General features: G+C 40.6%; 1 protein-coding gene across 1 annotated transcript; it reads left to right on the forward strand.

The window, feature by feature from the left end:
• The first annotated feature begins 435 nt into the window (after positions 1 to 435).
• Positions 436 to 94004, forward strand: pls3 (plastin 3 (T isoform)). The gene is made up of 16 exons (XM_052020764.1): positions 436 to 570; positions 45468 to 45578; positions 48191 to 48354; positions 58309 to 58438; positions 61101 to 61233; positions 65675 to 65756; positions 67307 to 67472; positions 72359 to 72501; positions 75693 to 75788; positions 78184 to 78379; positions 81020 to 81098; positions 81799 to 81913; positions 82006 to 82139; positions 82521 to 82644; positions 91912 to 92036; positions 92806 to 94004. Exons 2-16 carry the CDS (start codon positions 45512 to 45514, stop codon positions 92936 to 92938), a joined length of 1887 nt encoding a protein of 628 aa, XP_051876724.1. The 5' UTR covers positions 436 to 570; positions 45468 to 45511; the 3' UTR covers positions 92939 to 94004.
• Positions 94005 to 114003: the final 19999 nt, after the last annotated feature.

The following is a 114003-nucleotide window of genomic DNA, read 5'->3' on the forward strand; positions in this document are numbered from 1 at the left end:
TATTTAACGCTCACATCCCACCCCACCAAAAGATGCCTTTTCAAACCGCTAGAGTGTTTGAGGTGAAAGTTCTTCCACAAAGCTTTTAGATGAGCTATCAGCAGTGAAATACTGGTTATGCTTTTGTCCAAATGAGTTCAAATTCCACCGTGGCAGCTGGGGAAATTAAATTTGATTAACTAAATAAACCCTGGAATATAATACTAGTAATGTGACCTCACACTGTTGTTTAAAAACTCACCTGGCTCAGCAACGTGTCTTGCAAAGCAAATCTTTTCCAACCTGACCTGGTCCAAACAATTCCCTGCAGGTAACTGCACTGCGGGCGAGAGCGCCGCCTTCTGATGGACAGCCGGACTGGCCAGTCACTCAACGGCGCCCTGAGAATTCTGCGAGTCGATTGGTGCAGCCGGAGAGAGGGTGTCGAATGAGCGCGGCCGGGAGGCGGGAGGCTGAGGCTAGTGCGCGGTGCAGGAGAAGCTGGGCAGGTCGTGCGTTGTTCTCGCCCGGCAGAGTGGCAGCGCGATCCGCAGGCGGAGGAGGAGCTGGGAGGAAAAGTTCCGCCAAGTTGTGAGTACCCGGGCTCTTGCTCCCGATCCCAGCGTGGGGATGCAGCCCTCGGGGGGTGCCGCCACCTGTGGCCGGGGGCGCTCACTGGTCTGGGCTGGGGCTGGGGCTGGGGCGGGCTCCCGAGGAGGGCGAGCGCGGCAGGCAGTCGAGGACCAGCGCTGAGTTGATGTAATGCTCGCTCCTTCCCTCCATCCATCCCTCCACTCACTGCCTCAGACTGGTGGGAAAAGGGCCAAAACCCCCTCTTTAAAGTGCAGTGGAGCTGCTCTGAGTTTGGTTACTCCCATAAGTCGAGGCATTTTCACTTCCAGACAGTTGAGTGCGAGTTGGAGCATGCACGGCGCCTGTGAGCAGTAATTTTTCCCGTCTCGTCCAACTGGCCAATGTTTTTATTCAGTAAACAGAAGAAAATCCGAGTTTAAACTTTTATACACATTCCGTGACAAACTTTGGGCGTTCAGCAATGATCTAAATCACGAACCCTCGCTCAGACTTGGGTTTCATTCCCAAGAAAGAAGCTCTTGCACGTTTTAAATTGTTTTCGTCTATTTATTTCTACGTTTGTTAATTTGGGATTTATGAAGGCAGTGCCTCCAGCACCTTTTGAATTAAGATTGGTTTGTTTTCTTGCTGCAACCAATGTAATTGTCGGGTATTTAAATATCCTCTGAACTAAGCTCATAATTATAGAGGAAATGGTTGAGATTCCTTTGCTGCTCAAATTCTCAACAACCAATTCAAACCCATTAGTCACAGTACAGGGTGAGCTGAGAGCTTATCCTGCTGTTCACCATCGGTGGGTATTAACTTGAAACTGGTCTGGTGTTTTGTGTGGAATTTAAGTGTTCTTCGCGAGGGAAATAAATGTTTTTTGTTGTGATATTTGATTTGGGAAATAGATTAGGGCAGGTCAACATATTTGCTGCTTTTAAAAAGTATGGTCTTGGATGTAACTGGTTTCTTTCAATTCTTGGGAGGGTCAGATAACGTGCTCTGTGAATTATAAAGGGCAGAAGTTGCTTACTTGGGACCTTGCTGTTCCATGGCCTCCCTTTGTTTGGCAAACTACTACTGTGTACAGTGTTATCAGATGTTTTGTAGCAGGATATCCATGCAGGTTGTGCAGAACCCAGTGAATCCAAGAGGAGAATACACATTACAGCTGGAGTTTAGTATGTCTGCAGGAAGAACACTTGTTGCAACAGGACTCAGGAGTCTGCAGAGTGATGCATGTTGTAACAGAATCCTGTGTATTCAGAGGAAAATGTTGGTTGTTGCAATGCCCGATGCACCCATAGGGTGAGCTATAATAGTTAAATTACTGGACAAGCTGGCAGAGTTCTGTACCATTGATCCAGAGACACAAGTTCAAATTTAATTTCATGTACTTGAATAGAAATCTGAAATTAGTTAATTTCATTGCATTGGATTTTTGTAAAACTTGCCTGGTTTACTAGTATTTTTCATAGAACAAAGTCTGGCATCCTTGCCTGGTGCGACCTTGTATGATTCCAGACCACCGATGTGATTTGACTCTTAACTGCCTTCTCAGCTGAGGGATAATTGGGAATGGGTGTTGTCAATGATATCCATAAACCATGGAAAAATAAATTTGGAAGAATGCACATAGTCATAGACCTTGGCGTAACCACAAGGGGAATACGGGATTGCTTTGCAACATGCATTCCTATTGTAAGGTCATGACATTTTAACAGAACATGGTGTTAATATCAATAAAATCAAATCAGCCATAACACACCCTGCAGGAAATTTGCCCAGACCCAGTTAAGACACCTGCACTTCTGTCAATTTACCCCCCCCCCCCAAAAAAACACCCTTATGTGAAATCAGAAGATGTTAGAAATACCTGGCAAGTGAGGCAGCACCTGTGGAGGGGGGGTGGGGGAGACAGGGTTAATATTTCAGGTCAACGACTGAAAAGTTAAATGCTTGAGATGCTGCCTAATCTGCTGAATATTTTCAGGGTTTTCAGTTTCTATTTTAGATTTCCAGCAACTGCAGTTTTTCTGTGATTTAAAAAAAATAAGCCTATCTTTTGTAAGCAGCGCACTTCAAATTATTTGGCTGCATTTTCCTATATAATGTTGACACATTTTTCCTGATGTTAAGCTGGAGGGAATTGCAGTTTATTTGTGCCTCAGCATTGCAGTCTTTCTGATGACGTAAAGCTGGGCGTGAAAGTCATTAAGAATGCTGAGGCTGTGAAATATTGGATTTGAACTGAATCAACAGTTGGGTGTTGGATGTAATTTGGAATTGTAATGCAAAACCTGTGTAACTACCATTAAGTTTGATATGGGTATCATCTTGGTATGTATGGGCACTACCCCTGTACGTATTTGTATATTGATAAGGGACAGTGTGCAGAGTAAGAAGAGGATCTGGATGGAATCTGGGGACTGGGTGACGATGAAGATTTGACAGGAGAATCCGTTGTAATAGATGTGGTTAAGCTGGGTTACGCTAGAATGACTCTGCCAGAGTGAGTCATAGAGACATCATAGAGAAAAGCAGCAGACATGAATGGTGTGATCGATTGTAGTGCCAGTCACGCAGGGCATTGTGTAAGTTTCTCTGCATAGAAATATTTCTCTGCATAGAAATACTACAATGGCGTTATTGGGAGGTGACCAAGTAGTGGGATTGATCCACTGCAGTGGCTGATCCACTGCTTGCTCTAAACTAGTGCACCTGTCAAGTATATGCCACTGGTGGATAACAGCCCTTTTTTATATTTCCTTATGGCATCAAAGGGGGTCATTTGGCCCCTCAGGTTCATGAAGGCCCACAGAGGTGTCCAATTCCAACACTAATTTTCTCTGTAACCTATTCTTCTCACAGTCTCATCAATTCTGCCACCCATCTACACTAGGCACAATTTACAGTGGCCAGTTAACCTACCAACCCACAGGTCTTTGGGATGTAGAAAGAAACCGGAGCGTCGGGAGGAACCCACTCAGTCACAGGGCAAATGTGCAAACCTTACATAGGCAACACTGATAGTCAAGATTGAGCACATTTCACTGGAACTGTGAGATATCTGCTCTACTTGATAGCTGCACTATTCCCACATTATAATATTATATATAAATAAAATGCTAAGGTTAAATGAGAGAAAACTGGGTTTTAGTACCACTTATGTTTGGATAAAACTGTGGAAAAACTGATTTGAATGTAATTTAAATATATATTTCCATACGCACCTATTCCTACTTGAGGGAATCAGGTTTATATTTAGTGGGAAGTACTTTTGAAGGGCAGACAAGGTTGCAGTGTAGGAAACTTCAGTAGCCGGTTTCCATATGGTAAAGTTCCATAGACACTGAAGGGAAAAATAAAGTGGGCAGACAGTTTGTTTGTGGGATAAATATTGAGCAGAACTTCACCATTGTTTCACAAACTATTACCTCTACTTGAAGGTGAGTGGGCCCTTGGATTAAAGCTTCATCCAAAAAGTTGATCTTCTGTCTGTGCAGCATGTCCTCAGGCTGCTCTTCAGTGTCATGCTGGATTCGGCTCACTTTTTCTTAGACTGACCCTTAGGATGTGCAGTGACTTGCATCCGCTCCAGTTCTGAGAGTTCTGAATTGGCTGGTGTGGCCAACGTGGGGTCTGCAGACTCCACTATGTGGGGCAGAAGGTTCATGACAGGGTGGGCAGTTTGGGAATTGGTGCACTTTCTCCACCATTTACACTGTGCTTCTGCATGTTCTCAGTGTAAGGTTTTGAGGTTCCAATGCCATCCTGACTTCCATTTTGATACCGTGGGTCAGGGATTCCCGAAAGCCAATGGGGATATTTCTGTTTCAAGGAGACTTTGTGAATACCGTAGAATCTCTACCTGGTACTTTCTTGTCATAATGCAACTTGTGCCTATTTCAGGAGATCGGTGTTGTGCTTGCATCATGGCTGGCTGGTTGTAGTCAGGGTCTCACTCGAGAGGAGGTTGGCTTGGTAGAGGATGCTGATTTTGGTTCACTTATCCTGTCGATGGATTTGGAAGATTTTGTGGAGGCAGCAATGGTATTTCACCAGTGTTTTGAGGTGTCTGCTGTAGGTTGCCCATGTTGCAGAACTATACAGGAAGCTGAGGATCATTTTCCTGGTTTACCATAAACTTTGTGCAGGTTTGAGGTCTTAATCTTCAAACACTTTTTTTCCTGTGACACTCAAGGACTGAAGGCAATGATGCAATTCACCATCAGCGTCTGCCTTTGTTAAGAAATGGGGGAGTGAGCATGTTTTTCAAGGTTTTGCCTTGGCCCTTTGCTGTTGGGAAATGTCGTGCAGCAGGAGGAGGTTAATGAAGGACCTTTGGTTTGATAATCTTTCATGTGCATCATTGAATGAGTCGATGATAACAGAGCTTGGTCTCCAAACTTGAGCATACTGAAGTGTTGTCTCATACTGCATGCAGCTCAGTGACTGAAATGACCTTGGTCCTGCAGTAGAGGTGACATAAGTTGAACAGCTTCCCATTGGCTTCGAGCAAGGAGCTAGTTGGAAGTGAGGTGTGGTATTGTGGCAAGAAAAACAGAGCTGCATTGGGGTAATGGCGCAGCCTTGATGCTAGTCTGAACTAAGATTGGGAATCTTGTGGACCTTTTGTTTAAGATGACAGTCTGTCTGCCATTAAGTCACAAACATAGGATGGGACAACTTTCTGTTGCTGGCTAAATTAGAGAAAAATTCTCCAAAGTTCTTCCTGATTGATAGTCACATGTCTTTGCATGATCAAAAAAGACTTTGGTGCTCCTCCTTGCATTTATTAAGGAATTGTCATGTCTGCTGTGCCCTTAGATGGATAGAATCCACACTGTCCACTCATTGAGAGGAGGCATTTGAGAAGGACTTTGTTGACGATTTTCCCAGTGGCAGACAGCAGGGAGACCCATTTGTAGTTACTGCAATCAGATTTGCCTCCTTTCTTGAAGCTAGTCACGACTATGGTGACCCTGATCACCCCTGTCATGTCCTCTTCCCAGATGAAGATGAGGCTGTGAATTTAAATCTGAAGTTCCTGTTTGTCAAGTTTTAGAACTTCACCAGGGGTTCTGCATTACCATTTTTCAGTGGACACATGGCCTTTTTAACTTGTTGGTATGGAGTGGTGGCAGTGCTGCTTTGGGGATTTGTTGCAATCACAGATGAAGTTTCAGCTGAGGAATTCTTTGAAGAGCTCCTTTCAGAGGGCACTGATTGCCTCTTTCCTTGATGAGCTTTCCTCCGGTCTTGACTCTCAGTGGCATAAATTGTAGAAGGTCTTGACAGCACTGAAAACCCCTGGCCTGTCATGGCTGCCAGCAGGTTGCTGGATTTCCTGTACTCTTTCCATCCACTGTTTATTAGGTCATGGTTTTTGGTTGAACCTAGAACTGTTCCTTTTCCCCTGAGGCATGGAGTTCCTATCCAAGAACACATTGGGCTTATGGCTAAACTGCTCCTAAAACTCCTGGTGTCAGCAAACCAATCCTGGTGTTTTCTAGTGGAGAAGACAAGAATTTACTTGCATTTGGTTATTATGGTGGACTTGAGGGCAATCCAGATGCTGTGGACACTTCATGGGTCCTTTTGGTTGGTTTTGTATGCATGGGCTGTTTGAGGAGAGCTATTATGCAGGGTCCTTGAGACCTTCAGCAGTGATTTTTTTCTGTAGCAGCATTTCTGTCATTGTTGTTGTTTTGGTCCAGGCTGAGGGAGACAACGGAACAGATGGTCTTGTAGTCGGTCATTAGTACCTGTCACAGTGTGGTGATGCATACATACTTGGTCTTTCACTCAAACAATGAAATAATTAAACAGGCACTGGAGTTTGGATTGGGGTGGGCCTTGTGCTTGTCTCTCTGACAGAACATGGTGCTGGTCATGACAAGATAATGTTCCAAGCATTTCGTCGAGGGGAAGATTCTGCTGTTGTTAGTTGTCCACACTCCCTTTTTGTGAGTCACATCTTACCAGAGAATTGTTTCCTTTCAGATCCAGGCATTCAAATGACTGGGTAGGATCAGTTCATCTCCTTCTGGGACAAAGGCCAATGTTTTTTTTCCAAGGTTTGAGTAGAAGTTTTCCATGGCTACATCCATAGCTTTCATGATGGGTGTGTGCACTGAAGAATGTAGGGTGCTGGTTCTGCATTAGAGTGAGCCAGAGAGTCATGAGATGTTTGCTTATCCCATGGGGGAGTTGCTGAGACCTCATTTTTGATGGTGAAATCCACTCTATGAAGATGGTGTTCCTCTGGCATAGTGTACCAATTGTTTTGCTCTGTGAGCTTGCCTTCTGCGTGTTGTATCCCACTCAGGGCAAGGATGTCAACATCATGCATTCTGGGCCCACTTACCCACGTGAGGAACGGGATGTAAACTTGCAAACTTTCACTCGGAAGTAAAAGTACTTGAATGTGACCAGGTATTTTTGCATTATTATCTGATTAAAAAACCTTTAAGTATGAAACTGAATCAGCAACTAACATATGACCCTTAGCAACCAGACATTGAAGACAGGGTTGTGATCCCACAGGTTTTGACTGAAGTTGCATTAACCTGCTAATGTAAATTATCAAGTATTTGTAAGATTTATCTCCAGCTTTGGCCTATGTGTTGCATGCAAATTGACTTAATTATTCCATTTCATTTGTCAGATGTCTCAGTTTTGTGTTCAACAGGTTAGATAGCAATAAAATGTTCAGTTTGGCACATTGTCACACATTGCTGATGATTTGTTAGTAAAATATTTGGTATGGCTAGAATTTCCTAAGACTGGAACATACCTGGCATCACATTCGATTGGACCTGATGTACTTACTGTGATCTGATTTTCAGAAATAGCAATGCGAGCTGTTGTTCTTCATTGCCCAAGATGTGCAGAAATGCCAATCTGTTCAGACCTGTAGTTTTTTGACAGTATTCATCAGGTAAATGTCTAGTGCTGTACTCGTGGAAAATTTCATGTGTACTTAACTTGCTATGTCTAGTATTTGAATCTGAATTTTGCTGCTTGGTATATGACGTTACAATTCTGACCACACATTCTCAGATAACATCTAGTACTTAATGAAACAGCTGCTTCTGAATTTGTCTGCTCTACATCTCTAGTTCACTGGCTTGGTTGCTAGACTGGGGATGAAAGGGAGCCTTTGTTTAAACTCTGGTCAGGAGGTGTGCTTCAAATAAGCAAGCAGCTCACTTTATCATTTATCATTTAATGAAGCTTCAAATCACAAATGTTAACTGTGTATTTCGTGACTGGATGAGTTATCTGACTGATCATCTATGTCTATAGATGGCTTAAAATTTTAAAGTTGCAGTTTTGAGCAGTTACCACTATGTTCAGACAAGCCTTCACCTCATTTTTCCAGAATGAGTTTTCTGTGTGGCAGTGTTTAGTCTGTTAACAAACAGTGATGTGAATTATTTAGCATTGTCACTTTTCAAAACACTTTCAAAAATTATAATCAAAACAGCACACAGAGCCATAGGATTCAGAATGCTGGAGTCAAATGTTGCCAGCTAGGTGGGTGCTGTAGGGCTTTAAACATTGGAGTGGAAAGTGGAGAGGTAGCAGGAGTTCCAATGCATGGTAATTGGTTTGAAAGCATAGCTACTGATGGCAGGATGGGAAAAGGTTGTACAAGATCAAAGTCTTAAAACAGAAAGTGTGGCGCCCTATAGCACTCATCTACAAACAGCAAAATGACCAGATCAGTTTTAATACGGTTGGTTGAGGGATGATTATTGGATAGGCACTGAGAATAACTCCCCAGGTTTTACGTGCCCACCTCAGAGGTTTAGCATTCCACCTGAAAGATGAAAACTTCCTCAGTATGGCATTGAAGTATCAACTTAGATTTTTGTGTTCAAGACCCGTGTAGGACCTAAACCTATATTTTTCTGACTTGGGGTGTAGTGACAGAGATTCAAATTTCTCACAAATTTTTTCAAAGGTAGCATTGACCTTGTGTCTTGCAAATTGAGATGGTACCCATTTTCTGCTGAAGCTGTGTCTGTGATTGTGTTAAAATAGGTCCTGTATGCTTGTGCATGGGTTGTTTTTGACAGAGGATGTGATCAGGCTCAGCAGTATGAGGGCTGCATGGTCAAATAAATGAAACATCTGCATGCCAAAACATTACAATCAAGTACTTTGGAAGAGTACTTGCTGTTGGAATATTGGAATCATAGCAGTGGGTCCCACAAATACCAATTAGAAATGGCCATTTCATCTGTTTTAGTGATGTTGCTTTGGGAAAATGTTCTCCAGGAGGGACAGGAGTATACTGCAGTCCTTTGTTGAAATTTTTGTATTCATTTAAAAGGACCTCAGTTTAATGTCAGATCCAAAGGATGCCACTTTGGGCAGCAAAATGCTCCCCACGTCCTGCACCAGTGCATTTGCCTAGATTCTGCGTGGAAGTCTTTTGAAATGAGACTTGAATTCACAGTCCACCAACTCAGAGAGGAGTCCCACTATTGAGACTTGCTAACAGCTAACTACATGTGCAATATTCCCAAAATGAGTTACTGGAACTTCCTGTGTTTGAGCAACTGTTAACCACAGTTTTAAAATAACTCCACAAATAATTGATACTTTGTTCTTCATCAAAAGTAGGTTGGCTGCTCCCTGGCATTTTGGAGTATTTGTATCAAATTAGCCTTCAGAGTGCAACTTTTAATTCCTAGACTGAATTAAAGATGTTTCTGTGACAGCCTGTTTGAATTGACATCTGGCTGCAAGGTACAGTATTTGTGTGCAGTGGTTTGATACCTTTTAATTCCCACTCTTTCTCCAGTCAAAATTTCTAGTTTGTCAGGAGTGAAGCAGAGCCAAAGAAAAAAATTGTTCTTTTACAGCTTTTTGCATCTATTGGCAACTTAGTCAAAGTCCATTTCGCGGCTCAATGCATAGTCTCTGTAGCCAGAAATGAAAATGCAGGTCCTCCCCCAGGCTATGAATGCGTACAGCCGTACATATGAACGAACGTTTGGGAGACCGGCGGGATGGATTTGCCGGCCACTGTGCAGGAATTTTCTGCTTTCTGGGAACTTGACTTGTAAACTGTCTGGGTTATGAATAGTTCACGGGAGTGAACCCTGTTGTAACTTTGAGAGGACCTGTATTGGGAACTGACACACACAATCCACTTTGATGGCTTTGCTTAATGGAAAAAGAGAGATTGGTAATTAACTTCTGCTGTCTTGGTAGAATATAAAGCAGTTTCCAGCCAATTATACCCATTTACTTATCGTGTCACAGAAGGATGCTGTTTGGCCCATCAGGTCCATGCCACTTTCCAGCAGAGCGATTTTCCCTCAGTCCCATTCATCCTCCTATTCCCCTGTAGCCCTCTAACTTATTCTCTTTGGTTCTTTTTGTCGTTTGCCTACTCAGAAGACTGAAGTTCTCTGTGCATTGATCTGCTTTGTTCTCCTATTTCTGTACTTACTAGCCTGTGACATAGGGAATAATCCTGTGATTACTGAATTTTGAGGTTCTGCTTTTTAATCTCCTAGATCCCTAGATCTGCCTTCAGGACCTCATCTGTTTTTGTACTGATGTCATTGATATAGACATGGGCCATAATCTCCAGCTGTTCACCCTCTCATTTTGGAATGTTTCTGTAGCCTACAGACACAGAAAATCTTTCTGTCCCCATAACCATAAAATCCCCAATCACCATTGCTCTCCAAGTAGTCTTCCACCTCCCTGTATGGTTGAGCCATTTACAGTGCCACATTCCTGGCTCTGGTACTTCTTGGAGAAATGTCCAAAATGGAAAATCTGTTACAGAGTGAGATTGATTTGGAGGACTCCTGCACTACTTGCCTGTTTCTCCTGCCAATTGTCAAAGCCCTTTCTTCCTGCTCCTGCTTAAGTTTCAGTGTGACCACATCTCTAAATGTGCTATCCACAAAGTTCCCAGTCTCATGCATGTTATTCTGTGGGCAGTTACTCCTCTCTTAAAATCTGGAGCTCAAAGCTGCTGCAGCTGGAAATGCTTCCTGAACGTGTGGTTGTCTGGAATAGTGGAAGCATCTGTAACCTCCCACATAGTGCAGGTTATGCATTCCATTTGATTGGACTGCCCCGCCATGCCTCACACTCATAATGTATGACCTGGAACAGTATCACAAACGACTTAGCACCCTCCTACCCGACTTGGGGAGCTTTGTTACAATGTTGAACCAAAGGCCAGTATTAAGATTCTCTCTCAGACCCTGCATACTTCGTTCATCAAAGCTCACGCTCTGAAGACTGATGAAGAGATAATGTTTCCACTCATGGAGAAGAGTATAGCTAGAGGCTATTAATATAGGAAATCCAATCAGGAATTTGGAAGAAACTTTATTCACTAAAGACCGGTGAGAATGTGGAACCCTGTAACCCAGGGAGTGGTGGAAGGGAATTGAGTAGATAGATTTTGAGGGGAGGGTGGATAAGCACCCGAGAGAAGAGAATAGAGGGTCAGACTGATGGATGAAGAATGGGAGGAGGAAGTTTGAGTGAAGCACAAATGCTGGTGTGGATTAATTGGGTTGAATGACCTGTTTCTGTTCCATATATTTTATCTATTTAAGTTTTTGGCTTAAATATAAATATTGTGTAGGACAGTTTTCCTGAAATAAATCGATCCTGAGCTTAAAATTGTTAGTCATGAAGGAATGAAAAACTGGTTCAATGATGTAGTTTTTTCTGAAGGTGTGCTTATTGTTACCAAGCTCTCTCCCCTCTAGCATCCATCAATTTCATAAAAAGATCATAATATCTACAGGTAGAATGTAATGTGTCATTACGTTCATTGCATCAAGGCGACCCAGAATTTATTATTCCTTATGATACATTTATATGAAAGATTGAAGGAAATGCCTTGAAGTTTTGTTTGGAAATATGTTAAAGGAAACCTTGCTTAAATAGACTAGATTTCCCTTTGGGCTCCTGAATTGTCTGTTGGCCAATGCACAAGGTTTTGTGGATATCCAGCAGGTTAATACGAGGCAAGAGTGTTTCTTGGAGCTTCTTTAAAAAAGAGTCAAGGCAGAAAGCTATTTATTGAAAGGCAACTTCTGACTCTTAGGGTGATTTCATTGTAATAACAGAAAGATGTTTGTTGCTTCCCACAGCATGGTCTTATGTTTTTTTTCCTGTAGGTGGTCTAGGTGCAGCCCTAGAAATCTCAAATCACATGGGTGAAATTGCTCTGAAAGTTCAAATGTAGTTTTCCTTGTACATTCAAACATAAATTTCCTGAACATGGTCAAGTTGGAATTTCTTTTGCAGATGTTTTTATTCAGTGTTGCTTTTAAGATTTAATATTGACTTGGGAGTGAGCTGTGACTACTTTTAGTAGTGCAAAAACAGAATCTGTATTTAAGTGTATGGCATATAGGAGAAAAATAATAGGCCTTGCTGTTCCATTATCAAAGGATATATTTTTGGGGTTGATGTGGAGAGGTTAGAAATTATTTTGATTGAATAATCTTATTTATTATTTGGGATATAGGTGTTGTTGGCAATCCTTAATTCATCCTGAGATGATGGTGCTGAGCCTCTGCCATGAACGATTGGAGTTCTTCTGGTGAAGGTCCTCCCACTGTGTTACTGGCTAGGGAGTTGTAGGGCTTAGTGACAATGTAGGTTTGATAATGTATTGCCAAATTGGAATGGTATGCAACATGGAGGGGAATGTGCAAGTGATGGTGTTCCTATGCACCTGCTTCCCTTATTGCTGGTGGAGGTTGTAGGTACCAGAGGTGCTGCCAGAATAGCCTGGGCAAGAAACTGCAATGCATTTTGTGATAAGTGTAAGTGATGGGATGAGCACTTGTTCTCATCGCATCTACCAGTGAAGAGTGTGGAAAACGAATGGTACCTGTCACATTTACAATGTGTTATGTAGAAATCCTTTGATTTATGAATGTTTTATTTATGAATTTTTGCTATTATACAATTGACTCTTTTGGGTATGTGCCCTGGATTTGAGGTTTCTTTGTTATTATAAACAATATCCAATCTAAGCAATAAACAGCAATTGAAATCCCAGTTGAGTAGAGAATCATCTTTGTTAACATAGCTCCTTAACTGTGGGAACAAGAGAGAGCTGGAGTGAAGGAGAGCCTTGGGGAAGGAAGAAAAGTGGCAGGAGGAAGAGGTCTGGCAAGATCGGGGGGGGGGGGGTGCAGAAAATGTTGAGGGAGGGAAAGAGATCTTGTATATTTCATTTGTACATTGAAAGGTCTACTATGCAGCAGTGATACCTGTCCTCCAAGGTTCTGAGACCTGGACTACCCATGGCAGGCATCACTTGGCATTGGAAAAAATACCACCAACTGTCTCTCAAAATCCTACCAATTTATGAGAAGGATAAGTGAACCAACATCGGTGTTCTCTTCCAGGCCAACGTCCCCAGCAATGCAGTCCTAATTACTGTCAGCTGTGATGGGCAGGCCATGTCATTCACCTGACAGAAACCAGACTTCTGAAACAGGCTAAATTCTGAGCTCTATCATGGGAGGAGGTCACCAGGCAGGCAGAGGAAACTTTCCAAGGAAGTGTGTAAAATTTCCTTGAAGAAATGCAACATTTCCACTGACTTGTAGGAGCCTTTGGCTCATGACCATTCAAAGTGGAGAAGCAGCATTTAGTAGAACATAGTACAGCACAGGAACGGGCCCTTTGGCCCATTATGTCTGTGCCGACCATGACACCAATACAAATTAATCCCATCTGCCTGCACGTGGCCTATGCCCCTCCATTCCCTGCCTGTTCATGTGCCTGTCTAAATGCCTCTGAATATATTGATAACCTTGAGGCCATGCATAGTGAACACACTGAAACCTGCATAAATGGCAAAAGGAGCACACCATCTCACAAAGTCCCCTCCTGCCTGCCCCATCAGTGGAAGAGTTTGTGGTTCCCCCATTGTCCCTTTTGAGCCATGTCGGAATCCACAGAACTAAAGAGGAGCAGAGTCCTCCTCAATCCCAAGGGACTGCCTAAGAAAATGATCTTGTTAGGGTACATTATGTATGTTCATATTTTTAATGCAACCATATTGTATTATTTCAGGGAGACGTATTGGTGTATTTTTAAGTAATTTTTTTGATCAAGATTCTTGAACTCTGTGAAGCAATTAATAGGGAATGCTTCTTCAATTTTTGTCTTGCAAAACATATTTTCCCCTGGAACACCTCTTGAATTGAGGGATATCTGTATTGACACAGGTTGAAGTCCCTACACTCTGGCTAACCCCAATCTTGGAGAAGAGCTTTGGAGATAACTGGGCATTAATGTTGCTACTTGGTAACCAGTGGGAGCTGGTTTCACCTTGGGACTGCAGTTTGAAATGTAAGCTTGGGGATGTGATCTGAGAACGAGAGCAACACTACAGTTTAATATTTGTTTCTTCCTAATGTTAAAAGTTATTATTTATTACCAAGTCTTTTGCAATAATTTGACAACCCAAAGATTATTCATGGTGAACATCTCATCTATTTTAAAAAGAATAAACTGAGTGTGCATAAAGTTCTCATGGTAAAGAGTGATAGTGGTTGACAACAATGATACTTGGAATGGGACTTATTGGGCAGTGCCATCAAGTGTGGTGATTGGAACCTATCTGACACATTTGAACCACTTGTCAGAGCTCAGTTGATGACTCTGAGCCAGAATGTATTGGCTCAAAGCTGAGCAGATAATATAAGATAGTGGTTGTTACAGTATTGAAGCAGTACTTGTAGCTGGCAGTGGTGTCATTTGGATGAGGCATATTCAGGTTAATGCTATGTATATTGTGCAATTTCTTTGAAGGCAGAGAATTCTTCTGGTTGATGGGACATACTGAGTGCAAGTTGGCTATTTTTCTCCAAATCTTACATCATGAATTGGTTATGAAGATAGCACGAGGATGTAAGGCATTGCATAATAAAAATTCTTTATCCTCTTGTTTACAAAACAAGTAAAATATCTAAGTCATCACAATCTAGTTTCTTCTGTTAGAATATAGAGAGCAATGCCATGGATTTTTATTCCAAAAATAGACTTTATTCAAAATTTTAAAAAATGCAAAGGAAGAAACAGTGCAAAAAAAACTTTTACAATCATGGTCGCTACATTCAGTTATGTAAACTTTATATATAAAAAAAACACGAACATAGCACCATTGCCACTCCCATGACTCCCTGAGGTAATACTCCTTCCATTGTCTAGGGGCTTCCCCACCCAACTCTGCCCCTCCATGTCTGGTAGCAGAAGAAGTCTATTCTGTGGTCCTTCCCCACAGAGCCTTAGCGTCGAATGTGGGGAAGTAGACTTGGCCCAAGACTGATCAGCATTTTACCTGTTTGCACAGCCTCGGCCATTTAATAGTTGGATTGATCTCCTATAGGTTTGACTTGATTTTCTAATAACCCAAATTATCTATATAATGTTCAATAATTAATTATGTTGATTTAACCTGTTGTCTATTGACCCAAGTTCTGTCCCTTGGGTAGAACATGTGGTGTTTTTGCAGTACAGTTAAATCACTTAGAGAAAATGATTTGCACACAGATTTTCCAGAGAAAATAAAGCCTTAATGTAATTCAAAACCTTTACATTACTGAGCAGTACACAATATCTACCAAATGGGAAATCACACAGGTATTTTTCCCAGAGGAGATTCTGTGGCTAGCTGAGATCTAGCTAATTGGTCCATCAAATTTGATGAATTTCTGCATCTCTTTTTTTTGAAAAAGATCTTTGAAGATCAGTATTGTTGATGGGAAGGCAGCCTGTCATAACTCAAACTATGCAGCAAAAGAGAGTTGATTGTCACTTGACAGGTGGTTTTTATAGGTCAATCCTGATTAGATTAAGTGTTTGGTGTATGTTTTTCATGTTGAGTAATGGATGTTTATGGTGATGTATGTGAGATTGTGGTCAGTTTTGTTAACCTGTAATAGGTTTTATGCCTAGTTCGTAAAACTGATTCCACCAGTATGCAATTGTTTAAGGATGTTTAGAATAAGTGCCCATTATAAATATAAGGTATCTAGTACGGAGGAGAGGCCTTAACCCTATAGGCAGAAATACTCCACCCTTTTGTCAGTCTGCTTATTTGTGAGTCATTCAAGAGCAAGTTCTAGTATTTTACCAAAATCCTTACAAGAATGAACTGCTGCCTAAAACTTTCTTTTGACACTGCATAGTGACAGCTAAAAAGGTAGTATTGCATGCTCTGGCATCATTTGGACAGCTGCCTTTTGTGGAGACTTTGTCGGGGAAAAAAGGCTGTCCTGTGCTGTCCTCCCCTGAGTGATTACACAAGAGAAGTCCACAAGATAGGTTCTCCAGTCCAAGTTAGCCTGTGACTTTTTTTTATATATCCTTCCATCAAGCAGGAGAGACCTAATACTGCTGATCAGGGCAGTTAATCAGATATTTAATTGCTAAACTAAGTTGAAAGTTTTCTTTATGATATCACAGGAAATAAGACAAGAAATTGGGTGTGGATACATTTGTATAATGGAGTATAGTTTCAAGTTAAAAGAATTGATACTTCAATGAAAAAAAATTACTGAGAGACTACCCAGTACTACAGACAAATACTTTTTTATACATTCATCAATACAATTGTTCTCAACTTTCAACAGAAGTGGGCTCTTGATGGTCCTGATGCAGGATTTTGACCCAAAACCTTGACAATTCCTTTCCAACAACAGATGCTGCTCTTCCTGTTGAGTTTCTCCGGCAGATTTTGTTGTTCCATATTCCATCCTCTATAGTGTCTTGTATCTCCATTTTGCTACACCAATTTTTTGATTAACTGGATGTAATTTGTCAAGTCATGTCTGAAAAAGTGGCAGTTAGAATTTATATAATGTGACTTAAAATATAGATTCTGGTCAGAAAAGCTCATAGCATTAAATGGGAGAATAGTCTGTCCTACTTGAAGACTGAGCAGCAAGTGCTGTCTGCATATATGTACCCCTTACCCCTGTTGTTTCTTTGACTATTCTGCCTATTTCAAACATTCTGGCATGAAGTTCTGTGGGTTCTGGAAATGTTTTGATATCTTGGCTTGGTGACTATTCAAGGGAATAGTGTTGTCTTCGTCTGTTCTCCTGTTTAATTAATTTATGGCTGATTTATATCTCAGTATCTGTTGCATCTCTTCATACGTTTTTGATATAGCTGAAATAGTGATATCTGAAGGAAAATGAATACCTGCTATTAATTATCTATTAATAGAGAATAATTACGTATAAATTGGTTTTTACTTTCAGCCTAGTCTCCGGTGATATGTAGAAACACATCACACGAGTAGAGTCAAAAGTAGGACAAGCTTGGTTATTATTCTGAATTCCACTCTCATACTTTGCTAATTTCTTTAGTTCCAGATGTTAGAAGTGTATACACAAAGAATATTAACATCTACTTTATACCGCTACTAAAACTGTAGTGTATGTGAACTCTAGTGAAGTGTCAAACTGAGCGTAGCAACATGTGAAGAGTTACCCAAACACCGTAGTGAGGAGCTGTCAGATTAAAACCCGAATTGCAGCCACTGGTCTCTAACTACATTCAAGAAAGTTTCTTACCAGGCTTCACAAAGTCTAGCGGGGAGATCTGAGCTTGGCGATTAAAATGAAACTGGCCTGACTATATTTTCAATTTATAGATGATCTCATGCATACAAGTTATTACCCAAAGTTTTGTTTTATGACTATAGTTCAAAAAACAGCTAGGTATTGTACCCTGATGAATTTTGGTGCTCATCAAAATTTGATCTTATTTGCAACCAGTTGCTATGTAACACTCTCGATGGACATTAAATAGTAGGAACCTGTTGTAAGACTGAGACAACATTTGTGCCACTTACAAGCAATTAAAATATGTAAATTCTTTCCCCTGGATTGTAATGAAAAGAATTGAACCTCATCAAGGTGAGACAGAATTGGTTGCACAATGTGGAATCTTCTTTTGGCAGTAAGTAGAATGTGTCTGTGCTTGCTATTGTATCACTCCCATGGTGATCATTTGATGCTGGATGCTACAAGTTCATGCTTGTTTTGGATGCAAGTCTCTTTCCTCCTGTACACAGATTGGAAAAAGAAGTTCCATTGAGATGATGCAATTGTATACCAACAGTCATTTTACTTTGCATCGTGGGTGCAAGTATCGCGGCACAACTAATAATAGAGTTGGTGCCGCACAGTTCCAGCAACCTGGGTCCAATACTGACTTCTACTGCTGTTTGTGTGGAGTTTGTGCGTTCTTCTGTGAACCTGTGAGTCTTTCCCGGGTGCTACAGTTTCCTCGCACTTCCCAAAGATGTGCAGGTTGATAATCTAATGGTAACTGTAAATTGAACCTAGTGTCTTGTGGGTGGTAGAATTGAAGGGAACATGGAAGAATAAATAATAGAAAAAAACAGTGGGGGAATGGGATTTCTCTGTGAGCTGTCATAGATTTAATGAGTCGAATGGCTTCCTTCTGTGCCATTTGGGAACATGGGTGAAGAAATCAATGTTAATTTTACGATGATGCTCATAATTAAAGTAACAAAGCACAATATGTTATCCTTGTAAATGGCCTGAAAACATTTCTAAGCAGGAGGTTTAACAGGTTGGGTCTGTATTATTTGGAATTTAGAAGAATGGGGTGTAATCTTATTGAAACATAAGATCCCAAAGGGATCCGGCAGGGTAGATGTTGAGATCTTTTCACTAGTGGGAAAGTCTCGAGTGAAGAGACATAATTCCAAAAAAGGGGGCTATGTACACAAAAATCAAGGTGTGTAGAAGTTTATTCTCACAGTGGGAATTGAATCTCTGGAACTTGTGGAGGCCAGATCATCATAAGTATTTAAAGTGGACATAGATAAAGTTTTGAAAAATCAGGGGATTGAAGGCGATGGAGATCTGGCACAGAGAAGGAGAACCGTGGGGAAGATTGGTCATGATCATATTGAATGGCGGGGCAGTCCTGAGAGGTCAGGTGACCTACTTCTCCTATTTTCTTGCATTCTTCGTAACCAATAATTTATCTGAAATTGCAAACTGTCCGCTGGTGGAACTCAGTGGGTCAAACAGCATCTGTGGGTGGGAATTGTCGATGTTTAGGCTCAAAGCTCTGCATCAGGAGCATCATTTGCAAAAGGCTGGTATGCAACAACAGCAAATGATTAGGTAAGCTGACGATGGTCTTTTCTATTGGGGGTAATTGTAAGGAAAATATGCCTCAGTCTTTCCCGTGGGATTGAGGATGCTTTGCATTCTCTCTGATTTCTGTGGATTTTGAGGTGACTGATGAGACTAATATGGGAGCCACAGACACTCCCAGAGACAGGACAAGAATTAATTGGTAGTTTACAAAGGGCTTCAGGGTGCTCCTGATACAAAAGCTCAAGGGTCTTAATACCATCCTTAATGTTTCTTCTCATGGGCCAGGGATTCCCAAATGTCAGTGAAGATATTGCATATCAGGAGAAATGTTTTCACTGGTGAAAGCATGGTGAACTTTGGAATTATCGATTCCCGGAGTCCTGTGGGGGTTTATCCGTTGATTGCAATCAGAACAGACATTAATAGATTTTTGGATATTAAAGTAATCAAGGGATATGGGAATGAAGGAAGGAAAATGGTGTTTGACGTAAAAGGTCAGCCATGATCTCATAAAATGACAGAGCAGGCTTGAGGGGCAAATGGTCTACAGCTCCTATTTTTGGAGGCTCTCAGTGCTATTGATAAGAACATGAGCCTTTTCATTAGGAGCACTTAGAAGCTCAGTAAAAATGATGTGAGGAATACACCACCTCCTGGACTACCCACCTGTCAAAAACCTGCTCCATGTGTGGTACCCATATTTGCCCCTCCAGCCACTTTAAAACTGACAGACTGAAGTGGAAGCAAGTTATTGTTGGGCCCAAGGAGCTGCCGAAGAAGAGGGGAGGACAAGCCTATTTGAGTAATTTTGGTGCAGGGTAAATTATTGGAATTCATCTGAGAGACGATATAAACCATCATTTTGAAAGATGCAGATTAATCAAGGACATGCAATATGGATTTGTTAAGGGAAGATCGTGTCTAACTCAACTGAATTCTTGAGGAAGGTTGATTGGGGCAGTACACTTGATGTTGTCTACATGGATATTACAAGGCTCTTGACAAGGTCCCACCCACGTGGCAGGTGAATCAAGAGTTAATTTCATGGGATCTGACAAAGTATGTCAAATGGGATCCAAAGTTGGTTTAGTGGTTGGAAACCAGGTGGTGGACAGATTTTCATTGTACATGCATCTCCTCGATCCATGTTTATTGTAACATGGGAAAAGTGTGTTTGAAGATCAAGACCATGTTCCCAGTACAAAACTGGGCTACATTTAACCCTCTTATCTTATCTGCTATCACCTCAGGCACTGGAAAGGTCTTGCCAACCCTCAACCCTCAAAGTGTAAATGAAACAACTCCCAAGCCAACATCCCCAGCATTATACCCGAATTATAGTCAGTTAGCTCCAATGGCCTTTCATCTGTCGAACTCCTGACTCCCTAAACAGATACTATTCCTAGCTCTGTTGCAGTAAAGTAAGATGGACAGAGGAAAAGATTCAAGGATGTTCTCAAAGCCACGTTGAAATAATGCAGCATTCCCACTGACACCAGGAAATCCCTAGCCCTTGATCACTGAAAATGAAGAAGGAGCATTTTGGGTTGCTACTGAGGCCATGCATTGGGAGTCCAGTGTAAACTTTTGAAGGAATCCACCACCAGACAAATTATCTACCTACGTGTCCCATCAGATATCTCCTGCCCATTTGTGGTGGAGCCTGTAGGCCATAAATCAATGCAAAAGCCACAGAACCAGAGTGGAAGCAAGTCATCCTGAATCTTGAAAGACTGCCTAAGAAGGAGAATGTTTATTTTGCTCTGTGCATAATTCAAGTCACTTGGAATATTAACATTGCTGATGTTTCAAGAACATAGACTACCCCAGATCAGATGGTGGGCATGCTGGTGGGCGCGGCACGGTAGTGTAGCGGTTAGCGTGACGCTATTACAGCGCCAGTGATCGGGGTTCGATTCCTGTCGCTGTCTGTAAGGATCTTGTATGTTCTCCTGCGTCTGTGTGGGTTTCCTCCGGGTTCTGGTTTCCTCCCACATTGCAAAGACGTACGGGTAGGTTAATTGGGTTTAAAATGGGCGGCGCGGACTTGTTGGGCTGGAAGGGCCTGTTGCTATGCTGTAAATAAAATCTTAAAAAAAAATTTAATGTGAGATGTAATTTATATTTGTCTGCAAGGGCACTACCAAATCCTGGGTGACATTTGGAGGTGTGCTCTAATATTCATTTCAGAATACTTGTATATTCTATTTTTATATTCATTCAAGGCATATGGGCTCTGCAGGCTGAGCCAGCATTTAATTTAATTAGTTGCGCTTGAAGATGGTAGTGAGTTGCTGCCTTGAACCACTGCTGTCCACATGGCTTGGATATACCCACGTTGCTACTGGGGAGGGATTTCCAGGATTTTGACCCAGTGACAGTGAAGGAACTGCAATGTATTTCCAAGTCAGGATGGTATGTAGCTTGGAGGGCAAGTTGAGTGTTGTTGAAGCTGCACTCGTCCAGGCAAGTGGAGAGTATTCCATTGTACTCTTGACTTGTGACGGGCTTTGGGGAGTTAGGAAGTGAGTTGCTCACTGCAGATTCCTAGCCTCTGACCTGCTCTTGTAGCCACAATGTGTGTATGGCTGTTCCATTTCAGTTTCTGGTCAATGATAACCTGCAGGATTTTGATAGTGGGAGATTCAGTGATGGTAATGCCATTGAGTGTCAAGGGGTGATAGCTGATTTTTCCCTTGTTGAATATCGTCATTGCCCAATACTTGTGTGGCCCGAATGTTTATTTGCCATCTATCAGCCTGGGCCTGAGTGTTGTAGAGTGATTGACTGCAGCATAGCCAGCTGAATCCTTATTGACTTCTACACCTTCTTGGTTTATGCTCTAGGAGTTGTCTTCTAAAATTAGGTATGTAATTTAAAAAAAAGTCCTTTCTTTAAAAAAAAGTTAAGAGCTCTGAAATAATTTGCTTTTCAAAGGTGGTTTTTGTGTATGCATACTTTGTAGTCTCAGCATTGTTAATGATGAATATAAATGAATTTGCCTTTTTGTGATCTAAAGTATTGTTACAATGTACCTGAGCAAGAGGATGAACTTCTTTGTTTCTGACTAAATGCTACAGATTAGTCTTGGATTAGACAAGGCGAAAGAACTGGCAATGGGTGTGGATAGTTAATTAAGCACACCTCCAGTTGTGTTGTGATGAAGTTTGTAATTACTCTCACATTATGGATTAGAGAGAGATTTTGCAATGTAAGAAAATGTTAGAACACACTATGAATAATGATAAGATTGAAATCATTCAAGGTCATCTATTACTACACGAACAAACGTATTTCTGTTGCATTTTTAATGTGGAAAATATTACATGGTGGTGTAATGTCTGTTAGATGAAGAAAAGGAATTTAGAAGTGATGAGTCACTGGAAGTTTCCAGGTTATATTTTAAGTATGGATACATCTGATAATTCTATTCTTAGACATAATGGGGATAAATGGGTAATGACACAATCAAATTTAGTGACCATGTTCCTGTAAATCATTGACCTTCTCGCACACACCATTCTGTATGTAAATGAGCTCCAACCGCTGCATGTTTCTAAAGAAATTACCCTGTTTTTGCTGGGGGAAAAAATTGCCATAGGGTTCTATTTTTAAATACACCTGCATAGAAATCAGATATCCCCCTCTCGGTGTGCCAAATACATGCTGCGTTTAGTGCTAACGCCTGCTTGGATCTCCCAGTAAAGTACATTAAAAGTAGTGTTATAATTGTATTAAGATAGGACTTGTGTGTTCCCCATCAAAGGTTGCATGCAGAGACTGCAGTTGCCATATCTCTGCCACATTGACCTTTGGGAAGTGCTTCCGTGGCTACAATTCTCCATGGCAGCCACAGTGCAGCAGTAGGCAGTGCTGCCGTAGAGGTGAAGGGGTACATGCAAGTCTCCTTTGTGTTTTAGTCCATAATGCAATCATCTGGTCAGGTCGACAGTGGCACAAGTGGCCCAAAGCTGTTATGAGCTGTGAGTTGATCAAGGGGCCTGTGATCTCAACAAGCAGATCAGAAAAAGACTGCCATCAGTAAGGTACCACCAGTGAAACATTGTTAATAATGCTGGCCATTGAAAAATGAAGCTGACAGATGCTGTGTGCAGGATACCATTGTGGCAGTGCAGATCCTTTAATTGGACTCTGATCTACAAGCTGTACACACACAGACACACCCCCCCAAACGGGCACATTCCAGGCTGCAGGAGTTTGTACTGAAGCTCCGTGCAGTCAATGCAAAGTTTTGTGGGGAGGGACTGCAATCTCGGGTCCTTTGGCCACAACCTTGACGGCTAAGACCTGTGTAGAAGCCCCTCAAACACTTGAAGTTTGTATTGCCCAGGGGGCCACATGAGTGGCAATGATGTTATGTACACAAAATGTGCTAACACTAATAATGTACAGAGCCAGTGACACTGTGAATGTATAGATAGAGTGACACTGCGAATGTAGAGAGCCAGATACTTTCTTTGTATTTTTGTTTTGAATAAAGTTTAATTTTGAAATAAAAGAAAAGGGAGTCATTTACAAATCCTGCAAGCTGGGCTAGTTTTACTGTGGGTGAGAAGCTAAGGTTGTATGTTGAACACGAAAACTCCAGTTTCTGCTGACAGTAAAGCAACTATGTGCCGTGCAACCCAACCTATCACTAAACTCATGACCGTTGCCAAGCAAATGTCAGGTGAGCTCAGGCACATGGCTCAATGAAGTGCTCAGGCCAGTTACCCAGTGGGTGAAAAATCACTTGGCAAAAATTACAACCATGTAGTCCACAGTGGGTGAAACTGTTGTTTTGCATGATTTGTGCATAATGTATGCAAATGGGTCCAGCTTCTAAGTTATAGCCTTCTGAGTAATTTGATTTTTGTTTGCTGTATGATTGTTTGCTTTGAGAACAGCTGTTCCCCATGCCAACCTCTACTCATTTGCTAACACCGTTGTCTTAATATCAATAGACAGTCTGCTTTAGCAAAAGCAAAGTTAACGACCAGACTTTTTTTGAACACTGTATGTTAAATTCCACTTTTGTTGCATAAGATTCCTGAATCTTTATTAGTAATTCATGGATCAAATTCAAATTATGGGATTTTATTGGGGTTTCTAGCCAGCAGTTTGGGGATTGTGTTTTAGCCATTCCCTCAATCATTTCCTGCTAATAAAATCGAACCATTGTGGCCTTGCAGGCAAGTTTTCAGGATGCTTTTCCCAAGTGAGCACAAATGGTTCTGACCTTGGATAACATTTAGCCATATTTAGACTACTTTGTCCATCTTGCAGCACTGGCTTTCAAGACATACAGTGCATTGAGGTTGTTTCAGTAATAGTGTTGATGCCCAGAGTTGGGACTCGTGTTGTAAGGAGAACCATGCAGAACTGAGCTGGATCTTACTGAAGATCAGAAGTACTGCGGCCTATAAATTCAAAAACACATACATGATTACCATAAAGGTCAGTGAGTGTGCAAATGATGATTTAAAGCAATCAAATTAAAACAATTGGTGCCCAAACAATACATTTAATGAATTACTGTACCTTATTTGACTTCTGTGGTTTTAAAAATGATTAAACTGACCAATGCATGCTGTTAGGTATATTGTTTATTTTAACCTGGCATTAATAAGCTAGTAAACTCTAGTTCAACCTAAATAAGATATGATATCTTTGAGTCACATGTACATCGAAACACACAGTGAAATGCATCTTTTGCACAGAGTGTTCTAGGGGCAGCCTGCAAGTAACTTGTGATTAGTTGTCATCTATTTGGAAACTTTCTTGAATGTATGATGTTATGAACTTTGTCAGATATAGTAGTTCACCATTGTTGACCACTCACATAAAGATCCTCATCTTCTGTAATCAGGATGGCACTTTAGTGTTCCCAGGTTTTTTTTAATTGACAATATGACCCTTGCTGAGTGTGGAGTGGAAAGTACTGTATAATCTTGCAAATTATCTGACTTGCACTTTATGGGCTCTTTTTCAAAAACAGGTTAAAGAGCACATTGATGAGATTAAGTTAATTGGTTTGTTTTGTGTGAAAGTTATGTCTGAATCGCATACAGTCTGATGGTACTTCCTGCTGCTCCTTGAGTAATAAAACTAGAATGTAATGATTTTGCCTTTGTTCTAGGCTGCGAGGTTAACTGGTTTCTGATGTTACCAAAAGTCTGTTTGCAGGTAGGGAAGGAAGTATTTACTACTTCATTAATCCATCCATTTATCCATTTGTTTATTTAGATAGGGGTATTGCTGACAAGGCCACCATTTATTGCCCATCCCCAACTACCCTTGAGAAAATGGTAGGGAGCTGCCACCTTGAATCTCTGCAGTTCTTATGGTGATGCTTCAACAGTGTTGTTGGGTAGGGAGTTCCAGGATTTGTACCCAACAATAATGAAAGCACAGTGATATGTTTCCAAATCAGAATGATGAGCAACTTGGAGGGGGACCTCCATATACCTGCTGTCCTTTACCTCCTTGGTGGTAGAGATAATGGGTTTGGGAGATGCCTGGGTGAGTAATGGCATTGTGGATGGTACACACTGTGACCAGTGTGCACAATGTTTAGGTTTGTAAACTGGGTGCTTAGAAAGTTGTTGGAGCTGTACCCATCCAGTAAAATAGAGAGTATTCAATCACATTCTTGATTTGTAGATGATGGAAATGCTTTGAGGTGTCAGGAGGTGAATCAGTGGCTGCAGGATACCCAGTGTCTGACCTGCTCTTGTTGCCATGGTATTTACGTAACTGGTCCAGTTGAGTTTCTGGTCAATGCTGCCTCTGTGGATAATGATAATGGGGGATTCAGCAATGGTAATACCATTGAATCCCAAGGGTAGGTGGTGAGGCACTCCCTTGTTGAAGTCAGTGTTTATCCTGCACACGAGCAATTGTGCCAAATTGGTTGCTTCTGTCTTACATATTTTTGTATTTCTATAAACAGATTTGTGCCAGTTAAACCAAGGCAATTATGTGTCATATTGCAATGTTAATTGGCAATTGTGCTAACTTCAGATTAAAATTTGTGGACTTTTAAATCTTAAAACCACAAAAGATGCTTTTAATCAACATTGTGATGGCCATAGGATTTTCAAAGATTGGCTTTATACCATGGACATTCTGAGTACAGAATGGAATCCTTGCAGTCATGGCAGGGTCCAGCTCTTCCCTGTCCCAACTGCTACGCTGATCTAATCTACAGCTGCCTCATCTCACACAAAAAATGGATAGAACACAATAATAGTTTGCTTTTTCGCCTCCAATGGAATGTTCTAAACTATTGAAAAGACCAAGGGAAGAATGAGAGAAAAACATCTTAGAAGAAAAATAGAAGTAGGACAAGTTTCATATAAGTAAAGGCAAAATTTAGGACTGATGTTTGACATGATATTTGTTTAAGTAACAATTTTAGGTATTTACATAGATCTATGAAGTCAAATTTTTTTTGTGTAATTTCTTCCATTTTAAAATGATTCATTTTTCTCAGTTTTGTATAATTGTTGGATCAGCTGTGACACAGCTTGCATCTCTCCCACAAAGTTTGAATTTTAGCCACAATTGGGTTTTGAGCATGTAATTCAGGTCATTGTATCAAGGGGATGTCAAGTTCTTCAGAAGCCCATGTGTTGTCTTTGGTAAATGTAAAAAGAAAATCCCACAGTGCCATCAACAGGGAATGAGGAAGTCCTCTCCTGTACCCTGGACAATTTTTATACCCCAGCCATCACTTTAAAGCAAAGGCAGATGACCAAGATATTCATCTCATTGCTGGGTGTGATTTAGAATCAGAATGGAGACTTCTCAGGTAGTTCTTCAGGGTTGAGGATGACTTGCTTCCACTGTGTTTTGTTTTTTGGGGTTCTGAGATAGCTGATGAGGCCCATATAGGAACTGCAAACTGTTGCACAGATGGGATGGGAGGTGGCTAATGGGGCAGTAGGGTGGGTAAGTTGTGAGGGGGTGCACTCCTTCCACTGCTTACACCTGCCACCTTTGAGCTTCTTGATACCATTACAAATGCTCCTTCTCCACTTTGAGGAGTCACAGGCAAGCAGCTCTGTGAGTCTGGATATGTTGCACTAAGCTTTGAGCACATCCTTGAACCTTTTCAAGCAACATCAGCAGCATGTTAAACAGAGACAACGTTAGCAACCCATTACACATTTGAAGGAGCTTAGCTGTCCATTCAATGGCTGTCCATCATTTCACCCTCTTACTGATATTCCTTTTGTTCCACCCACTGCCCTCCCACCTTCTCTGCTATCGAGTCATAGAATTGTATAGCACAGAAGCTGACTGTTAGGCCAACTATGTCCATTTTGACCTTTTTGCCCATCTACACTAATCCTTGGTTGCATAGACTAACTTGATTTCCTCTCTCTGTTCTGATGAAGGGTCTCCGACCTGAAACGTTAACTGATTTTTTTCCCCCACAGGTGCTGCTTGCCCGGTTGAGTTCTTCCAGCACTTTTGTTTCAGATTCCAGCATCTGCAGTTTTGTTTTCCATTACTCTTGAATCTTTTCCTCTGTCCGGAAGGTAATCTTCAGTGGCAGAGTTCAGAATAGAGTATCTGTTTCCCAGATCTGTTGTTGGGCTTGCGAACAATGTGACCTGCCCAGTGCAACTGACTGGGAGTAATGAGGCCCAGGGATGTTGGCCAAGGAGAAGGTGCCGATACTGGTTCTTTTATTTTTATGGTGAAAGCTACATTTGATGACTGTAAAGTGTTTTGAATGCCGTGAGGTTATGTAAACCAATGTGTTTCCTTTTTATCAGTAAATTCCTCTTAAAAATTGTTTGTGTTGACTAGAAATGGACCTCCACAGAATTATTTAAAAAGCTCAAGGTAGATAAAAAGAAATGGACCAAGTTGCCTTGTGACATTGAAATAAATGTTTTTTTTAATATCTATTTGTGATGTTTTAAGTGAACATTGCAGCATGCACTAGTCAACCAGACTCTTAAGTTTGCCATCTTCCTTTCTCTAATTCTGTTCAACTTGCTCCCTTGTGGAAGTGTGCTGCCGATAGTTCCTGTCATCAGAAAACATTTGTTCAAACATATGTTGACCCTGAGCAGGCATCATTAATCAGAATTGGTATTCTGCTGTAGACATAGCAAACTTTCCATCTTTTTTTTTATATTCTTTTGCTTTTGGAGATATAGTATTTAGATTTGTCTCTGACAGAAGGAATTGGAAAGAATTGGTATTTGTGCTCTCATTTTAAATTCCCTCGTGGGTGGCAATCTTCAAAAGATTGAATGATTTTAATTTACTTAGTTCTCAGGTTGAATTATTGAGCAGGAGTCAGGCCAGCTATTTAATTCTAGGAATTAATATGCAACGGAAAGACTTTTTTTACATGACAAATGAAACAGTTAGTAGATGTGATCTGAGGGTTTGAGTTGAGTTTTCTGTTCAGGAGCACTTTAAGTTTGCATTGCACAATATGAGATGGGTGCTCACCCATGGATTGTGTTGCAGCTTGGATCCCCTCAAGTGCCTGTGCCAGTTTTGATTGTAACTTTTCTGCAGGCTGTTCAACTGTTGGAGGCAACGTAGCCAAGCAATAAGGGTGAGGGGAGACTTGATCATGAAGGATTGAGAGCAGCTGTTCCTATTAGCAGAAGTACCAGCTAACACAGATTTTAATTGATGGGTATAAGGCACAAGAGGTGAGGAATACAGTGGGTGGTGTCAGTGATATAAATAAAAGATTTTATGCAGAGAATAGCTTTGGTCTGGAAAAAGCTACCCATAATGGTGGTTCATTCAGAGCTTTCCAGTGGGATTGGGATATTCAGTGAAGGAGAAATCATGCAGAACTGGAGGAAAAGAGCGAGGGGGAGAAAAGGACTTATGGGACTGCTCTATGAAGAAATGGTTTGGACTCGGGGCCATGCACTAATGATTCTATAATCTACTTCTCATCTCACCATGCTAGCATTCTGTAGAATCATTGAATAATTACTGTGCAGGACGAGGCCATTTGGTCCATTGTGTTTGTGCCAACTCTCTTCTAAAGTAAATCTATTTCCATCTCCTGACTTTTCTCTGCAGCCTTGTCACAGGAATGATAGGTTGACTGTTTTCTTCATCCACTTCTTCACCTCATATTGCAGCATTTAGTTGCAGCACATGGAATGATAGCTAACTATTGACTCCTGGGATGGCAGGTTTGTCCTCTGAAGAGAGATGAAACATACTAGACCTATGTTCTCGAGTTCAGAAAAATGGAAGATGATTTCATTGATACATCCAAAATTCTTACAGGGCTTGAAAGGATAGTTACAGGGATGAGGTTTTGACATCTCAAAGTAGGGGGTTAGTCATCAGAACTGTGAGAAGAAATTTCTTGTGGCAAATCTTTGGAATTCTCTACCTAAGAAGGCTGTGGATGTTCACCTACTGAGTATTAAAAACAGAAATGGATAGGTTTTTAACATTAAGGGATATCAACGCCCCACATATAGTAATGAGAGAATAACTGAAAGTTCGGGCACCAGGGAGGATTCCCATTTTCTTTGAATATTGCCATTTGATTATAGGCACATGAAAGTGTAGATGAGGGCTAAGGTTAATGTTTGACCTGACAAATTACACCTTTGACAGCCTAGCAACTCCTTAGTCCTGCATTGGGTGTCACTATAGATTACAGTGTCTCTGGAATAGGATTTGAACCCACAGTACCCTCAAGTGAAAGCACTACAACCAGCCACTAGTTGGATGAAGTTTATTTTAGAATGTTTGTGCAGGGTGGGGTTGAAGGTCACAGTTTTGAGTATTTGGGAATAAAACAGTTAAAGATTGGGTAGTGATGTTGACTGTTGATACATTGACGATGTATCTGTGCTGTGAAATTGGGGCACTTTGCCATTTAGGGCAGCAGCTGTCAGCATCAAACATTATCATGTCAGCCTCCATTAGAGATCTGTCCCAACTGTATGTTTCAACCCCAACCTATTGCAATAAGGTGATGTTTTATTAATTTCCAACATTGCCATCTTTGGATCTGTATAATATTTCCTATTAGTGTTGCCTATTTTGTTTTTAACTTTTAGGAGCAAAGGTAGTATTTGCAGCCATGACACTTAAATAATCCATTGTTTCCCACATTGAAAGGAGAAAGCTCTTGTCTGCATTCCCCTTGAAGATTAACCTAAGGAATTGGTACCTCGAACAGCAGTTGGCCTCTGGAATCCTGCTTAAAATTGACCATTTGCTATTTGAGCTGAGACATCAAGCGATGGCGGAAATGATCACAGCTATCTTTCATTAATTACAACAGGCTGCTCTTCAAATGTTATTCCATTGCTTATAAAGTGCTGTGGCACATTCTTTTAAAATGGTATGGATGTACACTGAGCTATTGTCCATATTAAGTTTCATTTGTACTGTGGAGAAAAAAAGAATTGAAGGCTTTTGGAGCTAGCTGAGTCACTTTTGTGGCCTGTATAAAAGCTTTAATGGAAATTTAAATGTGATTTGAAACACATTACAAAAATCAGACAACTATTGACTTTGCAATTTCCTTTAAAGTTTAAGTGGTTTATGTTAACCACAGGATGAGCTTGCCTAAGGAAGTCTGACTCTTGTTAACTTCTCCATCACAAGAAGCAACTTGTTCCATTTCACATGTTCAGAAACTTTTCTTGTAATGTTTTCTAGGTTGTGGGTAAAATCAGCTTTCTAAAAAAAAACATGTTGGAAGCTCAACTTTTTCCATTTTTATAAAAGCATAAAACAGATATTTGGTATTTTGGATAACTTTATGGTAACATTGCACAAAGTAGCATCATATTTCAGACAGTTGTGCCTTAAGGCCAAAGACGTGGATTTACTTTGGAACAGTTGGGCATTTGATTTGGGTGGGAGTAAAATGTATTTCTTTTTCTGCGGCTGTGAGCTGAATCGTCTTGTCAGTTTCTGTGACATAAGATAATATGCACCTATTCCTGTGATTTCCTTGGGTGGTGAGAGAAAGTCATTTGTTTCCCTCTGAGGCATAACTATAGCCAATCTTCAGTTGTTATCTAATGTTAGAAGCTAATTTCGCCAGCCCCTGCCCTAACCCCGCTACAATCGCAAAGGCATGGACTTGCACAAAACTACTGGTGCCTGGTCTGAATCTACCCAAGTCACCATTCTTTATATCAGCCCATCTTCCAATTTTCTTTTTTGCTTTGGGGTGGGATTTAGTGTTTATATTTAATGAAGGGTAGGCAGTTGAAACACATACTAACCTCTTCATATATTCTGATTTGGTTTCCAAAGTTTCCACCACCTGTGGTAACTTTCCTGTGGTAATTTGTATTGATAAATAATTTAATTTTTTTTTATATATACATTAGAGGTTAACAGCAGCAATATGTTGGGACTCGCTGGTTGAGTAATTAATTGGACTTTTCTAAATTTGCTAATATCAGGATGGGTTGTGACATGGACAGTGTGGACTTGAAATTCCTGGAGTAGGGGGAGGACCTGTTGTGGCATGGAAATCAGGAGCAAGAATCCTGGCAAATTACTAAAACTGGTGGTGGGACATGAGTAATTCTCCAGCTTTGAAGCAGAATTTATAAGAAAATGCTATTGTTCATGTATTTAATGGAGTAGTCATGGGAGGAGATTGCCAAACAGACAGAAAAGATATTTAAAGCTTCCCTGATATGCATCATCACTACTAACTCCTTCAAATCTCTTGTCCATGACCGGATTGCTGTTGATAACCTCAGTGCCTTGCATCAGGAGCATATTGAAGCCCTGTGTAAGCAGCAGAGGGAGCGCATCATCTCACAAATTACCAACTCTATTAGCCACCACCTGCCCCATCTGCAGTTGGGTCTAAGGTTTCCATGTTGGCCTACTTAGCTCCCCCCCCCCCCCCCCCGAGGGACTGTCTGAGAAGAAGCAGCAGCAAACCCAAACCCAAACCAAGACTTCCAGGCACCATGGGACAAAAGGGCATGGGTTCATAATTAATGACTTCAGGAAATACTGCTTCATGAAGGGAATCATTGAGACAGAATAAGTTATAAAAAAGAAAGTTTGAGACTAGGATTCTGGGCTCTTTGAGCAGTGAGCGAGATTGGAATAGACATTTGCCTTGTTCTGCAACCTGGGAGGACATGCGACATCCAACATTTAGGATTTTTGTTAAACCCCACAGGTGTTTGGAGCAAAAAAACTTGTAGAACATCAGGGATTACTATGCAGCTTATAAAAAGAAAGGCAACATTTGACAGGATATAGGATGTTGTGCAGAATTAACTAACCAGCTAATGTTCACTGTGAGCACATTCCTGCAGGGTGAGCATCTGCATGTAGAACATGGATGCATCTTTGAGACAGTATTCAGCAAAGAATTTGTATCCTAGAAGGGTATGGTTTGGGAGAAAAAAATTGGTCTCTATATCACATCACTGTGTGTAAAAGTTGCAGTTTGCATTGCTAGACCAAAGCACTAAAAAGGGAGTGGCCTTTTCTTTGAGCAACAGAGTGTCTTAAAGCCCTAGGTATATTGCAGTATGCCATTTATGTTCTGTGTACAGCAGTTAGGAACGTTGTACAATGAGCCAGTTAGGTGTCAAAGAGCATTCTACCATCTGTTACTTATAATAAAAGGCCTTTTTTAGAAAAGTTATTTTTCTGATTATTACAAAGAACGGACCTGACGAGTTAACAATTGATGATTTAAATAGTTGGGTGTTTACCAAGTTGTCTGGGTCAATGAAGAGTTGACCAGTTTTTAAGTGTTGAAGGACTTGATCAATTTAGTGACTTTTTGCCCTGCAGTTGTTTCCTTAAAAATACAGTTCTGTATTGTAGAAAAATTTATGTATTTTGTTAAGTTTGAGATGATGCATCACTTGTTCTGCCATAATATCCAGTACTCCTTTGATGTAGTAGTTTTAATTAAGTCAGCTTAATTTTTCAACATTCCTTTTTTGGAAGCTGTAGGTTCCACATACAATGTGGAATCTTAAAATTGAAAATGATTTTGGCGATGGATGAGAGCTTCATGAAATTGACTGATCAGGAATGAGCAGAGTTAGGTTAGTGTAGGGTCGCGTAGCATTTTGGTATTCATATTGAGTATTTTTTTCAGACATTTAATTGTTTTCTATATTTAATTGTCTTATTCATTAACTTTGAAGCATGTCATCTTGGTGCAACTGGGCTGCCCTTTTGTATCTGAGAGTAGTTGATGGGAGGTTCCACATAGGGGTACCCCAAACCACTGATCTTTTGGAGGGATCTGGCTGCCCATGAAGGGTTTATGAGTAGGGGAAAGTTATTTTAGTGTGCCTTAGGGAGTCAATGATGAAGGCTCAGCAATTTAAGTTGGCTATTAAGAAAAAGGTTTAACTAATTTGCTGATGTGTTTATCTGGAGCCAGATCCATTAGAAATATTGCATATAGCAGATTAAGTTAAGAAAACTGGTGGGAATTTATATACTTGTATTGGCAGCAATTTTGACTTGCAGGTCTGAGCTGATGGAACATTTTATATGCAAGACTTGATGGACACTGGCATGTAGCACAAACACTTTCCTACTCAAAATGGTGCATCATTTTAAAGAGATTTTTAAAGTTTCCTCCTGATCTCTGTACTCCCTTGGAAATTATTACTTATCAGGAATATGTATTTCTTATTCACTGTGCATTATTTACAGTGTCTCATGGCTTAGAATGCCTACATTTGAGTATTAATTGATGTAAGAAAAGTGAAATAATATAATGTCTATTAAATGTCTTGTTTAAAGAAGGTTGTGCAAATCTAGTATTGGTAAATAAAGCAAAGCAATATTTGAAAATAACTAGAAATGAGAAATTTCAGAAGGGAGGATTAAATGATTTCATTGAATTCAAATACGGTAAATTGGAAGGTCACTGGCATTACTTATGACATATTGTTAGAGCATGTGCAGTAAAATTCCAATAATCTGCTATCTGACATTTTGGAAATCCCGATTGTTTGGCTCATCAGATAATATTTGCCACACTCCTGTTCTTCTCATTTAGGGCCCCAGTTTCCATGCTCCTTTTCCATTCACCAGAGAACCAGTTCCAACATTCCTTCTAATGTACCAGGCCCCTAACTTCCCACATTCCATTTCCACTCACCCAGGCTCCAGTTCCTGCACTCTCTGTAACATACTGGGGCCCCAGTTCCCTCGCTCCCTCTAACACACCGGGGCTCTGGTTCTCCTACTCCCTTTTCACTCACTTGGGCCCTAGTTCCAGTGTTCCCTTCCAGCTTACCTGGTTTACTGGAAAAGTTATCTTATTGTGCAACTTTAAATGTGAATTCAAAGTGTTGAGGATTAATAAAAATAAGATCCAATATTCCAGAAAATCTGCCAATGCAGCAGCAACAAAGTCCTGAACATGCAGATTATTGGAGTTTTATCGTATTTTTGAATAGACCTGTGCTGTGTAACATTTTGATCCACAATAAATAAGGCAATCCATGTTGTTATCAGCCTTGATTTCACTCCACAGCACCATCTGCCTCAATTTCCTGTTGTGGTCTGATCTCCCATCAAACACATCCAAACTGATAGTGCATTGAGGTACTGAAGGTTTTCCATCTCTCTGCTGCTTCCCCTCTCCGACCCCTGGCTTGCTTCCACTGTCTCCTCCCCCCTCACCTGCCCTCTCACTTTCTCATGATTTATTTACATAAGTTTTCAAGACCTCATCCGAAAGTGCTCTCAGTAAATTAAATACTTGTGACGTATGGTAACTGTTAAATAGGTAGAACAACACCTAGTTCCTAAATCAGTCATGTAGTAACGGAAAGATGTTCTATTTCAGTGATTCGATAAGTGTTGCTGAGACATTAATGGTACCTCTGTTCTTGAAATAGTTCATGCTTGGCAGCTTAAAAACTTGCCTCCCCAGTTTTGCAGTATTTCCTTAATATGGCATTGGAATGTCAGCATAAATTTTTGCATCATCATCTGTTATGAGACTTAATCCTAGAAGAGTCAGGATCATGCATTTGATACTACTGAAGGCGCAACTGGCTATGAGATAGCAAATAGTTGCAGACAAATGATAATCAGTGTGGCTGGGAATGAGATTACAAGAAATTTGTATTTGTGGTATTATGGAATGAAATAGCTTTGTAAACAAAAAAACTTTTTTCCCAACATTGTACCTCTGAATTGATCTTTATAAATTGATCATCTGTGGCATTGTACATTGGAAGGCACAATGAGTGTTGTGGGATTTGGTATTTTTTGGATTGGTAAGTGCATATGTGATTGGATCTATTTCAAAGGTCATCCCTTGAACCACTGCAATCATTCTGGTGAAAGTTATTTCTACAGTGTTGGGTAGGGAGTTCTAGGACCTAGACCCAACAGTGATTTAAAACAAAATGTGTTATATTTTTTACCAAGCAGAATGAGCAAAGAAAAAAAAATGTAGATCTACAGGATTATCACTATGAAGCTGTAATTACAATGTGACAGTTACATAAGCAGTTTCCATCATAAATGTTAGTAAGTGGATTTGCTTGGGGGAAACTAGATGGAAATGTTTTTTAACAAAAATGTTATGTGAAGCACATAATACTAAACATTAATTTCATAAAGTGCTTTGTGAATCTGAATCTGCTGGATGTCACATTTCAGTAGGGAGTGAAAGTGAGGAAAATAAATGTCAGAACATGTAAGGTTTTTCTTTGTGATTGATGGAATGGGGCATTGATAGAAAACTTGCTGTCAATAACTATTAATAGTTTTGAACATTCTCCTGGCAAGACGCTTAATGGCATGATAGTTAAATTTATGTTCTTGCGTTTTCAAATCTTTTTAAAATTAATTTTTCAAGATGTGGCTATCACTGGCAAGGCCACCAATTATTACCCATCTTAACTGCCCTTGAAAAGGTGGTGGCTTGTTGACTTTTGAAATGCTGCCGTCTTGTGAAGGTTCTCGCACAATGATATTGGGTAGGCTGTTCCAGGATTGGACCCAGTGACAATGAATGAGCAATGATATTTCGAAGTATGACAGTGTGTGAATTGAAAGTGAAGTGCTGGTGGTAAGCCTGTGAGCTTCTTGGCAATAGTTGGAGGGAATGAATGTTGGTGATGGAGTATCAGTCAAGTAAGTTACTTTCTTTTGGATGGAGTTTATTTTCTTGAGTGTTAGAACATAGAACAGTTCAACACAGAAACAGGCCCTGCGGCCCACGATGTCTGTGCCGAACATGACGTCAAATTAAACTAAATCGCTTCTGCCTGCACATGATCCATATCCCTCCATTCCCTGCATATTCACGTGTGTCTCTAAAAGTCACTTAAACGCCACTATTGTATCTGCTTCCATCACTACCCTGGCAGCCTGTTTGGTACCTACCACTTTCTGTGTGTGAAAGAAAGAGATTTTCTTTAACGTTTCCCCCCTCACCTTAAATGCATGTCCTCTAGTATTTGACATTTCTCCCCTGGCAAAAAAAAATTTCTGGCGGTCTACCCTATCTATGCCTCTCATAACTTTATAAACTTCTATCAGGTCTCCCAAACCTCCGACACTCCAGAAAAAACAACCCAAGTTTGTCCAGCCTCTCCTAGTAGTTCATACCCTCTAGTCCAAGCACAACTCTGATGGAGCTGCACTCCAGGCGAGTGAAGAGTATGCCATTGTGTTCTGCCTTGTGGCTTATAAGTTGTGAATAGACTTGGGGATATCAGGAAGTAAATCACTGGTTGCCCAAGTACCCAGCCTTTGATCCTATAGCCACAGTATTGTTGTTACTGGTCCTGTTCAGTTTCTGGTCAATAGTGATCTTCAGGAAGCTTATAGTGCTAGTGGTAATATCAAGGTAAGTTGCTGGATTTTCTCTTGTCGGAGATGGTTATTATGAAAGTTACTTGTTACTTTTCACCCAATATGTGAATGTCGTCTCATACTTGCTATGTGCAGGCATGAAATGCATCATTTTCTGAGGAATTACATTTGGAATTGAACTGATGGTATTATTGGTGACTGTCATTTTGCTGGTGATTGATGGGAGATTGGACAATAATTAGCTGGATCAGTTTTGTCCTGCTTGTGGACAAGAAACGTGGGCAATTTTCCACATTGTTGTGTAGCTGGCAGTGTTTAATTGTACTGCAGTAAGTTGGCTAAAAGCATAGTTAGTTCTGGAGTGCAAGAATTCCACATTAAGCAAGGTTTGTACGTTAGTAACAGATGTGACTTTCTGATTAATTGGGTGAAATCTTGTATTGCTTTGAAGAGTGGTATGCGTAAGCATTTGAATGGACCTCATTATCTGCAAATAATATAGGAGGTGTGATTTACTTAGAGCAAATGGCTAAATAATCACTGGAATAAAACCTCACAGCACCTTGCCCCCAACTTAATACTATAAGGAAGGTGGAGGAACATGTGTGCTGAGATTGCTGACCACCACACAGTTTATTTTGACTTTTGACTTGAAGGAGTACAGTCGAGACAGAAAGCAGCTGTGTGCCTACAAACTGCATTCTGAAGGGCACTTCTGGTCTATCAGCATTAATCATCGATTCTGAGCAGCAAAACCATTCTTCAGCTCAGAAGTTCTACTCTCCGGTGGACTGAAACACTGCCCTCCTTCTGGCATCTCCTGCCCCATCTGTGGAAGTGTCTGCAGTTTCCACATTGGCCTCATCAATTGGCTCAGAACCCATGAAATCAGAGTGGAAGTAAACCATCCTCAATCCTGAGGACTGCCTTAGGCTGAGATTAAAATACCTTAAATTAAGTTTACCATCAGTAGTTTAAAGATCTACCATTGTCTATACTAAACAATCTCTTTAATTTTCAGCCATTGTATTACATCTCATTTGGTAGTTTAAGTGTCTGGTATGACATGAGAGTCCTTATTTCAGTGCCTTGCATCTTGTAGACTTGAGGCTCAGGATATAAACAATACCAGTGTGCTATTCCTTGTTTCTCAGACTATTTTTCAGTCTTAACAGCTTGATCTGCCTCTTTAAATAGTTCCCTCTGGAGGCATGGATGTCTTTTCCTGGTTTAGATCTTGCTTGGCTGAGTAACTTTTTTTTGCACAAAATTCTCAGGTAACTCTGCAGATACTACTACTTCCAGAGAGAACTGACCTTTTTGTGTTGTTCTTCCTTCAATCCAATTTATCTTTGTAAAGAGCGTCAAATTCAAGTTTATTGTTGTCGTGGGCATAGATACACAGTGTATAAATGCCATAAAAATAGCTTTTTTCAGCAGCACAATACATTATAAGAACGAAGGCAAGCATAAGTTAACATGAACTTAAATTAACATAAATTAATATACATAACTTACACGTGTGCAAAATAACATCAACAAACAGAACAGCACTAGTGCAAGATAGAGAGAGGAAAAATATAGTCAGAGGTAGTGTTCAGGTTCTCCAGGTTGGTTCAAGAACCTGATGGAAATGGGAAAAAGCTGTTGTTGAATCTTCAGGAATGGGTCTTGTTGTTGAATCTTCAGGCTCCTGTACCTCCTGCCTGATGACAGCATTGGGAAAAGGGCATGGCCCCGATGGTGGGGGCCCCTGATGATGAATATTGCCTTCCTGAGACAGTGGGGAGCTGTACCCGTTATGGAACTGGCTGAGTCCACCACTCTGTAGCCTATTGTATTCCTGTGCGTTGGAGTTTCTATACCAGGCTGTGATGCAACCAGTCAGAATGCTTTCCACTGTGCATCTGTAGAAGTTTGTCAGTGTATTTGATGACATGCCAAATCTCCTTAAACCTCTAAGTAGAGATGATTGTGAGTTGCCTTCATGGTTGCATATATGTGCTGGGCTCGGGAAAGGTCCTTCGAGATGTTGACACCCAGGAACTTGGGTGCTCACCCTTTCCACCACAGATCCTACAATGAGGACTGGTGCGTGTTTGCCTGACTTTCCCTTCCTACAGTCCACAATCAGTTCCTTGGTCTTGCTGATGGTGAGTGCAAGATTGTTGTCACAACATCACTCAACCAGCTGACCAATCTCACTCTTGTATGGGACCTCATCACCATCTGTGATTCTGCCAACAACAGTGGTGTTGTTGACCTGTTGCAACATGACCAGATTTCATTCCCACTGAGTTTGTCTGACCTCTGCCAGTCTAGAAACTGGTTCTGGCCCACTGTGTTCATGCTAGCCATCTAGTACCGAAACATAATTCCTATTTTGTAAGCTATATTTACTAATTCTATTTCCCCAGCATTTGGCTAAAGCCTTCTATGCCATGGCAATTCAAGTGCTTGTGTAAATAAAACTTAAATATTCTGAGAGCATCTGCCTCCAGCGCTTCAGGCAGAGAGTTCCATCTTCTAACTAGCCTCTGGTTGGGGAAGAAACCAAAATCTTTTTCCAAGTTAAATCCCCTCTAATTCTCTTACCGCTTCAAAATATGCCCTCTGGTCACAGACATCTCTGTTAAGCAGAAAGGTTCTCACTACCCCCTCCACACCCTTTATACTTTTGTATACCTCTCTCAAGAATCCTCCCAGCCTTCTCTGCTCCAATGAAAACAAACAGTTTATACACACTCTTCTCATAGTTGAAATACTCCATCCCAGGTAACATCCTGGTGAATATCCTTTGCAGTGTAATCACATCTTTCCTCTACTATGGTGACCAGAACTGCAGACAATATTGTAGCTATGGCTCAACTTGGTATTGGTTTATTATTGTCACATGTACTGAGGTACAGTGAAAAGCTTGTCTTACAAACCGATTTGTATAGGTCAATTCATTACACAGTGCAGTTACATTGAGTTAGTACAAAGTGCGTTGATGTAGTACAGGTGAAAACAGTAACAGTACAGAGTAAAGTGTCACAGCTACAGAGAAAGTGCAGTGGAATAAGGTGCAGGGTCACAACAAGGTAGATCATGAGGTCATAGTCCATCTCATTGTATAAGGGAACCGTTCAATAGTCTTATCACAGTGGGGTAGAAGTGTATTTATACCATGAACCTATTTGCTCTTGTATTCTGTCCCCTCGCTAATGAAAACAAGTATTCCATATGCCACCTTAACCATCTTAGCTATGGTGCTGCTTCTTTAGGGATCCTTGGATGTTTACATCGAGATCCTTCTGTCCCTCAGTACAATGCAGGGTCCTGCCATTCATTGTGTATATCCCAGTCTTATTAGTTGTCCCAATATATATTGCCTTCCACTCTTCAGGATTAATTTCAATCTGATAAATGTTTTGGCAATCTTAGAGTGCTTTGTGCTTGTAGTTCAGTGTCTTCCTCAGCACCCTATGTTCACTTTATCTTGAATGAAGGTGAACCCTGCACCACATGCATGTGTTTGCATGCTCTCAAATATACCCAATGGTATAAATGTACTTTCCCACTGTTTTGTAGAGGGATATGCTGTATCTTCCAGTGAAAGTAATTCCATTGTATAATCTTAGACTGCATGACTGGAGAATTAGTGGTTTCTTTGTTATGTGCTTTGAAAACTTTTTGATGGGCATAACTAGATCGATGTGATTCATTATATGTTCTGTCTTCCAATCCTCTGCCTTTTCATAGTTTTCTTTTAATGGCGAATCCTTGATTTGGTTGAAGTTTGCAAACAAATCAGATTTTTCTGTGTGAAATGGTCACCTCCAACCTTGAAGATGGTTGGTGGCAGTTAGTTCTTTCAAGATGTGAACACAATCTGAATTTACTTTCTTGCACTATTGGATTTTGGGAGGATCGGTTTAGAGGTTGACAGGAGTTTTGATCAGGCAAGAGTCAAATAAAAAGACACAGGCCAGAATTTGTTTGCTTAGCACACTATCTTGGCATGCAGTGAGTGGATTTTGCTATTTTTGGTTGTAAGTCATGAAAACGAGGTCATACTGCATGGTTTGTGAGGCCCACAAAACTGCACCTGGTGCTTGCATGCATTCCACATGCTAGCACATGCAGGACGTTTGTGGGATGTACGTGAATGATGCAATTCCTTCTGCAGTGCTCATCTGGAATATTTGCAGCTGAAATTGGGTCATGTTTTTCTGGTTTGGTTTGGAGGATTGGGTTTTCATTGTGCTTTATTCACAGCAGCTGTGCTGTTTTAAGGGCTGCCCAGCCATTTTTCATTCACTCATTTTTTTTTAATCTGATCTTTTGACGTTACCAGAGGTCACCAGAAGGGAGAATTCAATGACTTTGCTTGAAATACACGGTCTTTTTTTTCCAGTTTCTGAGTACTTCATTTATTGCAAAATTGGGTGTTCTATATAAACCAAAGCTACAGGATAAGCATTGGAAGAATAGTCAAGACTTTAGGGCTCAGTAGGTGGATGGGAAGATGGGCTTATTCCCTGTCTTGTAGGAGTGCAGAGAGAATCATCCCCTAACTGAGGTGGATAATGTTCTCTTGGTGGAGAATGAAATCTGTTACCCTTAAAACTCTAGCTTAGCTCCCATTCCTGTAACAGTAAAGGTGATTGTTATTTTCAAATTCCTTGCACAGCTTGTGATTGACCCGTGCCATTTCCCAGTTTACTGTGCATTATGATGTGAGGGAGGTCATTGATGCTCACTACCTAAGGAAACATATTGTGCAGGCACCAGATTTGATAAGATCCAAATCAGATTGGAGTTGTGTTGACCGAATGCTCTGCATGTCTACTTTATTAATCACTCTCTAATATGGGCGTGTGCCTATAAGGTTCTGGTATTGGCAACTTGTGAATCATGTGACCAGAAGCCATTTATCAGAGACCTTAAGCTGTGATGCATATTTATGCTGCATTCTCCATAAGTTGCTGCTATGTAATTGTGAGAGTCGAGGTTTATTCAGAGTCTATCAGGAATCAATATTGATGCAATCCTAGCACAGCTCAAGAATGGCACCATAAGAATGACTTCTTTGCAGAACCTTTGCACTTTCTTTTTGCTGCTTTTTTTTTACAAATGAGCTGACAGCACAGAGAAGCTTGATGGAAATAGGCTAAAACCTCATTGAGGTACCAATAAAAGTTATCCATTGGCAGAATAATCCTCCTGCCAGCTAAGTGCCCACCACTTCCCAACCTCCAAACAAGCAGGGATGTGTTCTTTGTTCTGCTGGAGAGAGAAATTTGAGAAAGATTTCACCACCCTTTTTCCCCTTCCCTGTTCCTTGACATCTCAAACAGACTGGGTAATGTACCAAGCTTAATAACATGCATCTACACCAATCTTCCCATGCAAGTATTCCATTGTAGTTGTCTGGAGCAGAACCAGTGTGAACTTCAGTCTCTGGCAAGCTGGCACACTAACTTCCCTGGCCTTCTAGTCAAACTGCAGCCTGCTACTCCCAGATGACACTCCACGTGAATCGTGTATCTTTGACTTAGCTTATGCAGTTGTTGTGGTGCAAGTATCTGAGCTGGTGCTTGGTGGTGTCAGGTGTAACTCTTCGGTGGGGGGGGGGGGGGGGGGGGCATGGCAATGATGAGGCAGGGCACTGTTAAGAGTGCCCAGCAAACATGTACATATTGTTTGGGTGGCTTCTATTTCAGTACGGAACAATACTTCAAGCTGCAGTCTTTGAGGTTGTAAATGTTCCCTTCCCATCTGCTCTGAGAAACTGCAAACTTATCCAAGCAAAGGAAAGAGGTAAACGTCAGTGCATTGTAATGTGCATGTGAGTAGTGTGCATGTATGGTGAGGCAGTGCCAGTGCTGTGTGTATTGCAAGGCTGCTTTTGTCAGCTGGATTTGCATCAGGCAGAATGTTAATCTTGGTCAAGAAAGTGAGGTTGTGGAACTTTGCATGGCACTGCTGCCATTCCTGACACTAATTCTTTACAGCCGTGTCTTGCCTGTTCTTCTGGTACCTGGATACCCTCTTGCCCCCGTAATTTGGAAAATACTTCCTTCCAACTGATAATATTAAGTAGCCATTTTACAATGGCTGATTGAATTCTTTGAGAATGCGACGAAGCATATTGAAGGTTAGAGCAGTGGATGTGGTGTACATGGATTTTGGTAAGGCGTTTGATGAGGTTCCTTGTGGAAGGCTTATTCAGGAAGTCAGGAAGCATGGAATCCAGGGAAACTTGGCTGTATGGATTCAGAATTGGCTCACCTATAGAAGACAGTGGGTGGTGGTAGATGGAGCGTATTCTGCCTGGAGGTTGGGGACCAGTGGTGTTCCACAGGGATCTGTTCTGGGATCCCTGCTCTTTGCGATTTTTTTTTATATAAATGACTTTGATGAGGATGTGGAAGGTTTGGTTAGTAAGTTTGCAGATGACATGAAGATTGGTGGAGTTGTGGATAGTGTAGAGGGTTGCTGTAGGTTAAAACAGGACATTGATAAGATGCAGACCTGGGCTGAGAAGTGGCAGATGGAGTTCAACCCAGAAAAATGTGAAGTGGTACACTTTGGGAAGATTGAATTTGAAGGCAGAATACAAGGTTAACGGTACGACTCTTAGCAGTGTGGAGGAGCAGAGGGATCTTGGGGTCCATGTCCATAGATCCCTCAAGGTTTCCACATGGGTTGATAGGGTTGTTAAGAAGGCATATGGTGTGTTGGCCTTCATTAGTCGGGATATTGAGTTCAAGAGCAGTGAATTAATGTTGCAGCTCTATAGAACTCTGCTTAGACCACATTTGGAGTATTGTCTTCAGTTCTGGTGGCCTCATGATAGGAAGGATGTGGAAGCTTTAGAGAGGGTGCAGAGGAGAGTAACCAGGATGCTGCTTGGATTGGAGAGCATGTCTTATGAGGATAGGTTGAGTGAGCTAGGGCTTTTCTCTTTGGAGCGAAGGAGGATGAGAAGTGACTTGATGGGGGTGTACAAGATGAGGCATAGATCGAGTGGACAGTGAGAGACTTTTTCCCAGGATGAAAATGGCTAACACGAGGGGGCATGATTTTAAGGCGATTGGAAGAAGCTATGGGGGGGGGGGGGGGGTGGGTGGAAATGTCGAAGGTAAATTTTTTACGTGGAGAATGGTGAGTGTGTGGAATGCACTGCCGGAAGATGATGTGGGGGCAGATACATTATTTAAGAGACTCTGAGATCAGCATATGAATGATAGAAAAATGGAGGGCTATGTGGGAAGATCTTGGAGCAGGATCAAATGTCAGCACAACATCATGGGCTGAAGGACCTGTACTGTGCTGTAATGTTCTATGTTTTCTATGTTCTAATGCTTCAACAACTTCCAGCAGTGGTGTATTCTAGTGGTCTGGAGCCCTGATATCAGTTAGTGAAGGCACTTCATTACGCTAATGTTTGTCTAATATGCAATACCAAGCTAAACACTATGACGGCTTGCTGAAAAGATGCATGTGCTCTTATTTCAGAAGCATGATCAAAAACCGCTGCTTGCAGCACTGGTGTGAATAGGCAACAGTGCCCCTTAAAGCACCTTAAGTTCCCCTTTAAGGGTGAAAATTATTTTGGCATGCAGTTCAAAAGCTTTTGGTTTTCTTACAAAGACTAACAGTGCGTTCTCAGTGTAGTGGCTCCGACTGCAATGAAAATATTTAGTCGGAAGTTGCCCAAGCGTTGGCACATCTTGTCCTGAGATAGCTGTAAGTTTGAGGCACTCTGGCAAGTGTTAAAATGTGACGGGTAGAAGAAAACCCTGAAACACAAGTAGTTGCTGTGTTACTACCTTGTATGGATATAATTTTTCTCAAAAGTACAAATGAGTTTGATTGGGAAATATCAGCATTGGTTTGAATTTTCTTTATGAATGCGTAAAAGATGGACTGAATTTTATTGCTGATGTCTGTGAAATCCTCCCTCAGCTGGAAGGCAAAGGGCAGGAGTGGAGAATCTTCGATTGGAAAGCTGCTATGTAGAGACCAACGCAGCATGAATGCCTTCAAAGATTTTCTTTAGCAATAATCTACTGTGGTGCAGAAAGATGTGCCGTCCTAATTTGACTAATGCAATTATTTTTTACTGCACTAACTCACCAAAGCTTCTTCAAACCAAAATTTGTACCAGCTAGAAGTTGAAGGCTAGCAGGTGCATGGTAACCACCACCTCCAGGCTCCCTTTCAGATCACCCCATCATTGTTCTATTCTCATTTCTTTGTTAGAATTGTGGAATTCCCTACCCTATGCCACTCTCTGAGTGCCCCCACCACAAGGACCAGTGAGGTTCAAAATGCCACAACTTGTGAATGAAATGAATAATAAAAAGTCCTCATTTACAAAATTTTTTGTTGCCATGAGTCAAGATACAAAACAATTTTTTTATTGTTTTAAATGTAAGAAAATGCAACTGAATTTGACCTGTTTGGCAAATGATGTATATTCTGGCAAATGAAATAAGCATATTTCAGCAAATCACAATCTTGCTCGTCGGGTTTACTTTTTTTCAGTGTCATCCTGAGTCTTGTAACATGGACTGTGTTCAGAGGTAGTAAAGTCCTTAATAAAAACAGGAAACGCTGGAAATACTCAGCAGGTCAGGCCACATCTGTGTTTCTCTTTCACGGATGTGGCCTGGCTGACTATTTCCAGCATTTTCTGTTTTTATTGTAGATTTCCAGAATCTTCAGTTTTTTATTTTATTTTTCACTTGCAGTTATGTCCTTGTTTTGCATGGAATTTACTGTTTCCTGGGTAGTGTGACAATGGGCATGCTCAACCTTGCAAGGGATGATGAGAAAATTCCTAAACATTAAATTTCACAAAAGCAATGAGCCAAGAGAGAGAGCTCTGCTATCTGCAGTCCCATATTAAGGACTTTTCTTTTTTTCCAGCTTTGAATCGGTAACCTGGTCGGATTGTACAGGTGGGAAAGGAAATGGACACTGTTACGCAGATTACCAAGGATGAGCTGGAAGAGCTCAGAGAAGCTTTTACAAAAGTTGGTGAGTGTTGCTGCCTACTGACAAAATTGTACAAACCAAATTGTGTCCAATATAGCAAGGAGTTGAGAAATATCCAATGAATGTCACGTGGTGCAATGCGTTTCTATAAAACGTGATCGGAAACTGGCCCTTTCCAAACAATTTGTCTGGTATTTCACAGAATCAAAGAAATCTACAGCACAGAAATGGCCCTTTAGTCCACCTCATCCATGCTGACCATAATGCCCATCTGTGCTAATTCTATTTGCCCGCAATCGGCCCATATTCCCCTACACATTTCTAATACCTGTCCAAATGTGTTTTAAACACTGTAATAGTATCTGCTTCCACTACCTCCTCTGGCAGCTTGTTCAAATATTCACTGCCTTCTGTGTGGGGGTGGGGGGGGGGGGGGGGAGCTTACCCTTTCAGAGCTCCTTTAAATTTTTCCCCTCTCACCTTGAATCTATGTCCTCTAGTTTTCAACTCCTCTACCCTGTTGGCTATCTACTCTATCTATGCCCCTCTTGATTCTGTAAGCCTCTATCAGGTCACCGCACAGCATTCTATGTTCCAGTGAGAATAAACCCAGCCTATCTGATTTCACTAAAACACTGAGTCTGAAATTTCTATATTGTATTCATTTGAAGTGTAAAAACCAGACAGTTGTTTGGCACCCTTTGACTACAAATTTCAAAATCATTTTCTGTGATTCTTGTCAGTCTTCATCTTTTAATTATTAATTTCCCTTTATCTTTGCAAGGTGCAATTAGAGTGGTATTTCTATCTGTAGTATAAATTCTTCAGTCTCCTTATCCCACCACCTAAAAAAAATCATCTGATCAGATCTAAGTTTTTCACAGCAATATGGCTACAAGGCACAATGACAATGCAAGTTTCTATCACCTTGTAAACAGTGTGAGATCTGTCACTTTGACATGCTCATATACTTGTTCTTTCATGCATTCACACCAAGGCTCACCTGATATTATTGGAAATTGGTCTTTGGTTCGGAAATTGGTGTCTTCTCAGCTTAATTCTCCTTCACAAGTATGACTTGCTGTCTTGTGACACACTTTAAAATCTCCTGGTCTGTCTATCATTATTTTCCCCCTGTCAAAGCTGACCCGCACTTCTGGAAAGAATCAGACCACAGCAGAACCAAAGAACTTACGATAAATGCTTTATTAGCCTTCGCTAGCGGGAGTGGGAAAATAAAGAGACAGTAACCATGTAACTCTAACTCTATATCGAGACCCACTCAAAGAAGGCTCGGCTACAGCGTATTTTTATACCTTTTTTCGTGGGAGCGCTAGGGGAGAAACTACTCTTACACAGGCAATTGTTTACATAAAGTTTCAAACATAACAAGATATAGGTATAAACACTACTTCTTCACACTTGCACCTGCTATTTAAATTAGACATAACTAAATCACACCATAATGAAAATCATTCTTTACCTTGAAAATCCTCTCACAGTGAGAACCATGCTAAAAAGCATACTATTAACCCTTACACTGCCAATCGTCAACCCTTGCATTCCCAGCTATCTTTCACACCCCTACCCAATACATGCTTGTTTGTCAAGAATTTTTCTGCTGGCAGGAACCAAGACTTATATAATTTTGATTTTCATTCATTAGTTGTGGTGTAATGTAAGTTACAGAGGTAATGTATGCATCACTTTGCATGTATATGTACCCTACATCACAATTTTTAAAATGGTCATTTGTTTGGATGGCACATTTTCTGTGGAAATACTTATTTCCAGTTGATCTGTGTGAACAAATTCGCAGTGGTTCCTTATAAGACAGGAGCTGAAACTGTACAATTTGTGGATAATGATTTATTCTGGTCAGCATGAAAAGAAGCAAAGAGTACACTTGTCAGGCAATGGCCCATTAGCCAATGTATAATTAATTCATAAATAACTGCAAAATGTGAGTTTGTAACATCAGCAGCCTTGGTTTGATTCTTCCCTTCCCCCACTGCATATTAGTGGATATTGCTTCCTCAATTTTTGACCTCAAAACTTTCTATTAAAGAATACATGTAGTGAAGTAGTTTTCTCTATAACATCACTGTTGAGCCTAAAAGTGCTAAGGAAGTTGCTGTTGCTTATTATTAAAGTAACTTAAATGAATAATGACTTTCCAAAATCTTGAGGTGTACTCTGATTCTCTGATGCAAGGTTTTTCTGCATTTAATTTATACTTTGCACTTTTTGAAACAATTTCCATTATATTTTCAACTCAGTTGGTGATTAAAGCAATGATGCCGATCTTTGCCCATTACCTTCAGCTGAATCTGGTTTAAAGTTCAAGTGGAATCTCCTGACATAGAGCAAAAATCGATTTGGTAGTTCAATGTGGTGCTGAGACAGAAAAAAAATGTGCTGAGTGAGGTCTACTTTTCTATTTTAGTGTGCAAACCCCCAGAAGACCAACAAAGTTTACTAAGTGTAAACTTAAAATACTTCAAGTGTTACTTTTAACCTTGTAGTAGCAGTAGAGGGGCAGAATTTATTAGATTGTTTGAAGGGCTGAAACTGGATAGATTTAGTTGTCTATATTGGTAGCCATTGTCGCTTCTGTGATTTTATTTTAAAGAAACTTTGTTTTTTCTCGGTAGATCTCAACAGCAATGGCTACATCAGTGACTCTGAACTCCACGATCTTTTCCGTGAAGCCAATGTTTCGCTGCCGGGATACAAAATAAGAGAAATCGTTGAGAACCTAATGACTGAAGGTGATAAAGACAAAGACTGCAGGATCAGCTTTAATGAGTTTGTTTCTGTAAGTGTCCTTGTACTTGTACTTGTTGGTTCATTCTGCATAGGAACCTGTCATAACCCAGTAGAACTTGGCATCACTTTTGGTTCCTAGTGATGCACAGTGTCTCTGTTAGATGGAATTGAATCCACCAATCACTATCCTGAGAGCACCTATAAAACAAGTTAGAGTTTGGATTCCATGTTTAGTGATTAAAAACAAATTAGTTTTAATGTGGTATTGCATCACCTTTTGCATATATAGCAAAAAAACAATACACGGAGTCAATTTAAACCTCATTGCTATGATGAGCCCAGCAATAAAGTTTGAACATAACATCATTGGTAATAGTTGTTACTATCAGTTGAAAATGATCAAAGAAGCTTGAAAGTTTATGGAAGATAAGATAGTTAACACATTTTAAATATAATATTTAAAAAAAAAGATGTACAAATGGCCAGTTACGATTGTTGAACAGGGGCATTTTTAGTTTACCCAGCTTCTTCAGTAGTCCTTAAACTTTTTTCATTTTGTTCAGTTTTGATTATTTTCATTTTCTTATGAAGTAAGACTTGTTTTCATCTTTCACAGCACTTTTTGCATGTTTGTGGTTTGATTGTTCCATTTTAAACATTGCTTGAATGTTTTATATCTGGCTCCAACATGTTTTTGGAATGCTTGTGTTATGCAAGTGACTTATCAGATTTTTGTTTTGTTAGAAGTGACTGAGGTGAAGAATTTTTCTTATTTTAAACTTGATTCACTTCACTAAGATGAGTGTATATTTTTATTTCTGATTTCTTTTTCATCTATAACAAAAGGTTCATGATCCCACTGTTGTACATTTCAATCAGGGTGTCTATGGGAATATTATGAATATTATTTAGAAAACAGACTTCAGGACTCATTTTCAGGCATCACTTCAGGCAAAAGCCTACATCTAAACCATTACGACCAACTGTTTGCATTCCATTATAAGAAGTTTGGTTTGGGTCCAAATTCTGGCATTTACTCAGCAATGGCTGCAGTACTGAAGAATATGCTCAAGAGGGTCATACAGAGTTTTTTCTCTTGTAATATCAGAAACAAATAATATGTGGATGTCCTCATGCAGCATCAAAGAGTTGGTAGGTCGGTTGATTATTGACTCAATTCAAATAATTCAAAGTACCCAAAGTTTGGAGAGAGGGAAAAGTTCAAAAGGATTTGCTATAGTTGGTTGTTTCAGTATGCACTACTCCAGTTCTTCCTTTGGTTTTGCATTCAAATTATTCATTATCTTAATGATGGCAGTCTCCAAAGGTTCCATTAAGGACCATTGGTTAGATAATTAATGTCTTTGAAAATGTTTGCAGTGTCCCTGGTGCATGCTTTGGTTATCTGCAATCTAATTTTCCGAAGCACTCTTAAATTTGCATGAGAAATAGCTTCTCAAAATATTTGCAGTGACTCCAATGTTCCTTGTATGGAAGAGTGGGTACTCATTTCGTCTTTTTGTTACCCATGCAATCCACTTGCTTTACTTAATATTGTCAACAGTGACAACTTCATTATTATATGCAACTTGAATGATCAAAAGTGATAACAGAGTCAGACAGGAAGTCTGTGGGGAGACAAGAATTTTTAAATGTTTACATTAGATTTTGGAACTGCTTAACTTTTTGTGTGAAATTACTTGAACCTTGATAGGATATCTGAGCCAGTTTAATTTCTTACCAATGTCACAACAATCAAAGCAATTTCAAAGCCAAAATCCACGCTTGGAATTCTTCGCAGTGCAGACCTGTTTGCTGCCTTGCACACATTGTACTTCCAAAGTGTACAACCCAGGGTATGCTGCCCAGTAAGGTCTAGTTTAATTCATTGCAAAATAAATATTCAGATAAGTTAAATTATTTGGTATTCAACAGAGAGAAACCTTGGATTCCAATTCATTGAAGAAACATTCCCAAATCTGAGGAAAACGAGGAACCATCATTTCCTGCTTGTTCTAGCTTTAGCCAAAAATAAGATCAGTGCTGTTTTAACTTCACTGAGGCTAAATAGAAGAATTTTGAAATTAATATTTTTACTGTTCTTCCCTTGTGCCAGAAGTGTATTCTGGCTCACGTTGGCTTAGGCTTTCAACTTCATATTTAGTTTATGAATATATTAATATTGCATGTTCAGACATAGTATGCAAGATTACTATTGAAGAACTTTGAAGAGCTGTCACCCATACTTTGCACAAGTTTGAACATTGTTGCTGCAGTGGTTCCTATAAGATGCCTAGAAAATTCACTGAAGCAAATATCCTGGATTTGGAAGGGCAGCAGCCAGTTGCATCAAATACAATTGAATCCAATACCCCTAGTGATCAATTTAAAAATGTCCTATATTTTTTTATATATACTTCCACTGCAGTGGGTTTGTGAACTTGGGATTCGTTGGGAGATTTTCCTCTGTCTTGGGATTTTGAGCTCAGTATTCAAGATGAGGAGACTTGCGCAATGATTTCTTGTCCTATCAGGAATTTTAAAATGAAGTTTTAAAATAGCTGCAACAATTGTGTAACTGACTGTTCCTTCCATTACTGGTTTAATTGTTGTCAAATGCTTTACTTAAATGTTCTTCAAGATGCTGGATTTCAATCCAAATTTGTCTGGGTCGAGTAAATTAGACCCTTCAGAGAAAGATGGGTTTGACAATTTTAGTTCTCGTGATGATATATTCATTGCCTCTGAACTGATAATCAAAAATATTGTATTCAATCCACAATATAATTATTGGCATGATGCTCTGTCACTTTTCAAATATGTAACCAAGATGATATGTAAGTTGTTCTTTGCTTGATGTTAGAAACTACCCTCAGTGATGGGAGTTGGGCAGGGTGTGGAGTGAATGTGCTTTTAAAATAAGCTAAGATTCACTTTGGAAGTGGTTTAAAACATAAATGCTGCAGTATCTGCCATTAAACATGATTAGAAAAGCAGTGTAGACATGAATGGAGCTTTCCATCTCTCTGCAAGTTGTATTGTTTCTACATACAATTAACAATTGTGCAGCAGGAAATCACTTATCATTCATTCCCCACACATCCTGGGTCATGTTCCAACATCAATAACTTACAAATGGAGGACATTTTGTTATTTCCTTTTCCTACTGATTTAGAATTAGAAACTGGATGGCATCATAAGATGGTCATGCCATTTCACATCTTGAAGCCAAGTTTCTTTCCAGTCTATATTGATGCAATGGCTAGACTCTCAGCTGGACCAGAGTCTAACTCTCACTGTTCCTTGTGGAATCAAGCTCTCAGTATGTTGGCAAAAGAGCAACAAGATTGTTTGGTGTGCAGAGTGGGAACCTTTGCATCAATGAGGTGAAACACAAGACTGGGCTGTGGTGCAGTATTGGAACAAAGTCGCTGTACTTGACAGTTCATTTGTCTATTTTTAATGTTATTGGTGACTGTTCTCCCAGATCCAACCCAAAGCCTTTTTACCTTGAGCATTGTCTGGAAAGCAGTATTTTGTTGTATTGCATGCAGCCTTGCATATGAGATTCCCTTTTTATTGCACATGCACCTTCAGATTAAAAGCCTTCTTGTTTATTCTTCTGTAAAAGTCATTTTGCCTGAAAGTGGTGACACAGATAGACAAAGTGATGAAGGCATTTGGCATGCTTGCCTTCATCGATCAGGCCATAGAGTTGGGACAACGGGAAAGTCCATAACTAGAGGGCACAGGTTTGATGTGAAAGAAAAATGATTGAAGGAGCACCTGAGGGACAAGTTTATTACACAGAGGGTGGTGGGTACATGGAATGAGCTGCAGAGGAAGTGATAAGAGGAGGTTCAAAAGACATTTAGACAGGTACATGGATAGCAAAGGTTTTGAGGGACATGGGCCAAACGCCGACAAGTGGGATTAGCTCAGGTAGGCTCCTTGGCTGGGTAAGTTGGGCCGAAAAGCTTTTTTCCATGCTGTATGACTTTCTGACTCACTGTCTTTGTGCAGCTGCATTGGCTTGTTAAAGTGACAGGCCATCCAGCTCTTTTAGGCAGTCACTAATACTTTCCTTATTTCCCTTTCACTCCAAAATAAACCTGATTTATTGATCAGAAGAGCTAAGATGGTTATTTCTAATAGTAATTCCCAGGGATTTTGATGCCCTCTTATCTTCTGCTTGCTTAGTGAAGTAACAAATGAAAAATGTAATTGCAGACTTGATCAAACAAACTCCGTATACAGTAAGTGGCAGGGGCCTTAGGAGCATTTATGTAGAGGGATCTTGGGCATCAAAGTTGCAACACAAGTGGCTAGGGTGGCAAAGATCCTGTGTGGTTATGCTTGTCTTCGCCAGTTGGGGCATTGAGTATAAAAAGAGCAGAAAATGAGCTGCTGGGGGAACTCAGCAGGCCAGGCAGCATCTTTGGAGGGAAATGGCGGTTAACGTTTTGGATCGAGACCCTTCATCTGGACCAAGAGGGGAGATAGCTTGTATAAAGAAGTGAGCGGGGGTGGAGCAAGAGCTGGCAAGCTATAGGTGGATCCAGTGAGGAGGGGTTGATTGGCAGATTGAGTCTGGTGGAGAGGAATGGGTGAAGATAGTTGCAGGCTGGGAAGTGATAAGTGGAGACAATAAAGGGCAGCAGATCATGGAATCTGGTAAGAAAGGTGAAGAGGAAACAAATAAGGGAGGCATCGTGGGCAGATGGGAAAAGTAGAGGGAGGGGACCCAGTGGGAGGAGTATATGGTGATGGAGGAGGTGAAAGAAACTGGGAGATCAGAGGGTGGGGGTAGTTTGGGAAGAAAGTGTGTTTGTGTGAGAGGACCTGGGTAGATCACAAGGAGAGAAGAAAGGACAGGAGGAAGGGGAATGGAGAGAGAAGGTTACCTGAAATTGGAGAATTCAATGTTCATGCTATTGTGTTGTAGACTACCCAGGCAGAATGAGGTTGCAAGCCATTTTAATTCCCCTCCCTATACCCATCCTGACCCCTCTGCCTCCTCCACCACCAGGATGAGGCCAAAAGTGGAAGAATGGCACCTTGTATTTCCACTTTGATTCCTATGCGCTGCGTTTGCCCATTCTAATCCATCATTGACAACTTGCTGCTCCCATCTATACCCCTTAACCATCTAGCTCGGTGTTTGCAGTAAGCTTGAGCATACAGTTTCACATTCCTCCATCTAAGTCATGGATAAGTATAGTTAACCTCAGACCCAGTACAATCACTCATGGAAGACTATAAGTCACATTCTGTTAGAGTACTTTATCCCAACTTTCTTTCTCCCAACTCTTGACCTATTCCCCACTCTTGTTAATAGATTGCCTCTAATTCCACGTCATTCCCCTTGCTAAGAAGGGTTTTGTGCAGTTTTTTGGAAGTCCGTCAGGAATCCTTTAATTACTGTTTGTCAAAGTAGGTTAGTAAGCTGTGGCTTTCCCATAATAAATCCATGCTTGATGATCAATTAATATTTTTGAAAATGCTGTTTCTCTGCTCCCTTTCAGTGTTCTGGTGCCTTTCCATATTAGATTAGTATATCCATAATTTTGTTTTGTTTTGGGAGCTGTGGGGAGGGAGGGAATAGGCCTTTGCTATGTGAAATGTCTGGTTTGACACTTTAATGGGCTAAAGCTGACTACCACTGACAAGCTGTCAGTATTTCTGATGTATGGGGAAAAATATAGACTTTTTGGCATACCCTGATATCAACTTTGCTGTTAAACTCCACAACAATCCATTTTGGCAAGGACCTACATGTGGGCAGGACCTTAGTACAACATAATGCCATCATCTGAGTGAGCCATAACAAATCTGCCTATTAAACAGTGAAAGAGCTCCCAGCTTTACCAGCTGTAAAGGACTTTGAATGTGCCTGAATGCTCCTAACATTCACAAGCATTCAAGAACTGAAAATCAATCAGCCAATGATAAAAATTTATAAAATACAGGTGACGCTTACATTATTGGGGAGGGGGGTTGTGTTCCTGGAAGACATCCTCATCACTATTTTCCATAACATGAAGTCATGTCATCTGTGCATGCGCCAAGAAACGCGAGTTGAAAAAAAATTTGGTTTGTATATTTAACTTTTTTTTCCCCCACATAACTGTAGTGAGCGAATTTTATTCTGTATCTCAAAATTTTGGGTAGTAATTTGTGAATTCTGGAAGGGTGAATTTCTGTAACCCAAACAGTGCTAATGTGGGGGTCGCTTATAAGTTACTTAAACCCTGAAAATATTTTAAGTAATTACATATAGCAAATTAGCCAAGTTATTAAAAACATACCTTTTCCTCACAATCAAATGAATGGGCCTGCTGTTCCTGTCCCAGGCCTATGATAGGGCAGTTTCAGCAAACATTCTTCAGAGTAACCACTGAGGGATTCACCTAGCTTTTGCTTTGCTGTTGGAGTTCTTGTGGAATCCAGTACTGGAGTGCAATCAGGAAATCGCCAGTGGCAAATCCAGCAAGTTTGGTATTATACAAGAGTCCTGAATTTCCTGATACTTGGATGTCAGGCAGTGAGGTGGATGCACTTAAAACGATAAGTGCTGTCAAAGTCAAGTTTATTGTCGTATGCATAAGTACATGTATATATGTGTGCAATGAAATACTTGCAGCAGCATTACAGGCACATAGCGTCATATAAGCAGCATTCACAAGAAAAATATAAATTAAACATGAATTATACACAATTTTTACAAGAACACAATTAGAACACTAAACAAAAGGTCAATTTTAGTGCAAAATGATCAAAGTGGTCATAGTGTTGCTAAATTGTAGTGATTGGGGTTTTGCTGGGTGTTTCAAGAACCAAGTGGTTGAAGGGAAGTAGCTGTTCTTGAACCTGGTGATGTGAGACTTCAGGTCCTCCTGCCCGATGGTAGCTGTGAAAAGATGGCCCAAATGGTGGGGATCTTTGCATGTTGCCACCTTGAAGCAACACCTCCTGCAAATACTACCAGTGGTGGGGAGGGATGTGCCCATGATGTCATGGGCTGAGTCCTCTACTTGCTGCAGCTTCTTATGTCCATGTCCGTTTGATTTGCTGTACCAGACCATGTTGCAGCAGTACATCTGTAGAAGTTTGTTAGTGTTCAGTGACGAGTCGAACCCCCTTAACCTCCTAAGAAAGTAAAGATGCTACCGTGCTTTCCTTATGACTGCATTTTGTGCTTGGCCTAGGACAGGTCATCCGATATGTTAATGCCCAGGAATTTAAAGCTTCTGTTTTTCTCCACTGCTGATGCCCCAATGTAGACTGGCACACATTCACCCTTCTTCCCCTTCCTGAAGTCAACAATCAGCTCAATAGTTTCGCTGAGGTTGAGCGAGAGGTGGTTGTTGCACCACCACTCAATCAGGTGTCCTATCACGCTCCAGTAAGCTGACCGATCACCACCTGTGATTCCTCCAACATTCGGTGAATTTGAAGATGGCACTGGAGCTGTGCTTTGGCGCACAATTACATGTGTATAGAAAGTAGAGCAGGAGGCTAAGCACGCAGCCGTGAGGTGCGCCTGTGTTGATGATCAGCAAGGAAGAGATGTTGTTACCAGTCCTCGTTGATTGAGGTCTGCTGATGAAGTCAAGTATCCTGTTGCAGGGGGAGGTGCAGAGGCCCAGGTCTTCAAGCTTGCTGATGAGTTTGGATGGAATGATTGTGTTGAACGGTCTCATCCTTTGCAGTGAAACACTGATTGAAGACAGGGACTTGAGCAGTGTAATTCGATCATACTAGTTTCCCAGAAGCAGCTGGTGGTTCAGAGTGAAATTACAGCATTTCCCAGCAGGTTCTGTCCCATTATCTTCCCATCAATACTATTATTATCCATTGATGTATTATTTTGCATCCTTTGGATTTATTATTAGGCTTATCTCAATATATATTCAGCATAACAAACCAGTGGCACATTATGTCTTTTTTTTTCACCTAATACAACAACCATAGACATCCTGACACTTGAATGAGTGTGACCATTAGTCGCCAGAAACTGTATTTGCTGCACGTTTATATTCCTGCACAAGATCTTTGGGTCTGAAGCTGATATACTTGTGAAGCTGGACTATGTGGTGAAATGAAGACACAAGGGAATGAAGATGCTGGTACATAAAGTGGAAAAAAAACAAAATGCTGGAGGAACTCAATGGGTCAGGCAGCATCTGGCCAGTCCCAATGATGGGTCTCGACCCAAAACACCAACTGTCCCTTTCCCTCCATAGATGCTGCCTGACCCATTGAGTTCCTTCAGCATTTTTTGCTATGTGATGAAACGTCACTGATTAGGTACAGAAAAGCATACATTTCCTTATTAAGAAAACTTGAATAGGACTGCAGAAGCAGAGTTTTGATATGACAAATAGTGGTAAAATGAGCAAGGACTCTAGGATCCATAGGGGTTAGATCCAAAAAAACTGACTAGATTTTAAAAAAAAAAGTCTCATTCCAATAACTGGCATCTAAGAGCATCATATAACTGTAAGCATACATTGAATTTGATCAATAATCCAACCTAGTCATGCCTCTTGTGAATCATGTAGGTTAGCATGGAGGAAGGTCGATTTCTTGCTTCACTTTGCACTTTCTTGGAAGGATGATGCAGCATCCAGAAGCATTTTGTGTCACAAGTCTACGTTATTGTTAAATAATTTTATTTTTGTTGGGATGATTACTGTCAAATTCTGCAAGTATTTTGATTACTAATGGTTGGTATCAAATTCAGTTTACCAGTTTGAAAAGAGGAGGCCAGCACAGGTAACTAATTAAGTGATGTAAAGATTGGATTTGAGGGAAGAGAGAAATGCCTTAAATTTAAGCTGTTGGAAAAATATCAGATGTATGGTTGTCCCAATGTCTTAGTGCATACCAGTGCGCGCTGATGGGATGAGGTGGATGGAAATTTAAGCAGGAGGTTAAATCAGCAGTTGAAGTGGCTGCAAGCATGCATTCATTTGTTTGCTGATTCATCAAGATGTCCTGTGCTTGGTCAGTTCCTATGAACTTGATAGCTTTGGTTTCCTGTGTTAGATTGTGATGGCTGTTAAAAGATTATCTGAATTCTATGTAAACCAACTGAGATTACTAAAAGAACAGAAACACAGGCTCTCATTTTCACTGATGATACCATTAATAACATTCTGAATGTTGGGAAACGTGCTTTATTATATTTGCACCCAAATTTCATATTTCTGTATCATGTGATTTATCATTTTTTTTGATTATAACAGATAAATTAAGGACGTGGCTACCATTGAAGGTAATGAAATCACGTTAATGTGGTGATGTTGCACAACTTTAAAGTACAGCTTGCCTTTTCATTTTGGCCACAAAACTAACTTCATCAAATCCCTTGTGTAAACACAGGCTGTTTATCGTGCACCACTGCTTCTGTTAATGCGTCAGAACAGGAATACACAGATGCCTGAGTTGGCAATACATAGATGTCAATCAACTTTGTTCATTTTGTTGCAGTTCAGATGTGTTACTTGTTTTGCATTCCTTTCATTGTAATATTAGGGTAAAGTAAGTTGCACGTGTCTGTTAGAGATTTAGTGACATAATTAAATTATCAAATGCAGACAATTTTTGAGAGAAATTTGTTTCTTAAAGTATACATTTTTACAGCCATTAAGCCCTGTGAATGAGCTAGTTTATAGATGTATCCTTTAATTGTCTAGGAGAATGTAGAAAGCATAAGCAGTGCAGTTGGATCAGAAATTTGTCACCGAAGAAAAGGATTTAAAGTTATAGGCACTAAGTCTGTATTATTACTTGGACTAAAATCAGCTGAGTGGGATGGAATTATCCTGACACTTGAGGTACCGATTATTAAGTAGCATGTTAAATGGCACACCATTGCACTATTATATTTATGCCATAGGAAAACAATTACATGTATCCTTGGCTAATCAAGCACAATATTGTGCTTCATATTACCCATTTAAATTGAAATGTTCCCATATACCACTTTAATTTACAGATTGTTCAAGATCTGAAAAGTAGTCATGTTGCTAAAACATTCAGAATGGCAATCAACAGGAGGGAAGGCATCTGTGCCATTGGTGGAACTTCTCTTCAGTCCAGCGAAGGAACCCAGCATTCTTATTCAGGTACCCTCAGAAATCTTGCCATATATGCAAAAGACACCTTTTTTCTTTAGATCACAATCCTGAACATGAATTAAAATAAACACTTTAAGGTAACTTTTTTTGCGTATGTGATCTAAATCTTAATGATGTGTGCAATGACATAACTCCTAGATCTGTATTCACCCCATTCTTGATGCTGCTGCTCCTTTTCTGTTGAAGCTCACCTTTTGTTACATTTGAACTATACTATCACAAATTAATTATTGCATGCTTCATTCTTTATACTTAATGAAGCATTAGCTACCTAGGTTCTAAGTACATTGAGCTGGTGCAGCTGCATATTTTCTGTGTAAACATGTATTTCAGAAACAGTGCCTCGGTGTTAAATTAGCATTATGTATCATTTTGATGGCATGTAAGGCACGCTAAAAGATTGTGGATTCAAACTTGACTCTCTTGTAACCTAGGCAGATGCTCCAATACAGCACTGAGGGACTGCTGCAATGTCAGAAATGCCAGCTTTTGATCTGATGTTAAATAAATCCTTGTTTACCTATTCTGATTTAGCTGAATATTGACATTTGGATTGAATTATTTGAAAAATAGGGAGCTCTCTCTAAATCCAAGCCAGCATTGCTCCCTTGGAGGGCAAAAACAGTGAACTGATCATTCATCTCCCAGCTATTGATGGGAATTGCTCTGTGTCTCTGAGCAATGGGTGCAAATGTTTTGGGAAATTTTAAAGAAGTGTGAAGAAGTATTTTAGAAATAGAACTTTGTTTCTTTTTCTTCCTTTTTAAGTCTTGTGTCATGAGTATTATTAACACAGGTAGATACCTTATTTAAAAAAATAATTGTGGAATTTTCAATGTTTCTCTAATCTTTGAAGGCCAAGCTGGATGAATTCTATTTATGTTGTCTTTTACAGGGGGTGAACATTTATTTTATGCAAAGCCATGGTTACTGATTGAAATACCAGCTCGTAGTTTTTAATTTCGAGCAGCTGCTTGTGTACAAAAATCAGACTCTTTTGCTTGATCTATGAAAAGTTCAATGGTAGAGGATTAGAATTTCTTGTCCAAAAAATAATAAGGTACCAATAATTCTGATCATTTTGAGTGGTTTTTATTTCAGATTTTTGCTTTACCAAAAATGTAATGGGGTGGATCTCACTAGCAGATAGCCTGAAGTTTCAGAGGGGACCATCAGCTGTTGGTGCCACAGGAAACCTCAGACTTCCACGCATGTGCATCAAAAGCCACAAGTCCAAAACTTCCTGAAGTTCATGTGCCAATGCACATGACTGCCCATTCTGTTACTGGATTGGCTATTGGGTCCCAAGGTGGAGCAACATCTCTCTGAAGAGAGGGTCATGGGCACTTTGCATCCAACTCCTGTCTTAACACCAGGGAGGACTGGTGTGGGAGTGACGACCTCGTTCATTTGAATGGGTCACCAAAACTATGGATAAAGGGAAATGTTTTTAATCATTTCATGTATTGATTTTCTTGTTTAACTATTTAAATATATTTCAATAGTTTTTAAATGTATTTGATCATCTGAGAGATTTAAAAATTGTTGTCAGGAGTGAGGCCTGGGGATGTGACACCTGAGGGCTTCTCACCACTCAGAGCCCACTTCACCTCTTGGACTGTGCTCTGTTTAGCACTCCAAGTGTCCAACATTTCAATATGCTTCACCTGAGAGCTTTGGCTGAATCCTGCTAAGCAATGGAATGCATTCTCCATTTCTACATTCCTTATAAAATTCTGCCTCTTTTATAATAGGACCCCAATTAAGAATTTGCATGAGTAAGAATTCTTGATGGCTATGAACCTGTAGGAGTGAATTTGCCCATAACTTGTGATCTTTATATGAGTCTTGTAAATGGGTGCTGGGGTGTTACGAGGGGTACTGTTTGGGTTTATTGCAAGAGGGTGGCTATTTGTTCGCAGAGTGGTTGGGGGTGGGAGAGGAGTAGGTTCCCCATATGTTTAGTTAGGTTGTAAATTAAGGAATAATTGGATGTCAGTGTTTCCCTCTTCCTTATGAATATCTCTTGCCTCAGTAAGTAGCATCATCTAAAAGCTCCACCATCTTCCATCCTCTTGCCAGATCAAAAATTTTTTAAAAATCACATCAGTTTTTTTCTTGAGATTCCTAAATGTTTCATAGCGCTGTGTGGCTGCCTCACAGCTACAGGAGCCAGGTTGTGATCCTGACCTCGGGCGCCATCTGTGTGGAGTCTGTGCCTTCTCTCCACGATCATGTGGGTGTCCTCTGGGTGCTCCAGTTTCTTCCCGCATCACAGACTGGTAGGTTATTTGGCTAATGTAAATTACCCCTTAGTGTAGGTTAATGGCAAGAAGAATCAAAGGGGAATTGACAGACGTGTGAAGGAAAATAAGTTGCATGGATGCAGGGAAATGGAGAGAGGAGGAATGGGACAAATGTGATTTGCCACCCAGGGAGCCAGCATGGGCCGGATGTGGAAACTACACCCCTCCTGTGTTATGAGATATACAGTATATGACTTGTAGATTCCTCACTAGGCAAGTCTGCCCCCCAACTGGGCTGACAGTAAAAAAAGACAATGTCTGAATTTAGACTATAGTTTGGCATCAGGAAATAGTAATCATAATATTATATGGTGAATTGATTTCTTTTTCATTTGTATGAACAGAAGAAGAAAAGTATGCATTTGTCAACTGGATAAATAAGGCTTTGGAGAATGATCCTGATTGTGGTGGAATGCTGCCTATGGATCCCAACACAGATGCTCTGTTTAAAGCTGTTGATAATGGCATTGTACTCTGGTGAGTTGCGTTAACTTTATTAGTGAAAGGGTTGGTACTTTTAATCCACTACGTTTTTTTTCCCCTTGAGTAATTCAGGATACTTTGTCAGTCATTAATCCTTTTCAGGTTTATTTGAGTAAGAACACAAATCATGGAATTTTGACTTTAGGGAACAATACAATAATGAATATTATGTTTGACTTTTTTCACATTTTTGATTCAACTCTTTTTTTTCCAAGCAAGAACAAATAATTTTGAGGAACTCCAGAAATTGTGGATTGTTGCAGTTGATTGGATCGTTATTTGGGCTGGTATCTTTCTTCATCAGACACTTGACCTAATCCCATTCTTCTGATTGCTTGCCCAATCCTTCAGTATTCCTCTTGGCTGATGTTGTTTTGGGAAGGGTTATGTTTACTCCTATGTATATACTTTTAAAATTACAACTTTCTGCTGAGCACAACTGCTTTTTAAAAAAAAAACAACCCACCTTCCTTGATTTTAAAATCTAAAACTTCCACTGTAATTTATGGTGCAAGCACATTATTTGGGTAATTGAATGGGTAGACTTTCATGCGTTCAAACTCCAGTGCTAAAATTAGCACAGGGAATTGATGAGTGTAAACCTTTAATCTGCTATTAGCTCACTGAATGTTTTGTTCATTGTATCATATATAAAAGAAATTTATCCCGTAGCTCTCATCCCTTTCAGAGAACTGCAACCTAAGCGGTTAGATAATTTATCCCCTCAGTTCTTCCTCGGCCATTGCTGGCAGCAGATCTCTTTCACTCTCAGAATTTTGTTTTATTGTTTCCCTCTGATAGAAAGGACTTTGAATTAAGTTTATTTTGCTGCTAATTATACCATTTGTTCAACCCTGCTCAACCTTCACTGCAGCCATCAAAACTCCTTTGTGCCATATATCCTAACCAACATGAGACTAATTTAACCCCTCTCCATTGAATCTTACAGAACACGACAACTCAGCCCATCCTGCCCAAGTTTTGTGTTTGAAAAATCATCCAATTTGTGTAATATCTCTGCTCATTCCTCAGAATAATTTTTTTTTGTCTTGTTTGCTTTTACCCAAAACTATCTTTTAGGTTACAATTGAATAGCTTTTATTACACCTTTCTGACATTGAATTCCAGATTGTTACAACTCAGTGCCTTAAAACATTTTCATGTTTCCATTTTGAATCTTTTGCCAATTACACTCAATTCTTGGTAATTTTTTTTTGCATTTTGACATCAGTAGTTACCCACCTTTTCTCTACTTTCCCTAAAGCCCTTGCCCAACAAAGACCTGCTGATGTGATTGATGGGTTGGGTCTGTGTTTTGGAGATATGGGGAGGGGGTGGGTGCTCATAAGTTGGGTGGGGGGGGGGGGCTGGGCAGGGACTCTGCCTTCCATTACTTGTGTGGTGACAGTACTTCCTTGTTCCATTACAAGAGGTGCCTTGTTCTTATTTTAAATTTGTTCCCCCATGTTCTAGATTCCCCAGTCAGAGGAAATGGATTCTGTTGCTACCCATCATCACTTCCATGATCATTTTAAACACTTGATGAGATTATACCTCACTCTTCCAAACTGAAGACTTGGTTTCAGCAATTTGTTAAACACTGACAAAACTGTTATTTTTCTGCTATCTCCCACCTATTTAGAGGATTTTTCCCTGCTAATGTTACAGAGGTTGCAGCCCATTATGTTGCTGGACTGAAGAGTCTCTGTTGACTTGCTGCCCATTGTTTCAATGTAAGAGCGAAAGTGAATGTTTGGGAGCAGAGGTCGCCCTTTTTCTGGAATGTGCTTGTGTGACCCTATACAATTTATTGAACCAAAGTATGATGACTTGGTATTCGACTCCCCAGTGATGTCTAGTGCATAATAATATATACTCCCGCACATGGAAACAATCTTCTAGGAGTACTAAAAAGCTAGACTTAAAACACATTTCAATGACGGGGAATAGAAAAGCGCAATTCTGGAGGCACTCAGCAAATGGGTAGAAAGGGTGGCAACAGAGACGATGTTTCAGGTCCTGAAATGATAACGTGTTTCTCTCTCCATTCATATTGCTCATCACTGTAAATTTCCAGCCTTTTGTTTTATTTCACTTTTCTACTCTTGCTTCTTTGTAGGGTTGGAGGGGCAGTGGTGGAGACATGAAAATGGAAAGTCCTCCTCCTGGTGTTCCCTAGTTTTAGGCAAACAAACTAGTTCAGGTGCTCACTCTGACCTGATTTAATCTGGTGGTTTGCATTTGCAGATGGCAGTCTCTACCCTGCCAGAAACTGGCCTCTAGCTTGATGAAATTCATTAAATCAACGCATCTCTAGGAGGGCAGCCTGTTCAAACATCCCCTCTTGACAGGTGAAAGTATCATCGGCTACATCTAATCTAGTTCTGCCATCGCAAAATTTGAAATATTGATCCCTGGTCCTCAGTATTATGTTAAATTGATCTGAATAGCTGATCCAAGTTTAGAAATGATCTGGATTACAGATAGGCCAAGTTTAGAATACTGTTTGAGAGTTAAATGTTTAAAATCCCTTCTAGGATTCAATCAAATTACTGTCAGTCTGCATTCATGCACCATATTTTACATGAATTTGTTAACTTGAAGGTGATGGAAAAATGTGCTGAACATTCTTGCAGCTTAAGAATAGTTTGTGGAAGTCAACCATTCTAACCCCAGGACATTATTGAAGGAGCAACATAAAGGCTGTGTTCAGGACCCAACCATCTTTAGTTGCTTAATCTGTAACCATCCTTCTAAAAGTCAGAAGTAGGGATGAGCACTGACGATCGTACCATCTTCAAGTCCATTTGCAGCTACTCAGCAAATAAAGCAGATCATGCCTGCATGCAGCAACACTGAGACGATGTTTCTGGCATGGGCTGTTAAGTGGCAAATAATGTTCATGCCACAAGAGTGCAGGGCAGAGATCATCATCAACAAGACAAGAGTCTAACCACCCTTATATTTCAATGGCTGACTATCACAATTAAACAAAAACTAGCCCAGTCAGATTATTATCATTGCTACACTAGCAGATCAGAGACTGGGTACCTTGCAATGAGGGGCTTATCCTCAACCCACCCAATCCAATTACCTAATAGCCAGCACATTTTTGGGATGTGGGAGGGAACCCATGCAATCACAGGGTGAACTCCATATGACAGCATCAGATGTCAGACTTGAGCCCAGTCACTGGAGCTGTGAGATAGCTACACTTCCTGCAGCGCTACTGTGCCACCATCCACAATGTGCATATTAGGACTGTGATGGACTACTTGCCATTTGCCTGGGTGACTGTGGCTCCAATGACATTCAAGAACTTTGACTCCATCCAGGAAGTGCAGCCTGCTTGACTGATACCCATCCCTGAACATTCATTTCTCCACCATCAACAGACAGGTTGCAGTGTGTACCATTTGCAAAGGGCACTGCAATTACTTGCCCATGTTATTCCGACAGAACCTTTCAGTCTGTGATTTCTGCCACCAAGAGGTCTAAGGGCTGAAGATGTATGGAAACATTAACCTCCTGCAGAATCTCCTCCAAGTCTCATATCACCCTTACTTGGAAGAGTAAAGTGGGATTAGTGTATGATGTCGTGCTGAAGGGCCTGTTTCTGTGATGTATGACTGTATGATTAATCCTGAAAAATGACTATATTTTTGGAAAAACTTGAGCTCAACATTGCAGCAATTTCATTCTACATCAAATAGTGGTAAAATCTGGCCAAGGTATTTCACAGCAAACATTGCCACAGTGGGACTTGTTTACCTAATGGGCTCATAAACTTACAAAATGCAAGTGAACTTTGTCATCTCATGAAATGGTCAATCGAGCACAGTTTGAATTTGTTCACATCCAAGATTGTAGTTTGAATATATTGGTTTTGCTTATGAGTCTCATGAAAATGAATTCCTGAAGATACTGCCTCTTGTAGCAAACAAATTTAGAAAATTATTTCAAGGTGATCTAACTGGCTAAGTTTTTATTTAAAAAAAATACCCATTAAAATGTGAGCAGTGCTGGGGTGTTGTTGCACTATACATGAGGTGGACCTGTTTGGTAGCATTGAAGGATTTGTTGGGCTTCTTCAGAGGGTATTGTGGAGTTACAGACTGAGAACGAAAAGCAGACTTTCATCCTGGGAGGCTGGTAAATCAATGTTATGGCTAAATCAGTTTTCTTGGTCATTGAAGTAATGAGATTTATTGACTTCAGCATCAAAACTTCTTACTGACCATAGGATAGATATTCAAGTGAATGCTGTGAATGAAATGAAATACTGTGGCATGGTTTTGAAAGTTTGAGCTTGTTTATATAGATGATGTGAACAGAATCTAAAGTCTTCTGTCAATAACAATAAATTCCATCACTGGTTAGATTTGAGATACTAAGGGGTTTGCTGTACCATTTAATCATCTTCTTCCACTTCCAGCAAAATGATCAACCTCTCTGTGCCTGATACGATTGATGAAAGAACGATCAACAAAAAAAAGCTCACAGCATTTACCATTCAGGTAACTGATTGTATTGAGGGATTAAAAATAATCATCATGCATAGTAACAGTGATGCTTGAATTCTTTGAAAGAGTGCAAACAATATTCTGACAATGTTACTACTTTACTAGACTAGTCGATCATTGCCCATTTGTTCAGTTTTCATATGCAGATAGACTGTGCTTTTCCCTTTCCCTGAGAGAGTAGTGAACAAGATTGCCAAGTAATTCCTTTAAAATATAACAACACAACTTAGTTTTTGTATCCTATTCTTTATTAATAAAGTCTAAGATTCTATATACTTTTTCCACTGGTCACCCTGCTAATATTGTCTGATTTGATCCAGTGCCAAGTTCTGTGTGGTTACACTCCTGCGAGGCATCTTCGAGTTTTTTTTTACTATATTATAAATGTAAGTTGTTGCTGCTGCTCAATGTACCAGAATAGGTTCCAGGCCGGATTAGAAAGAACGTCTGGAAGGTGAATAGCCTATCAGTCATTAGTGTTTAAGCACTAATGGAAAGTCCAAATATTGATTGTTTGAACTTATAACTATGTTGTTATAATCTTGCTTCATCTGCAATGCTCTGAACTATATTGAAGAAACCCTCCATTAAGGTTTTATTATTTCACCATTGGTCTTGTAAAGAATGCATAGAGCAGATCAAGGCTTCAGGATATCTAAAGATTCAGGAAACATTGTTTCCATAAAATTTCTTCAGATTTTTCAACTGAAAAGCCTCTGAGGCCTCTTTAAAAACAAGAAGAAATGGGAGAAAGTAGCTTAGTGTAGTCCCCAGTGATGTGCTGGATGATCTTAAGTGATGGTCTCTAAAGCTTGGATCTTATGTCTCTGATATATGATTAGAAGGGGTAAGTTATTGAAGCCAACATTCCTGGAACATGAGTGAATGGTAGGAAATATATATATATATATATATATATATAGAGAGAGAGAGAGAAAAAATCCTCATACCATATATATATGAAAAAATCTCTGTCTCTCTGCCCCTTCGCTCAGCCCCTATAACAGATTATTTTGTTTCACATGGGTAAATTACTATCAGCAAAATTATATGAACTTGAAAGCTTTTTAAAGCTAAATACTGTCTTCCTAAGTTATGCACTAACTATGATTTTGAGAATAGTCCCAAACTTCTACCAGCCCTTTGATTCTTTTGAGGGCCTTTGGAAGATTCTAAAATTAGAAGCACTCTGTCATATGTGTAACACTAAACTGGAATCAGCAACAGTTTGTGTTGGGAATTGGGAGCACAAATAAGAATGGAAATGCTCAGCAGGTCAGGCAATCAGGCAGCATCTGTGGGGGGAGGGGGTTGGGGTGGAAGGGGTGGTGGTGGGGTGGACAGTGCTGAAACACTAATTCATTTTCTGTTTCCACAGATGCTGTCTGAGCAGCTGAGCGTTTCCAGAGATTTTCAGGTTTCCAGGATCAATTATTATGATGACACTCTTGTGTGTCTCAAACATGCTGCAATGTCTAACTGTAACAACATAACTTCTTTGCAAATAAAGCCTGATAACATATCTAAATATTTGATTTGTATAGGAAAACCTGAATCTTGCTTTGAACTCTGCCTCTGCTATTGGTTGCCATGTTGTCAATATCGGTGCACAAGACTTGAGAGAAGGAAAGCCCCATTTGGTCTTGGGACTTCTGTGGCAGATCATCAAAATTGGGCTATTTGCAGACATTGAACTCAGTAGAAACGAAGGTAAGACCAAATAGTGAAGGAATGTAGTGTCATGAGTGGGCTATATATCCTCTCTAGCCAGCTCCCTCATGCAGTAAAATCAGGGCTGATCCCTGAACAAATTCCACACAACCATCTTTCCCCATATTCTTAACACATTTGGTTAACAAAATCTGTCATTCTCTGATTTTAAAGTTAACAATGAACTGATATCAACTCCTACTTGTGGCAGAGAATTGTAAAGTTAAAACACTTTACATGCAGAATTATCTCCTAGCTTCACTCGAGAAAGGCCTAGTTAATGTTTTAGGCCATAGTCCAGGTAACCTGATTAGTAAGGAGATGAACTCTCTAAATGCTCCATCAGCTCCCCAAAATGTCATGAAGAATTCAATCAAATAATCACTAAAACTAAATACAGAAGGATACAACCTAGTTTCCGGAATCTCTCCTTGTAAATTAACTCTCGGAATCCAGGCTTCATTCTGGTTAATTCAAAGCTACGTTCCCTGCAAGGTCTGTAGTTGTTGTGCCCAGCACTGCTTATGATGCATCCAAAGTGGTCTAACCTGGCCTGTATATCGCCAAAAGTAAATGCCCCCTCCATACTAGACTATGAGTGCTGGAATTTATTATTCTTTTTGATTACTTTCTGTACCAGACTATGACATTTTAACTCCACTAGTCTCTAAATCTTACTACTATTTGCTTTGTTTTCTTTTGAAAATACACCATTCTATCCTTTTTAGATTCAAATTGTGTTTTGTCCATTTGTTTATACTATTAATTACTTGGATATTCAATGCTTCACTTACACTATGTCCTGTCTTGGTGTCATAGACAGCTTGGATATGTGATTTTTCCATCTTATTACATAAACTGTTTATTAATATACAATAAATGTAGCCCAAGTAAGTAGTCAGTGTTTTGTATCTCTCAGTTCCAACACGTTTCTTTCTCACTCCTTCCCCATTTTCATTCATCTCCGCCAGACAGATGAACTTTCACCATTCTCTCAGCTGACACCATCATCACTTGTGTATCAATCAGTCTGTTTTGGTGTCTAGCCTATCACAAACATTCCTTTTGTAGCCTTCACTTTCTCTGCAACTTAAAACATGTTTGATTTTTTTTTAACTTTCCTGTGACAGGTCAATGATTTGAAACATTGACTGTTCAACAGTGCTGCCTGACCTGCTGAAATATTTCATCATTGTGTTTTTATTTCAAAAATCTAAATCTTTCTAAACCCAATCTCCATTGCAAAACAAATTGCATTTCATTGAATACAGTTGAAACTTATTAGTTGGAGGTTCTCACTGGAATACAAAGTGTCACTAATGGCAAAAATTGATGCTACAAGATGTCAATATTTAACTGAGCAGCATATCCAGGTGTATGTCCAATAATGAAGAGAAAGATTACGCAAATCAGGCTGCCTGCCATCATGAGACTTAAAGCAGATGGAGAAGTTATTTTGTTGTTTGTGCCATATCCTCTCACCTGCAACAATGCTGAGGGCCTTGAAAAGCATGTGATCATTGCAAATGCATCTTCTGCACTGATTCCTGGAAACAAACTTTAATGGACCAGTGTGGTCATCCCAACTTTGTCCAATTCCAGTGGGACCAATAACCACAATGGATGAAACATAAAATTCCTAAATGCCATGCAGTGGCTTGTTCCAATTAGTTTATCGGCATGGTTCGTTCCTGTGTCCTGCAACTGTCTTCTCACCATTTATGATCATGACACATTCCCTGCTTCATATTTACCTCATTTCATTCAGAGAACAGGTCAACCAAAATAGTTCAACTTTCTATTTGTTGATCAGTGATGAAGAAAGCAAAGTACAACATATAGAATCGTGTTGTGGGCTTAAGTTGGCATCCACAGTTGGACTTAAATAAAAACTGACCATTAACTCGGGCCACATTTATTCAGTATATTAATAAACATTTTAGGTAATGAGATGGAAAATCACATATCCAAGCTGTCTATAACACAAAGACAGGAAATAGTGTAAGTGATGTTGATTGAAGCATTGAATTTCCAAGTAATAAATAGTATAAACAAATGGACAAAACAGAATTTGAACCTAAAAATGGATTGAATGGAGTATTTTCTTAAAGAAAGCAAAGCGAATAGGAGTAAGATTTAGAGTACAGCAGTGCCTTTTGGCCTCTCACTGTTCAAGCCAAGCCCAGTATAAGCTGTAGGAACAGCATGTCATCTTCCAAGTCCGCACATTAGAGCCCTCACGATGTAACACCGAATTCACTATTTTTAGAAAAACATTCTTTCCTGTTGCATCAGAACTAGCCAATCCTTAGCGAGGATCATTAGCCTCCAGTGTTAATTCTGCTTTTCTTTCTCCACAGATGTGGACTGACCTCTATTTCCAACACTGCATTTTGAGTTTTCTAACCCTTGCAGGCTTTTGCTTCTCTGGTATTTTGCATTTCCCAGGTCTAGCAGTTTTTCTTATTTATCTCCTACTTACATCTTCAAACAGATCATCTCTATGAACCAGACCTTCAACACACTCTCAGCCAGAATTACCACCACTTCTATCTTTCAGTCTCTCTTGGTCTCCAGTCTATCAAAGACATTCCAGTCCTCTTCCTCCTGCAACTTAAAACATGTTTCGTTTCCAACTATTCTCTGTCTGATGAAAGGTCATCAACCTAAAACAATAACTGTTTCCACAGATGCTTCCTGACCTGCTGACTATTTCCAACATTTTTTGTTTTATTTCATATTTCCAGCATCTGTAGCTTAACTACTTGATTTTTAGCTTTTTGAAACTTGAACCATGTTTTCCTTGGGCTGAAAAATCCTTTATCGAAAAGCTAACATTGTGAATAAAAATAAACTCAAATGAAAACCAGGGTTGCAAATACCTGGTCTTTTGCAATTATTTTGAAACAAGTCTGTGGATTCTTACACCAACTGCATTTGTTATGGCTTGAATGTAGTAAAACCTTTCGGGGATCTTTTTGCAGGAGGATTTAAAAAAAACTTGGCACCGGACCATATCATGAGACTTTAGGACGGTTTGCTAAGTCCTTAGTCAAGCAGGTCAATTTTAAGGAGCAGATTAAGGAGGATAAAGAATCATTTACTGTGGGTATCTCTGAACTTAAGGTCTTGACAGTCGAATCATGGCTTCCAAGGATGGACTAATTAAAATTAGGGTTGCTCAGGAGACGAGCATTCAATGCATGGGCCTTGACTGGTTCTGCATTTGCCATTCAGAAGTAAACCAATACCACTGTGCCCGTCATTGAGAGTATTCGTGACTTTGGATAGACACAAGGTGGGTAAGAAGAGGCCAGGGTTAGAGGGGCATACCGATCCGAGAGCTGCAGGTCTGCAGCAAAAGTAAAACAATGCAGTTGCTTGAATTCTGAAAAAGCAACAAAATGCTGGAAATAGGTATTGGACAGCAGCTGTGGACAGAGATCTCATTACCATCATCAGGGAGGAGGTACAGGAGCCTGAAGACCCACACTCAACATTTCAGGAACAGCTTCTTCCCCTCTGCCATCAGATTTCTGAATGGTCCATGAACACTACCTTGTTATTCCTCTTGTGCACCATTTTATTTATTTTTTGGTAACAGTAATTTTTATGTCTTGCACTGCACTGCTGCTGAAACACAACAAATTTCATGACATATGTCAGTGATAATAAATCTGATTCTGATTCAGAGAATTGGGAGTTGATGCTTCAGGTCAGTGACCTGAAACTGGCAAAAGTCAGAAATTGCAAGTTTAAGATACAGAGAAAGTAGAGAAAGAACTAATGGGAAGGTTTGTCATTGGGTAGAAGATGAAAAAGATTAAATAATCAGACTTCTTATCTCAGCCTTTTACTGCTGTGGAATTTGAGGTGGCTTTAGATTCTCAATCAATAGTTAAGAATGTTAGAAGTGAATTGCTCAAATTGAAATGGTGATATTCAAACTTGCCCCTGCCAAGCACTCCCTGCAAAGACTGTTTTGTTCTTGGGACTTCTCAGTCTTCATATACAAAAGACAGTGCCAGGTGCCTCTACTCTGAATGATGAATTCAGGTTCAGACTTTTCAGAAAACAGTTTCGTAAACATTTTCGGTGCTCTAGAATTTACTCTTCAGAAGAACGTATACCCTCAGTACAGGTTACTAAGGCCTCAAGGTGCAGAAGTGCAATATGTTTGTACTTGAGGATAACTAAGGATATTTTGCAAACTGGTTATCTGGGAGATAACCATCCCTAATGGCTGCATTACCAGCCCACTGTAGAAACCCTCTCAATGAGCAAGATTGAAGTTGGATGGATTCTTTAAAGAGAGAGTGATCTGCCCTGCCAAGTTGTTGCTTAAGCTATTGAGCATGAGAACATCTTTTTCTCATGCTTGTCTGTTTAGACTAATTTGATTTTTAAAAAAAATGGAATGCTAGAATAATCTTGTTATGTGACAAGATCTGATGTTTTACCTGTGCTAAAGACCTGGAACTTTTGCATTGTTGTGCTGCTCTCATACTGGCTTCATTGATGTGTCCATCCAAGATCATGGATCCTCCTTGTGGTGGGCACTGCAGTATTGGTTTACTCTGTATTATGAAGTCTGGTTCAGCAGTCAAGAAACACCCAAGCTTATGACATGGATGCTTCGACTGTGAATTCTGGCCTCTTGAGCATCCTTGATTTTAATTAATCCATCAATGACAAAGAGGGATGAATGTAAATCAGAAAGGCTTTGGTCTCTCTTGTGGTAAAGCTCTGGTGCATCAAAGTAGGATATTATTCTACTGTGACAATGAGTTAATTTGCATGTTAATTTTTGGCACTGCTGTGAGAAAAAAATGAATAATGAATATCGAAGAGTGAGACAGTAGATTAAATGGAATCTGTTTCCACAGCACTGGTTGCTTTGCTCCGTGATGGTGAGAGTCTGGAGGACTTGATGAAGTTGTCTCCAGAAGAACTGCTGTTACGATGGGCTAATTACCATTTGGAGAATGCAGGCTACCAGAAGATCAACAACTTCCACTCAGATATCAAGGTACTTGTACATGCAAAATGATATATAAGCAAAAATAGTTTCTGCTACTGATTAGAGAAAATGATTCCATTCTGAGTGTAGTTTAATGAGATTGGAATTCACATTAATTTTGAACCTTAGAGTACAATTGCCTGGAAATTGGATCGCATAACTGGTTTTCTCAGTGCTTGTAATTGAAAATAAGTTTAAGTCGAGTACATTGCTTTACATCATTTCTGGGTTGAGTCATTGTTGTCAGGAAGTTGCGCCATGTGCTTCCTACTCCTGAGTCACTTTGCAATCCTGATGTGATTTCTGTATCAGGGCCACGTTGGACAGTGTTATTCCCTTGTACATCCCTTTTGCCATGCTGCAAGGGATCTTGAACCATGTTGTTCTGGGGGCTTCTGTTGTTGGGCACTCCCAGGACAACGTGATCTGATTCCCACAGCAATGCCACAGGAGATCTAAAGGTTCCCGTGATTTTTTTTTCCTTTTTGTATCCCCTTTACCCTCCACCCATTGCTATTAATCTGATCCTCCCCAACACATCCTGACTTTGGCCTCCATCCCTAATATTAAGACCTCCTCCCCATGTTAAACCATGCTGACCTTCTCTGATTTTTCTGTCACTCCCTTCTTTCCCAAATGACAAGCCAAAACCCCACCATCACCCTTCCCCATACCACCCCTCCCCACCTCCCAAATGACACAGACGACCAGCTCCCTGGGATTTCCACCAGTCCCCCAGTCTCCACCATATTAGTGTTATCCCATTTTTTTTCCTGTTTTTCTTTCCCTATCACCCTCGAGCAAGAACGCAGATTCCCAATGATGGTAGGTACATCCAAGGCAACATCAAGTAACACATGACCAAGACATTGCAAACTTTAGGGCACATAGGAACTTTTAGCCAAGAATTTCTGAGTAAAATGATGTTCACTCAAGTACAGGTACTCTAAATTTACCTGAAGTAATTATTTAAGGAGCAAAGAACAAACTGCCGGATGATCTCAGAGGGTCAGGTAGCATCTGTGGAGGCAGAGGGATGGTTGACATTTTGGGTCAAGACCCTGCATCAGGATGTTCATCCCTCTACTTCCACAGATGCTACCTGACCCACTGAGATCCTCCAGCAGTTTGTTTTTTGCTCTAGATTACAGCACCTGTAATCTCTTGTCTCTCTAATTAGTTAAAGAGCTGATTGATATTCAAAGGCATTACTTCTCATAGAGTGTAGTGAATTTCTGGAATTCTCTACCCTGGAGGGATGTGGAGGCTGGGTTGGGGGTATTTAAAGAGGAAGTAGATATATTTTTGAGAGATCAGGGGATGGATAGCTATGGAGAACTGACACAGAAAAGATGAGTCCTGGGGCAAATCAGCCATGGTCGCATTGAGGGGATGAGTGGCCAACTCCTATTTTTGTTAGTGATCGATATTCTTGTTGCAGGCAGAAATTGTTCAAGTACTCAGATATAGGCATTTAGGCACTTGACTGTTCGTGCACTTAAACTGTGGTCAGAGGCTGGGTAATTTTCAGGAAGTAACTTCCTGATTCAGGAGGATGTTGGAAGACTCTCACTTACCTGAATGTGTGCAACTTCAACAACACTCATACTTGACATCATCCAGGCTAGAGTAGTCTGTAAGATTGATTGCTTAAACATTTACTCCATCCACCAATAGCACAGTGTCTGCAATGTGTATCATCTGAAAGATGCAATGCATCAACTCAGGGCTCCTATAACAGCATCTCAAATGCTAGGACATTCCTCAACCAGATGGATAAGTGCCATGGATGAAGTGGAAAACCATTAGGTACAAGTTGATCTCTGGGTCCAACACTGTCCCAGGTTGGGCATGCATTGCTGTTCATTTATCATTAGTGAGTCAAAATCCTCGAACTCCTGACTTAAGTGCACCACTGGAGTACCTTTAGTGTGGTTTGCTAATGCCTCAGTGAAGTAGTGCAGCAATTCAAGAAGATGGCTCAAAGCCAAATAGAAATGAAAATTACTTCACTAGCAACACTTGCCTTCCATGAATGAACTGAATGTGACATAATTAAAATGTGTAAGCTGTTTGTTTTTTGTTTCATCGTGTATCTTATTAAGACAGCACCAAGTCCTCAAATTTACGGCTTTTTCCTCCTGATCAGTATCTCTTTTATAAAAATCTGTGCCATCATGTACATAAGCTCTTACCAATTCTTCAAGGACACTGATAACAATCGTTTTGTGGGTTTTTGATCATATGGAGAAATTCTTCCCACTGATGAGGGGACTGGTAACCAGAGGAAAAGATTTAAGATGATTCTTAAAACAAATTATTTTCCTTCTGATTCACTTACCACTTAAATCCCTGTCTTCTGGTGACCAGACCTACTGCCCCAGAAAATTTATTGCTGTCTATCTCTCTCTGCCCATAACACAGCCCAGGTTCTCTCTCTTGATCTGCGTTTTTTGCCTTCACTGTTTTTCTGAGCAGATATCAATATATGCCGCCTTTGCTGTTGTATACCAGTGATTTAGAAACAGGAATGTCTAAACACTGATTTTTGTACAAATCTCAGCAGGGATATCTTTGATTAAGTAACAATGCAAGTACTGCCATCTTGTGGTCTTGTGATGCTGTGATTCGTGGGGCATTGGTTGAAATGTTTTCTCAAGGCTCCTTATCACAGGAAGCAAAGGATTCATATGAACTGCAATCTCCTTCTAGAATAACTTTTGCCTACAGTTTCTCCCTTCATTCCCAGAAAAATTGTGACCCGTTTAGCTTGAATTGAGAGGAGTTATCCTTGGCTGAGTGGCATCACTCTCACTTGAGTGTGGGGGTTGCAAGTTGGCCCCTCTCTTCAGTCTTGGGCTTGATATTTAGGTTGCTATTTAAATATGGCACTGAGGGAGTCTTTTGGTAGAGGTCTTTTAACTGAGACTTTCTCTGCCCATGTAATTATTAATGTATCCGTTATCTGGTCATTAACTATTAGGACATTGACTATATGGTTCTGGGACCTAGCTCTGCAAAAATTGGCTAATGCATTATCTACATTCAAAAGTACTATATTAGCTGTGAGAACTTGGCAACATGATCGGTGCACATCCTGTGCAAATTCTTTTTGGTTATTAAGTAATAAATAGACTTGGTTTTAAAACTTGAGTAGATTTGCTATTTTAGTTCTTATGACTGTATTTGTTTGCATTCAGGATTCAAGGGCCTATTATCACCTCCTGAATCAGATTGCACCAAAAGGCAATAAAGAAGGTGAACCACGTATTGACATCAATATGTGGGGCTTTAATGTAAGTACAGTGTGTTTTTTCAATAATGGACAAAACAGAGCAAATATTCTTCTTAAAGAATTGATACCTTTTATAAAAACTGATTACAGCCTTCAGACAAATAACAACATAAATAACAAAATTGTTTATTCAAATATACTGTGCCTATAAACATGTAATATGTGATCTGGTGATCTGACTTTTTTCCTTGAAGCGCAGTACATAAAACTTAAATGTTTTCTGACACCATAGAAAGGTTGCTTGACTAATTAAGCAGTATCCTTTGTTCAGATGATAGTATTGGCTTTTAAACTGTTGAATTCATTTTACTTGAAGTGAAAATACAACAATTTTTTTTAAATCCTTTTGATTGCTGTTTAAAATCTAAAAGATATGTTTTTGATTACTATTGTGTTCCTTGCTGAGTAACATTTCCTTTTAAAGGGAGTTGCTGTACTGAGGGGAAATAAGGAGAGTTGCCTGTGACCAGTAAGGTAGCCTTGGATGTCAGTCATTTTAAAATGGGATAGTTCTGTTACCTAGGAAGCAGCTGAGAGCATGCTGGTTTAAAACTCTTTGAATATGCGAAATTCAGGTGACTATTGATTAGCACTCAGAAACTGGCTTTGAGTTGATAGTTGGGAATTCTTACAGATGCACATGAGAATGCTAATAAAATAGCTTCAGGTTGAGCAAGCATTCATCAAATGGGTCAGCAGAGAAATAGGAGCATGCCATAATAGTGACGATGATGCTGTGCTGTTGATCATGTTAATGTTACTAGATTCAGAGCCTTACTTGCATTGCTACTGCTCCCACACAGTCTTAATGTAAATTTTACATTCCCTTGCTGCCTGTTCTTTTTTCCACCAGAAAGTGCTGAGAAAGTTGAAGAAAGCACTTCTGATTAGGAACGGACTGAGGAGATGCATGAGCATTCAGGATGTTTTAATAAGAATTGGTTAGGAAGTATAATTCTAATGCAACTTAAAACTTAGTTGGTGACATGGGTGCTGCTTTCCCCATCTATATGAAACACCTCAGACTTAGTGCAGTTTGCTTTGGTATGCAGCATATACATGTGCATGAAGTGATTTTTAATTGTAGTCCTTATGAGCCAGAAGAAGCAGGAGAATGTCAAATATTCCCACACCAAGGAATCCTTCAGTCTCCCCTCTTCATTTCAGCTTCCCTTCCTTTGTTCTCTTCCTGCCTCATAAGCCCTACACCTTTTCTCTCTGTCTCCCTCCATCCAATCATCCATCCCACCCCTGAATGTCTGGGCATTGAACTATCCTGACATTAAATTCAGCATGATCTCTGCATTTGTGGCCTTATTGATTTCCAGATCTAAACGTGTAAAGCAGCTTGTATCAACACAGGAAGTAAATATTTGAAACTAGATGCCCAGTGCATGCACGTGAATGCCAATTGTATATTTTTTTGATAGAAATGGTTCTGATAAAAATAAGAATTTAAAAGCTAAATATACTGGAAATTTGAGATAAAAACAGAAAATGCTGGAAATGCTCAGCAGACTCAGCAGTGTCTGTGAAAAGAGAAGTAAGGTTAAGGTTTTTGATATTAAAGGTAGGTAATCATTGGAAGTAATGAAATTCCTGCACTGCAAGTGGAGCTAGGAGATGGCAGTCTCACAGTGGTCAGCCTTGTGTCACTATTTTGACATTCTGATGTTTGGCAGCTGGGTAGTATGAGGGAACCAAATAACTACACATGACTTCTCCCCGAGGTGTTAAATCACATGGTATTCTATATGTTACTCTGCCACAAAAACCCATTTTGTTCATGATAAAGAAATCTGATCTAGACTATGTGACTGTGCACATTTGGCTCATAATTGAAATGACCCAGCAGACCACTCATTTATACCAAAATCCTTCTGACCAAACTATTGGGCGAAAAAGTCTTTCCCTATATCGCATCCCTCTAATCAATCCCATAAAACCCTCATCTTACTCACCCTGCTGCAACATAATCTGTCTTTTTTTTCTATCTCGGGTTTAGGGTTCTCTTGGGAGAAGTAGAGAATTATGGAGGAGGTGGTGGGGCCATTTAGTAGCCAGGGTAGAAGTAACTGGAGTGATGTCAAGTGTTGAAGGGGGTGTTGATAAGTGGAAAGAGAAGGAGATGGTGATATAATGGGGTAGAACAGAAGTTGGAAGCAAAACTGAAAGGAAATAAAACTGCAGTTTTCCATGTCCTTGGTAATCTCTTAAATAGTTCTATCTAAATCTATTCAATGGAGATAAGCACCTCCAAGTTATTGCAACATTCTAAATCTTAGGCAGAAATCACTATTTGTGCTTCAAAATTCAGTCATGGTAAATTACAATGAAAAATAGTCAGCAGGAAACCAGGTCTATGATCACTCATGTAATTGTCTTAAACCTTGCAGGAGAAAGATAACCTTAAGCGAGCTGAATACATGCTACAAGAGGCAGACAAACTGGGCTGCAGACAGTTTGTCACCCCAGCAGATGTTGTCCAAGGGAACCCAAAACTGAATTTAGCATTTGTAGCTAATCTGTTCAACAAGTATCCAGCACTTGAAAAACCTGTGAACCAAGACATTGATTGGAGTTTGCTGGAAGGTAAAGTGACAAATGACTCTGTGTTTCTGGGAAACGGTTTGAACCTGGTGTTCACTTCATTGTTGAGACCTTTTGGAGCAGAATGATTTGAAACTGTTGAGACACACAAGGCTGTAAGACATGGGTGCAGAATTAGGCCGTTTGGCTCATTGAGTCTGCTCTGCCATTCGATCATGGCTGATTTATTTTTCCCCTCAACCCCATTCTCCTGCCTTCTCTCCGTAACCCTTACTAATCAAGTACTTATCAACCTCTGCTTTAAATTTACCCAATGACTTGGCCTCCACGACTGTCTGTGGCGATGTGTTCCACACATTCACCACCCTCTGGCTAAAGAAATTCCTCCTCATCTCAGTTCTAAAGGGACGTCCTTCTATCCCGAGACTGCGCCCTCTGGTCCTAGACTCTAACACTACTGGAAAGATCCTCTCTACATTCATTCTATCCAGGCCTTTCAATATTTGGTAGGTTTGAATGAGATTCCCCCCGCCCCCCCATCCTTCTGAACTCCAGAAAATACAGGCCCAGAATCATCAAACACTTCTCATATGTTAACCCTTTCATACCTGAGATCATTCTCATAAACCTTCTCTGGACCATCTCCAATACCAGCACATCCTTCCTTAGAAATGGGGCCCAAACTGCTCACAGTACTCCAAATGTTTTAGATAATTAGTTATTTTGGTGCATCAACATGATGGGATCTGCAGGAGAGGGCACAGTTAATTTCAATGCAACTCATCGAGTGGGAAATGGACCAGGTTTAGATGGACTGCTTATTTCGCACCCAGCTAGCTTTATTTTCCAGTGGGGTCAGTGGGCCTAAATCAGGCAGGATCTAAATGGGGGGGGGGGGGGACAATTTAATTTCGCACCAGTCAGATTAACTTAATAATAGCTCCAGGCTTTCTAACTTTTATCGGCAAGAAGGACAGCAACTATGCCATGGGGAAATCATCACCCAAATCGTGTTGCTGTTCTAGAGTCATACAGCACAGAAATGGGTCATGGATACAGCATAGAAACAGGTCCTTGAGCCCACTGAGTCTGTTCTGACCATCAACCACCTATTTACTCTAATCTTGCATTAATCTCATTCTTCCTACATTCTAACAACTCCCCAGATTCTACCAATCACTTACACATTTGGAGCAATTTACTGTGGCCTATTCGGAAATGGGAGGGAACCTGAGCACCTGGAGGAAACATACAGTCACAGGGAGAATGTGCAAACTCCACACAGATAGCACCTGAGGTCAGGATTGAACCTGGGGTCTCTGGTGCTGTGAGGCAGCATCTCTACTAGCTGTGCCACTGTGCTGCTGATATCGACACCCACCATTAAGGACCTATCTATACTATTCCCACTAACAATCCAATTATTTTGACTAAAGTCTATGAATAACCTGCCCAACATTGATTATAAAAGTGCAGTCTCTCCACTAGTTGATGTTTCAAGTCCAAAGCCCTCCACCATCTCTGCTGAGCAACTGGTGATGAGTAGCTAAATATATTTCACCACCTTCTTGGGAACAAAAATAAAATTTTGAATTGTGTTGTGGAAAATTGTCAAAAGTGTATGCTAAAAGTTGAAACATTGGGTGTGTCATGAAGTTGACTTGTATGTAGGAGGAAAAAAAATTACCAGTAATCATAAGAAGCTATATATAAAAAAAATAGAAGTAGGTCTAGGCCATTTGGACCGTTCTCACTATTCAATGAGATCATGGTTGACGTTTTACCTCAGTGCCACTTTCCTGGCCTGATTACCTTAATATTCAAAAATCCCTCAAGAACTGAGCATCCACAACCTATTTAAATAGAGAATTCCAGAACTTTGCTATGCTAAGAGTAAAGAAATTCCTTTTGCTTGGGACTGTGACCCCTGGTTCCAGAGAGCTCTGCTAGGAGAAATATTCCTGCATTCAGGCCCTGGAGAAATTTTGTATGTATCTCATTCTTCTAAAATCGAGAACATTAGCCTAGTCTGCTTAACCTCTCCTTGTTATCACAAAATCACCATTCCAGGAATCAATCTGGAGAAACTCCAACATGTTCTCTCCATTTCAAGTATATCCCAAGAGAACAAACTTTGTATACAATATTCTGAGTGCACCCCCACCAGAGTCCCACGTAATTGCACATGTTAGAATTTGTTCTTTCCTTATTTTATCTAAAAGTTTTGATTTCGATGTGGACTGGAATATTCTGCAACATGTTCCGAGTACAAAATCTGTATTTCTTTTAGTAATGGTAAAGCCAAACATTTCTTGCTGGGTAATTTTGGTCTGAAGCCAGAAATTTGCCACTTCCACTGGCAGCAGCAACCATGACTTCACTTGGTTAATTTCCACACACAACAAATGCAAGATTGGCCCTAGAGGTGATTCCATTTCAGCAGATGAACATCAAGACTCCAATTACAGAAAACCCTTGAGAAATAAAATAGGAGGTCCGCTAGTTAGAATCTCCAGAACTCAATCATAATTTTTCAAGACATACATTTTCATTAAGCGTTCCACTAATGACTTGAAGAGGAGGGATGAGTTCCTTATGTGCTAAATTTTACTCAAATTGGAATAATGAATTACCCTGCAACGTTTTTCTTTGATAACCTACTTACATTTTGTTACACATTAGGTGAAACCCGTGAAGAAAGAACCTTCCGCAACTGGATGAATTCTCAAGGAGTAAATCCAGCAGTGAACCATCTTTACAGGTAAATGGTATAATGTTCGTCCAAGATATACAAAGTCAGAAGTGTGACTTATTTAATTTTGATTTAATATTTGAGTTGAACTTCCAATTACAGGTGTCAGTATTAGAGTGATTTGGAAGTGACCCTAAAATCAGACTGATGAACATCTACTCTAATCTACTCTTTTTAAATTCTACTCTAATCCCATAAATATTGTGTAGGTCAGAGCTCTACAAATAGTAGTAGTATTAAAAGACAATATAAGGAAAAAAAAACTGGAAATGCCTCATGACATCAGGCAGCATCTGTGGAAAGAAGAACATAGTTAACAAATCACTAACTTTTCATCAGAACCAGGAAAGGATAGAAATTGAACATGTTTTAAGTTGTAGATGTTAATTTCTAACCTTTTTTAGTTCTGATGAAAAGTTATTGATTGGAAACATTTAACTCCTGTTTTGCTCTCTTTCCAAAGATGCTGCCTAACGTTCTGAGCATTTTCTGTTTTCATTTAAAATTTCCAGCATCTGCAGTTATTTTGCTCTGTTGATAACATTATAGGAGGGTTTTTCTGGGCTGTTTAATGGGATTTTTTTCCACAATACAGGAACATTTAGAATTACCCAGTGAGTTTGGATATCCATGAGGAAGGCTACAGTTATGGTTGACTTTTACGCCTACTGACTCCTGAAATATTTTGTGGATTTTGTTCCTGTTACAGTGACTTAGTTGATGCTCTCGTGATATTACAGTTGTATGAAAAGATCAAGGTCCCAGTTGACTGGAACAAAGTGAACAAGCCACCATATCCTAAACTAGGTGCGAATATGAAAAAGGTAGATCAGTTTCTGTTCTAAGAGCATTGAAGAAGACTTGCCAGTACTCATCAGGTTAATTTTACTAAAAAAAAACTGTTCTTTTAATTTAGCTAGAAAACTGTAATTATGCAGTGGAGTTGGGAAAGAATCGAGCAAAGTTCTCCTTGGTGGGCATTGATGGAAAAAATTTGAATGATGGAAACTCGACGCTAACTTTAGCCTTGGTCTGGCAACTAATGAGAAGGTACTAACACTGTTCTAAAATGCTGTTAAAAGGGCTCTTAATTTCATTGTTACATTCTAGTTTGGCACAGCTTGCTGTACACAACTTGACTGCCATGTTTCCTACATTGCAACAGTGACTGCACTTTACTGTAAAATGCTTTAGGACCTTCGAAAAGGACGTGAGAAATGTTCCATAATTGCATGTCTTTGTATTGTTTCACTGATTTATTGATGCCCATTTTGAGTGGCAATATTTAAACATATTGTCATTAGATTTTCAGTTACTTTCGTTTCAGTCTCGCTTCATGCAAGCAGCTTGCTAATTGGGAAATCCAGCATCTTGCATTTAGAGTTAAACCATTGCCATAGCAGTTCTAAAATTGCAATTATATATTGAAAGGTATACATTGAACGTTCTTGAAGAATTGGGTGATGGTGAGAAAGTCAACGATGATATCATTATCAGTTGGGTAAATAAGACATTGAAAGATGCAGGCAAATCGTCAACAGTCCAAAGTTTTAAGGTAAGCATTTTTTTTGTTGTCACTGCTGTATCTTTCTATATACCTTGACCAAGCTGAGAGAGCAAGCAGGTGACTTTCTCATAAATGCTTCTCATCAAGTGCCTGGGGGATATGAGTTAATCTTCTTCTCGCAATTATTTCCACATCTGGCACTTGTAATGTACAAATATATCTGAAGGCATTTCACAAGATCATTACCAAACAAAATTTAACACCAGACCATATAAGTTGGTCTTGGGGCAAATGTCAAAAATTTGGTCAAATGTGATGGGATTTAAGTGGAGTTCAGGTCAAGAAGAGATTGTCACAATTAGTAAGGCACTTTTTACTGTGGGATTTTAGTACTGTGACTTTAGTGAGGATTTGTTTGACTATATTGAGATTGCATGGTACTTTGCTGTAATGCAGCAATCAAATTGGTTTGTGCAACCGAAATCATCAGGTAATTTATAACCTCAGTTGTTGGATAGCAGAGTCATTGAGGTTGGCTTGCCCTGAAGAGCTGTGTGAGCAAGATATTACGTGGTCTTTGGATTCCTTCAGACAAAACTTCACACAAAGTCATGAATGGAAGAAAATATATTTGATAAACGATAATGATTTTAACAACTACTACATTCTACCTCTCTGAAATTCTTGGTTTCTTCTGTCTACCATCTCCACCGCCTTTGTTTTATCCTGTCACTCCTTCTGTTGATCCTCTTTTCAAGCCTGCCTTGGACTTTTGCAACTGTTTGAACTTTTCCAATTCTTGTGCAAGTTCTATTTTAATCACTTCATTGGCAGACTTGCCTTCAGATGCATAGTTCTAAACTACGGAATTCCCTTCCTAAATCCCTCAGCCTCTCTGCCTTTTTCTTCTTTGAAAATACTCCTTTGAAACCTATCTCTTTGGTGAAGCTTTGTCCATTTATTTTTTTTATCTTATGTGGTTGGCTGTCAGATTCAATCTTACTGATAACATTTTACTATATTAAAGGGGTGATTTATCAGTTCTGCTTGTTACATTCAGTAGCCATATATGTATTAACATTTAAAAAGATGGCAGTGAACTATAGAGCAATAATTATTTTCCCTTGAATATCTATATGGTTTTCTTTTGAAACCTGACTTTGGTTACAACATTTTGCCTTTAATCTCTGTCTTTTGTCCATCACTTTGAACCTGTAACCTTTGTGTTTTGAACCTCAGCCCACATAAACAGCTAGCAAACCTCTCAGTATCTTGTACACCTCTGTCAAACTTAGCTTCAGTGAAAACCCCATTTTCTCTGGGTCAACTTTGAAGCTGAAATCCTTCAATTTGGGTACTATACCAATGAATTTTATCCTTCAGCAAAGACTGAAACTAGAAACACCTCCAGTTTTATGAAGATACAGCCGTAACCCCTCCACTCTTGTATTTTGTACCTTTTCTTTCTGAACCCCAGGACTCCATACACTTCAGTAATCATCATCTCAATGTGCCCTGCTGCCTTTGTACAGTTCGACTCTTTTTGCATGCCCTTAAGAAACCTGCCCATTCTGCCGGGCTTTCTATGTACTTTTAAAGTCTTACTGCCCTCTTGTTTTGCTTTTAAGTAATCCTGCACACCCAAAACAAATTATTTAAAACAAACAAGCCATGGTCCCAGCACTAGCCCTGAGAGGGACATTAGTGTCTGCTATCCCCAGTCTGAAAAGCATCAGATTACCACTGTAACTTTTTGCCTATCCTTGAGCCATTTTTTAATACTGCCACTGATCACTTAACTCAGCTTCATTTGGTAAATAATAGCTGAGAAGGGATTCCAAATTGTTGCCTTTTTATAACAAGAGGATTTGAATACAGGAATAAAGAAATCTTGATGTAATCATAAGTTCTCTGGTGAAGCCGTGTTTAAAATATTGTGTACAAGTCAGGCTTCTTTCCTTTCAAAGAAACAATATGCTTAGTGTGAAGCAAATTTCATCAGATTGATTCTTGAGATGGGAAATGTGGGAAAAGGGAGTCAGACATACACAGCATTCTAAATGTGGCCTCACCAGGGCCCTTTAATTCTTTATTCATAGAACATAGAAACAGAAAACCTACAGCACAATTCAGGCCCTTCAGCCCACAAAGCTGTGCCGAACATGTCCCTACCTTAGAAATTACTAGGCTTACCCATAGCCCTCTATTTTTCTCAGCTCCATGTACGTCTCCAAAAGTCTCTTAAAAGACCTTATCGTATCTGGTTCTACACCGTTGCCGGCAGCCCATTCCATGCACTCACCACTCTGAGTAAAAAAAAACTTACCCCTGACATTCCCTCTATACATACTCCCCAGCACCTTAAACCTATGTCCTCTTGTGGCCACCATTTCAGCCCTGGGGAAAAGCCTCTGTCTATCTACCTGATCAATGCCTCTCATCATCTTATATACCTCTATCAGGTCCCCCCTCATCCTCTGTCTCTCCAACGAGAAAAGGCCGAGTTCCCTCAACCTGCTTTCATAAGGCATGCTCCGCATTCCAGGCAGCATCCTTGTTAATCTCCTCTGCACCCTTTCTATGTCTTCCACATCCTTCCTGTAGTGAGGTGACCAGAACTGAGCACAATACTCCAAGTGGGGTCTGACCAGGGTCATATGTAGCTGCAACAATACCTCTCGGCTCCTAAATTCAATTGCACAATTGATGAAGGACAATACACCATATGCCTTCTTAACCACAGAGTCAACCTGCGCAGCCGCTTTGAGCGTCCTATGGACTCGGACCCCAAGATCCCTCTGATCCTCCACATTGCCAAGAGTCCTACCATTAATACTATATTCTGCCATCATATTTGACCTATCAAAATGAACCATTTCACAGTTATCTGGGTTGAAATCCATCTGCCACTTCTCAGCCCAACTTTGCATCCTATCTATAATCCCGCTGTAACCTCTGACAGCCTTCCAAACTATCCACAACACCTCCAACCTTTGTGTCATCCGCAAACTTTCTAACCCACCCCTCCACTTCCTCATCCAAGTCATTTATAAAAATCACAAAGAGTAAGGGTCTCAGAACAGATCCCTGAGGTACACCACTGGTCACTGACCTCCATGCAGAATATGAACCTTCAACAACTACTCTTTGCAATGTGGATCCAGAATTGGCTGGCCCACAGAAGGCAATGTCCCTTTGGATCCCATGGCTTGCATGGGGTACCTTACCAAATGCCTTGCTGAAATCCAGATACACTACATCTACTGCTCTCCCTTCATCGATATGTTTAGTCACATCCTCAAAAAATTCAGTCAGGCTCGTAAGGCAGGACCTGCCCTTGACAAAGCCATGCTGACTATTCCTAATCATATTATACCTCCCCAAATGTTGATAAATCTTGCCTCTCAGGATCTTCTCCATCAGCTTACCAACCACTGAGGTAAGACTCAATGGTTTATAATTTCCTGGGCTATCTCTACTCCCTTTCTTGAATAAGGGAACAACATGCACAACCCTCCAATCTTCTGGAACCTCTCCCGTCTCCATTGATGATGCAAAGATCATCGTCAGAGGCTCCGCAATCTCCTCCCTCGCCTCCCACAGCAGCCTGGGGTACATCCCATCCAGTCCTGGCGACTTATCCAACTTGATGTTCTCCAAAAGTTTCAGCACCTCCTCTTTCTTAATGCTCAAACTTTTCAGCCTGCTGCAAGTCCTCACTATAATCCCCCAGATCTTTTTCTGTAGTGAATACTGATGTAAAGTATTCATTAAGTACCTCCGCTATTTCTTCTGGATCCATACACACTTTCCCACTGCTGCACTTGATAGGCCCTATTCTCTCGCATCTTATCCTCTTGCTTTTCACATACTTGTAGAATGCCTTGGGGTTTTCTTTAATCCTGCCTGCCAAGGCCTTCTCATGTCCCCTTCTGGCTCTCTTAATTTCTTTCTTAAGCTCCTTCCTGTTAGCCCCATACTCTTCCAGATCTCTAACATTACCTAGCTCTCTGTACCTTTTGTAAGCTTTTTCCTTTTGACTCTATTTATTATTATTGCCTTTGTACACCACGGTTCCTGTATCCTCTTGTGACTCCCCTGTCTCATTGGAACATGTCTATGCAGAACTCCACACAAATATCCGCTGAATATTTGCCACATTTCTTCCGTACTTTTCCCTGAGCACATCTGTTCCCAATTTAAGCTACCAATTTCCTGCCTAAGAACCTCATAATTCCCTTTACTCCAACTAAATGCCTTTCTAGTCTGTCTGTTCCTATCTCTCTCCAGTGCTATTATAAAGGATATAGAATTATGATCACTATCTCCAAAGTGCTCTCCCACTGAGAGATCTGACACCTGACCAGGTTAATTTCCCAACACCAAATCAAGCACAACCTCTCCTCTTGTAGGCTTATCTACATATTGTGTCAAGAATCCTCCTGAACACACTTAACAAACTCCACCCCATCTAAACCCCTCGCTGTATGGAGATGCCAATCGATGTTTGGGAAATTAAAATCTCCCATCACAACAACTGTTATTTTCCCACCTTTTTAGGATCTGCTTCCCTACCTGCTCCTCGATATCCCTGTTACTATTGGGCAGCCTATATATTAAGAAAAACATCCAGTAAAGTTATTGATCCCTTCCTGTTCCTAACCTCCACCCACAGAGACTCTGTAGACAGTCCCTCCATGACGTCCTCTTTTTCTGCAGCCGTGACACTATCTCTAATCAACAGTACCACTCTCCCACCTCTTTTGCCTCCCTCCTTGTCCTTTCTGAAACATATAAAACCCAGCACTTGAAGTAACCATTCCAGTCCCTGAGCCAGCCATGTCTCTGTAATGGCCACCACATCGTAGCTCCAAGTATCGATCCAAGCTCTAAGCTCATCCGCCTTGTTCACAATACTCCTTGCGTTAAAATAGACACATCTCAAACCGGTCTGAACACGTCCCTTCTCTATCACCTGCCTATCCTCCCTCTTGTACCTACTACTAGCTTTCCCTATTTGAGAGCCAAACACCTCTTCCCCAGTCTCTCCAGTTGGGATCCCACTCCGCAACCTTTATTTAGTTATTTATTCCTTTATTTAGTTCCTCTTGTTAGAAAAAGAAGACACCAATTTGGGATCTGTTTTCAAGAAATTATCTATCTACCAAATGAACCTCATGAGTTAAACGGTCAGTGGCAGCATGAAAAATGAATAGCTTGAGGATAGGAAAAAGGATATAGTGGTAAACTGTTGTTTTCAGCATGGACATAGCAGACATTTCAGGGCTCTGTACAGCAGATGTGGGGATGATGTTTCACCTGGCTGGGGAGTATAGAACCAGGGGTCTCAAACTCCAGGTAAGTGATCAGCCATTCAGGACAGAGGTGAAATGAAAGTTCTTCAGCTGAAGGTGGTGAATCTTTGGAAGTCACTACCCAGCAGGGTTATGGAGGCTCAGTTACTGAATATTTTCAAGGCAGATCAATAAATTTTTAGATATTCAGGAAATTGATAGACTTACCTTGGGTGCCACTTAATTGCACTAAGACTAAAAGGTCATTCTTAATCTTGCTGAATAGCGGAGCAAGCATGAGGGTGAACAATGACTGCTGATCCAACATTTCTCCAAATGGAGAAAAGCAGCAATATTTAAAATGGGAACAGATACTCTGATCTTTTTCATTACCCAAATAAAAGAGCTTGCTCATTTCAACTGAATGGTTAAAGTGAGAGGGTCTGTCTCGTACTATTGAATCATAACAAAAAGAGACAAAGCACTTGGCTCATTTTATCCATGCAGGTTAGGGGGGAAAACTACCTCGCCTAATCCACCTTCCAGCACTAGATCAGCCACCCTGCAGGTCCTTTCTCCAATACGCACCCACATTGCTTAAATGTGATGAGGGTTTCTGCCCCCATCACCCTTTCAAGCAGCAACTTCCAGATTGCTATCACCCCTCTTGGTTAAAAAAAAATCTATTTCCTCATCTCCTACCTCCTAATCCTTCTACCAATTACTTAAAATCTATTCCCCCTGGTTTTTGCCCCATCTGGGGAAAATAGGTCCTTTTCATGTACTCTATTTAGCCCCTTTATAAATGTATACACCTTAATTATGTCTTCCTTTGCCTTTTTCTGTTGCAAAGGAAACAACTCTATCTTTCCTCATTTCTAAAATTTTCCAGTCCTGGCAATGTCCTTGTAAGTCTCCTCTACACCCTCTTCGAATATCAGGAAGTGTGATCAAACCAGTGATGTAGCACAATCTCCCTGTTCTTATGAAAATCAAAAAAAGCTGCAGATGCTGCAAGTCTGAAATATAAACAGAAAATGCTGGAAGAACTCACCAGGTCAGGCAGAATCTGGAAAGAGAACATTTCAGGTTAAAGACTTTTCATCATTATTGATGCTGCCTGAGCTCCTTGAACTTACGTTTTCTGATTCCTCTTATTAGGAAAAAATTACAGCATGGAAGGAGGCCATTCAGCCCACTGAATCCCAATTGACTTTTGTGTAAGAACAGTCCAGCTAGCCCCCCGCCCCACAACCTTATAAATTCTATTACTTTAAGATACTTTCCAGCTCCCTTTTGAACACTACAATTACATCAGCCTCCACTACTTTCCCTCGCAGTGCATTGCAGATCCCAACCAGCTGCTGTATCAGTAAGTTCTTCCTTGTGTCAGTTTTGGTTCTTTTGCTATTGTGTCCCCAGGTCCTTGACCCTTCTGCTCTGTCTGTATCTTGCATATGTTTAAATACTTCTATCAAATCCTTTGCATCTTCCTTAAAAAAAACAATCCCATCTTCTCCAGTTTTTCCACAAAACTAAAGTCCCTCATTCTTGGGATCATTTTAGTAAATCTCATCTACATCCTCTCCAGAGCTTTTACACTTTGCTGAGGTGTGCTGCCAAGAACAGGACACAGTGCTCCAGTGTTTTATAATGATTCATTATGACTGACTTGTCCTTGGACTCTATTCCTTTGTTTATAAAATGCAGGATCCTGAATGCTTTTTAAACATTTTCTCATTCACTCCTAGTTTAAACAAACTCTGCATACATACTCCAGGTCTCTGTTCTTGTAGTTTTGGGACTGTGCCCTCTGGTTTATATTGCCTCTTTTCGTTCTTCCTACCACATTGTAGTACATTATTGAGCATTAAGTGTCATCTACCATCCATCTGCTACAAGTTATCCATATCATTGAAGTCTGCTACTGTCCTCCTCACAGTTCACTACAGTTTTCTTTCATCTGCAAATTTGGAAATTATGCCAAGCCAAGTCCAAATCATTATTGTGTATTAAGAAAAGCAGTGGCCCTTGTACTGACTCCTGGGGAACTTCACTGTACTTTGTTTGTAAACCAACCCTGTTGCTACTCTATTTTCTATTACGTTACCAATTTTCTACCATAGCTGATACAGATTATTTTTATTACATAAGTCACATCTTGTTTTATGTTCCAGATTCCAGCATCTGCAGTCTCGTGTCTCCATCTTGTTGGGAAGCCTATTATGTGGCACTTATCAAGTGCCTTTTGGAAATCCATGTGTACCACTTCCAACATACTTCCCTTATTAAACCTCTCCTTTATTTCATTAAACATCTGTCAAATTAGTTAGGCAAGCTCTGCATTTAACAAATCCATGCTAGTTTTCTCTAATTAATCCGTGCCTGACCAAGTGACTGAGTCTGTCCCTGATTATTGTTTGTAAAACTTTCCCCAGCAGCAAGGTTAAACTGACTGGTCTGTAATTACAAGGATTACCCCTAAACCTGTTTTTTTTTAACAAGACTGTAATATTTGTAGTTTTCCAGCCCTTGACCACTCCCCAGATGTTTGGAGGATTATGGCCAATTCTTGTGCAATTTCCTTGTTTATTCCCCTCAGCAGCCTAAGATGCATCCCAACTGCTCCAGGTGATTTATCTACTTTAAGTGTAGCTAGTCCCTCCATTTACTCCTCTTTATCAATTTTTAGTTTATCTAGAATCTCAACAACATTTTCCTTTGCTGAGACTCTAGTATTTTCTTCCTTAGTAAAAACTGATAGTACCTTGGCCATTCCCATCAACTCTGAGTAGATTTCCTTTTCCCTTTTCATGTACAACCCCAACTCTCCTGGTACTATCTTTTTCCTGTCGTACATTTTTGAATTCAATGTGCCTTTTTAACCAGCTTATTTACATATCTTTTAAGCAAGCTGGGTTTTTTTTCAAGGATCTGTGAACATACTCCCCAGCCTACCTCTTCTTCCACACGAGGCAATTTTATTGTATACTCTCATCTTGTGCTGTCCCAGATGCAATACCTTGCATTTCTCTGGATTAAATTCTATCTGACACTATCTGCCCAACACTTGTCAAACCACTTACAGTGTATCTTTGTGTAGTCTTAAAGCTTTCCTCCTCTCTGTCAACCACATGGCCACTTATTGTCTCATCTGCAAACTTTGTCATGCCCCTCATGCTCAAGTCCAATTCATTAATGCATTTTATGAAAAACAAAGGAGCAAGTGCTGAACTCTGGGGAACCCTTAATGGTAACTGCCTTCTGGTCACTGAAGTACACAGTGTATATTATGCTTCCTACCATTGACCCAATTTTGGATCCAATTAGCCTCTTGGATCCCATAGATTTTTTTTACTTTTTTTAAACCATGCTCAGCGATTTAAAATGGCAGATGTGCTACCTTGTGGTGTAGTGGCAGTGATTTAGAAGGAGAAAACCTACAGTGTATATCATTGCCCAGTGCTTTAGCTTCTCCTGGTGTCAAATTTGTTTGTTGATTTGTGTTCTCTTGCTTCTAATGCACTGTAGTGTGTTCTAATGTGGTCAGGGACTTGAGTACGTAGTGCTGATCTTTCAAGGTTGCATTGAGGGATGTGTCATCTTATAGGTTTGATGCTGAATCCTGGAATAGTCTGCCTGTTGAAGTGAATGTATAGTATCCCATGGAACGTTTTTCAAAATGTAGAACCTTAACATCAAAGGGAGATCTGTCTTTCAACCAGCACAGTCAATGTTATCTTGGGCTCTGGGAAATTGAAATTATTTAAAACCTTATTGTGTGAAACCTGGCAAATGTATTTACCTAAACAACAACCGTAAAGGTAATTAAATTTTCTGCAAAGTACTTTGGGATATCTTGCAAGGTGAAAGGAATTATAAAAATGTTTTAATTTTTTCTCAAATGTAACAAAACAAATATTCAAGGTGCTTCAAAAACGTGCAAGGGAAAAACGGGAATATAATATCAAAGGATAGGAAATGTAATAATTCATCATCTGAAAGAACTATTTTTACACAGGATAAGAACTTAAGTTCGAGCTTGCCTGTTCTGGATTTGATTGATGCCATTCAACCTAACTCTGTTAACTATGAACTGGTGAAAACTGGGAACCTTTCTGATGAAGATAAGCAAGAGAATGCCAAGTACGTAGCCTGAACTTCACTGCCACTTTGCAACAAAATTTTTCCTGTAATTGCATGTCAAGTCTGCTGTGGATGAGTAAACAAAAACAAGTTTTTACACTCAGTCCTCGTTATCTGCGATTTTGCTGCCTGTGGATCCATGTACTCAGGAGGTTTGCCCCAAGCCACATCTCAAATTTTTAAGAATAAATATATCGCTACACATTGAGGAACATTGTATAAATAGGATGATCAATTTTTAGACCACTTGTGACAAGCAGCTGCTTGCTGATCTGATTGAGAGCCATCTTTGTTCACACAGCTGTGCCTTGTGATTTTTAAAACTGATCACTGCACCTAAGTTTAAATATATTCAATGAAAGTAGCTATTATCATTTACTCTTGGGTATTTAAATGTCTTAATGGGTGCTAATACTTTTAGGACATTATAGGCAATATTTGTGTTTATTTGGGTACACAGGAGAGGGCCTTTGTAGAATCCACATTTTCCATTATCTGTGAGAAGCCTCTGTCCCTATCCCTTGTGGATAATGAATAAATAATAAAGTAAACGGCTTTGCAATTTTAGTGCATGACAATGCAAGTGGGTGAAAGTATAGCATATCCTAAATAAGTTTTACATGTTTTACCTGAATTTTCAATTTTCTGTGCCAAGCAGCATAATTATAAAGTACTATGTGGTTTTATGTTAATTGACGATAGTTAAATGAAATGAGCACTGCAGATTAAAAAAAAGTAGAGTGGGATCATATGTTGCCTTTCTCAACAGATATGCTGTATCAATGGCCAGAAAAATTGGAGCCCGTGTATATGCCCTTCCAGAAGACTTGGTGGAAGTGAAGTCCAAGATGGTTATGACTGTTTTTGCCTGTTTGATGGGAAGAGGAATGAAGAGAGTGTAAAAGAAAGACATTGAATTATGAAGCAAATAATTGGCCTTTCAGATATTTCCAGGTTGAAATATGCTGTTGGCAGAACTAGTTTTCTTTTTATCTGTTTCCAAGAGTGGAGCAAGGTGCCTGGAAAGGAGATGATTGCATATATTTTTTTCTTGAAGTGATAATGCATTAATTTAGCAAAGTACATAATGAAATGTATTCATATATAAATACAGATGCCAACATGCTACATTATATCAGCACCATCAGGATTTTATCTCCTCAGTGAGAATATGGGGCATGTATCGTGGTCAGACATGGATCATGCTGGGCTTTATTTTTGTAGTTAGCTTAGTTTGATTTTGGGTAATGGTATTGTAATCAAGGTTATAGTTGGGTGGTAATTTTTGAGCAAAAACCAATGATATGATTTATACATATATTGACAATCACCTCTGTTGCATTTTTCTCTTCTGTGTAATATTCACTGAACATATTCAAATCCAACATTGATACATTTCAGTGACGCTCAGTTTGTAATATAAAAGAAGTTAACATTATTTTTAAAGTTTGCAAAGAGGATTATAGATCAGAAACATAGACTTCTTTCCCCTCTCTTGACTGATGCTTTCTATAGTTGAAGCATTTTCTGAGAGTTTTTTGGTGAAGGTTACATGCCCCCCACTTCCCCCCCCCCCCCCCCCCCCCCAATCTCCATTTAGATACTGGCTTCAGTACATTCCATAGTCCAAGCAATTATGAGTTGACATTTTACCATGTTTCTTTGTCTTAAGATTGTTTAAAAAAAAAACAAAGCAAAAGCTGCATGAGAGATGCATTTTATTTAAAATATTACGCAATAATTTTATGCAGAGAAGTGCCAAAGTTCTTGCGTTCTGAGAACTGTGACAGAATTAAATGTGTTGGAAATGTGGGACCTTTGAGATGCTTTGGTACAAAGCTTGAGATGTTTTAAGTCCAGGGATTTAGCATTTACTAATCTAAATTTTAATTGCGTGCATAGCTTTCATTAATATTATATGGTAATGGTGGCAAAAGTTGAAAAAATTAAAAGTTTGATATGTATATGACTTGTGTGTGCACTTTTCCACTCTGTAAAATATTCCACTTCCAGGTTGAGCAGAAAAAGCAAAGAAGAACCCAACAGATTTCATCTATTCAGTTTTCAGAGATTGACTCTGACTCAAGTGATACCCATTTTATGAAATGGGTAACACTGGATGGTCCTCAACTCTTCTATAGTTCAGGTTAGGCTTAAATCATCTGAAGAATATTAGTTGAGGTAAAGTGAGAAATATTTAAATGATTTTATCCATGCAAGATTTGAAATGGTTCTTCATTATTTTCACCCATTATGATTTTGGGAATAGCAAGATAATGCCAAATTCAGCCTGTGTCACACACTCACCTCTCCATGGTTGTTGGTGACAGCCTTCCAGTCATAGAAATACCTGTTAACCATTACCCTTTGCTGCTTGCTACTGAGCAAATCTTGGATCTAATTTCCCACTCTCCCTTGGATTCCATGGGCTTTACATTTTTGTTTGGTCTGTCACGTGGGACCTTGTCTAGAGTGCTGCTAAAATCCACGTAGACCACATTAAATGCACCACCCTGAATGACTCTTGTTAACTTCAAACAATGGAATCAGATTAGTCAGACAGAACTTTCCCTTAAAATTTCTCTGCTGACTGTCTCTGATCAATTAGAGCCTTTCTGAATGAAGTTTTTTACTGTTTTGGAATGAATTCCAATAATCTGCACACCATTTAAATCAATTGTTACTACTTGGTTTAGCCTTGCCTTCCTTTGTAAACAATGGTACAACTATCTGCTGATCTCCAATCCTATTGCACTGCTCTTGTGACCTGGAAGGATTGAAAAGTTGTAGTCAAAGCATTGCATTTTCCCCTCTCTCTGCTTTTACAGCATAGGAGAGATTTCATCTGGTTCTAGTGATTTATCCATTTTCAAAAATGTTCAGCTACTTAAAACTTCATCTTCTGCTATGTTTATCCCAATCGATTCATCACACGTCTGCCTTCAGCAACATTATGCCTCTGTTTTGTGAAGATAGTGGCAAAATATTCATCATCCACCTCCACACACACATTACTTTTTTAATCCCTAATAGGCCACCTTAGTTATCCTCTTGCTCTTTACGTATTTAAAACATCTCTGGATATTCGTTGATTCTACTTGCCGGTACTTACTTCACTCCTCTTTTCCCAATTTCCCTTTTAATTTCGCCTACACAATGTGCTCTTCCAGGCTTTCTGTTGCAGTGAGCTTTCAATGTCTGACTGAAGGTTTCCCTTTTTTGGCTTATCCTATTCTTCATCCATCTTGTTGGAGAGTTATAAATTTGGCAGTGCCACCTTTTTTAGTAGGAGCATGTTTACCCTGAAATCCTTGAATGTCCTTAAATGCCTTCCATTGCTCTGATTCTGAGTTAACTTCAAGTAACTGTTTCCAGTCCATCTTTGTTCAACCATTTCAGTATAATAAGATCAGCCTCACTTAGAACCTTATAGAAACTCTATTCCTATTTTATCTTCATCACTGAAGTCACTGAACACAATTGGGTCTAGGAAACTACCCTGGGGAATTCTGGTGTGATGTCGTGTGGCTGGAATGATTGAACTTCAAAAACTACAGCCACATCTCCTTTGTATGGGATATGAATTCACAGAGGACACTGGTGTTCTTGTAGACGCTTCAATGACAGCCTCTTACCATGAAGGCCAACCCATTTGTCAGATTACTTTCTCCAGTTTTTTTTACTCATTTCTGGCTGGATGAACATGGAGCTTAACTTTTTACAGGATTTCTTCTGGCATCCATAGCCAGTTTTAAGTGGGGTATCCCTGGGGAGTGATGACTGGAATCCCACTTTGAGACAATTGATTTAAGGTTCTGAAGAAGAGATGTGTCTGACTCTTTAAAGGAAATTTCATCTTGAGCCTTCAGAGATCTTTTGTGAGTGAAAGTGACCTCATAATTTGGACCATGTAGTTGAAAACCTCATCAAAAATGGTTAATGCCACATTTAATGTAATTTTCATCTGTGCATCACTGGTCTTTTGGGTATTATGCCAGCTAATTTCTTGGCCATTGTGCATTTGAGCAAAGCTCCTGGGTAAATGATAAGTTGTATTTCTGGTCAGTTACATCTTGATCATATGTCCTTCATTCCAAGTTGTCTATATTAGTACCTTGTTCCACTCTAGCCTTTTCCCATCATTCCTTTCACTTTATCAGCATAAACTTGCTCATAATTGCACATTACCTAACTTACCCCATTAAAGTACTTAGAATATTTGTCTCGACTAGATGCAAAATCAGGTTCGTTATCACCGACATATGTCATGAAATTTGTTTTGTGGCAGTAGTACAGTTCAAGACATAAAAAATTACTGAGAGTTACAAAAATAAATAAATAGTACAAAAGAGGAATAACGAGGTAGTGTTCATGGGTTCATAGACCATTCAGAAATCTGATAGCGGAGGGGGAAGAAGTTGTTCCTGAAATGTTGAGTGTGGGTCTTCAGGCTCCTGTACCTCCTTCCCCAATGGTAGTAACTTGAAACTTGATAGTTCCACAATTTCACCTCTCCTTGGGTAAAGTTTCTTTTGAATTCTCTGTGCAGTGTCTTGATGCCAATTTTATATTGATGCCCTCTAGGAGAAACACAAAAAGTAGGGCTGTAGAATGATAAAGTTAATTACAATTAATCAGGCTGTGGAATAGGTGGGCAGGTGTGCATGGGGAGTGCAGTTTTCTGTTAACCTCTGTAATTTCAAATAATGTTTTATCTGGCTGACACAGCCAATCAAAACCTTTTTAATGTTAAAAACTATAAGGTCATCCTTCAGCCTTCTGTTTGCAATAGAAAAGATGTGCTCTGCAACAGATTTCGTAGTCACAGGGCACAGAAACAGGTCCATCAGACCACAAAATCCACACTGATTATCGAGTACCCATTTACATGAATCTTATTTTATTCTCCCCACATTCCCATCAGCTCTCCCAGATTACACCTCTTGCATACATTCTGGGCAATTTATAGTGAACAATTAAATCTACCAACCTGCATGTCTATGGCATGTGGGAGGAAACTGGAATACGTGAGGGGAAATACACATGGTATAACAGGGAGAACATACAAACTCTAGACAGTGCTGGAGGTCAGGATTGAACCTGGGTGGTTGGAGTCGTGAGGCAGCAGTGCTACTGTACTGCCCACAGATGATTACGGAACTTAAAAAAAAGAAAAATGGATGATGGAAATGAGAAATAAAACAAACTGCTGGAGATACTCAGCTGGTCAGGCAACAAATCTGGAGAGAAGAACAAAGTTGACATATCTGGTTCATGATGATTCATGCAAACAAGCAGTGGAGAGATGGGAGGGCTGGAAAGGTCCAACAGAATGTCTGTGGTGGGATGTGGACCATGATTGTCAGGGTTCCACAATTACTGTCGGTGCCCTCTGTGACAGGGTGTTGAATGCTTTTTAATTATATCTGATGTGTCTGAAGGAGTATAAAGAGAGAAAAAATGCTGGAACTGAGAAACAGAATGTGCTCGCTGGAAGTCTGAAATAAAAGAGAAGGTTGGAGATAGGCAGTCTGTGGAAGAGGAAAAACTGAATTAATGTAACATGGAAGAGATTACAACAAATGGCCACTTTTGATACAAACAGGACAGGCTAGTTATCTGACATCAATGAATTCAGTATTGAGTCCGGAGAGCTACATAGGAGCCTAGACAGAAGATGAGGTGCTGTTCCTTCAGATTTCATTGGAACTGTGCAGCAAGTCAAAAAACAGGATAGAGTGGGAATGGAATGGAACCTTAAAGTGAAAGGCAAGAGAAAGCACAAGGTCAACTTTGCAGGCTGAAAGGAGGTGTTTTGCAAACCAGTCAGCCAATTTGCATTTGGTTTCTCCAGTGTACAGGAGACCACACATTGAACACCACATGCAGTACAATAAATTTGAGAAGTGCATGTAAATTGCTGCTTCACTTCAAAGGACTGCTTGGGACCCTGTAGGTGGGAAGGGAAGAGATACCGCATCTCCTGTTATTTGCATGATTAAGTGCAGTGAGAAGAAGAATGGTTTGTGGAAATGGAAGAGCGAATCAGAGTATCAGGGATACTATTACAGCTGCAGAAAGGGTGGATAATGTAGAAGGATCCTCTCTAGAGTCAGTATGGGTGGAAGTTAGGAACAAGGAAGGAGCAGTTACTCTACTGGGAGTATTCCATAGGCCCTCAGGTAGCGGCAGGGATACTGAGGTACAGATTGGGAGGCAGATTTTGGAAAGGTGCAAGAATAACAGGGTTGTTATCATGGGAGACTTCAACTTCCCAAATATTGATTGGCACCTGCTCAGTACCAAAGATTTAGACGGGGCAGAGTTTATTAAGTGTGTGCAGGATGGATTCCTGTCACAGTATGTTGACAGGCTGACTAGAGGGAATGCCGTATTAGATCTAGTATTAGGTAATGAACCGGGACAAGTGACAGATCTCTCGGGAAGATATCTAATTGGGGAAGGGCAAATTATGAAGCTATAAGGCTAGGACTGGCGGGAGTAAACTGGGATGACATTTTTGAAGGGAAATGTGCTATGAGGATGTGGTCGTTGTTCAGGGATCTCTTGCAGGATGTTAGGGATAAATTTGTCCTGGTGAGGCAGAGAAAGAATGGTAGGGTGAAGGAACCCTGGGTGACGGGAGGTGGAACAACTAGTTAGGAGGAAGAAGGCAGCATACATAAGGCTTAGGCAGCAGGGATCAAATCAGGCTCTTGAGGATTATAGGGTAGCAAGGAAGGAACTTAAGAAGGGGCTGAGGAGAGCAAGAAGGGGACATGAAAAGGTCTTGGCGAGTAGGGTTAAGGAAAATCCCAAGGCTTTCTTCACTTATGTGAAGAGCAGAAGGATGATGAGAGTGAAGGTAGGACCAATTAGAGACAAAGGTGGGAAGATGTACCTGGAAACTGTGGAAGTGGGTGAGGTTCTCAATGAATACTTCTCTTCAGTATTCACCAAGGAGAGGGGCCTAGATGACGCTGAGGGCAGTGTTGGTAAGGTTAATGTTCTGGAGCATGTAGATATCAAGAGAGAGGATGTGTTGGAGCTGTTAGAAAATATTAGGACAGATAAGTCCCCAGGGCCTGATGGAATATTCCCCAGGCTGTTCCGCGAGGGAGGAGATTGCTGAACCATTGGCTAGGATCTTTGAGTCCTTGTTGTCCACGGGAATGGTACTGGAGGATTGGAGGGTGGCAAATGTTGTCCCCTTATTCAAAAAAGGTAGAAGGGATAGTCCAGGGAATTACAGACCAGTGAGCCTTGCGTCTGTGGTGGGCAAGCTGTTGGAAAGGATTCTTAGAGATAGGATCTATGAGCATTTAGAGAATCATGGACTGATTAGGGACAGCCAGCATGACTTTGTGAAGGAAAGATCATGTCTTGCAAGCCTGATAGGGTTCTTTGAGGAGATGACCAGTGCAGTAGATGTGGTCTACATGGATTTTAGTAAGGCGTTTGACAAGGTTCCACATGGTAGGCTTCTTCAGAAGGTCAGAGGGCATAGGATCCAGGGAGGCTTGGCTGTAGAAAGCAGAGGGTTGTGGTGGAAGGAGTGCATTCAGATTGGAGGGGCTGTGACTAGTGATATCTCACAAGGATTGGTTCTGGGACCTCTTCATAACATTTATTAATGACTTGGATAAGGGGGTAGAAGGGTGGGCTGGCAAGTTTGCAGACGGCACAAAGGTTGGTGGTGTTGTGGATAGTGTGGAGGACTGTCAAAGATTGCAGAGAGATATTGATAGGATGCAGAGCTGGGCTGAGAACTGGCAGATGGAGTTCAATCCAGAGAAGTGTGAGGTGGTACACTTTGGAAGGACAAACTCCAAGGCAGAGTACAAGGTTAATGGCAGGATTCTGGGGAGTGTGGAGGAGCAGAGGGATCTGGGGGTTCATATCCACAGATCACTGAAAGTTGCCTCACAGGTGAATAGGGTAGTTAAGAAAGCTTATGGGATGTTAGCTTTCATATGTCATGGGATCGCGTTTAAGAGCCGTGAGGTAATGATGCAGCTCTACAAAACTCTGGTTGGACCACACTTGGAGTACTGTGTCTAGTTCTGGTCGCCTCATTATAGGAAGGATGTGGAAGCATTGGAAAGGGTGCAGAGGAGATTTACCAGGATGCTGCCTGGTTTGGAGAGTATGCATTATGAGGAGAGACTAAGGGCTTTACTTTTTAGAGAGAAGGAGGGTGAGGGGAGACATGATAGAGGTATACAAAATATTAGGAGTAGACAGCCAGCGCCTCTTTCCCAGGGCACCAATGCTCAATACAAGAGGGCATGGCTTTAAAGTAATGGGTGGGAAGTTCAAGGGAGATATCAGAGGGAAGTTTTTTACCCAGAGAGTGGTTGGTGCATGGAATGCGCTGCCTGGGGTAGTGGTAGAGGCAGATACGTCGGTCAAGTTCAAGAGATTGTTAGATAAGCACATGGAGGAATTTAAAATAGGGGGATATGTGAGAGGAAGGGGTTAGATAGTCTTAGGTGTGGTTAAAGGTTGATACAACATTGTGGGCCGAAGGGCCTGTATTGTGCTGTATTGTTCTATGGTTTCTATGGTTGATGGAGGAAAAATCCCTTTAACGTGCTGATAGGGGACCAGAAGATGTACAGAGGCATGCAAAAGTTTGGGCACCCCTGGTCAAAATTTCTGTTACTGTGAATAGTTAAGTGAGTAGAAGATGAACTGATCTCCAAAAATTCATAAAGTTAAAGATGAAACATTCTTTTCAACATTTTAAGCAAGATAAGTATTATTTTTGTTTTGTACAATTTTTGAGTGAAAAAAGGAAAGGAGCACCATGCAAAAGTTTGGGCACCCCAAGAGATTTGTGCTCTCAGATAACTTTTACCAAGGTCTCAGACCTTCATTAGCTTGTTAGGGCTATGGCTTGTTCACAGTCATCATTAGGAAAGGCCAGGTGATGCAAATTTCAAAGCTTTATAAATACCCTGACTCTTCAAACCTTGTCCCAACAATCAGCAGCCATGGACTCCTCTAAACAGCTGCCTAGCACTCTGAAAATTAATATAAATGATGCCTACAAAGCAGGAGAAGGCTATAAGAAGATAGCAAAGTGTTTTCATGTAGCCGTTTCCTCAGTTCATAATGCAATTAAGAAATGGCTGTTAACAGGAACGGTGGAGGTCAAGTTGAGGTCTGGAAGACCAAGAAAAATTTCCGAGAGCACTGCTCGTAGGATTGCTAAAAAGGCAAATCAAAAACCCCCGTTTGACTGCAAAAGACCTTCAGGAAGATTTAGCAGACTCTGGAGTGGTGGTGCACTGTTCTATTGTGCAGCAACACCTGCACAAATATGACCTTCATGGAAGAGTCATCAGAAGAAAACCTTTCCTGCGTCTTCACCACAAAATTCAGCGTCAGAAGTTTGCAAAGGAACATCTAAACAAGCCTGATGCATTTTGGAAACAAGTCCTTTGGACTGATGAAGTTAAAATAGAACTTCTTGGCCGCAATGAGCGAAAGTACGTTTGGAGAAAAAAGGGTGCAGAATTTCATGAAAAGAACACCTCTCCAACTGTTAAGCACGGGGGTGGATTGATCATGCTTTGGGCTTGTGTTGCAGCCAGTGGCATGAGGAACATTTCACTGGTAAAGGGAAGAATGAATTCAATTAAATACCAGCAAATTCTGGAACCAAACATCACACCATCTGTAAAAAAGCTGAAGATGAAAAGAGGATGTCTTCTACAACAGGATAATGATCCTTAACACAACTCAAAATCCACAATGGACTACCTCAAGAGACACAAGCCGAAGGTTTTGCCATGGCCCTCACAGTCCCCCGACCTAAACATCATTGAAAATCTGTGGATAGACCTCAAAAGAGCAGTGCATGCAAGAAGGCCCAAGAATCTCACAGAACTAGAAGGCTTTTGCAAGAATGGGCGAAAATCTCCCAAACAAGAATTGAAAGACTCTTAGCTGGCTACAGAACGCGTTTACAAGCTGTGATGCTTGCCAAAGGGGGTGTTACTAAGTATTGACCATGGAAGGTGCCCAAACGTTTGCTTCGGGCCCTTTTCCTTTTTAGTTATTTTGAAACTGTAAAAGATGGAAATAAAAAAGTAATCTTGCTTAAAATAGTATTGGTTTATTATTGTCACTTGTACCGAGGTACAGTGAGAAACTTGTCTTGCATACCGATCGTACAGGTCAATTCATTACACAGTGCAGTTACATTGAGTTAGTACAGAGGGCATTGATATAGTACAGGTAAAAACAATAACAGTACAGAGTAAAGTGTCACAGCTACAGAGAAAGTGCAGTGCAATAAGGTGCAAGGTCACAACAAGGTAGATCATGAAGTCTCATTGTATAAGGGAACCGTTCAATAGTCTTATCACAGTGGGGTAGAAGCTGTCCTTAAGTCTGGTGGTACGTGCCCTCAGGCTCCTGTATCGTCTAGCCGATGGAAGAGGAGAGAAGAGGGAATGTCCTGGGTGGGTGGGGTCTTTGATTATGCTGGCTGCTTCGCCAAGACAACAAGAGGTAAAGACAGAGTCCAAGGAGGGGAGGCTGGCATCCGTGATGCACTGGGCTGTGTCCACAACTCTCTGCAGCTTCTTGCGGTCCTGGGCAGAGCAGTTGCCGTACCAAGCCGTGATACATCCAGATAGGATGCTTTCTATGGTGCATCGGTAAAAGTTGGTGAGAGTCAAAGGTGACAAACCAAATTTCTTTAGCCTCCTGAGGAAGTAGAGGCGCTGGTGAGCTTTCTTGGGCATGGCATCTATGTGATTTGACCAGGACAGGCTGTTGGTGATGTTCACTCCCAGGAACTTGAAGCTGTCAACCCTCTTAACCTCAGCACCATTGATGTAGACAGGTGCACGTACACCGCCCCCTTTCCTGAGGTCAATAACCAGCTCTTTTGTTGACATTGAGGGAAAGGTTGTTGTCATGACACCATTCCACTAAGCTCTCTATCTCCTTCCTGTACTCCGCCTCATCGCTCCTTGAGATACGGCCTACAAAGGTGGTGTCATCTGCAAACTTGTAGATGGAGTTAGAGCAGAATCTGGCCACACAGTCATGAGTGTATAGGGAATAGAGTAGAGGACTGAGGATGCAGCTTTGTGGAGCACCAGTGTTGAGAATAATCATGCCGGAGGTATAGCTGCCTGTCCTCACTGATTGCAGTCTGTTTATTAGAAAGTCAAGGATCCAGTTACGCAGGGAGGTGTTGAGTTCTAGGTCTCGGAGTTTGGTGACAAGCTTGCTTGGGATTATTGTAGTGAAGGCAGAGCTATAGTCAATAAACAATAGTCTAACGTAAATGTCTTTACTGTCCAGATGCTCCAGAGCTGAATGTAGGGCCAGGGAGATGGAGTCTGCTGTAGACCTGTTTCGGCAGTAGGCGAATTGTGTGGGAGACTGGAGTTCATGCGTGCCATGACCAACCTCTCAAAGCACTTCATGATGGTGGATGTCAGAGCCACAAAGAAATGTGTCATCTTTAACTTTATACCTTTTGGAAATCAGGTCACCTTTTACTCGCTTAGCTATTCACAGTAACAGAAATTTTGACCAGGGGTGCCCAAACTTTTGCATGCCACTGTATCTTGTGGTGGAAAATATAGAGGATGATCCACTGAATATGGAGGCTAGTGTGGATGGGAATTGATAATGTGGAACCTTAACTTTGCTGTCTTTGAGGAGAGGAGATGTTGAGAGCCCTATTAACCACAGTAGTGGGGATGCCATAGTTAAGAAAAGGCATCTGAGAAGCACTAGTGTAAAAAGTTTCATCATCAGGACAAATAAAACAGCTGGAGAATAGCAGATGCCATATAACATGGATAAATATTTAAAGTGATAGATTAGGAAACGTTAACATACAAAGGCACCTGGGTGTCCTTGAATATCATTGAAAGCAATACAAAGGAGCAGCAAGCAGTTAAGAAGGCAGATGGTATGCTGGCCTTCATTACACAAAATTGTCTTAGTACAGTTACACAGCCTTGTTGAGATCACACCTGGAATATTATACTGAAGTAGTTTTGGTTTCCTAACCTAAGAAAGGATATACTTTCTATACCTGAAAGAATGTCCAATAAAGGTTCACCAAACAAATTCCTGGGATGGCAGAGTTGTTGTATGAGGAGAGAATGGATTAATTAGGCTTGTAATGTTACAGTTTAAACAAATAAGAGGAGAGCTCATTGAAACAATCAAAAATTCCAACAGAGCTCAACACCCCTGACTTGTGTGTGCATGTATGTTGGGATAGGTGGTCTAGAACCAGGGGTCACAGTCTCAGAATATGGGATAAGATATTTAAGACTGAGATGAGGAGAAATTTCTTCTATCAGGTGATGGTAACCTGTGGAATTCTCAACCACAGAAGAAAGTGGAGGCCAAGTCACTGAATGTATCTAAGAAGGAGACAGATAGATCATTGGACACAGAAAGCAACAATGGGTATTGGGAAAGAGTGGAAATATGATTTTGAGATAAAATATCAGCCATGATCATTGAATGGCAGAGCAGGCTCAAAATTACGCAAGGCCAACCCCTGCTTCTATTTTACCACATTTCTATGGAAATGCACCAACTATTAAGAATAGGGGAGCTCCTGGTAAATAAAATAATGATGTCCTGATGCAGGGTCTTGATCTGAAACGTTGACCATTTGTTTGTCTCCGTAGATGCTGTTTGACCCACTGAATTCTTCCAGCAGTTTATCTTTTGCTGCTGATTCCAGCGTCTCTTAATGATATTCTTTGAAGTTTAATTTTATCAGAAATCTCAATTGCACTGACGATAGGTAAGTTTGAGAGTAGATCTAACTGGAGTATTAGAGTCATACAGCACGGATACATGACACAGAGATACATGAAAAACACATTAATTCTTTTTGCATGGAGTTATGCAAATGTGTTTCTGAGTTTCTGTGTGATCACAATTCAGAATTGGGACAACCAATTTTAAAAACTTATGGGCAGTAGTTTTTTGGCATATGGCTGGCATAACTTGTGGTGGTGGGTTGTCTTATGGGGAAAGCTGGATAGGCCAGACTTGTATTTGCTAGAGTTCAGAAGTATGAGAAGCAACTTGATTGAAACATACAAGATCCAGAGGAGTCTTGACAGGATGGATGTGGAGAGAATATTTCACTCTGAGAGAATCTAAAAGTAGGGGTTATTGTTTAAAAAAATGGAGTCATCCATTTAAGGCAAAGAGATGAGGTGAGCTTTTTTACGTCAGGTGGTTGAGAGTCTTTGGAACTGTCTACCTCAAAGGGCAGTGAAAGGAGAGTCACTGAATATTTTTAAGGCAGAAGTAGATAGAAAGATACCTGACAAGGAGGTGAAAGGTTTCCAAGGGTAGTCAGCAATGAGATCAGCTGTGACCTTATTAAATGGCAGAGCAGGCTTGAGGAGCTAAGTGGCACAGTCTTGCTACTAATTTGTATGTCTGCACGTATAGATAAAATGTCCGATTGATGCTTTGAAACTGTGACACCATAGTTACAAATTCCAGCTGAAATTAAGCATTCTTATCACTAAAAAAGTTTGAAATTTGCAACCTTCTGATTCCCTTTCCTATAAAAACAGGCTATTCAGTGCTTTGAGTCTGTTCCACCATTTGTCGTGATCGTTGCTGATCAAACCTAACACTATTTTCATGCACCATCTCTCATTATTCTGTACTTTCAAGAAATACATCAGTCTCTGTTTTGAATAAACTCATTGACTGAACCACTTCAGCCCTCTGAGGAAGAGAATTTTAAAACTTAACACCTTCTGCATGAAGATATGTCTCTTTGTCTCAGTCCATAAGGGTCCTTTCTCAGTCGATGATTTTTGATTCTGGACTCCTCAGCCAAAGGAGACATCTTCCCTGTATCTGTCAAGTGCTAAAAATCTTTGTACACTTCAATGAAAGCTTAAGAGAATACAGGCCTAGTCGGCTCAATCTCTCCTCAGACAGCAAACCAGGACTCCCAATAACCAATCTGGTGAATCTTCATTGCATTCCCTTGCTTTCAGTGCCTGCAGATCGGCTCTCACTGACTTGTGTACAAGTGAGGAAGTAAAGGGTTAAGAAACTGTGACTGACTATGTCTATACACATAGCTGATGGAAAAATAACTTGCAAGCAAGAGCAGGCAAGCTACTGACTCAGCTAGGTGATAACTGCTGTGTCCAGGACCTTGGCAGCAGGCCAATATACTAGATGATAAGGGTGGTGGGTGTAATAAACAGACTGGAGGAAGCTTGTTTTAAACAATGAGGGTGAGACCTGTCTTTGAATCTCTTGATTATAACTCAATTATGTTGGACGATAGGTGCAATGTCTGTTTTTGGTTCTCTGAGGCCTGACCGAAACTCATGGAGCCGAATTTATTAAGTGTGCGTGACAATATCTGCACAAATTACTGTCTGCTGCTCCGGACTGCGGAGACCTCCGATAAAGACTCTACATGAGAGTTTGAGGAGAATTCTCCCGCAGTATACTGCTAATAAATGCACTTTAACGGAATTAATCTGTGGCACTGTGTTACTTTGCAGCAGACAGGAGTGGGAACTTAAAATTGGGATAACACAAGGTTACCTTGTTCTCTTTGACATCAGATTTGCCAGTCTCTTACCATTTAAAAGATACTCTGCTTTTTGCTTCTGTGCACCAAAAATGGATAACTTCATATATTTCCAATTATATTGCATCTGCAATGTTCTTGCCCACTCATTCAGCTTGTCTACAACCCCTTGAGGCCTCTTTACATCTTTCTCCCTGCTCACAATCTCAACTACTTTTGTATCAAAACAAACTTTTGTCCCCTCAGCCGAATCATTACCATCAATCATGTTCAGCTGGAGCCCCAACATTGATCCTTGCAGTACCATGCTCGTCAAAGCCCGAGAACAATCCATCTCTTCCCACTCTGCCTTCTGTATGATAACCTATTCTCAAGACATAACAGTATTTTATCCAACTGGAATCTTTGACCTGAAATGTTAACTCTAGGTTATCTTTCTACACATGCTGTCTGACCTGTTGAGTGTCTACAGCAATTTCAGTTTTGCTTTGGAATTATTGCCTTCCAGTCTCACTACCTTCTCTAGTACAGTAAAACTCAGATAATTTGACATGCTTGAGATGTCAGATCTATCCTGGGCCCAGCACATATGAAGAAAGCATGCCAGCACCTCCACTAAGAAGTTTAGGTAGATTTGATATGTCATCAAAGACTCGAACAAACATTTACAGATATGCAGTGGAATGCATTCTGACTGTTGCATCATGACCTGGTATGGAAGCTCCAATGCACAGTAATGCAAGAGAGTAGTGGACTCTAATAGTTCCACCACGAGTACAGCTCACTACCATTGGGGACATCTCAAGAGGTAATGTCTCAGGAAGGTGACATCCATCATTAGGGACCCCCGCCATCCAGGCCAGGCCCTTTTCTCGATGCTGCCATCAGGCAGGAAGTATAGGAGCCTGAAGACCCACACCTCAAGGTTCAACAATAGCTTCTTCCCCACTGCCATCAGGTTCTTGAATCGACCCGAAGAACCTCAACACTACCTCAGACTATATTTCTTTTTCTCTCTCTCACTCGTGTCATTATGTTTATTTTGTTGTGTAAGTTATGTATAATTTATGTTGATTGGTAATCGGTTTATTATTGTCACATGTAGCAAGGCACAGTAAAAAAACTTTGTTTTGAATGCCACTCATACAGATCAGTTCACCACATCAGTACATGGAGGTAGTACAAGGGAATAGCAAATAACAGCATGCAGAATAAAGTATAATTTAAGCTGATGTTAACTTCTGTTTGTCATGTTTGTAACATACTGTGCTGCTGCTGCAAAAAGCTAATTTTCATGGCATTTATACCCTGTGTATGCAAGCCTCTTGGCAATAACCTTGAACTTAACATTATTTTCTATTAATACTCCGACACATTTTCAGTTTAGTCTTCTTAGATGTTACACAGTATTATAATAAATTTTCTAGTGAACCAGGTAAATTCAAAGAAAGTACAGGAAGTGCAGGAAACTTTACCCAGTGTGTGGAAAGGGAGCATGGCAAACATTACCTGCTGAGCCAGATGCCGAACCATTGGGATTTGTGAGTAGATCATGGATTATCTGAGCTTTACTGTATTTCTTTTTACTGATGACAGAAATACAAGACTGCAGATGCTATAATTGGAGCAAAAAACAAACTGCTGGAAGAACTCTGCAGCTCAGGCAGCATCTGTGAAGGCAAAGTGATAGTTAATGTTTCAGGTTGAGACCCTGCCTAACAATTGGGATTGCAGAGGGGATATAACCAGTATAAAGAAGTGACAGGGAGGGTTGAGACAGTGGCTGTCAGGTGGAACCAGGTGAGCAGGGGAATGATGGGCAGATGCAGCCAGGTGGGGGAGGTGGAGTTGGGAGATGGAGGCTAGTGGGTGACAGGTAGAGACAGATAAGGGGAGAGAAGAAAAGGTTGCAGATAGGGGAGGGGAGAGTGGAGGTAGAGACGGAAGCTGGAAGACAATAAGTGGAACAAGAGAAAGGAGGAATGATGGGCAGACGAAACAAGTTGGTGGAGGGGATAGGAGACCCAGTAGGTTAAGTGTGTGGGTGATAGATAGAACCAGGTGGGGGAAGGTAACGCAACTAGTTGACAGGGGGCTGGTGGGGGTAGGGGAATTGAGAGAATCTAGGTGGATCAGAAGGAGAGAGAAAGGAGCACAAGAAGTGCGGGTTACCTGAAATTGGAAAAATTCGATGTTCATATCATTGGGTTGTAGACAATCCAGGTGGAATATGAGGCTTGTGTTTGTGTTTGGCCTCACCCTGGCAGTGGAGAAGGCCAAAAACAGGTTGGAATGGGAAGGGGACTTGAAATGGCATGCAACCAGGAGCTCAAGATGGCCACTGCAGACAAAGTGCAGGTGCTCAGGTAAGCGGTCATCTAGTCTATGCTTGGTCTTGCCAGTGTAGAGGAGGCCACATCACTAGCACTGAATACAATAGACAAGGTTGGAGGAGGTGCATGTGAATCTCTGCCTCACCTGGAAGGGCTGTTTAGGTCCCTTAATGGTGGTGAGGGAGGGAGTGTAGGGACAGATGTTAAATCTCCTGCAGTTGCAGGGGAAAGTGCCAGGGGACAGAGAGGGGTGGTTGGGAAGGGATGAGCAGACCAGGGAGTCATGTACCAATGTATGGAATGATCTGTCTGGTCGGCATGCAAACAAAAAGCTTTTCACTGTATCTTGGGACATGTGACAATAATAAACGAATTCCAATTCCCTGTGGAAAGCATAAAGGGATAGGGAGGGGAAGATGAGACTGATCATGTAGCATCTGGTGGAAATGACAAGGAATGACGTGCTGGGTGCGGACGCCAATAGGGTAAAGGAGTAAGGACTAAGGGAAGTGTATCTGTGTTCTGTCTAGGGAGAGGTGGGGTGAAAGAGGAAGCCACGTTTCCTGGAAAAGGAGGACATGCCAGAAGAACCATAGAACCATACAGCACAAAACAGGCCCTTCGGCCCACCATGTTGTGCCATCCATCAGACCACCCTCACACTACCTAACCCCTTCCTCCCGCATATCCCTCTATCTCACATTCCATATGCCTATCCAACAAGCTCTTGAACCTGTTCAATGTATCTGCCTCCACCACCACCCCAGGCAGTGCATTCCATGCACCAACCACTCTCTGGGTGAAAAACCTCCCTCTGACATCTCCCCTGAACCTCCCACCCATAACCTCAAAGCCATGACCTCTCGTCTTGAGCATTGGTGCCCTGGGAAGGAGGCGCTGACTGTCTACTCTATCTATTGCTCTCAATATTTTATATACCTCTATCATGTCTTCTCTCATCCTCCTCCTTTCCAGTGAATAAAGCCCTAGCACCTTAAGCCTCTCCTCATATTCAATACCCTCCAATCCAGGCAGCATCCTGGTAAATCTCCTCTGCACCCTCTCCAATGCCTCCACATCCTTCCTACAATGAGGTGACCAGAACTGAACACAGTACTCTAAGTGTGGCCTAACTAGAGTTTTGTAAAGCTGCATCATCACCTTGCGGCTCTTAAACTCAATCCCGCGACTTATGAAAGCCAACATCCCATTGGCCTTCTTAACTGCTCTTTCCACCTGTGAGGCAACTTTCAATGAACTGTGAAGCTTCAATCCAAGAACAGATGCGGCATAGACAGAGAAACTGAGAGAAAGGGATGGCGTCCTTACAAGAGACACGGTGGGAGGAGGTGTAGTCCAGGTAGTTGTGGGAGTTGGTAGGTTTATAATAAATGTCAGTGGATAGTTTGTCTCCTGAGGTGAAGATAGAGAAATCCAGAAAGGGGGGAGAGGTGTCAGAAATGGTCCAAGAGAATTTGAGGGTGGGGTGGAATTCGTAGAAAGTTGATAAAACTAATGAGTTCTGTTGTCGATGTATCAGAAAAAGAGTTCGGCGGTCGTGGACTGTTCCACCTTGCCAACAAAAGGATAGCTATATCTAGGGCCCATGGCTGCACCTTTGACTTGGAGAAAGTGAGAGGAATCAAAAGAGAAAAAGTTCAGGGTAAGAACAATTTCTGTCAGGCAGATGAATGTTAGTAGAGGGGAACTGGTTAGATCTATGTTCTAGTGTCGTCCTGAAATTAATTTTCCCCTTCTGTCCGCTGTAAGTAACACAGTGCCACGAGGTCGATTTGAACAAATACCTTTATTAGCAGTGCACTGTTAGGAGGATTCTCTTCAGCACTCACTAACAGTCGCTTCCCGAGTTCTCCTCGCACAAAGGGCAGACAGACATTTATACAGGAATTGTCACGCACATCCCATGCATACAGCGCCGCGAGTTTCGGTCAAGCTATAGAGATCCGAGACAGATATCACACCTCTTGTCTTAGTATAATTGAGTTATAATCAAGGCATTCAAAGGCAGGTATCACCCTTCATTGTTTAGACCAAGCCTCCATCTCGATGTTAATTACACCCAGTATCGCCACAGTCTGACATAACGGAATGGTCCATTACCCGAAACAAAGGCAGTTAACATACTTAACATTCCAACTTAACTAGTGGGTCAGCAGCTTGCTAGTCCTTGCTAGAGAAATATAAATGCATCTATCTATCTATCTATCTATCTATCTATCTATCTATCTATCTATCTATCTATATATATATATATATATATATATATATATATATGTATACACACACACATATATATGTTTTGTTTACCAGTTATAGGTATGGTTGCAATTCTTAACCCTTCAGTTCCTCACTAGAAAGAAGCAGAGGGCCCTAAGACAGTCCTGTTGGGAAAGTAGGTGTGTAGGGAGTGGCCATCCAGTGAGGATGAGATGGTGAGGGACAGGGAATCGAAGTTGTCAAAACGGTGGAGGACATGTGAGGTGTCCTGGGTTGAGGTGGGAAGGGACTTGACAAAGAGACATTACATAAGTCAGGAGGGGAGTAAAGAGGAGATAAGTTCAGTAGGGCAAGAGCAATTTATGAATGTGAGGTTCACCAGAATGGTTCTTTGAGGTGTGAGGAGTTGTCGTTTGAGAAAATAGACAAGTGAACTCACTGAAATAGATAAAAATTCACAGGGGCTTGATGCTTCCCCTGGAGTTTCCAGAACCAGTCTCATAATAAGGGGAAACCACTCAGGATTGAGGTGAGGAGAAATTAGTTCATTTAGAGCAGAGGTTTTCAACCTGTGGTCCGCGGACCCTTGGGGGTCTGCGGCGGGTTGCCAGGGGGTCCGCGAGCAAGCCAAGAAAAAAAATGGAAAAGTGACCTGTTACAGCTTACTTGCTTGCTCCAGTCTTCCACTATTCAGAAAATCAGCCATATCTATTCTATCTGTTTTTGGCGACACTCTTAGAGACTTAGGCGGTGTTCCCTTCTGGTAAGCTGCTACTTAATATTCGATTTGTGTAGTCAGAGTAGTCAGTAGTGTTCACTACTCACTACTACTCTGTTGTGCACTGTAGTGTTAGCGAGACTGAGTGATGTTGTTGGTGTGCCTTAATAATATTGCTTACTTACCGTGCATTTATGCCACAGTGACATCACTGTTAAACGAAAAGTGCGCAAGGGTGTAAATTTTAAATTAGTTTTGATAATTTTGTTTATCAGTAATAGTAATTAAACTGTCCAGCGTGTATTGCTGAGTATGGAGAAATTTCTGAAGAGAAAAGCTGATAAGAAAATGGAAGATTCTGATGTCAAAGGGGATAAGGGTGACCGAAAGAGAAAACAACGCAAGTACCATCCAGAATACATTTCATATGGCTTCATCACAGTGGGGACAAATGCGGACCAACCTCTCTGTGTTGTGTGTTTGCAATCACTGTCCAACGATGCAATGAAACTAGCGAAATTGAAGCACCATTTAACAACAGTGCATCCAGATATTCCCAGTAAGCCGAAGGAATATTTTGAGCGGCAAAAGGAGCTGTACCTCAAGCAGAAAGGCAAAATGACAACCCGTGCCACTGTAAATGAGAAGGCTCTTCACGCATCATATTTGGTAGCATTACAAATAGCACGTTCCAGAAAGCCTCACACAATTGGAGAAGAACTTATACTGCCTGCAGCAGTAGATATGTGTGAAGTTGTACTGGGAAAAAATCCACTCAAAAACTGAAAGCCATTCCACTGTCTGATAACACAGTAAGCAGAAGAATTGGCGATATGATGGAAGATGTATAGAGCCAGCTGATAGCAGGTCTTCAGCAAGTCAGATTTGCTATTCAGCTCGATGAAAGTACTGATGTTGCCAGTGCTGCGCAGTTGTTGGTTTATGTTCGATATTGCTGGGAAGGAGAGGCTTTGGAAGACTTTTTGTCTTGCAAGGCGCTCCCAGGGTGTACAACCGGTAAAGAACTTTTCTGTGTGCTTGACACTTTTTTTTTGTACAATCAGCATTGGTGTGGACATAGTGTATTGGAGTATGCACGGATGGTGCTGCCGCAATGACAGGACGGAAGCCGGGTCTAGTCGCACGAGTGAAAGAACTAGCTCCACATGTAGCAGCAACCCACTGCATGATTCACTGTGAGGCTTTGGCTGCAAAGGATATGGATGAAAATCTTGCGGATGTGTTTTCCACGTACATTGAAATCGTTAATTTTATCAAAGCCAGGCCACTCAGTCATCGCTTGTTTGAAAACATATGCCGTGAAATGGAAGCCGAGCATAAGCATTTGTTGCTACATACAGAAGTCAGATGGCTGTCACGAAGCCGCGTTGTGCAGCATGTATATGAATTGCCAGATGAACAGCTCATTTTTCTAAATGAGCATAACAGATCATTGGCACAGTTCTTGACAGATGAGATGTGGGTTGCCAGATTAGCTTATCTTGCAGATATTTTCAACATTTTGAACAGCTTAAATCTATCATTGCAAGGACCTGGCTCAAATATTCTGAAAACGCATGACAAACTCAATGCCTTCCAGAAAAAACTCCGTATCTGGAAGGGAAGATGCGAGCAAGGCATCTATGATATGTTTCCGTTGCTGGCTGACTTTCTGACAGTGAATGAGACTAAGACAGAGGCCATTGAGAGCACCATTTTGAACCATATTCAACAGCTGTCACATTATTTCCATGAGTATTTTGGCGACGATGACACGAGCGTGTTTGATTGGATTCGAAATCCGTTTGAATGCACACTTACTGATTTAACTGGATGTGAACAAGAAGAATTGGCTGAACTGTCATCTGACAGGACTTTGCGCTTGCAGTTCAACCGAATGTCACTGTTGTCGTTCGGATAGCATGTTCCCAGAAGTATCCACTGCTGTCCGGCAAAGCTGTCAATGTTCTGTTACCATTTGCAACCACTTACTTGTGCGAAATAGCATTTTCTGCAGTCACTGCCATGAAAACCAAATACAGATCAAGACTGAATATTGAGGATGACATATGCGTATGTTTGTCGCACAAACCACCACGTTTG

Source organism: Pristis pectinata, chromosome 8 (assembly GCF_009764475.1).
Source record: "Pristis pectinata isolate sPriPec2 chromosome 8, sPriPec2.1.pri, whole genome shotgun sequence".
Taxonomy (NCBI): domain Eukaryota; kingdom Metazoa; phylum Chordata; class Chondrichthyes; order Rhinopristiformes; family Pristidae; genus Pristis; species Pristis pectinata.

What these genes read in the sequence shown, in the direction of transcription:
- pls3 (XM_052020764.1), top strand. Translation starts at nt 45,512, where the DNA reads ATGGACACTGTTACGCAGATTACCAAGGATGAGCTGGAAGAGCTCAGA. An exon ending in TGAACTCAGTAGAAACGAAG is followed by an intron (nt 67,473 to 72,358) that starts GTAAGACCAAAT and finishes CTGTTTCCACAG; the next exon opens with CACTGGTTGCTTTGCTCCGT. An exon ending in CAACAGTCCAAAGTTTTAAG is followed by an intron (nt 82,645 to 91,911) that starts GTAAGCATTTTT and finishes ATTTTTACACAG; the next exon opens with GATAAGAACTTAAGTTCGAG.